Source organism: Nelumbo lutea, chromosome 6, assembly GCF_056320005.1.
Source record: "Nelumbo lutea isolate HS-2025 chromosome 6, American lotus-T2T, whole genome shotgun sequence".
In the NCBI taxonomy this organism is placed as follows: domain Eukaryota; kingdom Viridiplantae; phylum Streptophyta; class Magnoliopsida; order Proteales; family Nelumbonaceae; genus Nelumbo; species Nelumbo lutea.
The window spans coordinates 7,552,692-7,696,485 of record NC_142689.1 but is presented as its reverse complement, the minus strand read 5'-3'; the positions used below and the strand labels follow the sequence as shown (position 1 = coordinate 7,696,485).

The 143,794-nt window shown below is 39.5% G+C and overlaps 6 protein-coding genes, 1 long non-coding RNA gene and 2 pseudogenes across 8 annotated transcripts in view; 5 read left to right on the top strand and 4 right to left on the bottom strand.

Moving 5' to 3' along the window:
* LOC148847130 (uncharacterized) overlaps window positions 1-3,858 on the bottom strand; it is a 6,610-nt gene extending 2,752 nt beyond the window's left edge. Inside the window, exons 1-3 of the long non-coding RNA XR_016101384.1 lie at window positions 3,733-3,858; window positions 3,545-3,622; window positions 3,283-3,378 (exon numbers count right to left, since the gene is read on the bottom strand). This is a non-coding gene — a long non-coding RNA (uncharacterized LOC148847130). The remainder of the gene's footprint in view (window positions 1-3,282; window positions 3,379-3,544; window positions 3,623-3,732) is intronic.
* Window positions 3,859-3,909: 51 nt separating this feature from the next.
* On the top strand, window positions 3,910-15,824 carry CDC25 (Rhodanese/Cell cycle control phosphatase superfamily protein). Its single transcript, XM_088952312.1, has 3 exons — window positions 3,910-4,143; window positions 4,256-4,394; window positions 15,401-15,824. Exons 1-3 carry the CDS (start codon window positions 4,058-4,060, stop codon window positions 15,569-15,571), a joined length of 396 nt encoding a protein of 131 aa, XP_088808438.1. The 5' UTR covers window positions 3,910-4,057; the 3' UTR covers window positions 15,572-15,824.
* Window positions 15,825-24,453: 8,629 nt separating this feature from the next.
* Window positions 24,454-26,661, bottom strand: LOC148847128 (putative xyloglucan endotransglucosylase/hydrolase protein 32). The gene is made up of 4 exons (XM_088951254.1): window positions 26,367-26,661; window positions 26,173-26,273; window positions 25,734-25,951; window positions 24,454-25,211 (listed from the first exon to the last, which is right to left on the bottom strand). The coding sequence occupies exons 1-4, from the start codon at window positions 26,563-26,565 to the stop codon at window positions 24,845-24,847; spliced, it is 885 nt and encodes a 294-aa protein (XP_088807380.1). The 5' UTR covers window positions 26,566-26,661; the 3' UTR covers window positions 24,454-24,844.
* A 29,601-nt stretch (window positions 26,662-56,262) lies between these two features.
* LOC148847127 (vacuolar protein sorting-associated protein 24 homolog 1-like) lies at window positions 56,263-79,282 on the top strand. The gene is made up of 6 exons (XM_088952310.1): window positions 56,263-57,112; window positions 57,313-57,389; window positions 59,740-59,842; window positions 64,467-64,588; window positions 78,493-78,687; window positions 79,049-79,282. Exons 1-6 carry the CDS (start codon window positions 57,001-57,003, stop codon window positions 79,127-79,129), a joined length of 690 nt encoding a protein of 229 aa, XP_088808436.1. The 5' UTR covers window positions 56,263-57,000; the 3' UTR covers window positions 79,130-79,282.
* A 3,209-nt stretch (window positions 79,283-82,491) lies between these two features.
* Window positions 82,492-86,688, top strand: LOC148847126 (serine carboxypeptidase-like). The gene is made up of 9 exons (XM_088952229.1): window positions 82,492-83,150; window positions 83,909-84,077; window positions 84,455-84,574; window positions 84,874-85,017; window positions 85,105-85,255; window positions 85,461-85,549; window positions 85,644-85,902; window positions 86,009-86,142; window positions 86,254-86,688. Exons 1-9 carry the CDS (start codon window positions 82,816-82,818, stop codon window positions 86,371-86,373), a joined length of 1,521 nt encoding a protein of 506 aa, XP_088808355.1. The 5' UTR covers window positions 82,492-82,815; the 3' UTR covers window positions 86,374-86,688.
* Window positions 84,676-88,230, bottom strand: LOC148847125 (replication factor-A carboxy-terminal domain protein). Of its 2 annotated transcripts, XR_016101365.1 has the most exons (4): window positions 88,039-88,230; window positions 87,799-87,919; window positions 87,478-87,715; window positions 84,676-85,023 (listed from the first exon to the last, which is right to left on the bottom strand). XR_016101365.1 is itself a non-coding variant. In XM_088952230.1 (3 exons), exons 1-3 carry the CDS (start codon window positions 88,228-88,230, stop codon window positions 87,534-87,536), a joined length of 495 nt encoding a protein of 164 aa, XP_088808356.1. In that variant the 3' UTR covers window positions 87,306-87,533. The 2 variants fall into 2 exon arrangements, 1 of the variants encoding a protein (XP_088808356.1); XM_088952230.1 differs by lacking the exon at window positions 84,676-85,023 and having other exon boundaries at window positions 87,306-87,715.
* Window positions 88,231-88,484: 254 nt separating this feature from the next.
* LOC148847124 (pentatricopeptide repeat-containing protein At5g66520 pseudogene) lies at window positions 88,485-90,659 on the top strand (annotated as a pseudogene).
* Window positions 90,660-98,003: 7,344 nt separating this feature from the next.
* Window positions 98,004-140,073, top strand: LOC148847123 (phosphoadenosine phosphosulfate (PAPS) reductase family protein). The gene is made up of 17 exons (XM_088950149.1): window positions 98,004-98,257; window positions 98,400-98,513; window positions 109,297-109,342; window positions 109,430-109,599; window positions 109,701-109,818; window positions 109,991-110,073; window positions 110,240-110,299; window positions 110,492-110,749; window positions 127,673-127,769; window positions 132,497-132,547; window positions 132,676-132,756; window positions 133,929-134,000; window positions 135,495-135,557; window positions 137,182-137,334; window positions 139,125-139,182; window positions 139,302-139,354; window positions 139,444-140,073. Exons 2-17 carry the CDS (start codon window positions 98,413-98,415, stop codon window positions 139,525-139,527), a joined length of 1,548 nt encoding a protein of 515 aa, XP_088806275.1. The 5' UTR covers window positions 98,004-98,257; window positions 98,400-98,412; the 3' UTR covers window positions 139,528-140,073.
* A 1,159-nt stretch (window positions 140,074-141,232) lies between these two features.
* On the bottom strand, window positions 141,233-142,562 carry LOC148847122 (protein PELOTA 1 pseudogene; annotated as a pseudogene).
* Between the last annotated feature and the right edge of the window lie 1,232 nt (window positions 142,563-143,794).

The window sequence follows — 143,794 nt, the reverse complement described above, 5'->3', positions numbered from 1 at the left end:
GCCAACAAATTCAGCTGAAGCTCATTCAAAGAGACTCCTATAAACTCCAAAGAATTCAGCACCCAAAGATTGCAAATAAAAGTTATGTGAGAGATCAAATCACCAAGAGAACTAGATTTGTTTTCAGAAATTCGATTGTTTCTTTCCTAGGACAAAAACAAGGGACCGGCAACTATATTTTCTGATTTTTCTTTTCTTTCTTCTTTTTTCTTCTCATGGATATGTTAACTTTCTATATTTTGACATGAAATTTATACTAATTTGATGAAAATATTGGTAATGACTAGTGAAAAATGACTGCCGGTTGCTACAGAACCTAGTGAATAGACCTAGAATTTAGGGTTTTATTTTTAAAAAATTGCCTAGATGACAGGGTGACTCCCTGTCGCCTAGCCTCGCCTTGGCACCTTGAAAGCTGTGCTTTGAGAGAAGATAACTGAATTCATTAAATATTCAAGGGGGGGGGGGGATGTACATGAGAGGATGCACAAGCCTTTTAATCACAACAAAAGCAAAGAGACAGCCCTCTAGGAAGGCAGCGTATTGGAGCTATACAAAAATCTCTTCCCAGCCCAGATTTAGCTAAATTATCAGCCACTTGATTTAATTCTCTAGGAATCCATCTAAAACTGCAGTGTAAATATGAGGCAAGCTCCCTGATTTCTAACAACAGATGGGATAGCTTCCACGGGTCTAGAATCTGTCCTGAAGCCCAGTTAATAACATTTCTCAAATCACCTTCCGCAGCAATGCAGCTGAGCTGCTGTGATTTGGCAATTCTGAGGCCTTCCAAAAGGGCCCTTGCCTCTGCATCAGAAGCATCTTCTGCCTTGTCTGGGCCACTATAGGCCATAGGTCCAAATCAAATCTCCATTTTCTCTTTGAACAGACCTCCAATTCCAGCCTTTGATCTTCCCTCAGTGGCTCTCCTAGAACTGCCATTGAAGTTTAGAATAAACTCACAGTCTTGTCTTGCCCTCACCTTGAAAGCTGTGCTTGAAACCTCATAATTTATCTCTCTTAAGACTCTATTTTATGCTTTCTGTAAGCCCATATAAAATAATTTGAATATCCTTTTCATTAATTGACCAAGTAGAAAAAGTAAACTCAATGATTGATCTCCCTGGTGCAATGGTCAACTGACTTTCTGATATTCTTGTCACTTGTTCCAGTCTTTGCTCAAACACACTAGCCAATCAAGTTTGGATTAAGCAAGCTTAATCCAACAGGTTATTTTAACCACTGAATAACACATGTTATTTATTTATTTATTTTTACTTTGGCAGCAATTTATGTAATATATCATATAATATATAAAACTTTATATATATATATATATATATATATATATATATTTTAAGTTAAATGCCTGGCAACGAGTACCCCTATTTTCAACATCAATGGCCTATTTGTAAATAGAGATACTTGACAGGGCTGCTCCTTTTGTACAGTACCTTAGTGCTGATGTAATTTACCTTTGATATATAATATTAGTAATATAATACCATACTTTATCATTTCAGAAAAAGAAAAGAAATGGAGGTAAACAGTAGAGAGGGAAGAAAATAATGGATGAAATGGCTGTAAGGGAACTTGCATCACGGTCTCGCCTCTAGCTTCAGTCTCTCACCATGAAAGAACATTTCACCATTCAAAACAAGAAAGGTCCATAAAATCTTCAAGAAGTGAGCAGCAGTTTTTGGGGTTGAGAAAGCCAAAGAATTGGGAATTGGTAGTTTGATCATTGAAGGTGATTCAAAGATAGTATGGGATGGCCAAACAAAGGTGAAGAGGGTGATTTGGCAGCTTAGAAATGAGTTAAAGTACTTCAGATGTCTTTCAAAAGATATGAATGTTCAAATAAGATGGGTAAGAAGATCTGTTGACAGTTAGGCAGGCAGTTTAGCTAAGCAAGGGGTTCAAAGACAACATATGTACTGGGCACAATGTAATATAGTTGGGGGGGGGGGGGGGGGGCTAATCCTGTAATGGGTTTGCTATTTTTTCACAACTTGGTGTACTCTGTAGTCTGTTCTTTTTAATTTTTAATGAAATTATGATTTCGTGTTGCTGATAAAAAAATCTTCTCCAAGAAATGGTTAGTTGCATATTCTTCTTACTGAAATCTTCATTGCAATTTTACACAAATAGGTTTTGAGGGAACTCCTATTCATGTATCAACCACATTTGTGGCAATAAATTAATAAAGCTTTTGGCACAGAAGGTTTTTATAAGTAATTTTTTATGTATGAATAAATTTTTCCTAATCCTCTTCTATCTTTTTTGGATCAGTTACTAAGAAACATTATTAATAAGAGAAGCAAATCATAAGTACAATAGTCAAGCCTACTTTAGACCAAAAAAGGAAAGTTAAAGCTTTAAAAAATAGATGGAAACAAGGTACAACAGCCAAAACAACTATGTTTAAGAATTCAAAAGAACAGTGCAGAATAGGAGATATCCAGGAAAAGAATATCACCAAATAAATTATTTAAAAAATATCTATTATGTTTTTTCTTACATTGGTACTAGGTTTTATAAAGTTGCGTTTGGGTTTTGAGAATTAAGAAATGAAACTAATAGGTAAGCTTGTTAAGCTAGTTACAATGAATAAAGTAAACAAGGGATTAGGGAAAGCTATGAAGGATGATATAGGTGAGATGAAATAGTACTGTTTTAAGAATTCTATGGAAATTGAAAAGGAAGGAAATTGGGTTTTCAAAAGGAAACCACCCGAACAGTAAAATGTATCAATTTAGGTTCTCAATAGCATCAATCCAAGGTTGTAAACAGCTAGGCATATCACTCAACAGTTCACAAGAGCATCAGCCGAGTAACTCTTGGATTCCTCTTAATAATTGTATGGCTGTAGAACAGCTGGATCCTATGCTTGAGAGCTCATGAAAACAGCCAAGAACCTAAATTCCCAATCAAATTGATATAGTTAAGTTCTTAAGTCTCTTTTAACAATATTTCACAACATACCTGAACAAAAGAAAGCAACTAGGGAAAACCCACAATTATCTTCACACGCGTAAGTTCATAACACTACTAGAACTAATAGGGGCCTAATAAAAACCAAGGAAATTCTCAAGAAGAATATGCATGACAAGGAAAAGAAGAAATATATAAATAATGAAAAATTTCCCAAAACTTTTCACAACTTGTGGATCGTTCGTACACAGTTTGTGGATCATTCAGACAAGTACGCAAGTTGAAAAAAGATGAAATAAGTATAACTTCTTTTATCTTCAAAAAGAAGAGTCTAGCGATTAGACTTACTTTAGCATCCTTCTTCGTCACCGGCTTATATGGACAAGAAGGTGGAACCCTCTCTGGTTTCCTGTATTCCCAACCAAAAAGCCGATAGATTTTTGCCTGCAAAAAGAGGGAAGATATAGAAATAAGATGAGAAGATCAACACAGATAGAAAAAAAAATAGGAGAAGAAAACAGAGAAGGGAAAAAAAAAGCATACATCAATTCGGAAAAGGAAGAAAAAACCAGATGCAAAATGGGCATAAAACGTGTAAAAGGCGTCTCACCATGATAAAATCAAAGAGCAATGGCAAGATATTGACAATTGGGACGAGGAAGAGCGGCAACAAACAAGCCAAGCAAACCTGAACAAACAAACAAAGATCAAAATCAGGAAACAGAAAAAATGCTTAAACCATCATCGAGACGGAAGAAAGGAATTACAGAAAAACAAAATAAAATATCCAAGACTCACCATCTTCAGAGCGTTTTTGGGCTCTCTTCTTAGTTCGGTAGTTCCTCCTCTCACTCTTATTCTGCAGGCGTAAAATTCTACGAGTACAAAAGAAGGTCGACGGACGACAAGATACAGCCATCTTGGTTTTTACGCCAATGCGCGTAATTTGCTAAGATGTACCGTATGCGTAAAAGAGATTTACTGAATTGCTTTGTGGGTCCCATCATGTCTGTAGGGCGAGACTTGTTACATAAGTTGGTTATCGAGATTTTTAATTGGTTCTTCTCAGTTCAGCACCACTGAAGCACTGTTTCCTTCCGCACATCCAGGAGAGAAGGGAGAAATGGCGGCAAGAAGCGTCTCCTACATCACCAGTTCGGAGCTTCTCTCCATTAAACGTCGTCCAAACGTAGCCATCGTCGATGTCAGGTTAGCTTCTCTCTCTCTCTCTGAATTTGCTTGGTTGTTCGATTTCATGTTTTTTTTTTTTTTAATGTAAATTAATAAGAAATTGATGAGTTTGTTTTGATTGATTTGAAAGGGATGACGAGAGAAGCTACGATGCACATATAGCCGGTTCTCTCCACTGTGCAAGTGATACCTTCTATGAGAAGATCCCTAAGCTCATACAAGACGTGAAAGGGAAAGATACCCTTGTATTCCATTGTGCCCTCAGCCAGGTTTCTTTCTTCTTGATCTAATTTTCTGTTTTTGTAGATTATTTGAATCGGTTTATTTTTTTGGTTTTGCTGCTCGGTTCAAAATGAAATGGGTCATCCAAAATTTTCTCTTTCTTTTCGAATTGTTCTGAATGCATTGACATTGGTTATTGATTCTTTATAATTATTTGGATTGGATTGGGAGTGATTTACTATTGTCTCTGTAGTAGTCCTTAAAGATTTTACTTCGGTATTACTATTGTCTTTCGTTTGTCCGACTTTGTTGCAAGTGTTTTATGAATGATCCCCTAGTACCTTGCTTTCCAATTAAATTCCCATGTATATCTTTGCTATACTCTTTATCTTTGTTTTTACTTTGTGAGTATTAAGGGATGAGCATAATCACATGTGACTTACATGCATTAATTCCGCATTGTTCTAGCATTTCTCTTCAAGATAACATCATCAGTTTTTTAATACGCTAAGGCCTTTCATGTTGCAAATTAGAACAACAATGGAAGTGTTAGTCCTTCTGCCCATCCAACTGTAGTATGGGTACACGGATGTCATATTTTTTTTTGTTCTTTTTAGGTGCTCTACTATATATTCGCTACCTTCTTCATGCCTATGCTTAAAATTTCAGCTAAGCTGAAAATCCCCACCTTGTCACATTCGTACATGTCAAAATGGTCCTCTACTGAATTGTTGAATTGTTGAATTGTTGATTGAAGGAAGAAAATGAATGGTTTTGCTACTCTTCGTTATCAAATTATTGAGGCTTACTTTTTTTTTTTATCAATATTGAGGCTTAATTTTTTTTTTGATCAATATTGAGGCTTAATTTCTTCAATCCCATATCTCACAGTAGTTTATGCAAATTCCTTGCTTTTAGTCATGATGTATTGAACTTCTCTATAAGTAATTCCAGGTGTAATTTGTGATCCTTGAAAGTTGAAATTAATATATTGTCTCAATCATTGTAGAGTGTGCATCATCTATCCTATGATGCCTGGACACCGACACCAAAACAAACATTGATACCAGAAAATCCATTTCCTAAAATCCTAGACACAAATACAGGCATAGATATCCCATATAATATATTTGTATCATGCTTCTGTATCTAAATTTTGAAGGAAAGTTGCCTATATTTTTTCTTTCCAAAGCTAAGTGGTATTTCTCAAGAAATATGTCTTGCCAATTTTAATTAAATTTCTAACATATACGGATCTTTTTGTAGTATGATTTGTTAAGACATACCATTTTACATATTACTATATGAAGTGCCCATATATGATATCCATATAACTGTACAAGGTTGCTGTGTTGTGTTGGATGCTAAAATTTTTAGTGTAAATTTCATATTCAATACCATATCTAGCCATGTCTTTGTCATATCCAGGTAAAAATAGATGTCCATGCAGTATCTGGTGATGCATTGGGTACATATCATGTCTAACACCAATATGCTAGGCAAGCATTATTGTTTTGAAAAATGGCAAGGTAAAATTTTATTCAATCATCAAGGATAAGATGGTAAAACGAGAGGCACGGGCCCAAAGGCTCCAGACCACAACCACAACACACACTACATTACAACTAGAGTCCAATACAAATTGCCGAGGGGACAATGAGTCACACCCCTTAACAGTAGAGACCCAACTTTACCAACCAAGAGATTGATAATCTCCTCGTGAGACCTATATTTGTTGAGAAAGATCTTTCTATTTCTCTAGGCCCAAATAGACCACAAATGACTGCAGGCACCATAGTCCACACAATGCTAGGCAAGTGTTATCAATGTTTTTGGATTTTATAGTCGTTGCAATGATTAGTCGGTGCCTAGGCGCCAACTAGCCACCAACTAGCCAACCAGAAAAAGACGTTTTCTAAATTCCTAGATATCAATTTCATATATAAGTTAAACAGATTGCAAATACACAATGAAAGAATGATTCATAACAATTAGTTTACAATCTCTAATTTGCGAACATAAAAAGGAAAGCTGGATGATAGGAAGTTACGACCTTTTTTCAATGGAAAGTGTGACCTTTGACTATTTGATACGCTTCTTTTTCGTGGCAACTCTGTACCTACACCACTGGTTGAAAAAAACTTAGAAGAACTCCTCCAGTCTTCTTTTATCTTATACCAAATTTCTATTTATGCATCATTAGCCATGAGGCAACTGGCAACCATATGCCATTACAAATACTTCAAGCAACAAAATGCATATAACAAAAAAAAAAAAACTATATTATTTTAAATAATTAGAGATAAACACAATCAAATAAAACCGGAAAATAACTTTGTGGTTGACTGTTGGCTAGTCATTAATCAACTAGTTGACCTAGTCAATGCTTAGTTGTCCTAGGTGACAACATCATGAGTATTTACCCACTAGTTAGCGATGCAGCAATTTGGTTTTCAATTGTCCAGTCAGTCGAATAGTCAACATTTTATTTTATTTTTTGATAGGTAACAGAAAATGTTTCATTATATAAACAAGAATATGCAGAAAGTGATACAATCAGGGAATGAGTACCCCTTAAAACATGTGTAACAATTAAGTCCCATAATCATTCCCTACCCAACCCTTACCTGCAGGTCAACATTTTGATATCACTGTGTAGGTATTTACAGGTATCTGAGAATTAAAATTTGTGTCAAACTGTTGCAGCAGGTCATCGTCAACTCTTGTTCCTACGTTTAATGAAACAGTTTTTTTACCATTAATGTTTATGCTTGATAGAATATTGCCAGATATGATTGATTGATATAAAATTCGTCAACAGTCAACTATGCAAATTGATTCCACTCATGGCTTAAGAGTTTCTCAAATAAGTAGTATTATTTAACAGAGACCATTGAAATCACTCAGTCAATATCCAATGTTTTGCAAAGTATTTGGATGTAAAGACTAAAGAGAGGCTTACTGTAGAGAACACTGATGTGGACCCCACGGCTGTGGTCCCCACTGTGTTCGTATGGCAGCACAGCATGTATTCTTTGTTAGTTATGTCAGTGTTAGTTGGTAGTTATTTTAGTTTGTTGTTACAACTTGTTATTTCAGCTTTATTATTAGTTTATTTGCCATGTAAGCAATAAGGGAAATTCGACCTTTTTTACAATTAGTAAACATATAAATATTAAGAGTGGGTCGGCAGATCATAACTATTTGACCCTCTCTCTCTCCTTTTCTAAAACCCTTCGTGTGCTTCTGCTTTCTCCCTCTTTTCTTCTTCTTTTCTCCTGAAATCTTTTCTTTTCACTTTCGGATTCAAGACTGATTGTAGTCTTGATCGACTACTTGGTATTAGAGCGAGGATTAGGGTTTCTCATGTGAGTCTGATCCAGCCAACCACATGAGAGTTGCCTAGGGGTGGGAGACTAAGAAGGAGGATCGACTGATTCTTGGAGGCTACTGGTAGTGTGCGGCTACTACTAAGAAGATTGTAGAAGGTTGGGAGAGTTCCAATCATCAGGAAGAATTAGAAAAGGCTTTGGATTCCCAAGATTAGGGTTTCGCATCAGACAGAAGGCGGCGACCAGAGATCTTCTTTCACAAAGTAAGTTTTTGCTTGAGAACAACCTTGAAAGAACCATCTTGGTCTATTCCGACAGGTGCGGCTGAAACTTTTTTCTCTTTAGGGTTTTGAGAGAAAACCCTAAAATTCAGAATTGTCGATTGGTTTCAGATCAGATCTGAACTGGGTTCATATAGAATTCTGTTTTCCCCTTGTTTGTGGAAGACCTAGGCTGGCTGCTATTAGTTGCTTAGGTGTTGTTTCCTATTACAGTAGCTTCAAAAGTTTTTGATAGCTAATTCTTAACCAAGAATGGAGTTCAAGAATCAGGGGGAAGGCGCTTTTGGGACTAGCAATTCTGGTAATATGTCTGAAAATGCATTTTAGATTACAACTGTGAGGTTTGATGGATCCAACTACTTAGAATGGGCCCAATTGGCCATGATGGCTATTGGGGGTAGAGGAAAACGTAGCTACCTATTGGGAGATGTGAAAGAACCATCTAAGGAAGGACCAAATGTATACCAAATGGGTTCAGGAGAATTACTTGGTTATGACATGGTTGTGCAACTCTATGCAGCCACATATCAGCCAAAACTATTTATGGGCAAAAACAACCAAGGAAATCTGGGATGTCATGAAAGAGATCTATTCCCAACCCCTTAATGTTGCTAGGGCCTATGAATTGAAGTGTGAGGTTAATAACCTCAAACAAGGAGAGAAACCAGTCTCCGTTTACTTCTCTACTTTGAAATCTGTGGCATGAAATTGACCATCTAGAAACACTTGAGTGGGAAAGTCAGAAGGATGCACAAACTCATAGAAAGCAAGTGGAGACTAATAGGGTTTTTGAATTCCTAGCTGGTCACACAAGGGATAGTGTGACCTCATCTCAAGCCTACTCATTGGTGCATAGTGAAGAGACTAAGAGAAAGGTTATGATGCAGCATCAACCCTTCCCACCAGCCTTGGCAGCAGTTAAACCTAAGTCTGGGGGTGATTTAGAAAGGGATATAAAGAAGGAAGATAAGCGGGATCTAGTGTGTGAACACTGCAAGAAACCTAAGCATACTAAAGAAACATGTTGGAAGCTGCATCCTCATCTGGTCCCAGCAAAACTGAGGAACAAAAGGGGTAATGCCCATATGGTTGTTAATACTGATTCTGCATCCTCATCGGGCACAAAAGGCACGCCTCTAGACACCTTAGCTGTTGTTCAGGCTGCCCTAACACAGTTGGAAAAGGAAGTTGGGAATTCAACTCAATCAGGTACTTGGGCCTCAACTTACCATGCTTCAGCTCCAGGTAACATTGAACATTGTTGGGTAATAGACTCAGGTGCATCTGACCATATGACTAGCTTGCCATCACTGTTCACTACCTATCACTTATCTTCAGGTAGAGATAAAGTGTCCATTGCTGATGGTTCCCTTGTTCCCATTTCTGGCAAGGGAGACATCAAGTTGTCTAATACCATTTCCTTATCATCAGTTTTGCATGTTCCTAAGCTTGATACTAACTTGCTTTCAGTCAGTAGTATTACAAAACATCAGAACTGTTCAGTAACCTTCTTCCCTGACCGATGTGTTTTTCAGGACTTGGAGACAAGGAAGGTGATGGTGCGCGATCCGATCACTCCTAGCTAGCACTCGCGTAGCTCCCGAGAGGTACCTGAGATGAGGAAGGAGAAGAATCCCTGAGGGGTTCGCCCGGCGGGAACGCTCTGACGATTAAGTCAGTATTCTGAGTAAGAAGCAAAGAGAAGATAAAAGCTAAGAGTGAGGTAGCGCAAGAGATTTCAAGATACCCCTGTTCTCTGATAATAGGCCCCTTTAACAGAATTCCGTTGCATCAGGCCCACTGGCCTCTGACAGGGCAAGGACAACCGCCACTGTCAACCTGCCGCAATCGTTACAGACAAGGCTGAGGTGGCACGCGCGGGATCGTCACTGTAGGGTACGTGCCTGTCAGGTACAAGACACCTTCTAGAGGTGGCAGGCACGACACTATCTGGCAAGGGACATGGCGGCTGTCCCAGATTTGTCAAGTACGGTGGTCGGGCAAGAAGCCTTCCTGTGGTATGTTGAACTACCCTTCCACGAATTACCTTGCGTCGGGCTGTCCCTTGAGCGACGAGTTGCCTGTAGTAAGTTATGCCGAGCTGGCTGACCCGAGATGTCTATACCTCGGGGTGTCCAAAGATGGATCGGTACCCCGAACTTGGGGTGTCCATTGGGGGGAGCTCAGGCATCAAGAGAGGTCAGGGTACCCCCAACTCGGGGCACCCCGAAGTGCCTTAACCCCGGGGAGGAGGTGCAGGTAAGGCGGCTCCCGACGAGTAGTTTATCCGCCTAGTTGCCGAGCTGAACTCGGTGGGACCTTCCCTCCAAGTTGTGGGACCCTCCCTTCTGAGGAATAATACTTGGGAGCTAGTTGACCAGCCCAAAGGAAAGAAACCAATTGGATGTAGATGGGTATTTACCGTGAAACATAATGCTGATGGTTCCATTGAAAGGTATAAAGCCCGGTTAGTTGCAAAAGGATTTACTCAGACCTATGGTATAGACTACTTGGAGACTTTTGCTCCAGCGACAAAGATGACCACTATTCGAGTTCTGTTAGCCCTTGCAGCCAGTTATTCTTGGCCCTTGTTCCAGATGGATGTTAAAAATGCCTTCCTAAATAGAGACTTACAGGAAAAAGTTTACATGCAATTACCTCATGGATTTTATGATGCAGAGACAGGTAAGAAGGTTTGTCAGCTGAATAAAGTCTTGTATGGTCTAAAGCAATCCCCCAGAGCTTGGTTTGATAGATTCAGACAAGCCCTTGAAAAATTCGGCTATGTATATGCTCAATCAGACCATGCATTGTTCATTAAAAGAGTGGACTCTTCTTTTACCTTGCTTGCTGTGTATGTGGATGATATTATGGTGACAGGGAATGATAATAATGAGATTGAGTCCCTTAAACAACTCCTTCATCAAGAGTTTGAGGTGAAAGATCTGGGTGAGCTACGATACTTCTTGGGTATTGAGGTTGCTAGATCTAAACACGGGATCTTTATTTCTCAAAGGAAGTATGTTCTAGATCTATTAGCAAAAACCAGAAAGTTGGATGTTAAGCCTACAGATACACCCATTGGACAGAATCACAAGATCAATGCAGAGGGTGGAGAGCCTCTTGAAGACAAAGCCATGTTCCAATGGTTAGTTGGAAAACTCCTCTATCTTTGTCTCACACGACCAGACATCAGTTATACAGTCAGCGTTTTTAGTCAGTACATACATTCTCCTAGAACTACTCACCTCCTTGCAGTTGAGAGAATATTAGCATACTTGAAGAGATGTCCAGGTAGAGGTATATTATTCAAGAATAATGATCACATGAAGATAGAAGTCTATACAGATGCTGATTGGGCTGGGAGTGCTGATGACAGGAGGTCTACCTCTGGATATTATGCCTTCGTAGGAGGTAACCTTGTCTCATGGAGGAGTAAGAAACAAAGTGTTGTTTCTCATTCTAGTGCTGAAGCTGAATATAGATCGATGGATAATGGTGTGGCTGAAATCCTATGGCTGAAGTCATTACTTGAAGAGTTGGGTATTGATTATGAGAAGCCCTTAATGTTGTATTGTGATAATCAGGCTGTTATTAATATAGCTCACAATCCGGTACAACATGACAGAACTAAGCATATCGAAGTCGATTGACATTTTGTCAGAGAAAGGGTTTCATCACAAAAAGTGTGTCTCCTGTATATCACCTCCAACATGCAGCTCGCAGATCTTCTCACCAAGATTGTTCCAAGGAAGAAGTTAGAGGCAGACCTATGCAAGTTGGGAATGACAAATATCTATTCCCAACTTGAGGGGGAGTGTAGAGAACACTGATATGGACCCCACGGCTCTGGTCCCTACTGTGTTCGTATGGCAGCACAGAATGTATTCTTTGTTAGTTATGTCAGTGTTAGTTGATAGTTATTTCAATTTGTCGTTACAATTTGTTGTTTCAGCTTTATTATTAGTTTATTTGCCATGTAAGCAATAAGGGCAATTCAGCATTTTTTACAATTAGTAAACATATAAATATTAAGAGTGGGTCGGCAGATCATAACTATTTGACCCTCTCTCTCTCTTTTTCTAAAACCCTTCGTGTGCTTGTACTTTCTTCCTCTTTTCTTCTTCTTTTCTCCTTCTAAAATATTTTCTTTTTACTTTCGGATTCAAGACTGATTGTATTCTTGATCGACTACTCTTACAAGTTATAAGGGCAATATATCTATTAAGATCAGTATACTTGTTTTTACTGATCAAAAGAAAGAAAGAAAAAAGATCAGTATACTTGTTTTATATGTCAAACTGGAATCCATATTTAAGATGACTCATCTATGTTAATACATGTGAAACACATTTTGGTTGTCCAAAAAAACAACATGTCTTTGGACAAGCAGGGTATCTATTTCAATAAGTTTTTTCTCCTATAAAATATAACCAATTTGAATGCCAGAAAACCGTGGGCAGTGGGAAGTAAGTGACTTTGCTTGCACATCTATTGGCCTTTTAGAACCAACGTAAATTGGACATTTTACAACTAAGTCAGCTGATCTTGTGAGTTGTGAGTTCTTCATGGTTCACAGTCAATCCTCCTTTGTCCATAGAAAAAAACGAAGGAATGTAAATTGGACATCTTATGACTAAGTCAGTTTATCTTATGAGGTCTTTATGGTATAGTTTCAGGTGATGCTTTAGATCTCAAGGTATAGTTTCAGGTTCAATCCTCCTTTGTCTATAGAAAAAGGAAGTAGAGGTGTATCAATACTTCAACCAATATGTGTTTTATTTTTTTTAGTTTTTTATTTTTAAATTTTGGTTTTGAGTATAATTATATATATTCTTTAATATAAAAAGGGTTTTGTAAAAACACCTGTAAACAGGTGTATTAGCCTATTAGGGCTCAAAGATACAATACGATACACCCCATATCGGGCATATCGTGTCGGATACTTTGAAGCTTGGTAGATCTAGCTTTTGTCAGTAGTTCTCAAAATATATATTCAGCAAATTGTGATAGTAGATGCTTTTTTTTAAGAAGAAAGAAGAAGAAGATTAAGTGTTGATCTGAATTATGAAGGCCAAAAGTGTGGTAGACATGTACATGAAAACCCCTGTACAGTGAGGATCCTTACAAAAGGCTGAATTGCACAAAAGTTACATGCTAATATGAACCGAAAAGAAGATAAAAATTGAAGAGGCAAGGGAGACTTCCCTGAAATCCTACTGTACCAGCAACCAAGATCTAAGGGATTTCATAGCTTTCATCAGGACTGTCTTTTTTTTCCCCCAAAACCAAAGAGTTCTTTTTGCACCATAGCATCCATAAGATCATAGATGGAGATGTTGTTACCCCCTTTTATTAAGACATTTTAAATTTCAACCCAGAAAAAGATTATCTAAAGTACCGCTGAGGCCTGGAAACTCCAAAGATGAGCCCAAAGAGCTGCAGTGGAATGGCAATGGAAAAGGATGATAGGACGTGTCCAGCAAGCAAGAATTTAGCAGCCTATTGTTTCAAGTGGTAATTGATTGTATGAGAAAGGTGGTACTTTGCTAATTTACTGTTTCAAGGGGTTTAAAGCACACTTACCTCCATTACTTTGTACATAAAATATTCTTTCAACCACTTAATAAAAGTATTGCAATTATCAATAAAAAAAAGAAAGAATTTAGCACACAGCCCATGTCAGACAGACCTATTCACCTCTTTAAGACATTTACCTGGCATTGCTGAAAAACCATGAAGTCCACCTTGAAGAAGTACATGAGGAAACTGGATTTTGTTACTTGGAATGATCACATCCCAGCCTGCTGGAACTCAGCTTACTGAAAGAAGAATGCACTCGGAAAATTTCAGATGCATCTTACATCCAAATTCTATTATTCCTTTGATTTGGGGCAGTTGCTAATCTTGTAGTACGGCTAGAACCATTGACACCCCCCCCCCCCGGTTATTCAGATTTCTTCTTATTCATGGGTTCCAAACAAAAACCATCTTAGAACTCTCAAAACACCAGCTACTATAGCACCCAACAAATTCTACTAGCAGGACCAAATTTTTTATTGTATTTGTTCTTTTATCATTTTTTATCAGTAAAACAGAAAGAGATTTTATTGACTTTGCTTTTTAAGATTACAACAGAAAAAAACAGAAACAAACCCAGTGACCTTGCTTTTTAAGATTACAACTGTGCCCAAAAAGACTATTCTCTGCTTACCCCTTTTGTCAATTGCATATCTTTTGACAGCCCTCTAAACTTTTGACAGCCTTGGAGTCCAAAGAAACCATAGAAAAGGGTGTTAGCTGACCTTGGAGTCCAAAGAACTATTAATTTCATATCTTTTGACAGCCTTCTAAACTTTTTTTATCTCGTTTCTGAAGCACCATGGACTCTTTTCCTCTTTTCTCAACCAGCTTAGGATTACTTTAGAATCATCCTCAATTATCAGCTTCTGAATGCCCAACTCCACAGCTTTCTGTTAACTGTACATGACTGCCTTCAGCTCAGCTCTTGTGGAATCCCCTTCCCAATTGGTCCCGAGAACATCCCCAGGATTTCTTCCCTATCATTTGTTCTTTTATCATTAAGAACCAAGGTTAGAAAAAAAGGGTAGCCCAGTGCACAAGGCTCCAGCCAATGCAGGGTCTGGGGAGGGAAAGATGTATGCAGCCTTACCCCAGCAGATACACAGCAAGGCCGTTTCCAAGACTTGAACCCTGGTCACCCAAGTCACAATGGAGCATAAGCCACTCATAGCCTCATGTAAACCCCAATAACTTCAACCAGAAAGGCCTGACCCCAATACAAATAAGCTTGGTTTACCCCTGCTCTTGCTAAGGAATCTGCTATACCATTTGCCAATTTTTGCTTCCATCTGCATGAAATATTTATCTTTGGGCTCAAGATCTTGCCTCACTAAGTGGCAGTATGACCAACAACCTTCACATTTATCCTGCTTCCACCCAATCAGCACTTGAGAATTGACCCTTTGGTCCAGATAGGGATGGCCTATTGGTACTTAATAAATCATCAAGACATCTTCAGTATGATTACTGAATGCTCCACCTGCCCCCTATCTTCTGAACACAACCATCTAAGTTGACTTTGATGGCATTCTGCAGAGGAGGAAATAAGGTGGATAGAGCCCCTTTTTTTGTGGAAGAGATACAGCCCCTATTTCAGGGAGGACGAAACCACAATGTGCCATCTCTCAGTGGTGAACATTCTAACCATATTCAAACATAATGTAGTCTGAATGCACTGATCATCTGCCTTGATGTTCATATTAGTTAATTGCAGAATTTCCCATTGACATCGGTTCTTCTTTGATGTTCCCATAGTTGAGCTTTGCCCTTTAATTATCAGAAATGAAATGAAATTTGATAAACTATTAGGCACCTCTGTAAATCATAATAACAATCATATGGTGGGTGTTCTTGCAGGTTCGTGGCCCATCTTGTGCTCGCAAGCTTCTGAATTATCTTGTGGAAACAAAGGAAGACGTGGGCATAAAAAATATTTTTGTTTTAGAACGTGGGTTCAATGGATGGGAAGCTTCTGGTAGACCTGTTTGTCACTGCACTGACAACCCTTGCAAAAATGACAAGGCATAAAGAATTTTTGAATGAAGAAAGGTGAAAGGATATCATGGCCCTCTATAAGCAATACATGCTCCAGACTCAATACACATTTGAGCAATTTATGTACCTGAAATGCTTATAAATTTACACTTGTTACAACACAATATCAACTACTTGTATTGGTCCATGGCTGAACCATGGTCATACTTCAATGTTACAATTCTCTCCCAACTGGAACTCTGGAAGGTTTTCAAGGAAGTTATATTGCATAGTATTTTTCCTTTTCTTTTTTGGGTAAGGATTTTGCATAGTTCTTCAACGGCTAATGATTTACAAAATTTAACTGTTACTGTTTTAGTTTTCTTCCTTCTCAGTCAAGGCCAGAATGAATCAATGAATAGGACATACCAAAAAAAAAAGATCAGAGGACTAGGAGGGTAAGAGCATTCTGCTATTTTACGATGTCCCATCTGCTATTCTGGTGCAGTGTTTTTATTATTCTCTATAAGCTAAGCACCTTTTTTTTAATATTGATATAACATGCCAATTCATTGGAAGTCATAGCATTGACAGATTCCTTGTGGTATGACATTTTAGAGTGTATCATATATGTCTACATGCTTCAATAAAAATCAGTTTGAGTCCATTCCTCCAAAAGAATTCTTGCTTTTCAGGGACTATTTTGCCTATCATGTTGGAAATCAGATTTTGTCTTCTCATAACACTTGCAGGTTGCAGCTGTGCATTGAAAGCATCTCCATACTTGTATGTTTTCATTCACGGGAATATGGCTGAAGTGTCTTGAAGACAAAATCCAGATTCACCATGTTGAGAGTTCCGTATTTCATTAATCATTCCCTTCTTAAATAAATCTGGTACTCTAGTCGTACATTAAATACCATTATCAAGCTATTTAGAGAACTCCAAGTTAATTAACACATAACAACCCCAAAGATTCTTTAAACCAATGACAAGTTACTCCATTTTCTCTTTTCTATGGTTTCTTTAATCGATATTTGCTCCAGAGATGCAGTGCAGACTGATGATGCTTATGAATGAAATACATTCTTCAACATTCCTATGTTGTCGCCTGTAGCTAATTCTCCGGTTTACTGGAGGGGCTTTCCACTTGAACGTAGTCACCTGTAGCGAGGGGTGCAAGCCGGGCGGGCTAAGAATTGGACCTAAAGCCCAAGCCCGAGGTCAAGCCCGAATTATTCAACCGAAGCCCAGACCGCACTAAAATTTTAGGCACTCGGGTTGGGCCCAGGCCCATGCCAAGCTTGAATTGGTTAATCAGCCCGAAGGCCAAAGCCCCAGATTAAAATTTAATCAGCCTAATGAGTTTTTACTCGTTTTGGGTTTTCTTAATTAATGTTGCCAACTTGCATTCGAATTAAAAGAATTTGAAACGTTAAAGTCTCATAGACACACAAAGAGTGAAAGAGGGAAATTGTATTTAGAAAAATAAACTTAAGAAACTAATTAATGACTTTGAGTAATGGCATTGACGATTGACACATGGCACCTAATATTAAATTAGTAATTTACTAATTAAACAACTATCATTAAGCCAATATAATAATTAATAACATATTAACATACGATTAATTGATTTAATTATATACTACATGTACAATACATCGGGCCTGGCTCGGGTTACCCAAAACCAATCCGAAAAAATAAAAACCTGCCTTTTCAAGCCTGGCCCAACCTAAGGCCAAGAAAATCTAACCCAACCCATGAAAAGAATCGGGTTGGGCCGGGCTGGGCTCGGGTTAAGCTCGCCCAAGTTGCACCCCTACCTGTAGCATTCGAGGTTTCTGTTTACAATCTCGTCTCAAACCAGAAGTAGCAAAAATGGCATTGACCCACTTCACTTCATTTTATCTAATTTTGACATGACAAAAATAGTAAAATACTCAAAAGAAAGAAAAGAAAAATTCTTCTAAATATTGAACTAAATGGAGATGACATTGTTTGGTCTATTTTGTTGATCAGTTTATTCAAATTCATGCACTATAATACAATAAAGCAGAGAAGGACGGTGATCTGGAGATACATTGATATGTCAAGTCTAAATGCTGAACTAAATCGTTTGTAGTTTGGAATGACTTAATTTGATCAAGATTGTCGGTTTAATGACCCAAGGCCTAATATTGAATCATACTCAGTACATATTGTAATCTCAAATAGGTCCCTCAATCTGGTGGAATTCCAGCCCAGATTTTCTACTAATTCAATTATACGATCCTCTCCACTAATCCAATAAAATAATGCCACCTGTACCTAAATGTTTTTGAGTCTTTAACTTTGCAAATAACACGGACGGTGTTATTATCCCTCCGTTAGACATGTATTCCTTAAAAAAATATGCATGATTCTACCTCTCTCTTCTCTGCTGGATATTATCTTCGGCCCATGGTATGATTACAAGGATAAAACTGAAGTGAATATGGGTGTTGACCTAATTGTGAGTTCAATGGAATATTGGAATCACAATGGCATTCCAAGATTTGCTCAATGGAAAGGCAAATCACCACCAAAGATTGATTAATGGATGTTGCGATCTAAAAGTTAATTGAACGAGTCTCATAATAGAACTGTTATGGTTTGGATTCTAGGTTTGGAATCAGTTGTCTACTAGCCTCCATATATAGTGGTAGATTTCCATTCAAAGGAGTGAAGTTTGGGATGTCTGGCAATGAACTAGTTTTCCTTGTTTCAATTGCAAAAAACATAGTAGTGTCTATACTTGCTTGAGTTGAGTATGAAAGCAGAAGTAAAAGCAAGAAAAATAAGGGGATGTCTACCTTTTCTAACCTGCTAAAAACAAGTTATTAACAAGATTGATGCATATTCAACATGAATTGGAGATGGGATTTTCATACATCTTGAATAAGAGATTGACTTATATTTTAAGGGTTTTGAGAGGTTCAGAGGGCATCTGAGATGGGATCATCCTAATCAGCATATATATAATGAGATGATTGCAGTGGGAAAATTTATGATGTTAGGTGACAAAAATTTGTTGTCCGGTGAGTATAGTGAATTCTGGCAACACCAGAAAGAAGAAGGTGAGAGGAATTTCAAAGAAATCGTGCACAAGAAAAAAAAAAAAGAACTTTTTAGGAAAAAATATCTAAGGGAAAGGCAATAACAGTTAACTATTTGCACAAGTTAAAAATATAAAACATGTTTAAAGACAGGTGGCGTTGTTTTATTGGATTAGTAGAGATGATTGTAGAATTGAGTCAGTAGGAAAACCGAACTGAATAGATAATATAATGAACAGAATGGTAGTAATTTTGCATTTTCCTATACTCATTTCACACACTATTAATAAAGTCAATGGAGGTTTTAGATAATTTCCCTTCAGCTATATTAGTACTATTAATCTTTGAAAATAACGTTTCTACTTAAAACATTTTGGTTTGATCAATACAAATTGTTATTAAACTTTAATTTGACGTCATCAATGATCATCACTCCCATTCATTTTTATAGTTGAAGGGACTTTCGTATATGATGTGACAACATCGAAAACTCCATTTAATGTTGTCAATAATCATATGTATGTGAGATGTGATAACACATGTTTCTTATTAATTTCTATTGATCAACCCAAAACAAAAACAATTCAAGCAGAAAAATATCTATCATCAATTTGTGTTGATCAACCAAACACATCTATAACAAACACAACCTAAATGTTTTGGACTAATTGCCAAAAGAAGCTCAAAGTCGAAATTTTACTCACCTTTTGTCATCTTCTTCAACTGTTTAACAAAAAGCATGCAATGACCATCTTTTAATACATAATAAACTAATGGAGTTCAATACCATGAACTAATAAGACTGTGTTCGATTAGAAATATTTTGGATTCATCAATACAATATTGATATACAAGGTTGTTTATACTTTGGAGTTGAAAGAGACATACCTCACGAACTTATGTGGTATGCTGTTTTAGAAACATCAAATTGATATTCATGAGAAATCATTGTAAGTGAAATGACTCTTATGCACATGTGACGTGACAACACATATTTCTTGTCAATTTGTATTATCAACCTAAAGGATTTCAGGTGAAAACATCAGTTACCAAAATACAAGCTAAACAAACCAACCGAGGACTGGTTCGTTGGTGTTTTAATTGGTTTGTTTCAGCTTTGATGTGAAATCGAATTGAATCACGCAACCAGCACTTAAGAGAAGTTATTAATGATGCCATGAATACCCAAAACACAAGCTAAACAAAGCACTATATTGAAGAGCGCCCTCATATATTGCGTGTTCCTGAATCATCAACTACATTGATTGAAGGTTGAAGTAAGTGGTATGTGGTTCTCACTCTCCTGTTCACAAGTTTGTCAGGGTTGTAAAGAAAGTTGACAAGGCTGAAATGGTCAGATTTTCGAAGGCAAAGGAAACGATAAGAACTGATAAGGGTTTGATGAAAGTAGCCATATCCCCAAAGGGAGCGCACTACATACCCTCCGGTGAGGGATCAGATTGTCATAGTTACTACAGCGATGGCAAAAAAGGGAAGGAGAGAATATAGTAAATAGAATCCTAGAGAGAGAGAAAAGAATCAGGCTTCCTTACACCTATCTCATATCCCTTATAGGGTAACATTTTCATACATGAATGTCTATGTTTATGGGGAGATGTTTCCAATGCACAGTTGTAAAAAGTGAGATGAGTATGAGGACCAATTTTGTGAGGAGGAAACCTAAATGCCAACTATTTATATTATTCTTAGTAAAAGGTTTTTGAAATCTTCTAATAGTTTTGCCAACTCATGAGTGACCAGCTGTCCCTTGTTCTTATACCAATGTAGTTTTCTCTATATTGCTACTTAGTAAATCGATTTGGTAATAGATCCAGAGAATTGGGATCTGTTCCTCACAAAGAACACCTAATATTGACCTCACAAGCATATCTCACTATGTATTGAAATCATCTCCCATAAATAATGACATAAAAGTATGGAAAATGTACCTACGAGGTCGGTGTGAGAAGCGCTGTATAAAGAACAGATCTGGATTGAACCGGGTTTGTAGTGATTTACAAATCTACGCTCTAACACAGGATGACAGATAAAAATGGTAAATAGACAAAATAGAAATATTTTAAGCTCTTTGCTTAACGAGTCTGCCTTTCAAGAAAATAAACTGGACAAAATAAATTAATTTAAAAAACATCCGACCTGCCCGATTCGAACCAGCAACCTAAGGATTTCTGTTAAACAACTACAGTCCTCCGCTCCACCAACTGAGCTAAGGTCGGTTTGTGCTTTAAAATGCACTTAATTTTATTAATAAATTTGTTAGATACCAGACCACAACGTTGACCTGTTTTTTCCAACCACAACTTCTCTAGTCCTTTCAAAACATGTGGATCGTGTGGAGGCCCATCTCACTCTCAAAGAAATTGACGGGCTCTCCTTCAAATTCAGTCCTGGAACCATAATGGGCTCATATGATTAATCCCAAAGACCACCTTCCCACAATTATTATGTTGCTTTCTCTGTTTCTCATAATTATTCTTTGCTGTAATTTGTCTCTCTCCATTATCATCTCTCCAAAACGGAATAAAACACACACACACACATGGCATCATCCCCCCACCCTTGTTAAACAGTGGCGTATCCTATCTTCCTATCACACATCAACCTTGAAAGCGTCCAAATCGTCGAGACATGGTGAGTCAGGGAGCACCATCAACCTTTCAGGCTTTGGTTGTTAAGAGTTATCCTTTCAACTGTTCCATCCATACATTACATGACCAAACCCCCATAAGATGCCAGAATGAGAATTCGAAAAAGAAAAAAAAAAAAAAAAGGGAGAGAGAAGACGACATGAGTTAAATGTATCTATTTGTTTGTGGGTACATTCCACTTCCACCTAGGCTTCACCTTTTTACAATTGATAAGAGGTTTAGAGGTGCTGAAGCATTTCTCAGCACTTAATTAGCATTGCATTATTGAGTGCTGTGAAGACAACCAAAATTATAGAGGTCAGAGATCTTGTTGATTGGGAGAAAGAAGACAATATCCTCTATTAATGGTCGGTATCCTCTCAAGACTCAAGAGCAAATAAACTCGGAGTGTGTTTTCTAAGTTTCAGCTCAGTATGACCAGGCATAAATCAATCCAATACGAATCTTAATTGGGTTTTCAGTTCAATCATAATTAGATGTTTGGATGGAACTAATAGGGTACAAACCCTTTTTGGTAGGGATGGTAATGGGGCAAATTCGAGGAAGGTTTTGTTAATTCTAGACCCTTATTATATCTCTGAACCTCTCAGCCCGTATCATCTTCAAAATCTACAATGGGTTCGATTTCAAAATCCAAACCCTCCCCAAATTTGAGGATGTGGTAAATTGCACATAAAACCCATATCTAATTTCTTGTTATATACAAATAAAAATAGCATGAATAAACATCAAAATTTTCAATTATTTAATTGAAATATGTAAAAAATACATGAACCATCAATTATCCATCACACAAACGTCATTAATTTCAACACTTAATACATAAGTTTGAACATGTGCCTTACAACAATACAGTCTTAGCATCATGGGTATTTTAATAAATTCAATATATAGGTCAGAGAATGTCAGATTTAGCCTAATACTGTACCCTATTCATAAGGGTGTCGATGGACCGGTTTTGGACTGGACCCCATCCAGTCCAAAATCAATTTGGTTGGATTGGATGGACCAAAAAGACATAGTGGATTGGACCAATCCGGTCCAAAATATTTATTAAGTTGGACTGGACCTAGTCCATTCATAATATATTTATATTGAATTTGGTTGGATTAAGCCAATATCCGATCCATTGATATAAGATAAGAATATAGGTGTAAATGGGCCAAATTTGGGTTAAAACCAAACTAAATTAAAATGAATTTGAACAAATTGGACAGTCCAAACATTGAATTGGACTGGTCCAAAATGGTCCAAATTATTCATTGGATTGGACATGGTCCATTTGTAATGGACTCACATTGGACTAGATCGGATTAGACCAAATCCAGTCCAATCGACCCCCTTACCTATTCATATCTGCATGGGTTATAAAATCCTAAAACCCATCCCATCAAAAATCTATTTTTCAAAAAAAAAAAAAAAAAAAAAAAAAAACTATCCCTTCAAGGCAAGTAGGGGCAAGTACCCACCGGGTTTGGTGGAAATTGCCATCTCCACTTTTCCACATGGTTTCAATCGGCCAGGTTTAGAATTAATATTGCTCATGGGGCGGTGCAGGTTCAGAGCCAGGCATGGAGAAGTTCGGGTCAGCTCAGGTTAAGCCCAGCTTTTGAAATTGGAATATAGACAAATCACCTTGGAAAAGACTGAAACTATAGAAAAAGTATGATAAAACGACATTAATTTCTATTATTGACAATCAGAGCGCATATTTTGGGGTCTCAACCATTAATCGATCGTTTCCGGTGAAAGTTGCATAAATCAAATCCCATATAAATACAATAATCATTTGTTTTATATTAAAGAAATATAGTACACCTCATAATATACCAATTGAATGGTGAGGCTCATAAGATTGTCCTTAATTTACCAATTAAAGGGATATAGTACTAAAAGGACAATCGTTCTCCCAAAACCTTCATGGGGTCAATTACATATGTCTTATTTCATTATTCCTTTATATTTAGCTCTCTTCGCATAAATCCAAATTGGTTTTATGATATACATAAAAAAAAAATGATTAGATAAGACTCAGATTTAATTAATTTGATGTTGTTGATCAAATAATAATTTCTTTTTATTAAATGACTTAAACCACCCTGAGGTAGTCTTGGATGGGCTCACATTTGTTCATCCATTGTTGTCCATGCAATCTATATCTTATAATTAATGACTACATATATAATCATTTATTGCATAATTTATTGCTACATTTCTTGTTTTTCTAAGGGGAATTATTGCTACATTTCTTTATTCGAAGTTGTACATACTAAATATATTTTATGATTAATGGCTGCATATTTAATCATTTATTGCATAATTTATTGCTGCATTTCTTGTTTTTCTAAGGGGAATTATTGCTACATTTCTTTATTCGAAGTTGTACATACTAAATATATTTTATGATTAATGGCTGCATATTTAATCATTTATTGCATAATTTATTGCTGCATGTCTTTATTTATTACTAGTAGTGGTTGACCTCGGAGTTCAGACTTGTGATAATGGGCTTTTAAGTACTTAAAAATTGTAGGCCAAAATGGGCCCAATATATAATTACTGGGCCAAGCCAAACATTTTGAAATAAATCTTGTCAACCATATCAGTTGAAGTTGATCTATTGATCCAATTATACTGAGGAGTAACGGCCCTGATTGTAGTATAGTAATGGTAGAGTTCTTAAAAATTAAAATTCAAACCATTGAGTATGTAGAGAAGTTTGAGGATACTTTTATGGATATTTAGAGGCTTAGATTTGACCATCAAAAATTCAGAGAGAGAGAGAGAGAGAGATTGAACAATTCAATGTCAACTCCATACCCTATCTACCGCGGTTCTTTGTGCATCCCTTTAGAATTGTAATTAGTACTGGCAAGCATGTTGTGTTTCTATTTCTTTTATTTTACCAGAAAATAATAAATAAATATGGTTAGGTTTGATCTTTGATGGAAGAAATAGGTGGGTAGGACAAGGAAATAAATGGTACACACATAACCTTAACGGGGTCATTTGTACAAATAGGGAAGTCTGACCTACAGAAGATTGAAAACCATTGAATTGTTCTTCAAACCAGAGTGTGTGGTGAGAAATTCCTCAGAAACTGATCTTATGTCCATGCTTAATACCTTGCAAAGGTCAAACCATGATCTGCTGAACTGTTCTATATCTTTTATGGCATCAAACACAGATATTAAATAGTAAAACATTTGAGCTTTATTTTTATTTAGAAATCACAAGTGAATACACCCTTCAATTCAATCTCTTTGGTTGCATTGCATCACCCCATCTCCCTTCTCCTTTCTTATTTCTCTCTCTCTCTCACACAAACACACCTTCTCTCTCTCCTCAGTAACACACTGTAATGAATTCTAACTAATGTACAACAACATAAAATCAAGTAAACAATTATATAACAAACTTTCATATCCTGGAGCCTTGGACGCGCAGCTACCCTTATATCCAAAGTTGGCAAGCGGGATCCATCTCAAGATACCCCAAGAGCTTATAATAAGAGAAGTAATAAAAATTAAAGGTGACTTCGATCCGTATATATATGTGTGTGTATATATGAATGAGCTGAATTAAGCAAAGCACTCAGGTGTTTGTGAATGGTCTCTCCTTGGATCCTTGCAGTAGTCGTAAACCAAGTAGTTACTCTGGACCCATCTCATGGCCGAGTATTGTTGGCCGCTCAGGCCTCCTGAGGGATTCGGGGAGGCCGAGACCGGGCGACACCAGGCTGGTGAGGAGCTGGAGCATCCACTTATTTTGAAATTGGTGTACCTACCGATGAAGGGCTGGTAGTGATAATCTGCCTTGTATTTTCCGTCTTCTGTGGCCCACGATGAAGCGTCCCATATGGACCCATACACCCACATTGGCCTTGTGGGGAAGGTAGCCTCGCTCTTCCTGGGGTACCTCCTTATGGGCACATCATCCACAAAGAATCTGAGTTCATCACATCATAAACCACATACCCATTCATTAGTTAGGTCTTCTCTCCACTCTCCACCATTACTTGATTATTATTTTTTATTAATTCTTTAGATATTAGATAAAGTTGTATATTATATAGACAAGCTTTGAAATTAAGAAAAGTGGTTTTGGACCTTTTGGTGAAAAAAACATAAATCTTTTTTTTGTCATTTTCAGAAACAGTTAAAAATGACCATACATTGGGCTTCCATTGAAGAAAATAATGAACTTGGAGAAATTTAGAGTTATACCCAAATGCAGAAATCTAGAGAAAATAAGAGTTCTTGATAGAGAGGTTTATATTTTAGTTAGTATCTTAGTGAAAGCACCATTATCGTGGGGATTAGTAACTATTTTCTTTTTACAGCTTATATATTAATCAAGTGTTTAGTAATCAATATTGCCTTTTCTATATATGCAAATTATTTTTATCAGTAATCAATATAAATTGTTCATGGATGCAGATGCAGATATAAACTGGAAAAGATTACTTACATAATGTCATTGGGGCTCCATAGTATGGCATAATGGTGAAAATCTTGTGTTGGATCAAACCACAGATGGAACCTCATCTCTCTTCCTATAATCGTCCCGTCTCCACTTCCTTTGATATATACGTTAGTCTGCAATATATAAGGCTTCCCGAACGTCGTTCCTAGGAACTCGATGTCGATTTCATCGTGGTATCCAGGATAGTCTTGATTGTTCGATAGCTGCATGCCATTCCCCGATCGAAGAATTCATTCACAGTTAGCTAGAAATTCAAGACTAACTCAGGATAGACTAGCTAATACTAATATGCATACATATTTAGTCGTGTTTTTGGAAAGAAACAGAATTGAAAGAAAGAAATTAAAGTTAATTAATAAACAGTAGAGTAGAATAATGATCACAAACAACAGATGAATGCCCAGTCGACTGGGTTAGTTCTCACATAGAAAGAAGTTATCACTCCTGCAGTATAACCAGGTTGGAGCTTGATGGAAGCACCGAAGTAACCAGAACGAAATGGGCGAAGTGACTTGAATCCACTTCCTGTTTTCAGACATCAAACAGGAAAAGGAAGAAATTTCAGATACCCAGTAACAAAATCAAGATCAGACAACTATGAGACACACTAGAGGCGACCTGAGCTACTGTCAAGCCAAATTGTCAATGCGTTCTGGTCTACTCTCATGTGCTGAGGACCCCAAAGGTTCCGAAAGCCATCATAGAAGCCCATCGAACTGAACTTTGAACTGGGGTAGTAGCCAGGTGAAGGAGGCGACTGGGCATTATTGGTTGGAGAGAACATGAGGATGAGAAGAAGAGAGAGAAGCGGAGCCATGAATAAGAAAGGAAGAGGGGGAGAGAGAAACCGTGGAGAAGTAGAATTGTTTTAAGCTTAAATGAAAGAGTGGGGGGGAATTGCAGGAAATGTGTGCATGAAAAAGCATGGCAGTACAGTCGGTATAAATAAGGAGATCAGAGGACCCACCGTAGATGGAGGTGATAAGGAGGTCGCCGGGGTTTTTGCATGAAGACAAAACCAAATAGTTAGGAAAGAAATGGAGTGAAAAGGAAACCAAGTGATTATTCCATGACAAATTGATTGAAGTAGAAAGTTCTACCTTATTGATACTCTAGGGGGGTAGATTTTGATGAGGTGGCATTCTCACAATTTCTTCAATTTACACGTGTCCATGTAAGGTTGTACAGTTATCAAACTACCCCCACGTGAAAAGACAGAGATGCCCTTGGCATTGGTGATAATGATATTAGCATCCCCCTCCACTCTTTTCCCTTCTATGATTAGAACTTGATAGCCATGGTTGCGGGAGGGAGGGAGTAAAAGATGATGATGATGATGAGACAAGAGAAGTAAATGAGCGTTTCCTTAGTGTGTTGTGTATGAATTTCTGTGGCTCTACAGTAAGTTGGAGTTGCGCTCAGATGGGCCTCATGGGAGCACCATTGAAGCATGGACACAAAGTGGTGGATGTGTCTTTGATGTGTGTATGTCTCTGTGGGTGTACAGGAAATTAGACAGATTTCTACTGTTGAAATAGGCCTTATGAGTGCACCTTGCCTTTCTGTCTGAAGCCATTAATGCCACGGTACTAGGTTATTCATTCATGGTATTGCCATATGCCATCTTCATCTCTGGTTTGGTGTGTCTGATTCCGATGACCATTACCATAGTCAAACTGAATTCATCATCATTGTATGAATGGTGCTTGAAACTTCAGCTATATCAGTAAAATAGCCCTGATTATATGATTTTGCTTTTGGAAACAAGGGTGAGTCAGCCCTTGGTTAATTGATATTGATCTATTATATATCCAAAAGTCAAAATCATTTTCCTTACTTTTAACAGCAGAAAGTCACTTTTCTGACTAGTGGAAATGGGGTCAACTAGGTTTTATTTATATGCATTAAAAATGTGATAACCCCATAATTAGTAAAGCACTTTTAGATATCCTATTATATTATTTCTTGGAAGTTAAGAATACATCTGTCAGTACTTGTTAATATGCATTACAACATAGTATATCAACATTAATTAATTCATGAGGTAAATTATTTAAACCTCCTCTGTGTTTTCTGATAAATGTTTCTTTGACCTCTCCAAATATCTCCCTCAACATTTTAGGAGAAAATATATAAGAACCCTACCAAAAATAATGATGTCATGCTTTTAAATACTTTAAAATTTTTAAGTTGCCCATGGATGCAAATATTGGAGTGCCTATGACCAGAATACCCCACGGTGCTTATATCAGAAAAGAGTTTCAAGGGATATTTCAGTAAATAGACACTAATATCATCATCCATGGGAAAATTAAGGGTTTTCAAGTGTTTAAAGCATTACATCATTATTTTCAGTTGGGTTCTTAATGTCAAACTAGTGTGAGGGTTCTGTTTATATAATTTCTCAGAAATATCAAGGGAGGAATTTGGAGAGGTCAAAGTATGAGGTGGTTAAACTATCTGTCTGAAAGCACAATAGAGGTTTAAGTAATTCATATTTAATTAATGCATTAATATAACTAATAATTTCCAAACCACTTTTCTAGACAATTAACCTAATCCCCACTCCCAGCCCCCCAAAACGCAGTACACATTTAATGCTTGACAAGGATTTCACTTATTAATTTACCTCTTTCTCTTTACATTAAAAAAAATGGTTTTCCCCTTGGTTTTTATAATTCTAACATCTCTATTAATTCATAATTTGCATCAACTATACCCAACAAAAACCAAATAGGGTTAGAGTCATATATGTCTAATGATTTGTTAGATTAACTATGAAAGTGGAAACATGATGTCCAAAATTGTAAAAAAAAAAGGGACCCTTTCGGTGGGGTCAAGTCTAAGACACATAGAATATGGGATAAATGATCAATTATGATAAAATCCCATTTTGGTGTGGTTTTTGGATAGTAGCAGGTCCTAAGAATCAGCAAAACGGGACCCTTGTTCACATTTATAGAAGACCCCCTGTAAGGCTGTTATCTTGATTGCTTAATCAAAACCATCTGATCTGCATCTTGTCTCTTGTTTTCTCTTTTTGTGTCTCTCAGGGGCTCCAAGCATGACCCATATGGTCCAGTTCTTGAGCACTGGGTCTTTCTTAACATGGAGTCAAATGATTTGTCCCTCTACCAAGGGGACAACACAAAGGTACACAAAAAACCCTAACTTTTGTAGCAAGAATATGTAATCAACTTAGGACTTCTTTGAATGAGAAAACTCATTGAAAACCTTACTCTAAAATAAGGCTTTTACCAGGTCTCCTTTTCCCACTAAGATGCAAGAGGTTTCACTCTGTTTTGGTCTTAATAGGTGATCTTACACCGCACAATGTGTCTAACAAAACCACTGAAAAATATTGATTGATGGGCCATGACTTGCAAATCAATTTCACTGGTTCTCTCTCTCTCTCTCTCTCTCTCTCTCTCTCTCTCTCTCTCTCTCTCTCTCTCTCTCTTTTCCAACACCCATTTTCATTAGAGTCCTTGTTGAACAAGGAAGTCCTGATATGCAGCCTATTTTGAAAGTGCTGCAGATCTTTGAAAAGGGAATTCATGTCTAGACATCTCACAAATCGCATTCCAATCGGTTGGTTCAGAAGGGATAGCTGCATATGCTGACACTTTCATGGCAGATAAGAGCCTCTTTTGTAGACCAAATTTGGACAAAAGAATGAACAGTATTGTTCCGTCGGCTATAGGCCACATGGAGCTGATAGTTAATATGAATGGGCCGTCTGGGCCGACAAAGTTTAGAAGCTCAGAGGACATCTACGTAAGTAAAAAAAAAAAATTCAAAAGTCTCCAAAGATGGGGATGGCCCATGTGGGTAACCACCTTATTTATGGCGCGGAATTCCCATAATCTGAACCCTATTCCAACAACACTAGAAATTAAAAATTAATAACTTATCATCTCTAACAATCTTTATAAAATAAAGAATGAAACTTAAACTAATGACCAATCCTTAGCTCATTGAATTTTCTCTTTGTTTTCTAATATTATTTTTTCATGACAAGAAGGGTCTCAGAAAATAGAGACAAGATACGGGATTGACTCAGAGTGATCCTCCAAATCGGAGAAAATCGTCCTTAGGTATTGCCAACAAACTTTATATCTTAATGGGTTTGTTTATTTTGGGGATAACTGATGAGATTTTAATTAGTAATTTGTGTGGGCTGCAAGAAAGCCAAAGCAATTACACTTTGTTAATGGATGAGATGACACAAGGCTTAGGAGAAGGCTTTCAAAGCAAATCTTGCTTCTGAATCTGGCGAAAGGACTGTGATCATCAGCAGTGTGGCATGCGTGAGGACATTGTCTATGAAATATGCATCCACATAATTCCAAAGTTAATAGTAGGAGGAAGCTTATTTGATTAGGAGGAGAGACAGATATGTTGCTTGTGGACCATAAAAGCAACCCCAAAACGGGAATCACAGATACCTGCCAAAAAGCCCACACAATCAGAGAGAAACAAGCATTGATTTAGGGAAATAATTAAGACAAAGAGAGTCTGCAGCAGAAAAGATGAGCATCTGGAGTGGTGTTAAGGTAGTTTGGGGAGAGTTGTTTTTTTGAGTATGTTGGAAGACATGCATTTTCCACACTATTGTATTCAATTATGACCTAACTTGATTATTTAAGATTAAGGCTGCACTTGGCAAGGACTAATTTCATTTTTGCAGTTAAAATGCCCCCTATAAATAATGAATTCTTAACAGCAAAAAAGAGAGAAGTCCTTACATTAAGGAATGCCAAATGCAGCCTGAGACCCAAATTGGAACCAATTGACCGCCCATGCGGGTTTGATGATCATAGTCTTAAAACCAAAAAAAAAAAAAATCCAAGACGTAGATACGTTTGTGATACCCATATTAAAAAGGATCAATCTTTCTAATTTAATTTCTTAATTCAAATTAAAGATTTAACATAAGAGCTTTCAATTCATGAATTGATGCAAGTCTCATTCTTTTAAATAAATCATGTCACCAATTACAAATTAAACCTCATTTAATTTAATCTTCTAAATCAAAATAGGAAATTTAACCCAATTATTTTGATCCCAAACAAAATAATTGGTGTGATTGCTCTCTACTTAGTACGGGGTGATCATTATCTAATAGTGTCCCCTGATACATAAACTGTTTTTACGTAATCATCAAATTTTGAGTCGCCTTCAGCAAACTTTTAGTTCAATAATGCTCTATCCACGCACAAATGAGAAGCAAAAGAAATCGACACTTTGCTTCCACTTCTAATCAAAAGAAACCGTTATTTTTTGTACTAGTTTTAACAGAACTGAGATACCCTTCTATGCCCACAAGTTACGTTTTGGCATGCGTCACTGTACAGAAATTTAAGGCATGTAATGAGAATACTATGTTATAAACAATTTTAGACCTCCATTAACGCTTCTTGTTGCCAAGAGAAAAGCAAGCAGCTCAGCTGTTGGCCGTACACATATACGTAAGCAATCTAGAAGAAAGAATTATTTATTTTGATTTGACCAGTAGAATGAGTGGGACAGCAGCTGCAAGCATCCTTGCAATCAGGTAATGCCAACTAGCTTTTGCTTCTTTTTCTAAATGCAAGAGAGAGCTAAGACCAGCCGTTTGTCTGGGAAAGCCGGTCCACAAGAACGGATCTTCAGCTATAATAGAAGCTGAAAACTGCAGATGGTTTCCTCCCCTTGTGGCTTGACTGGAGAGAGAGAGAGAGAGGTCTGTTTGATGATAAATGAAACCAAATGTCAGTTTGAATATGGCAGCCAAAGAAAAAAGAGTGCTGAAGGAAGCTCAGAAGAGAGAAGTTAACTGATTGAAGGAACCTTGTCGGTTCTTTTATTTTGTTTTGAATAGTCATTGGAGGCTCCATAACGTGGCCTTGATGTGCCAATGCTTTGAATTGATTGAATGAGAGATATTAGACATAAACCCATTCAAAAGCAGGCAAAGAGACCAAGCGTGAGGAGAGAGAGAGCAGCGCCAACTGCCCACCTACAGAAGAAGCAGCTCAGCTCTAATTAGTTAACTACTATTTTATATTATATATAATATCATCAATGGACACCCACACCCGATTTCTTTGTCAAACAACAGAGCTACCCTACCGACACTTACTCTGTCCCCTATAAACATAGACTCGAGCCTCAGAATTTGAAGGACCCAACTCCACTAGATTTCTTAAAACATCACATCTTCTTCCTGTTTATAAGAAAACCCAGAGAAGGAATTAACACCAGGAATTTCACTTGATGTTCAAGCATGAGGACTACTGAACATTCATTAATTTGCAGAAAATGATATAAAATGAGAAAGAAGGACAATTATAGACGGCTAGGTTGAGAAGATTTCTATCCCCCCTCCCCCCCCCCCCCCCCCCCCTGTTTTCTTTTTCTTGACTGCAACTTCTATCACCATGTTATAGACTCAATTAGTTTGTTCATCAATCCACACCATTTTAATTGATAGGCCACCTAAAGGATATGCATAATTAATTAACTAGGAATCGTTTTTATTTTTGGTTTATAATATTAATTCCATGATTGTAGGCTTTTTATTGATCTCAAAATGTTAAAAATCATTATTCGGTAGCCATCAAGATCTTGGCAGTTAGTAATGCAGTAGATGATGAGCAGCCTAATAAGTGGGTATGCTTTTCATCAAACAGTTGATGGGCGGTTTTCCTAACTAAAATATACCCGTCCACTAATCCATCATTAATCCATTTTATAAGTTATAGGTAGATGTAGACTTAAGTATTGAAGAGAAATGCTAAGCCTACGAGTTGATTATACTCTTAGCCAACCAATCCATCGTGACCTGTATGCTTTATCCTTTTGTAGTGATGCTTCCAAAATACCGTTGTGTTAAAAAGAAAGACAATACAAGAATTAGTGGGATTAAAGAAGGCATATGAGGAGGGTTGTAAATGGATGTGATTTTAATCCTATTCTATTAAGTTGGATTCATATATCCATTTAATCATAACTGGATTGAATTGAATCTGAGTATGATCCATTTATTAAGCAGATTAAATTTGGATATTATTTAATGGATTACAAAATATAATTCTTTTAGTATTAAAATTCTTTAAAATCACCATATCAGTAAGTTTTTATTTTTAAAACTCACCTTCTGTTAGTGCATCATTAATGTTTCTTAACACCATGTCAGCAAAAATAATAATTTTTATGACCAAATCACCCTTGAATGGCGTGTTAGAGGAAAAGGGTGAAGGGTCTTTTTCTTTTTTTTTTCTACATTTTAGTGTTTTGTTATAATTCCTAATTTTTTTTATAATTTTTGTTTTTTACATTTTTCTAATTTTTACAATCTATAAAATTTCCTGTATTTTTTTATTTATTTGCAATTTTTGGTGTTTTTTCTACAATTTTTATTTTCTGATTTTGTTTTTCAATTTCTATAGTTTCTATAATTTGAAAATAATTTTTTATTTTGTGTGCAATTTCTATAATTTTTTATATTTTTTGCAATTTCTGTGTTTTTATGTATTTTATATTTGAAATTATTTTTTGAACTTTTTCCTTTTTTCATATCTAAATATATATATATATATGTATATATTTTATATTTTCTATGAAGGTTAAAATGGTAATATATTAATAGTCGTTAGTCTCTTTAACATCAAGTTAGTGACATGGTGAGTTTTAGACATTTTGAAAAGTTGTGGTTAGACCTGTTCATGGGCTGGGTAGCCCGACGGCCTGGCCCGGCCCGGCCCGCACCCTGACAGGGCTTGGTCATATAATAAGCCCCGCGGGCCTGACCTCGGGCTTAACATAGTAAGCTCGACTGTGTTTTAGGTCGGGCTCGGGATTTGTCAAAAAAACCCAGCCCGAGCCTGGCCCGACCCGACTCAGTATTATATATTTAATAAAATATATAAATAATATAATATTTATTAAAATATATATTTATAACTTAATATATATATATATATATATATATATATATATATATATATATTTATTCTTTTCTTTATAATTTCAATCAATCTCTCTCTCTATGTAGCTACTTCAACATTAATAATAATAATAGTATAGGCTAAATTTCGGGCCCGAGCCCAAGCTCGGGCTTCGGGCTTTTTATGAGGGCCGGGCTCGGGCCCAAGTTGTAGGCCCGATGGTCGGGTCGAGCTCGGGCTCGGGCCTTAAAAAAATTTGTTAATACACAGTAAAAGCCCGGCCCGAGCCCATGAACAGGTCTAGTTGTGGTGAGTTTAAGAGAAATGTTGAAAACTCATGGTGAGTTTTTGACAATTTCCCTTAATTTTAGGAATTTATGTAGCCAACCCCGACGTGCCGACCCCATATAGTTGAGATAAGGCTTTGATGATGATTATGTTAAGGATGAGAATGACAATATCCGATCAGATCTGATCCATTTGCATTCCTACTAATAATTAGAGGTGAAAAGTGGGTTGTGCCGTGCTGTGTTGGCTCATGGGCCGTCATGGGTCATGCTGCCCTCCCCAATGAAAAGTTTGGGGGTCGGCCCAGCACGGTCCACAGCCCAAGCCCGTGCGGGCCTGTGCTGTGTCATACCATAGGCCAAGCGTTGGCCCACGTCAGGCCATGGGTTGGGCTAAAGCTATTTTTGCCTATTTATTTTAAAAAAATTGAAAAAAAACCTTAAAATTTTAATTGTATATAAATTTTGATGTATACAATTGCTTATATATATAATAATTAAATAAATTAGTATAATAAAATTGAAAACAATTGTTTATTTTATTAATATATCATATATAATTATAATTTATATAATATATTATATATTATATATAAATATATATATATATATACATAGTATATAGTATATAGTATATGGGTCGAGCCGTGCTTGCACATGGGCCGCAGGTGGCACGGCCCACTTGGTCGTGCCATGCCAACCCGATCTGCAAACCTAAAACCCTAGGCCCAACATGACACAAACCAATGTGTCATGCTTGACATGATCCGTGTGCCATCGTGCCAGGCCGTGTCGGGCTGGTTTGCGGGTCTGGATGTGCCAGGCCGTGAGCGGCACGGTCTGATTTACACCTCTACTGATAATAGGTGATGTGGTAAATACGTGAAACTGCTTTTTGCTGCCACCTGGCAACAATATATTAGACCTGTTCACCATGAACATTTTACACTGCTTGAGCCGGGCCCAATCAAATTTTGATAAAAGCTAAGCCCACACTCGGCCCATGAACAGGACTAATGTAGATTGAGCCCGTCCGGAAGATTGTTGCGCCAATTTAAGCCCGTAGTTTGGGCCTCGACCTAGTTTCCAAGTCCAAGTTTATATGCGCTCAGTTAAAGTGTGTCTAGCCCAATGTCTATGTCCAAGTTTATATGGGCTCAGTTAAAGTGTGTCTAGCCCAATGTATTAAAGTTCAAGTTCAAAAGGCCTATGCTAGCCCACATAAATGGTTGTAGCATTTCCCAATTCAGTTAAACACCATTATCAGTGCAATTGTTCCTTTACTATGAAATTTTTTCTCTTTACACCCTGAATTAGATATATAGAGAGAGATCCCTGATTAACCTCCTTAATACAGAATAAGTTTTCTTTAACAATAAAAAACACAAGTATCGCACACAGAACAAAGGTATCTCTTGTAAAATCAGAAACCCACCAACATATGAAGATTAAGGTGAAAACTCCTAACACAAATTATCCACTTATACAAATATAAACATTACAAATAATATTTTCCCTTCATTGTATGTTAGGATTAGCATTTAGCATATTTGCTTCAATGTTGTATTTTTACTCTTTATTTATTTATTTATTTATTTTGGATAAATTATAAAGATCCCAATACTATGGGTTAGTGACAACTGCCCTCCTTAACTTTCGTTTGGGACAAAGACCCTCTAAACCTTCACTTTTGGGATAAATACCCCCTGGCTGTTAAGATAAAATGATGGAATGCATTAAATTACCAAAATACTCACATGAACTTTTCTTATATTCTTTTCCTTGTCCTTTTCTCTTAAATTGTAATTGATCCAAAAATACTTTTATTTTCTCCAAATAACACCGATTAAAATAACACAAATCATTTTGCTGACATAGAAAAACAAGTTTCTTTAAATTATTGTTTTATTTCATTGGCATGAGTGTCTCTCTTCATCTTAAAATGTAAAAATTATCCACTCCTTTCTCCAATAAATAAATAAATAAAATCCAAGCGAAACCTTAAATTTCTACTTATCAGAAAGAAGCCTCTACCTTTTCATTTGAATATTGAATTTAGCAAAAAATATGCAAGGATCTATTAGAGCAACCTAGAGAACTTTGATATTATATTAGAAAACTAATTGAATCATAAATCATTCAAATAAATAAGAAAATGAAAGTTTTGGATATTTAAAAGTTTTAAACAGATGAATGAGAATCTTTTTCACTGCTAACTAATGGAACTCTAACAGAGGGGGTATTTGTTGCAAAAGTGAAAGTTTAGGGGACCTTTGTCACAGATGAAAATTCAAGGGGGGTAAGGCTGTATCTGGTTTGAAGGAAAAGTAGGGAAAGGTAAGAAAAGGTAGGGAAACCTTTGCAAACCAAACATGGCCTAATTGTCACTAACCCCATAGTAGAGGAGGGGTCTTTGTTGCAAATGAAAATTCAAGGGTAATTTTATCACTGTCCCCCATTGTACAGGGGGTCTTTGTAATTTACCCTTTTTTATGAAGACAGTATTTTTGGTGTTAAGCATCAAGAATATTAACTACCTAAAGTTACAATGGTAAAATGGTAGGGTAAAGAGGGGGTGTGAAGCATTGAATAACTTTTCTTAACCATATACTACTATTGTGTGGATTGGTCCACACTACAGCTGAAACGAATGGGCAAAACCATATGGTATCTATCCATGTGGCCTCTCCTTCCTCCCTTACCCTAATCTAGGCTCCTAGCTGGCCTCTCCCCCTTTCTCACCTTTATTCACTCATTCCCAATCTCGATATAATAGAACTTTGCCAAAACAACTCCCACAACTAATCTATTTACCAAATTGATTGTTATGCTTATCCTACCTCTCTCTTCCCTATTTAATTTTTTTTAGATCGTCTCTTTTAAACTTAAAACTCAACCAATAATTGTGGGTTTAAAACTCAAGGCTGGCCTCTCCCGCTTCCTTTTATCAAAGGTATCGCCAATTTCAATTTTCAAGTACACCCAATCTCTATATTGTGATAGGTCTTTCAATTTTTTTTTTTTCCAGTTTTATGCCCGTTTTTAGCCTGAAAATTGGATTTTGTTTGGATGGCAACTGGATGAAAGAACATAAGATAGAAAGGTCACTATCCTGCTGCATTGATGAGAGCTTCTGGGTGGTAAGCTCTTACCAATTTCTTATCCAATGTCAGCCTTTGGGAAATCTGACGCTTAGAGAAAATTTTGGATGGCCAACGAAAGTGTGTATTTATTTTTTAGGTAAATTATAAAGATCCCCTGTAATTTGTTTTGCGATAAATACCCCCTGTACTATTATCATGAAACAAAAACTCCTTTCCGTTAGTTTTTTTGTTGAAATCTGCTGTTGCAATTCCCATACTTTGACAATCGGGAGCAAAACACTATTCATCTTCCCCAACTCACCATACAGGAACAGCAGATCCACATTTCTCCAAAACCCAAATGCAGCAGATTCTACAGAATCATGTTCTATTGTCCGCTGGACTGATGGAAGAATGGGCGAAGATGACGGAGGCGAACTGGGCTGGGTGGAGAAATGTAAACAGACCAGTGCTCTCGACGGAACTGATTCAACGTGATGACAATGCTTCCCATATTGCGCCCTGCAGTAATGTAAACAGTCCAGTTGCGCCCTGCAGACCCATGTTGCGCCCTGGGTGGAGAACTGGAGACGAACTGGGCTGGGTGGAGAAATGTAAATTTGAACATTCGTTTTCTTTTTCGATGACAATGCTTCCCATGGTTTTGTCCTTGACATTTCTACTACTTCCCACAGACCAGTGCTCTCGTCGTGTTCTGCAGAATGTCAACAATCTCCTTGCTTCGTCCACAGCTACGCAGCTGAGGAGTTGCAGATTGAGAGAAAGAATCCCTATTCTTGGTTCTTCGGCTTAGGTAAAAAAAAATGAAAGCAGAGCCTGCGAAAGAATCCAGAGACCAGTGCTCTCGTTGTGTTCTGCAGAATGTCAGCAATCTTGGAAGCTTGGTTATCAACATGGATACTGATGGTGCGCAATTCGGCCGGTCCTAGCTGTCGACGATCTTGTCTTTGGCTGGAGCAAAAGGTGCCTGAAACAAGGAAAAAGCAAGTATCTCCGGGGAGGGACCCGGTGAGAGTGCTCCGAATTTCAAGTTAGTATCCTCAAAGGCAAGATGATAAACCAGATGGCGCAAAGTTCACATACCTCGTTCTTGGGGGGTAGAGAGCCTTTTATAACCACTTCGCACACTCACTCCTAAGCTTCTGTCAAGTCAGGTATGATTACCTCTGCGCTTCTGCCAGTTCGGGTGTCCTCACCTCTGCTGGGGCAGAACCGCCACTACTCACTTTGTCGGAGTCGTCTCTCTAACTAGAGATGGCGGTGGCAGGTGGCAGTGGCAGGTGGCCGTTGAAGTGCGGTTTGTCAAACGTCAGGTCCCAAGTTAGTTAGGTACGGTGCGGTTGTTCAGTTCGGCGTCCTGGAGGCGAAATGCTAGAGTGGTGTGTGAGGTGAAGTCTTGAGTTCAGATAGAGGTGTGGCCCGAACTGCCATGAGGCGGACTAGTTCGGGTTATTGTCTTTTGTGTTTGTAAGGCTCGAGGTCCAAGGGAGAGCTCGGGCTCCTTGTGGGGAGTTCGGACCGTAGATTCCTCTTTTCGGAGCTCGCGCCTTGGGTGTACTGTTGTGCCGAGCTGCTGCCTTTCCACGTGTTGAGTGGTTACGAGGTCGAGCCAAATCTTCCTTCATCAATTGCCCCCCACTCCTTGCACAAAGGGACTTGCCCTGGCGCGGGGAGTTCGCGAGGTGGCGGGTGGATTTGACCCGTACTTCGGACTGGTTTGCTGATAGCGCGGAATGCGCATTCATTAGGGTTCTTCCAGCTTTCTCGAGCACCAAAAAGTCAGAAAACTCGCCAATCCGTCTATAAATGTTGACAAACGTGACAGCGCGTGTTTATTTCAAAATTTAAAAAATGCATCGTTGGAAGATGTGACAGCGGGCGTTATTTCAAATTTTTTAAAAAAATGTGCCACTGTTGTCTTTAACACAGGGAGACGTGTGCCGACACTCTTTCAATTTCGAATGACGTGCAACCAGTCACGTCTTGGTCTCAGGAGACGTGCGGTCAGCGGCGACTGTGGGCCATTGGATTGGCCTTGATCAAAGCCGTTGATTTTGGGTTATTGTGGGTATAAATAGTGGGGGACCCCAGTCGCTCTTCATTGCCATTCTCCCGAGTTTTGTTTCTTGAGCTCGCGTCCGAGTTTTTTAGCTCGCGTCCAAGTTTTCGTAGTTCGTTTTCCTTTTCCGGGTGAGTCTTCTTTCTTTCTGGTATCCTTTTTTTTCCCGATATCTAGCTCGGACAGCTCAGACAATTCTTCGAGGAGTTCAGATGCAGGTTCTACGAATCGCGTCGCATTCCTCGACAACCTTACTGAACCTGAGGTAGAGCTCAAGGAGGAGCATGAACCCGTAGGCCGAGTCACCTCTGGTAGTTTGGCGTCCTCCTCCCATCGAGGTCGGACGTTAGACAAGTTTGGGCCCTCGACCATGACGCCTGAGGGGTTTCAGTCCCTTATTACCCAGTTCAACTTGCCTAGGGAGTACACCTACTTCATACCCTCGGGTTGTTTCCCTTGGGAACGTGGTCCTGATGAGATTGTTATATTCCGGGAGCAGCTCGTGGCTGGGTTGCGCCTGCCTTTCCACCCCCTCGTTGTCGAGGTTATGAACCACTTCGGCGTTACTGTCGGCCAGCTCCACCCGAATTCTATTCATAACTTGGTGGAGACAATCTCCCTATTTTGCGAGCAGGTCTTGCCTTTAGACTTGGAGATCTTTTCTTCCATTCTAATGATTAAGAAGCAAGTGAGTCCCCTTCCCGGTCGTAGGTGGGCGTATTACCTGTCTCCTCGCCCGGGGTTTAAGCTTTTACATGATCTTCCCAACAAGGTCCCGACATGGAAACTAGACTACTTCGGGGTGCGAAGTGCATTGGGTGGCCGTTCCAAACCGGGTGGGGGATGGCTGCCCCTGATGCCGGTGTTACGCTTGATAGGGAGACGGCGAAGGGCCTTCGAGAATGGGCACAACTTGGGCTAAAATTTCACCATTATTTGACGGAGGCTAAGCTCATCGAGGCCGGTCTGAGTTCGGGTAGGTTCCTTACTCAAAGGCTTACCTTTTGTTTTGCTCTATTCTTTCGTTTTCCTGATGCCGAGCTTTTTTTGCAGGTGTGATGGACTCAGAGAAGACTCATGGTGGGAACCTGTTTCATGCCATGAAGAGGAGGAAGCGAGTTGCCAAACGAACTTGTGTCGAACTACCCCGAGATGCAGAGCCCGAGGTACCAGACTACTCGTCAGTGGATCCGCCCAGGGAGCCCGAAATGGCCCCTCTAGTGAAAGAAGCAGCAGGGGCCCCTTATGCCGAGGCTACTTACATGGGGGCTTCTACTTACTCTAAGTCTGCTTATACGCGAGTTGGGCCTTCAGGCTCGGGAGCCCAAGGCGAGCTCAGGAGCGTGTTGTCGCCGAACCACGCTCTTTAGAAGAGTAGGGAGGCCATTTATCCTAAGGAGGTTGCGGCATGGACCGAGCTCCCTTTGAACTAGGTGGCTTGTTGTGCTGCCACTCATGCCATGGTGGTAAGTCAGCGATTTCTTTTCGAGCTCTTTGCTTTTATCTTTCTTACTATCGTTCTTTTGATCATTTGTTATTTTTCCTTTTGGTAGGTGAATTCTTCTATCCATGCCTTGGCGGCCGAAGTGGAAAGGAGTTCGAGGCAGCCGTGAGCTGCCGAAGAGGCTTCCCGCGCTGCCGAGGCGGCTTCTCAAGCTGCTGAGGCGGTTTCTTGCGCTGCACAGGCCAGGCTGGCGAGGTCCCGGAGAGATACCGAGGCCATGGGAGTTGTGGTGAAGCACATGGCGGACCTGACGCTGGACTTGCAGCATCAGGTTGAATACCTTCAAGAGGATATTAGGGAGAGGATGGAGATCTTTTCTCAGGGCATCAAGGATGCCAAGAAGAAGGTTGTCGATGAATATATCGCCTCGTCGCGCTTTGACGACCTAATGGTGGGCTTGTACAGAAGGGGTTTTAAATTGAGCCAGTGGATGATCCGGAATACGTACCCCGAGCTCAATATTAGCGCCATAATCACTTCGCGCATTACTCAGGAGATGGTCAATGCTGCCGACGATGAGCCAGGTTTTGAGGACGAGGCAGGAACTTTGGGTGTCGTTGAAGTGCCTTCTGATGGTGAAGAAGTACCTCCGGGCCTGTGAGCTCGCTTCTGTTTTTTTTTTTTGGAAATGTACACAGTTTTTTGCAATGGAATGACTTTCTTTTGGTTAAGTGTTGGTCACTCTTTCCTCCGAACTGACCATATGTCGATGCCCCTATTAGTTCGTTGTGGGCGCTTTGCTTGAGCTTTTAGTTGGCATTTTTTGCCTATGCTTGCCCATGTCGAGGTCCTTGTTAACTAGACATCCTAGCCCTTAGGCTCTGGTAGCGACTTAGTCCACTTCGCTTGGTGATCTATAGGTAGTATCGTCTCAAGTTAACGACGTTCCAAGCTCGGGGTACTTGTTTGCCCTCTAAGGTTTCGAGCTCATATGCCCCCCCCCCCCGAGCGCTCTCTTTACTCGGTAGGGCCCTTCCCAATTCGGTCCAAGTTTGCCCATGCCGGGCTTGGGTGCCATGATCTTACGGAAGACCAGGTCGTCGATGCGGAAGTTCCGCTTTTTTACTCTGGCGTTGTAGTACCAAGCTACTCTTTGCTGGTAAGCTGCGGTTCGGATGTACGCGAGGTCTCTTACCTCGTCCAGTAGGTCGAGATTGGTACGCAACTCATCTCTGTTTGTCTGGTCGTCGTATGCTTCTAGTCGCAGTGTAGGTATTTCGATCTCCGTCGGGATTACCGCTCTGGTGCCGTAGGTGAGGTTAAAGGGGGTCTCTCCCATGGCGGTTTTTTCCGTAGTTCAGTGAGCCCATAGAACACTTGGTAGCTCGTCCGCCCACAACCCTTTAGCTCGGTCTAGTCACGCTTTCAGTCCGTGGAGGATAGCTCTGTTCATTCCTGAAACTTAATATCTTCGAACTACTTGCCATTGTCGGAGATCTGTACCTGAGGTAACCCGAAGCAACATACTATGTTCTTCTAGAAGAAGTTCTGTATGTTTCGAGTTGTAACTGTTGCGAGAGGTTCAACTTCTACCCACTTTGTGAAGTAATCTACCGCCACCACTAGGAACTTCCTCCCACCTGTTGCTGGCAGGAATGGCCCTAGGAGGTCGATCCCCCATTGCGCAAAGGGCCATGGACTGGTGAGGTACTTGAGGTCGGCGGCAAGCTGATGGTGGATATTGGCATGCTTCTGACACTTATCGCATTTTCTGACGAGCTCGACGGCCTCTGCCTTCATCATTGGCCGGTAGTACCCTTGTCGATGTGCCTTTTGGGCGAGGGCCCTGCCTCCCAAATGTCCGCCGCACAGATCTTCATGAGTGTTGCGGAGTACGAGCTCGACTTCGACATGTCGCAAGCAACGCAAGTAGGGGAGCGTGTAGGACCGTCGGTATAGCCATTCGTCTATTATGACGTATTTGGCTGTCTAGCGCTGCACCCTCCTGGCTGCATTGCGGTCCGAGGGAGGGTTCCATCTAGCAAGAAGCTCGAGAGTGGGTCGATCCAGCTCGGCTCTGCTTCAAGGATGGGAGCGACCTCTTCTGCCCCACCAAGAATGCTAGGCTAAGGTAAGTCCTCTATGTACACGGTTCTCATGACGTTGTGACTCATGCTGGCTAACTAGGACAGGGCGTCGGCCTCAGTGTTCTCTAACCTCGGGATTTGCTTGATGAAGTGTGACTGGAAGTTGAGCAGAGCCTCATTTACTTTTGCCAGGTAGGCGATCATAGTTAGCTCACGTGCTTCGTATTCGCCCGTAACCTGGTTGACCACAAGCTGGGAATCGCTGTAAATAACTATGTGTTTTGCTCTTACCTTTTGCGCTAGGTTCAGCCCGGCTATCAATGCCTCACACTCTGCCTCGTTGTTGGATGCTGGGAAATCAAAGCGTAGTGCGTATTCCAATTTCGTGCCACCCGGGCCATGTAGCACTATTCCAGTCCCACTGCACTTTTAGTTCGAGGAGCCATCTACGTGAAGGATCCAGGGCTCCTCATCCCAGTTCGCATTTGGCCTAACCAGGAGAGATGCCACCCTGGCTACTACTTCATGGGGTTCAGACTCTATTGGCCTAGGGGCTCCGGGTTCACCCGAATTGGGGATCTCGGGCTCAACCGACCTAGGGAATTCGAGGCTGAACGTGCACTCGGCGATGAAATCTGCCAAGGCTTGAGCCTTAATAGCAGTTCGTGGCTAATACTGAAGGTCGTACTCGCTGAGCTCGATGGCCCACTTTGTCAGCCGACCGGAAACCTCGGGCTTGAGTAAGACTTGCCTCAAAGGTTTGTCAGTCAAGACGATGACAGTGTGAGCATAGAAATATGGGCGGAGTTTCCAAGCTACAATTATCAGTGCGTATGCCAACTTTTCTATCTGCGGGTATCTCGTCTCTGCTCCCTACAAAACTTTACTAACATAATAGATGGGTCATTGGACCCGATCTACTTTTTTTATTAGTATCGAACTAACCACCTCGTTGCTTGCCGAGAGGTACAATTCTAAGACCACGCCCTTTTCGAGCCTAGTTAAGATCGGCACGCTAGCGAGGTAGTTTTTTAGCTCGTCGAACGCGAGCTGGCAGTCTCGGGTCCATTCGAACTCTTTGCCTTTGATTGCTTTAAAGAAAGGCAGACAGCGGTCTGCCGATTTGGACATGATGCGGCTCAGAGCGGCTATGCGGTTGTTTAGCCTCTGAACCCCTTTTACTTTTTGGGGTGGTCTCATATCTAGGATGGCCTTTATCTTGTTCGGGTTGGCCTCAATGCCGCGCCGGTTGACAATGTACCCTAGGAACTTACCCGAGGTGACATCGAAGGCACACTTGTTTGGGTTCAGTTTCATGCTAAATTGACGCAGAATTTGGAAGACAAAATTTAAGTCTTGTATTAATTCCTGTGAAAATTGTGTCTTGACAACCATGTCGTTTACATAACATTCTATTTTCGTGTCAATTAAGGGCCGAAACAGCTTATTCACAAGTCTTTGGAAGGTTGCCCCAGCATTCTTCAATCCGAAGGGCATGACCTTGTAGTAGTACAGGCCGAACTCGGTTATGAAGGTGGTTTTTTATTCATCAGACTGGTCCATCCTGATTTGGTTGTAGCCCAAGTAGGCATCCAAGAAGCTTAGCAACTCATGTCCCGAGGTCGCGTCCACTAGGCGGTCAATTCTGGGGAGGGGGATGCAATCTTTTGGGCAGGCTCGGTTTAGGTCGGTGTAGTCGACGCACATGCGCCACTTGCCGTTTGCCTTTTTAACCAGCACTGGGTTGGCTATCTATCTCGAGTAGTGAACTTCCCTTATGAAGTCTGTTGCGAGGAGCTTTTCGACCTCGTCGACCGCGCTCCAGCGTTCTGGGGCTAAGTTGCGTTTCTTCTATCTAATGGGTCTGACTACAGGGTCGGTATTAAGTTTGTGAGTTATAAAGTTGGGGTCAATGCCGGGCATATCACAAGCTGACCATGCAAAAATATCTAAATTTTGAAGTAAGAAACTCACTAGTTTGGTTCGTAGAGGTTTCTGGACGGAAGCACCGATCTGTAGCGTCCGAGCTAGGTCTGCAGCTGAAGTTGGGATTGCGACTGTTTCTTCTGTGGGCGCAGCTCGTTCCTCGCCTTGCTCTGTAGATCGCTCCAGTTTGAGGTCGTCGACCACCTTGGTTTTTCCCTTCAGGGCGGCAATATAACACTTGCGGGACTCGAGTTGGTCGCCCCGCACTACCCCCACACCGAAGTTTGTAGAAAACTTCATTGCCAAGTAATAGGTGGAGACCATTGCCCGTAGGACATGAGTGATTGGTTGCCCTATTATGGCATTGTATGGGGAGGGGGTCGCAACCACTAGGAAATCGTGATTGAGTCTGACCACACAGGGCCATGTGTCGACTTCCACTGGTACTATTATTTCCCCGAGGGGCTTGACTTCCTCTCTGCTGAAGCCTACCAGAGGAGTGTTTGCGGGTTTCAGGTCGCTTCTCTACAACTGAAGCTGGTCAAATGCTAACTTGAAGAGAATGTCCGCCAAGCTGCCTGAATCAACAAGCACGCGCCTGACTTCGAAGTCGCTGATCCTTAGTTTGATGACAAGGGCATCATCCGTGGGGGTAGTGGACTCCTCGCGCATCGTCTTCCGTGAAGAAAATTTGTTCCTCCATCTTCGGCCTCTTTGGAGGGTTCAGCTCTTCTCGGGCAGTTTCGCGAACTGATGCCCGGGCTGCTGCTGAAGTGCAACCCGTAACTATTGAACCTCCCACTATTACGTGGATGGTTCCCCAAAATGGCCTCCTCCGAAAGCTGTTTTTGCGGCGGTTCGGCCAGCCAACCGCTGGACTCGGGAGCATCCTTACCATGCTCCCCTTGCTGACCTGTCTTATTATTATTATTATTATTATTATTATTATTATTATTATTATTATTATTATTATTATTTGCTATGCTGTATAAAATTTCTCAAGTACCCGCGACGGATGAGTCCCTCTATCTCGTTCCGAAGATTATTACACTGTTCGGTACTATGACCGTGATCTCTATGGAAACGACAGTACAAGTTTTTATTTTTCTTGTTTGGGTTCCCTTTTAGGTGAGGTGGCCATTTCATGTATGGGGCATCTTTGATCGTCATCAAGATCTCGGTCCGCCTCACGTTGAAGGGTGTGTAGTCCGTCCGAGCTGCTAAGGGAGCTCGGAACTGCTGGCTCGGCTTCGTCTCCCGGGCCGATTTTTCTTCTATTAACTAGGTTGAAGGGCTCGCCTTCCCTCTTCCTTTTCTCGATCCCGCTTTCGGTCCTTTGGTTGATCTCTTCGTCTGTTCTCATGAACTTATCCGCGAGCTTGAGGAATTCGGCTACAGTCGCGGGCTGGCTAGCTACCATGTGCCATTTGAACTCTTTGTGTGTTACTCCTCTCTTGGCCGCCGCGAGCTGCACTGCGGGCTCCAGTCACAGTATCTACAAGCACGTGTCATTGAACTGCTTGATGTAGCCCCGGATGGATTCTCCTTCCCTCTGGACTACCCCGAAGATGCTTTCCTTGGTTCTGGGGCACCGCTTGCTGGTAACGAAGTGTGCGGTGAAGACCTGCATGAACTAGGTCTAGCTTCTTATCAACCCGGGGGGAAGGTTCCTGTACCAAGTGCGGGCCACCCCCTGAAGGTGGTGGTGAAGGCCATGCACATGCATGATTCACTGGCCCTTGCTAGGTGCATCTGAGACTGGAAGGCAATGACGTGGTCGTTGGGGTTGAAGGACCCATCATACTTGTCTAAAGGGGGGAGTTTGAAGTCTATGGGCATGGGGACTGCAAGGAGTTTTGATGAGAGGGGGGAAGGAATTGAGAGAATAGGGGCAGCTTTTACCTCATCCGAGCTTGTCTCTTCTTTACCTCTGAGCTCAGGCAAAACACGGGTGGCAGTTCGGCGACTTCGTTGCTAAGTGGGCCTGGTACTGGCGCTGCTGGCCTCTGTGTTGTCGAGCTCGATGGGCCCAGAATGTTGGTAGTCTGCCACTCGGACGCTGAATCGGTTCTCTGTGGGTGGGAGCTCAGGCTTGGAGTGCCAAGGTGCCGACTTGGCGGGTGAGGTTCCCAATCCACCGGCGAGCTGCGAGGCGGGGAAGATCCTTCTTTCCCTTCGGCCCGGGGATGAGGCCTGGCTCTTGGAGGGGTTCTGAAGTTGGGAGGCTTCTCCTCGGTGAAGGCGCCCGCCCTGAGGGGAGGGCTTAATTGGCTTTGGAGCAGGGTGCCAAGGTGGAAGCTGGGGTTGGTTCAGAGGCAGTTGGGGGAACTGTTGCTGATAGTGATACTGAGAGAGGTGGTGCAGTACTTGGTGCTGTTGGAGCTGGTGATGCTGGAACTGCTACATTTGGGCTTGCATTGCCTGCATGCACTGCATCAGGTCGTTAAACTGGCTCTGGCTAGTCGCCAGGGGAACAACAGTTGGTTCGGTAGAGGTTGTCTCGACAGTGAGAGGAAGGGGGACATTCACGGCGGGTAGGTTCATAGGCGCCACTGTTCGTGGCACATTCAGGTTGGGGATCCCATCCACCGGGAGGGGGATGGTGAACTGTCCGATGCACACCACGGGGACTTGAAGTTGTTTCCAGGGGGCGTTCATCTCCGTGCTACGTCCGACATTGCTAGAAGAAGCCATGAGTGTTGGGGTTTCTTGGAAAAAATGAGGTTATAAGAGTTTTGGAGGGAGGCTTTTAGAAGCGTTTTCCCATAGACGGCGCCAATTGATGGTGTGCAATCCAGCTAGTCCTAGTTGTCAACGATCTTGCCTTTGGCTAAAGCAAAAGGTGCCTGAAACGGGGAAGAAAGCAAGTATCTCCGGGGAGGAACCCGATGAGAGTGCTCCAAAGCTCAAGTTAGTATCCTCAAAGGCAAGATGATAAACTAGATGGCGCAAAGTTCACATACCTCGTTCTTGGGGGGTAGAGAGCCTTTTATAACCACTTCGCGCACTCACTCCTAAGCTTCTATCAGATCGGGTATGATTTCCTTTGCGCTTTTGTTAGTTCGGGTGTCCTCACCTATGCTGGGGCAGAATCGCCACTGCTCTCTATCGGAGCCATCTTTGTAATTGGAGATGGCGGTGGCAAGTGGCCGTTGAAGTGCGGTTTGTCAAACGTCAGGTCCCAAGTTAGTCAGGTACGGTGCGGTTGTTCAGTTCAGCATCCCGGAGGCGAAGTGCTGGAGTGGTGTGCGAGGTGAAGTCTTGAGTTCGGATAGAGGTGTGGCCCGAATTGCCATGAGGCGGGCCAGTTCAGGTTATTGTCTTTTGTGTTTGTAAGGCTCAGGGTCCAAGAGAGAGCTTGGGCTCCTTGTGGGGAGTTCGGACCGCGGGTTCCTCTTTTCGGAGCTCGCACCTTGGGCATACTATTGTGCCGAGCTGCTGCCTTTCCACATGTTGAGTGGTTATGAGTTCGGGCCAAATCTTCCTTCATCAGATACAGAAGGGCCGGTTCCAACAAAGGTTGATTCTACGAGTCTTGAAGTTATAAACGGAGCGAGGAATCGCCAGAGAATGTGATGTCCCTCAAACCGGTGGCAAATTGGAAATGTATCATTCATCATCAAGTGCTGAACATCAGACAAGAAGATTCACACCTCGGTGAGGACATCGCTAAAGGTCTCAAGGAAGCTTGCTATTCAAAATCTGACTTCTCAAATAGACAGATTTATGATAGCGAGGCCCACCCTGCCTTGTTCGCCACTTAGCGGCAAGACAGCCGTTCTTCATTAATTCAAGGTTTGAAAGCGATCTGATGTTGAGGACGAAGTTGGGTTCCCACTCTTGGAAACATGTCAAGGACAAAACTGGATCTGATGCAGAGGAAAAACATAGACGCGGTGAACGAGGAAAAACACAGTAGCGGCGGTAATCCCCAATCTCCCTTTCTCTCCCCTTATCTTTGCTGTTGTTCTTATATTGTGTGGTTTGGAAGATGAACAATGTTTTTCTTATTATAAGGATAGTATGGGAATTAAAAAATATTATAACGGTGGATTTCAATAGAAAGCTAATTGAAGGGTGTTTTTATACAGGGGGTCTTTATCACAGACCCTATATTACAAGGGGATCTTTGTAATTTACCCTTATTTTTTTAAGAGCCAACAAAGGTCCATTTGGCACAGCTTTCCATATGGTTTTTCAACTATTTACAAGCCGTGCAGACCAATTTTTGGTCTATTCTCGTTTGGTTCATGGAAGATCTAGCCATCAAAGGCCGGAGCACCGAAAAGATGTGAAAAGCCCATTTTGGGCTGATTTCGGGAAGCTCCAAACAAAGTTTTTTGCATCTTTCATGTTTTATTCTCACGCAAAAAAATATGGAAAGACATGCGAAAAGACGTGTATCTGTCAAACCAACTTCGGGCTACTTAGATCTCCATGCAAAAGCTCAATGCATCTTTTAACTGTTTACAAGCCGTGCAAACCAATTTTCGGTCTATTCTCGATTGGTTCATGGAAGATCTAGCCGTCAAAGGCCGGAGCACCGAAAAGATGTAAAAAGCCCATTTTGGGCTGATTTCGGGAAGCTCCAAACAAAGCTTTTCGCGTCTTTCACATTTTATTCTCACACAAAAAAATATGGAAAGACATGCGAAAAGACGTGTATCTGTCAAACCAACTTCGGGCTGCTTAGATCTTCATGCAAAAGCTCAATGCATCTTTTAACTGTAAGAACTATCAAAAGATCTTTCCAAAAATACTTGTCAAACAGGCCTTATGTCTTTTACGTGGAAAAAATGAGAAAAGTTGAAGGCCCATGTTGCATTATGGGTTTCACAAAACCCTCCTTATATAAATGGTAAAAGATGAGGATCTAGTAAGGTATTAGTTAACCCGATTTCGTAAGACCCCTGTTGCATTTTGTTTCATAATTACATTAGTTTTATTATTACATGAATTCATTATTTAACATTTTTACTAATTAAATATTTTAAAATAATTAATTAGTTAATTGTAATCAATTAATAATATATTAGGGTTTATTTAGGTGGTGTTTTGCACATCTTTTTTTGTGCATTTTTTAGTTTGCGAAAAGTTCAAAAGACCAAAAAATGGTTTTTTTTTTTCTATTTGTTATCATGTAGATTGAAAGACTCAAAGATGAGCGCATTGAAAAACTGGAAAAGCCAAAAATTGAGAAATTTCAAATGACCATAATGTGAACCAAACAGTCTTTAGTGTTTAAAGACAAATCACCACTCCCAAAAAGCTTACTGCGTCTTCTTTTTTGATCTCAATAAAAGCAAAAATATTCAAATTAAAAGCCCAATAAAAATTTATAAGATATAATTAAATAATTAAATTTTGCCTCAATAATAGAAATCCATTCTAGATATCATTATAAAAAAATTGAGGACATTTTCTTTTTCCTTCCTTGATGTTAGAGGTTGGCTTTGTAAGTAAGAACAAAGTTGCCATTGGATGGTAGAGATGGCAATTTGACCCGTCCATGGGGCCCCACCTTGCCCTACCTCGATTAGGGTGGGTTTTTTTACCATTATTCAGGGTTTGGGGTCGGTTTGGAAAGCCCCGAAATTCTGGGGTCGGGGACGGGGCAGGGATAGTAATTGTCTACCCCGCCCGGACTATATTATATAACATAATACATATAAGTATACAAGTAAGAATGGTTGGGGCGGGGTAGGGCAAAGTCGGAGATCCCCGTTCCCCGTGGGGATGAGGATGGGGTTAAGATTTTTAGCCCCATGCAAAGAATTTAAATTCAGGGTTGGGTACAGGGCAAACAAAACCCCGCCCCACCCCGTTGCCATTACTATTGGATGGTCAATTTGGTTTGGGTGAATTTCTTAAAGTACCCCTAAGTTATAGGAAATTGACTAACCCTACCACTATTGTTTAGAAGTTACCTTAAGGCTCAATTTGGAAGGAATACAAATACAAATATGTAGAGTGTAAAACCGTGTGTTTTATATATATTTGCACTCTACATATTTGTATTTATACCCTTTCCAAACTAAACCTAAAGTATTCCTAAGTTTTTTGACAATTAACCCCTATTGTTAGTGTCCTATCACAATCGGTTCACACTCAACATCCACCTTCTAGACAAGAAAACAACCTTCAACCTTTACTTAGTTGAAGATCAAGAACATATAACACAATTTCTCCATCATTTCATGTGATATTGAAGAAGATGGATATGGAACTTGTAAGAGCTAAGATGGGATCCTCAAAATCTAGCTTTTGGGTGGGAGATGATTCCTCCTATTCACTTGTATCAAAGGTATTTGCAACAACAGAAAAGTAAGATGATCCCATTTAGTTTTTGCTTGTAGATGGGTTCGGTGGACATCTCTATCCATTGAAAAACATTGCCAACGAAGAAAGTTTGTTATGAGGAGAAGACCAACAAGGTGTTATTGTCAAATCAACACCAATAAGGTGTTATTGCAGGTTTATTCAAATGTCCAGTTTTAAAAATTTTAAAAGGATGGTGGGTAAAATGATATTTTTCATCTTTCCGTTAATGGATGCTAATAGTAGGAGGATTTAGTCAGTTGTCAAAAAAGTTAGGGAATAGTTTAAGGTAATTTTCAAACAATAGGGATGAATAAATCAATTTTCTAAAACTTGGAGGATACTTTAAGAGATTTTCCATTTGATTTTAGGAGGGATCTATATGACTAATGATCACGGCAAAAATACATCAAAGCAGTATGTGTCTACCAAGAGACCACTAGCCATTTTATGATCAGCTGGGTCAATGCTTTATTGGCGGGAAGCTTTCAGATTGCATTGAATTCGTTTGTACATTTGGGCAAAAAAGATGAAGTGGGTACTTTTTTTACTCATTTTACATTTTACGATCCATCTAATATAGAGCATTGTATTTAGTATAATACTAGATTGATAACCTATAATTAGGCTAAGTTTAGGGTGCTTATTTTTAAGTGCTTATTCAAATAAATATTTATTTGGGCCAAGATCATACTAATGAGCACTTAAGTAATAAAAATAATATCAATAATAAAAATTAAAATCCACTTAAATTAATTAAAATTTAACAAAAACATTAGAAAGTTTTAATTTTTATTAATAATGTTTGGTTGCACTTCAACCAACTTGACCCAATTAGAAGTATTATAAGGCTTTCCATACTTCAATTTTGTGTAACAAAAACTGTGCAATGCACGAGTTTTGACTAGTTTTTTTTTTCTTTTTTTTTTCCATAGGGCTGAGTAGGGGTGCTCATGAGTTTTTTTTTAACTGAACCGAGTTGGTTGTTTCTTAATAATTTGAACTGAAACCGAACCAATGCAACTGGTTAATTGGTGTACTGGTTAATTGCGGTTCCTTGTTTTTGTTTTTTTTGTGTGTAGTAACTAATGAAGGAAGATTTGGCCCGACCTCACAGTTACGCAACACGTGGCAAAGGCAACAGCTCGGCACGAAAGCATGCCTAAGGTGCGAGCACCAAGGGGATGACCGAACTCCCCTACCAGCGGTCCGAACTCCCTACTATGAGCCCGAACTCACCCTTCGGCCCCAAACCAGACAGTAATCCGAACTGGCCTGCATGTAACAGTTCGGGACATACCTCGCCGAACTGGCCTGCCTTATAACAGTTTAGGACATACCTCGCCGAACTGGCCTCTTATAACAGTTCGGGACACACCTCGCCGAATTGGCCTGCCCTATAGCAATACAGGACATACCTCCAAACTCAAGACTTCACCTCGCTCACCACTCCACCACATCGCCCTCAGGACACCAAAACCAAACAAACTGTATCATGCCTGACACCGAGGAAGTCCGTACCCAAGGGCGGCGCACCTGACTGACTTGGGATCTGACGCTTGACGGCCGCACTCCAAACGGCCACCTGCCACCGCCTCCTGACACCGCCATCTCTAGTTACAGAGACGGTTCTGACAAAAAGTAGTGACGGTTTTGTCCCGGCAGAAAGGACGACACCCAAACTGACAGATGCAAGGGTAATCATACCCGACCTGACAAGGGCTTCGGGGCGAGTGCGCGAAGTGGTTATAAAAGGCCCCCTACCCCCAAACAACAAGGTATGTGAACTTTGTGCCATCTGATCTATACTTTGCCTTTGAGAGAATACTAACTTGAGCTTCGGAGTTATCTCATCGGGTTCCCCCCGGAGTTCCCTCATCTTTCCCGTTTCAAGCTCCCCGTCGCTCCAGTTAGAACCGAAATCGTTGACAGCTAAGATCGGCCGGATTGCGCTCCATCAATTGGCGCCGTCTGTGGGAACACGCTACAAAAAGCTAAGTTCTCATCTTACCAAAGCTAAGTCCTCACTTTTTAGAAATTGAAGCTATCGCTTTATAGTTTACATTTTTTATGAACTCAAAGACTATGCAGGGAGCTAACGGACTAAGTAGCTCTACCAACTTTACTTTCAATTCAGATAATGCCACATCAGTCCTCTCTGCAAGGTCTCCCCTACAAAGATGAGTTCTTTGTGGCTTCCGTGGGAGTTGGCGACCAACTTACTACATAGGCGCCCTTACCGGTCGAGGCTTCCAAGGCTCTCGTGTGAGCTGGCAACCTAAAGTTAGTAATGCTGCCCCCGAAGGTCAAGCTCCTAGTAGCTTCTTGTAGGAGTAGGTGACCGGCATTACGAAGCTGATGCAGCACCATCATAGCTCGACACCTCACAGGCCAAGCCTACGGGCCACATTACTACTTAAGACCCGGTCGCCTCTCCGGCGTGGGCAAAGTCAGAAAAGAGTAGACCACTAGTCACTCCCAAAGCCTACAGGCCACATTACTACTTAAGACCCGGTCGCCTCTCCAGCACGGGCAAAGTCAGAAAAGAGTAGACCACTAGTCACTCCCAAAGCCTACGGGCCACATTACTACTTAAGACCCGGTCGCCTCTTCAGCACGGGCAAAGTCAGAAAAGAGTAGACCACTAGACACTCCCAAAGCCTACAGGCCACATTATTACTTAAGACTCGGTTGCCTCTCCGGCATAGGCAAAGTTAGAAAAGAGTAGACCACTGGTCACTCCCAAAGCCTACGGGCCGCATTACCACTTAAGACCCGGTCGCCTCTCCGGCACGGGCAAAAGTCAAAGAAGAGTAGACTACGAGTCGCTCCCAAAGCCTACGGGCCACACTAGTAATTGAATCAGCACTTACTAGCTCATCGACTTACGGGCCAAAAGAAATCTACTCCCTTCGCCGAGTTACTATCAACTTGGGAGTGGGGGGCTATTGATGAGGGCAGATTTGGCCCTCCAATGGAATTGTGACACGTAGCACCTCGTGACAACTAGGCAAACACCCAGCCAACAAACTTACGAAGTTGGTGACCCACCTGGGCACCAGTCTGGCCAGCCTGGCACGACCTGCGTGCGGCCTGCGCGACTTGCACGCGGCCTGCGCGAACTGCGCGCGGCCTGGCACGCGACCTACACAACCTGGTGCGGCCTGGCACGCGGCCTGCACGACCTGGACCAGCCTAGCACATGATCCGACCAAGCCGCCCATAAGACGCCCACCAATAAACTCGGCGGCATACATACCCCACGAGCTCGGTAGCTCACCAGGGAGCTTGCCAAAGAGCCAGGCAGCTCGGCAGAGCTCGCCACAAACAGTTTGGTAGAGCTCGCCACAGGCAGCTCGCCATAGGGAGTTCGCCCCCAGGCAGTTCACCCCCAGACAGCTCGCTATAGGCAGCTCGCCACCTGTAGAGAAGTTCAGTACAGGAGTAGTTTGGTATCACAGGAAGATCTCCTACCTGACGACCTGGCCTAGACACCGACCCGTCGACTGACGCCGACCTAGCCGCCTGACACAAGCGCCAGCCTGACGACCTCGAGGAGTTCACCACCGTACCCCGGTTCTGACAGGATGTGATGAGTCTTACCGTTTGGAGGCTTTTCACCCACCTAACCCGCGAGGACTCCGGTATATAAAGACCTCACCCCCAAAGGGGAGGAGGATGAAGAAAGGGAAGTAACCCCTACTCTCTAGCTCTCTCGTTTCTCCAATATTATCTTCAAAGCTCTCTACAATCAGAGTGCTAACTTAAGCGTCGGAGAGCCCCCGCCGGGAAAATACCCCCGGGACCTCTGATTCAGTTCTCGCAGGTCCCTCAGCTCCCGCCGCCTACAAAGAGGAGGAAAAGATGGAGTTCTCGCAAGTCCCTCAGCTCCCGCCGCCTACAAAGAGGAGGAAAAGATGGAGTTCTCGCAAGTCCCTCAGCTCCCGCCACCTACAAAGAGGAGGAAAAGATGGAGTTCTCGCAGGTCCCTCAGCTCCCACTGCCTACAGAGGAAAGAAGACCACCTCATGCTGAGGGCAGTCGGATTGCGCCGCACCAGGGAGCTCCACCATTCTCTAAGTCACCAGCCGCCTAGTAGGGAGTTCGCCACCAGGTAGCTCTCCGCCAGGCAGTTCGCCACCGAGCAGCTCGCCACTGGGCAGTTTGCCACCAGGCAATTCGCCACCAGGGAGCTCGCCACCAAGCAGTTCACCACCAGACAGTTCACCACCAAACAGTTTGCCACCGGGCAGTTCGCCACTAGGCAGTTCGCCCCTAGGCAGTTCTCCACCAAGCAGTTCGCCAGTAGGCAGTTCACCACCAAGTAGCTCATCACTAAGGCACGCCACCACCGGGTCAAATAACGAGGTACTTAGCCAAACAATTTTAAATCACAAAACATTGGTACGTGGGCCAAGATGCAGAGCGAAGAGGACTCCCAAAAACAATTTACATATTAAAATAAATTGATTTAAATTTATACACTTTTATTTTATTGAATGTTCCAATAGGTTATAGACTTATAATTTATGTAATTTGTTGAATTCTTCTAATATAAAAAGTGAAGATTATAAGTTGTATGTACAAAGGACATTCATCCATGATTCTTATTCTTGTACAACTCTCACTAGATGTTTGTCATAAAATTGAATGATCTCATTTTGCAATCATCTCATAAAACATGAATAAAATAAAAAATACCTAAAACAAGGCTGAAATGAAAATACGACAAACTAAACTATTAATCAACATTCATTCACTCATTTAGTAACAATTCAAAAAAAAAACACTATAAATGAACAAGCAGAAGCTTGAAAGGCATGCATATTTATGCAAAAAAATAAAATAGCTACACTATAAATAATATTTATGCAAAAAAAAATAAAAGGAATACCTTAAACATGTTGAAGGCCTGAAGTCGAATTGGACAATGAACACTGAAGTGGTGGCCAATTTGCCGGTGTCGGACTGATTGCTATCGCTTGAACTTGAAGTGAGAGGTGGCGGAGATGATAAGTGTTACTAGAGAGGGAGCAGCTGGTGCCTGGCTTTGGTGGCTTGGTGCTTGTCAACAACTGGCATTGTTACTTGGTAGTTAGTGAGGAGTGGTATGTCCAATGATAGAAGATGACAATTGGCGCTAGAGGAAAATAAGGGGAACTAGGGAGGAAGACAAACAAGAGGAAAGCAAGGGTTTTTAGTTTTGGTATTAGCCTTTTAAGTCGGGGAAGGGGAAAACTCAAAAAGTCAAATGGCGGTGGATTTATTTTGATATAAAAAAAATAAAAATAAAAATATAATTACCAGTTAATTGCCAGTATATATATATATATATATATATCCCAATCGATAATTGCCAGTTTTTTTAAAAGGTTAATCGAAACTGAACCAAAACTTACAGGTTTCTTGCTCACCCCTACCGGCTGAGTGATAACCTACCCCCTAAATCCATGACCCCCAGTTCAGATGCAAGTGGGATTCGATCTATAACCCAAAAGGGATCCAAATTCCAAGCCGTATGGAGCAGATTCAGATATAAGGAAAGTAGAAACAGCCAAAATAAATGGCATACACTTTCTTTTGTTTTTTTTCTTCCATGGGGCAAGACCAGTCGGGGGTAACCCAGATCAACCAGTCAGTTGTCACCTTGGTCAGTATATGATATTTTTAAACTTTGTATTTACACTGTACGTATTTGTGTTTATTATCTTCCCGAATTGAACCTTAATCTGAAGTCTAAAGACTCTAAATAAGAACATTTTAATAAAGAAATGAACAGATCGGGTTGGTTGGGTTAAGGTTGGAAATTGGGATTGGGGGCTTGACAACCCTGGTTGGGTTGGGAACTTGGGAAATACCTCCACCCGACCCGACTTACATCCCCAATTTGCCTTGGCAATTTTGCGTAGGAAACAAAAAGAAAAATCTCAAAAAGTTAGTTGGGAAAGGCAAACCGAAAGATCAAAGAAAGAAAAGGAAAAGCTCTCGCTGTGGAAGAACAAAAACATTAAAGAAGCTTTGATCCTAAGCGATCTCATCCGTTTACTTCTCCTTCGACTTCTTCTCCATCATCAACCTTTTCTGGTTGGAAGAGAGATGGATAAGGTGAAGAGTCTGTTGAAACCCAAGCCAAACCCACAGCAGCAATTGAGGGATTGGCAGAGACGACTCAGGCAAGAGTGCCGCAACATCGAACGCCAAATTCGAGGCTAGTTCTCTATTAAAACCAACAACCTAAATCGTTCCCATGCCTACTTTTTATTTGTTTATATGTTTATTTATTACAGAATGGATGTAATTGGAGTCTTTCCTTTCATGAGTTGAAATTCGATTAATGGGATCTTAAAACGATGTTTATTGTAGTAATTTTCACAAAAATTTGTCGTGGGTTGTTTTTAATTATTGCAGATGTGCAGAGAGAGGAGAAATGTGTACAGAAAGCGATTAGAGAAGCTGCAAAAAGAAATGACATGGTCTCAGCGAAGGTATAGGAGCCTATTTGTGAATTCTCCTTGCTGAAATTGATGTAAATTTTACTGAAATAAAATTGTGCTTATATTTATTAAATATATGATTTTCAGTTTAAGTGCTTACTGGTTGATTGAAGCGAAAAGATTATTTTAAATATTACCGGTGAGAGAGAAATTATCGTATTGGAATTTTGGAGACGCAAATGATCTTAATTTGTTATCTAGCCCCTAATTTCATGAAATTTCGAGGTTTCTCCTTCCTTGAAGTGAAATCTAAGTTCAAATGTTATGTGCCAGGAAAGTAAGTAAGAAAAGGGCCATTGTTGGTCCCATCCATCGAGGTATTGGGAGGGGTGGACGGAATTGAGACCCAGCATTTGGCATTTTTTTTTTTGGACAAAGTGGTCAACCCAAATTCTCACGCATGCCAGCCTGAGATTTTACTATAAGATATTTAGATCAAGCACTGATGTAGTGATAAGATAGTAAACTGCTAAATAATGTTTCCTAATATCCCCTTAGTGCCAATCTGATATACCGTCTGAAGTCTATTTTATTGGTATGACTACAAATGCCTGTATCAGTTATCGTATCTTTTTTCAAAATGGGCATACTTGTACTCATGATTAATTACACTTCCATTCACCATTCCAGCACTGAATGTTCACCAACCTTTAATTTTGATTAAGATCTCTAAACATATTGTAAGAACAACCAGAACCATTTTGCCCAAAGAGATCATTGTTGGTCTGGTTACTGATAGGCTGTATTTGGATTGGACCAGAAATGGAAAAGAGCACAGTGGAATGGTATTTTGAATCCATTACTTTCCATTTTCACTGCTCAGCTACCTAGATGGTGCTGAGGTAAAACTGTGGGGGGGGGGGGTGGGGGGAGTAATCATTCTGGAGCAATGATTTAGATAGTAGAGGCATAAGGCTATGTGCTAGGATCTTTCAATGTGTAAGTCATAAACTCAGTGCTTACTTAATTGCTTGGGCCTTCTTTATGTCTTTTAAGGCCTTTCGTACATTCCTTATATACATCCTTCCCTTTTTTGAATACAAGTTACCTTTTCTCAGAAAACATGTTCTTGACATAAGTGGTCTTAATAATATGTAATCATTTCATTTACACCTTTAAGTGTGAACCTCAAGGTTGATCTTTGGGGCATTTTCCTTAATGCCTGCCTTAAGGCATAAGTTTCACATGCCTTTAGATAACTTGGGCAGGCTCAGGTTGAGCATTTGCTAAAATTAAATTGGCCCAGCTGAGGGCCTGGGCCCGATGCTGTGTAAAATTTTCAAGTAGGGTATCTGATTTGCACCACTACCTTAAAAACACTATTCTGGAGCCCATCACTTCATTTCCATCATGGTTTTCCACTTCTGCCTCCAAACTCAAAGTTCCAAACCCAGCCTCAAAGTCGATCATTAGATACTAATTTTAGAGTTATCATTATGGATTTAATGATTTTAGGGTGGTAGGCTGACGCAGGAGACTGTTTGGGTGGGTTTTTTAGGGTGAAGGAAGACAGTTTGGGCGGTTAAATGATGAAGAATATAGATAGAGAAGCAAGTGGAAAGTTCGCTGCCCACCAAAGAATGAGCAGGAAAATAGATTTAGTAAGGAAGCACAACAGATACAAGAAGACTGAGAACTCTTACTGTTAGAGGAGACAACAAAGAGATAGGTCACTTAGAAGAATAAATAAGTTAGAGTGAAATAGAGAGTGGTGCTTGGTACAATTTTTGCATATCCTATCTTTTTGCTGTCTCTTTGAGGTGGAGGGGAATTCCTAGGTTGTGATTTGATTGATGTTTGAGACTCTGGCTGTGAAATTCTAGGCATTTGACTAGAGATGCTAGAACCTCAGTTTCCAAAGTGAACATCCCATACAATAGATTCCAACTTTCCAACATCTGCCAACTCAAAAGTATATAGCCTACTTGGAGAGGGGAGTGATTTCTATTGGGGTCTTCTATCTTGGGATGGATTTTGTATATTATGGCACTTGTTTTTGTGAAATTGGCCTCAAGGAGGTTCTTCTGCTCCTTCCACTTGACTTGGGGAAGTGAAGCTTGGATGACATCCTTTCTCTTTGATATTAATAAAAATTAAGAATATGATACATGAGATCTATAGCTGGATTATTTTTAAATGGTTACCACCTCTTCACAAGTATATTTAGATTTGACATGAGGATGAGGAACCTTAGCGTTTTGTTTAGGGGCACCTTTTTATGGCTTTTCCTTTTTTAATTTTCCTCTTAACCTTTCTGGTCAAAATTTCTCTTTTTCACATGTTTCTGACATTATAAAGGTCTTTATCTTATTTTATCTTCTGATACATTATATGCTTTTAGGCACTTGCTAAGGAAATTGTGAGATCAAGAAAAGCTGTGAACCGTCTTCATGAGAATAAGGCACAACTGAATTCAATTGCGATGCATCTGGGAGAAAGTGTTGGTATGGTGCTTTACAGATAGGAACTTTTAGATTTTTCTTTACATATGCCATCTCTTTCAGTAAATAAATATTATATGTGAATCAATTATTATGTGAAATTGTTATTCTATAGTTATGATATGCATCATTTTGGTTTCTACCTTTCAAGAAAAAAGAATAGAATTTTATGGAGAAAATTAAAGAGTCCAATACTTTTTGTTTTCTGGGATAAGTAAAAACTAAAAAGTAATTTTTTATATTAAATTTACTTAAAAGCTCAGAGCACTTCACATGGGCACACATATTGCTAAGAAGGAATTGTTCTTGTCCCTAGACATTGAAGGTAATTCAAATAATGCAATTAGATGGTGTTAAAGTGTGGGAAGAGGTCCATTGGCACTTGGCACATCTCCAGAATGAGACTAAGGAGATTTTTTTGGCATGTTGGATTGATGGTACATAGGATAGTGAAATGAAGTCCTAGGGAGCTCAACTGAAAAGCTGATTAACTTGCTAGATCTGCAACTGGGAGGGATTTTTGTGTGGTGACAGCTCCCTTCTTCCCTTAGTTTTAGGAGAGGTAGGAGAGCAGTTGACTATCATATTTTATGCATCATTGTATGCCCTCTCATGCACTCTCTGATTTTTGCCATACAATTCAAAATGCTATAGACTGTTAATGCCAATGCCAGCATAGCATTTTCTGAACAGTAGAATATATGAGTTGATGGTCCTAACTCCTAAAATACAGTTCCCAACAGAAAGATCTAAGTCAACCTTTTCTCTATTTTTTTATATGGAGAAATGGGGAACTAAATGGTGAAGGCGTTAAGCTATTATTGTTGATTGGTGCATATTGAGATCAAAAGGTAAATGTTTTAATATAACACTAACAATGATATGTGCGAAGTGTTAAGCGATGAAAACATTAAACATTATAAATGAGTGTATCAGAGGTAAGGATGTTGAGATTGATGGATTCATGGGGTATCTAGGACTAGCCCCAATGTACGATAAAATCATCAAAACTTGATACAGCTGGCTTGGACATGTTAAAAACCACCTATTGCATCTGTAAGAAGTGATTTGATTCAATTTGATGGTTCTAAATGAGCTAGCTAGGAGAAGGCTGAAAAGGACAGCAACTGATGAATGAGGAAAAGATAGGATGACTCCTTATTTAATGGATGATATGTCCTTGTAGCCAGGAATTGTGAAACAGGATTCATGTAGCTGAGAGGTGGATCCCATATAATTGGGATAATATTTTGTTGAGTTGAGTTTAATGATTTATATTATTAGATGGTACGTGATAAAACCATATTGATTGCTTGTGCTCGATGTTTAAAGGCATATGAGGCTTATTCCTTGAAGCTTGAATAGAGACATGGCTCAAGGAAAACACCTCAAGGCCACCTTGAGGCTCATGAGTTCAAGCCATTTGAGGTATTGTTTAACATATAAGGCTTCTTAGTATTTGTTATGTGATTTCTAAGGATATGAATTTATCTAAACTTTCTAACGTTTCCAATTATTGTTTATGTGATTATTTATTAATTTATACTAGTTGGGACTCATGCAATCCACAAGCCTTGTCAAACAAAATTGAAGTAGAAGGAACCCTTTAACATTCTTGACTAAGTCGAGTTAGTCCAAGTCCAACTCAAGCATTACTTTCAAATTATATTGTTAGTCTTAATATAACTTTTATTGCAGTAAATCTTAAATCTTTAATATTATATTATTATATCATTTTTACTTGTTTATTCATTTTAAATAAATATTAAATGGAACTTCAATTTTTACTAAAAATTTTAAAATTTTTATAAGTGGAGTTCAAATGGATTTTAAGTTACAATCAAGTGGGATTTTAAATTATAATATTGTGATATCACTTTGTTTTAGAAATGCAACTTGGGTGGGCTAGCAGAAGTAAGCATGCTTTTTGACTCATCTACCTATGCTTGGCGCCACCGAGGAGGAGGATAATGTGGAGGTGTGCATGAGCAGCATTTCTATGGACAATGTGGGAAGAAAGGAATGTCGAGATATTCTAAGAGAAGGAGAAAAGCCAACAAGAACTGAAGGAGTGTATCTTGTAGAGGGCTATCTCGTGGCTAGAATCTTTGGACTTATTTCATTAGTTTTCTTTTAATGATCTTTGGAGGCATTGAGCAGCCATGCAAGCAGCTCCTTTCTGAAGAACAAGGTGTACATAAGTTGGACACTCCCTCCTGAAGGCTTTACAAAACTAAATTTTGGTGGCAGCAGTCAGGGTAACCCAGGTCCCTCTGAGATGGGAGGGGTTCTAAGGAATGAAAGTGGTAATGTGGCTCTCTTGTACTCAGGTCCTTTAGGTGTGGGGGACTTCACTAGGGCGGAATTACTAGCTGCCCTTTAAGGGGTACAGTTTGCAGTACAGTTAAGAGTGGAACGGGCGAACGGCTAGTAATAGAAGGTGATTCCAATTTAGTTGTGGAGTGGCTACAAAACCCAGAGACTGTGGTTTGGTGTTTTAAGAATGAACTTAAAAATTGAAGTGGCTAACAAGAAATCTGTGTCTCAAAATACAATGGGTGGGGAGATTAGCTAATGCTATGGCTGATAGTTTAGCCAAGCAAGGGGCAAATAGGGAACAATTGTATTGGGCACAGTTGTAATCTATTTTAGTATCTAATCACCTGGAGAGGTTGCAGCTTGTGCTTCTCCATGGGTATCTTGTATCTGTCATTCTCCATTCTCTAATAAAATTTTTCTCATTTATAAAAAAAAATCAACTTGGGCGGGCTCAACTCAAATCCAGGTGACCTAGCACATGATTTTACAGGGGTTGGTCTTGGATTTTCAGTCCTCAACCTAGGCCCAAGCCCAACCTTAGCCTAATTTGAGCCTAGCCCGACTACATACAAAATATATAAATTTCCTATTTGAAGGTTTAAATTATTCATTCTAAATAAGTTCATGCAACTTTTTAATACATTGGAACTAATAAGCCCACCTAAGCCCAAATGACTAACCCGAGCTTAACCCAAACCCAAACCCCACCCAAGTATGTCAATTTTCAGTTTCAGGTTAGACTCAGGTTGGACAAGTTGGGCTTGACTTCGAGCTCTAGCCTTAAGCACAATGCTTAGGGTTGGGCCTTGGTTGACCTTAAATTGAACTGACCTACTTGACTTGCTTCCCTGTTTTATTGTGGTAAGTCGGCCCTATTTTTATATTATTATATAATTTTTAGCTATTTATTTATTTTAATGGAATTTAAATGAATTTTAAATCTTAATTAGAATGGAATTTGAGTATTGTGGCTTCATGCTTACTAAATGTTTGCTAACAATTGAAATGGTTGATGGCTATTATTTTTAACTTTTAATGATTGAGTTATTAAGGAAGTTGTGAACTTCTTAATGATTGAAGCTAAAATTGAGTGGATTACTATAAATCTTGAATATTGTATTATTTAATTATCGTATCCATAAAATACAAATCAATCATCCATTAATTCAAAAACTTCATTTTTTATCAAACTGTCCCTAATTATGAATAACATAATTTCAGAAACTCAAATAAGTTGAACACAATTATCACAAATTTGAAGGTGTTCTATGTAATTTACTCTATTTACTTTGAGGGTGCTCTATACTCTCTCTCTCTCTCTCTAGTTTCTTATAAGTGTTCTTGAAAGTAATGCTTTTCTGTATTTATTAGCCAAAAGTAAAAAAAAATGTAATGACTACATATTTATTCTCTATTTTATTTGACAAAAATACCCATGCTTTTATGAATTAAAGTAATGGTATTTTGATCTCAGAAGACAAACACAAAGTAGAGGTGATTGTCCCAAAGACTTTTACTTTTTGGAAAACAAAACTCTCTATCTCTCTTTTTCATTTCTTTGTCCTCTCTCTTCACAAAAGTGTTTCCATTGGTTGTTTCAGAAAATGACATGGAATAAAAAATCAAAAAGGAGAAAAAGGAGAAAAAAAACACACCTAGTTTTGTTTTAGTGTGTATGTGTGTGTGAGTTTTCTGCATAATATACCCCTCTTATGCATGCTTCTATACTTTTCTTCATTTTATTTTAATGTATTTCTTAAAAAAAATGTTAATCATGAGGCTTAAGAATCACTTTTTGAGGCTTACACTTCATGCATACAGAAGTCCTAGCGCCTCACGGCCCTCACCTCACTTCATGCTTCTTACGTAATATTGCTTAGACTTTCTTTTAAGGGATTTTTATGGTTTGATACCCTCATAATTTTTTATTGGTTTTCTGAATATATTGTCCCAAACCCCCACCTATGCTACAGTACCCCCTTGAATCGTGATAGGTTCCCTGCCTGTCACTGTTCCAACCGTACAAACCAATAAAAATTTATGAGGTGGAGAAATCTATATCTTTTAATTGAAATTAACTATTTACACTTTTCATTTTGACTTAAATAGTTTTATCCCCATGTTTCAAGAATAATCCATTGGCCATCTGAAATGATTTAGGCAAATAAGCTTGGAGTTCTTTTTCTGTCAATATCTTGTATCATTTTCCCCACAATGTTGTTCATGGTTCAATTCCACAAACAGATTGGTAGTTCATATTAGGTAAAAATCTCAATGCAGTGACTCATTTTCCTGGTTGGTTTTGCAGCTATTGCTCGAACAGTGGGTCATTTATCAAAGAGTGCAGAGGTCATGAAACTTGTCAATAACCTAATGAAGGCTCCTGAAGTTGCTTCTACAATGCAAGAATTTAGTAAAGAAATGACCAAGGTATTTAAGTTTTTTTTTTTTTTTTGAAGAGTAAAGATAAAACATTCCATTAATTGAAATAAAAAAAAGGAACCTTAGCTATAGAGCCTTAGTATTTTCTACTAGTGCTACTCTTTTATTTGTTGAAGTCTGTCATCCTTCTATCCAAATTTAGAAAGATTGTGTTGACCATGGTTGATGTACACCAGAAGTGATACTATATCAACAATCCTGCCTTTTTGTCAAAGTACTTGTTATCTGCCCATTGGCAGACTTATTCTTATTTATTTACTCTTTTTAGAAAGTAGAGTATTTATGAGGCCATCAGACTTACCATTAGAACAAATTTATAATGCATGTTTATGTGATGTCAACAAATATTGTCGGGGACAAATTAGGAAGCTGTTTGGTGACTTTTTTTGCTCGCCGCAGTATTTTCCAATGTTTTAAAACCTGGCCTGGAGGCTGCACTACTTTTCTCTCCAAGTGGATAGGTGATCAGTTCCACTATCCAGGTTAATGGGTCAAACCCTTAACATCATACCAATAAAATATTTCCAAACTGAAATAATATAAAACCTGGCGACCTGGTTAACAGATAAAAAAGGTTAATGGTTCAACCACCCTGGTCAATGGGTCACTGACCAAATCAATTTTTTGTAAAGTGAAGGGTTACATGTTGATTGAAACTGGAATCATGACCAATCATGGTCCAGTTGGATGGGTCAAGAATGAGTTAAAAACATTGATATTTTCATTTCAAGATTCCTTGCATTTACACCTACTGCATTTTGAGATATGTTGGATGACTGAAGATCAACTCAGGCCCAATTCTATGACTTGGCTGTAAGGCCCAAGCTTGGATTGAGCCCAAGGTCAAGTCCAATCTATCCAAACCCAGGCCTAGCCTGAACTAAATGTTGGTTCGGCTGTCTTAATTTGTATGTTTATCTTTGTTGGGTCTTAAGTCATTAGTTATTGGGCCTTAGTTACTGGGCCTAATCTTATTTAGTGTTTATTTTGACTAGGTGTCCCATCACTAATCATGGGCATTATTGTCTATTTATCTAACATTATGTAATGTCCTTATATATAATAGATTAGGGCTGGTTGAACATTCTTCCGCCGCCCGTTTCATTTCTTTTCTTCTTCTTCTTCCTCTTCTTCTCTCATTCGACAGCCCTATTTCAGCAAACATGGTATCAGAGCATTGATCTTTCGACTGGTTACAGCAGCCGCATCTTCTTCTACTCGCAGGTAACTCTCCCATCTTTCTTGTTGGTTGCTGCAAAGAAACCCTAAGGTTGGTCGTAGAACACAACTAGACCTACATCTAGGGTTTCCCTTGGTTGTAGGGCCCAAGGGGAGTTAGACCCAGAGGCTGATGCCCTAATAGATGTAGTATAGCAGACTGTAGCCATTCGGCTAAGATAGATCTGTGTAGAACAGATCTAGACGGAAGGACTGATCTCAGCAGTCCTAGAACTGTTCGTGGGTGAGGTTATAACCTGCGATAGCAGTGCTTAGCACACAGTAGAAGCCATCACAGCAAGTTGCAGGTTGCGGCAGCAGTATTTAGAACACAGCAGTAATTAGGGCACAGTGTGCAGTGTAGTACTCTGTGTTTCAGCTCTGTGTCTGGTTCTCGGGACTGAGTTTACAGTGCAGCAAGTTCCGTAAGTGTGAAACAGTTCTCTATATATTGCGGTTACAGTCTTGACATTTACAAGTAAGTGAAGATGTCTTCCATATCCGGGGAAGTGTCCTCTAGAGATGTTAGGGCTTGTGGGAGGTCTCCTAATCTAGAGAATCCAAATCTGCACAGCCTACAGATCACAAGTGTGTTGTTGGATGAGTACAACTTCAGGGAATGGTCTGTCTCAGCCATGCTTTTCATCACATCCCGTGAACTCACTGGTTTCTTGGACGGGCAGAAGAAGAAACCAGAAGTGGGGAGTGCTGAATACGCAGCTTGGCGCAAAGAGAATGCTACAGTTATGTCCTGGCTACTTGCCTCAATGACTCCAAGAGTAGCTAGGACTGTTCAACATTTCTCCACGGTTGCCAAGATATGGGAAAAGGTTTCTAAAACCTATGGGCAGAAAAAGAATAATGCCAGAGTTTATAGACTGAATCAAGACATTACTGCCTTGAGGCAAGGAGATATGAGTGTTGCAACATATTTTGCTACACTAGAAAGACTATGGGAAGAGTTAGATCACCACCTTATTATTGATTGGGAGAGTGTCGGAGACAAAGAAAAGCATGACAAACAAATTGAAGAGGGTAGAGCATTTAAGTTTCTGGCTGGCCTAGATCCTATATATGAGAGCATAAGATCCCAAATTCTAGGAAGGGATGAAATGCCAGACTTACATCATGTTTACTACCTTGTGAGGAATGAAGAGGTGAGAAGGAAAGAGATGCAGGTTGATACTCAAACAAAACTAGCTGAACAGTCTGTGGAGCATTCAGCCCTAATCTGTACAAATCAAAGGGGAAACAGGTACTCTGACAAGAGGCATCTGAAGTGCACCCACTGTGGAGGGGAAAGGCATGTGAAAGAGACCTGTTGGGTTCTCCATCCGCATTTGAAGCCAGCTGCATTGAGGAAAGATAAGAAGCATCTGAAGGGTCAATTTGCAAGTGTGAATTTGGCTACGGGTCAGAGTGATGATGGTTCAAAACACTCATCTACAGTTACTTCCTCTTCCATGGGACAAACTTCTAATTCCCCTCGAACCGGGTCCTTGGTGTTAGAATGTTAGAGTGATGTTCGGTTGATAAGAGTTCTTATTAGCCCATTCTTATGTTTAACTTATCTTGTAACTGGGCTTGTGTTAATGGGCCTAATCCTGTTTAATGATTTAAGTCATCTGGGTGTCCCATCACTAATCAGAGGCATCCCAGTAATTTCTTGTACCTTGTACTATATTCATCTATAAATAAAGGATTGGTCGACTGGATAGTACAGTTCGACATTCTTTTCAGTTTTGTGGTTCTCTTCTCTTCCTTGCTACTTCGAGTATAGCTCTCCAGATTACATGGTATCGAAGCATTAGCTCCTTCCTGGTTTCAGCAGGCGCACTCTTTTCTCTTGCTATCTTTTCATCTTCTCTCTTCCTTTTCTGGGTTGCTGCAGTGAAGACCTAGGAGTGTAAGAGAGTAAAGCAAGTTCGAACCTAGGGTTTCTCTTGGTTGTAGGACTCAAGGGAAGTAAGACCCAGAAGTAGATGTCCTACTAGATTATCTCCAGCAAATAGTAGCTATTGGGCTACTAAGAGAGGTCTGTATAGGACAGACCTAGTTGAGGACTGATTTCAGCAGTCCTAGCACTAGCCGAAAGGGGGAGAGCTTCCTCTATAGTTGCAGCTTCGTGCTCCAGCAAGACTTGCGCAGAACAAGTGGTAAAGACTTAGCCTTCTCTACAGTTGCAGTTTCGTGCCCCAGCAAGACTTGGGCAGAACTGTGGTAACTTCAGTTACAGATTCTCTTCAGGTCGGTTATCAGTCCTACTTTGTGAACTTCAGTTACTAGCACTGTGAACTGGTTCAGTTACTTCGACCAGTCCTAAACAGCACTGCACAGTACCCGAACTGTGAACACTTCTACCAACACTATGAACACTGTGACCACTTCGGCCAGTCCTAAACAGAACCACCTACAGCACTGTGAACAACTCTTGGACTGAAGTCAGGATGTCCTCACTATCCGGTGAAGTTTCCTCTAGAGATAACAGACCTGTTACAAGGTCCTCAAACCTGGAAAACCCTAATCTGCACAGCTTGCAGATTACAAGTGTGCTGCTAGATGAGTATAACTTCAGAGAGTGGTCTGTCTCAGCAATGCTGTTCATTACCTCTCGTGAGCTCACAGGCTATTTGGATGGAGACAAGAAACAACCAGAAATTGGCAGTCCTGAATACACCGTGTGGCGCAAGGAAAATGCCACAGTCATGTCTTGGTTGCTGGCCTCTATGACTCCTAGGGTGGCCAGAACTGTTCATCACTTCCCCACAACTACTAAAATTTGGGAGAAAGTATCCAAGACATATGGCCAGAAAAAGAACAATGCTAGAATCTACAGGCTGAACCAAGACATTGCAGCCCTAAGGCAAGGAGACATGTCCGTGGCAACCTACTTTGCAACACTGGAAGGCCTCTGGGAAGAGCTTGACCACCATTTGATTTTGGATTGGGAAAATGCTAATGATAAGGGGAGGCATGATAAGCAGATTGAGGAGGGTAGAGCCTTCAAGTTTCTGGCGAGTCTTGACCCTATATATGAAGGTATAAGGTCACAAATTCTAGGGAGAGATGAATTACTTGAGCTTCACCATGTCTACTACCTGGTGAGGAATGAAGAAGTAAGGAGAAAGGAGATGCAAGTTGACTCCCAGACACAGTCAACAGAACTACCTGGAGAACATTCAGCCTTAGTCTCCACTAAGGGGAATAGATTTTCAGACAAGAAGTCCCTCAAGTGTACACATTGTGGTGGTGAGAAACATGCAAAGGAGAAATGTTGGGTCCTGTACCCTCATCTGAAGCCAGCTGCTCTGAGAAAGGACAAAAGGCAACATAAGGGCCACACAGCAAGTGGGAATCTTGCCACCAACAACAGTAGTGACAACTCACAGAGTATTCAGACAATGTCATCTTCCACCGCAAGGCAGGCTGCCGACTCCTCTGGACCAAGTACTTTGGGCTTCACAGCTAGTGAGGTAGAGGTTCTCAGTCGGGCATTAGCCCGTCTGAAGAACAATTCTTTAGCTTCCACCTCTCTTGCCAAATCAGGTACAACCTCTGCATTTAGTGCATCTAGTTCCATTAATTCTACCTCTTGGGTGATTGATTCCGGAGCCACTGACCATATGACACATATGTCCTTATTCTCCACATATCATTTGTTGTCTGGCCAGTATAAGATGAGAGTAGCTGATGGGTCCCTCTCCACCATCTCTGGAAAGGGGGTGGTTGACCTAAGCAAGGATCTCTCTCTTAAATCAGTCCTACATGTTCCTAGTCTTACCTCAAATCTGTTGTCTGTTTCAAAGCTTACAAAAAACTTGAACTGCAGTATAACTTTCTTTCCTTCTCATTGTGTCTTCCAGGACAGATTGACGAGAACGACTGGGAGTGGTCATGAGTATGGGGGCCTCTACTATTTTGATGAAGATGTCAGCTCAGCCTTGCAAGATTCTACTACTAGTCCAGAAAGTGTGGAGTCAATAGCTAGGCTGCACTTGTGGCATGCTAGGCTAGGTCATTTGTCCTTTTCTTCCTTAGCAATGTTGTTTCCCGAATTATGTAGGGGCATTTCGAGTCAGAGTTTAATTTGTGATGTGTGTCAAATGTCAAAACAATGTAGATCAATGTATCCAATTTCTAGTAATGAAATTCAAGCCCCTTTTGATTTGGTTCATTCTGATGTTTGGGGTCCTTCACCCATTGTTTCCATTGATGACTTCTGTTACTTTATCAGTTTTATTGACCATTATTCTTGGTGCACTTGGATTTATCTGTTGAAAGGACATGAAGAAGTTCCCCGGGTAACTATGATGTTTTGCAAGATGGTTGAAACACAATTTGATAAAAAGATCAAGCAATTCCGTTCAGACAATGCAGCTGAATACTTTGAAAGATCCCTGAACTCATTCATGGAAGATGCATGCATGTTACATCAATCATCATGCGCTTACACCCCTCAGCAAAATGGGGTTGCTGAGCGCAAGAACAGGCATCTATTGGAGACAGCTCGAGCCCTTCTTTTCCAGCACAATGTGCCCAAGCAATATTGGTCTCAAGCTGTTCTCACTACATTATACCTGATAAATCGGATGCCATCTAAGGTATTGGGTATGAAGACCCCTTTCTCTGTTTTGTGTCCCACTCTTCCAGAATTTCCTCTTCCCCCGCGGGTTTTTGGTTGTACATGCTTCATACATGTGAAAGATCCAAAGAAGACCAAGCTGGATCCTAAGGCTACAAAGGGAATATTTTTTGGGTACTCTCCTACGCAGAAGGGGTATAAGTGTTATGATCCTGTCTCCAAGAAAAAATATGTCACTAGGGATGTAGTCTTTTTTGAGTCTCAACCCTATTTCCAGTCTTCTCAGAATCCTCTTTAGGGGGAGAGTAGTGGGTTGGAAGAGGATTCTCATTCTCCCTTCTTTTTTGTTCCCATTTCATCACCTTCCACTACTACTAGCTGTAACATTCCGGGTCAACCTAGTGAGATTTCCACGTGCCAGTTGCTTCTCCAGATTCGGCTGATGCTTCTGAAGGTTCCAGTAAACAAGAGAAAGAGATACTTACATACAGTAGAAGGAAGAAGGCCCCTCAACCTCATGATTGCAACCAGTTGAACTCAGATCAATCTGTCTCTGCAATCCAAGGTAATTCTGATTCACTCAATTCAGATTTGGATCTTCCTATTGCTCTCCGTAAGCCTGTTCGTTCTTGTACCACTCGGCATCCCATAGCCGATTATGTTTCGTACTCACACTTATCCCCTGCCTATCATTCCTTTGTGTCTGTTCTTTCCTCTGTATGTGTTCCTTCCAGGTATTCAGAGGCGGCATCTGATCCAAGGTGGAAAGAAGCCATGAATGAGGAGATGAAAGCCCTAATGAAAGCAAGGACATGGGAATTGGTGGACCTACCAGAAGGGAAAGGCACTGTTGGGTGCAAGTGGGTATTCACAGTAAAGCACAGGGAAGATGGGTCAATTGAGAGGTACAAGGCCAGACTTGTGGCAAAGGGATTTACACAAAAGGAAGGAATTGACTACAAGGAAACCTTTGCCCCAGTAGCAAAGCTCAACACAATCAGGGTTTTACTGTCACTAGCAGCAAAATTCTCTTGGGAACTTCATCAGTTGGATGTGAAGAATGCCTTCCTAAATGGTGATCTTCATGAAGAGGTATTCATGGAACCCCCACCTGGATATGATGTTGGAAAGAAGGTATGTAAACTAAGGAATATGGTTTGAAGCAGTCTCCCCGGGCATGGTTTGAGAGACTTTGTTTGGCCATGAAGAAAGTAGGGTACACTCAGAGCAGTGTAGATCATACATTGTTTACAAGGAGACAGGATGACAAACTTATAGCACTCATTGTGTATGTGGATGATATGGTGATTACTGGAAATGATGTGAAAGAGATGAAGAGGCTGAAGGAGTTCTTAGCTTCAGAATTTGAGATCAAAGACCTGGGAAATCTGAGATACTTTCTTGGAATTGAAATTGCTAGATCAAGAGAAGGAATCTACATATGTCAAAGAAAGTATGTGCTAGATCTCCTAGAGGAAACAGGCATGATGGGGTGCAGGCCAGTAGACACTCCAATAGAACCAAGCCAGGGATTACAGGAATCAATGGGTGAGGAATACTGTGATAAGGAAAGGTACCAAAAGTTGGTAGGAAAACTGATATACTTATCCCTTACTCGGCCAGACATTGCCTATGCAGTGCATGTTGTCAGTCAATTCATGCACTCACCAAAGACCCCTCATATGAGAGCAGTGGAAAGAATCCTCAGATACTTGAAGACTTGCTCAGGGAAAGGAATTCTATTCAGAAAAAACAGCAGACTTGAAATTGAAGCCTACACTGGTGCTGATTGGGCTGGGTCCGTTGGAGACAGAAAATCAACCTCAGGTTACTGTACATTCTTGGGAGGAAACCTAGTCACATGGCGTAGTAAGAAGCAGAATGTTGTGGCTAGATCAAGTGCAGAAGCAGAATACCGGGCTATGGCACACGGGGTTGCTGAACTCTTATGGCTCAGGACTCTCCTTAATGAGCTTGGTATCAAGACTGAGGGTCCTCTCAAGCTGTATTGTGATAATAAAGCTGCTATCAACATTGCCAACAATCCTGTGCAGCATGACAGGACAAAACATATTGAAATTGATCGTCACTTTGTCAGAGAGAGAATTATTTCAGGAGAACTTTGTGTGCCTTATACTCCATCAGAGATGCAGATTGCAGATGTATTAACTAAAGGGCTGGCATCAACGAAGTTCAGGGACATACTTGGCAAGCTAAACATGATTGATATTCATGCTTAGCTTGAGGGGGAGTGTTAGAATGTTAGAGTGATGTTCGGTTGATAAGAGTTCTTATTAGCCCATTCTTATGTTTAACTTATCTTGTAACTGGGCTTGTGTTAATGGGCCTAATCCTGTTTAATGATTTAAGTCATCTGGGTGTCCCATCACTAATCAGGGGCATCCCAGTAATTTCTTGTACCTTGTACTATATTCATCTATAAATAAAGGACTGGTCGACTGGATAGTACAGTTCGACATTCTCTTCAGTTTTGTGGTTCTCTTCTCTTCCTTGCTACTTCGAGTATAGCTCTCCAGATTACACTTGGGTTTTACTGCCGATGAGGTAGAGGTACTCAGCCGGGCCCTAGCCCGTCTAAGGACCAATTCTCTTCCATCCTCCTCCCTTGCCAGATCAGGTATTGTCTCAGCCTTTAGTGCAACTAGTTCTATTGATCCTGCCTCTTGGATTATTGATTCTGGTGCAACTGACCACATGACACACATGTCTTCTCTATTTTCTTCCTATCATTTAATGCCTGGCCAAGATAAAATGAGGGCTGCTGATGGTTCTCTCTCTACCATCTCTGGGAAGGGAGTGGTTGACCTAAGCAAGGACCTCTCACTAAAATTTGTCTTGCATGTTCCCAATCTTTCTTCAAATCTCTTATCTGTTTCAAAGCTTACCAAAAATTTGAATTGTAGCATAACCTTTTTTCTACTCATTGTGTCTTTCAGGACAGATTGACAAAGAGAACGATTGGGAGCGGTCATGAGTGTGGAGGTCTCTACTACCTTGATGCAGACATCAGTTCGGCCTTGCAAACATCTGCTACTTGTAGTCAGTCCAATGTGGAGTCAATAGCTAGGTTACATCTATGGCATGCTAAGCTAGGTCATTTACCTTTTTCATCATTGGAAGTGTTGTTTCCAGAATTATTCAAAGGTGTTTCAAGTCAAGAGTTAGTTTGTGAAGTCTGTCAACTATCAAAGCAATGTAGAACTGTTTATTCAACTTCAAGTAATGGAATTCGAACTTCTTTTGACTTAGTCCACTCTGATGTTTGGGGTCCCTCTCCTATTATTTCTGTTGATGGCTTTCGATACTTTATCAGTTTTATTGATCACTATTCTCGATGCATATGGATCTACTTATTAAAAGCACGAGAAGAAGTGTCACGGGTAACCATGACATTTTGCAAAATGGTTGAAACACAATTTGGTACGAAGGTCAAACAATTCAGGTCAGATAATGCTGCAGAATACTTTGAAAGGTCCTTGAATCTGTTTATGGAGGATGCTGGAATGATTCATCAGTCATCTTGTGCTAGTACCCCTCAACAGAATGGGGTTGCTGAGCGCAAGAATAGGCACCTATTGGAGACTGCTCGAGCCTTACTATTTCAGCACAAAGTTCCAAAAAGCTATTGGTCTCAAGCAATCTTTACTGCATCATATCTAATAAATCGAATGCCATCCAAGGTATTGGGGATGAAAACTCCTTTCTCTATTCTTTGTCCTCATCTTCCTGACTTTTCTCTTCCACCGAGAGTCTTTGGTTGTGTATGCTTTATACATGTCAAGGATCCGAAGAAGAGCAAATTGGATCCTAGGGCTACAAAGGGAATCTTTTTGGGGTACTCCCCTACTCAAAAGGGATACAAGTGTTATGATCCAGTCACCAAGAAAAAATATGTCACAAAGGATGTTGTATTCTTTGAGTCTCAATCCTATTTTCACTCTTCCCAGAATCCTCTTCAGAGGGAGACTAGTGGGATGGAAGAGGATTCTTTTGTTCCCTCATTCTTTGTACCTCTCTCGACCTCAGGCCTTCCATCTTCTCCTCCTGATCCACCTAGTTGTGGTATCCCGGGTGAATCTAGTGAGGCTCCCATTGTACCAGCTACTACTAGTGATGTTGCAAATATTACTGAAGACTCCAGCAGGCTACAAAGAAATATCAGAATCACCTACAACAGAAGGAAGAAGGGTCTTCTAACTCATGACAGCGACCAATTGGACTCGGATCAACCTGTCTCAGAAACTCAAGGTAATCCTATCAGTTCCTCTGACTTAGATCTTCCTATTGCCCTTCGTAAGTCTACTCGTTCTTGTACCATCAGATACCCCATTGCTGATTTTGTGTCTCACTCAGTTGTCTCCTCGTTATTGTTCACTGTGAAGAATAGGGAGGACAGGTCCATTGAGAGGTACAAGGCTAGACTGGTAGCAAAAGGGTTTACTCAAAAACAATGGATTGACTACAAAGAAACCTTTGCTCCGGTGGCAAAACTCAACACAATCCGAGTTCTATTATCATTAGCTGCAAATTTCTCATGGGAGCTACATCAGTTGGATGTGAAGAATGCTTTCTTGAATGGCGACCTGCATGAAGAGGTGTTCATGGATCCTCCACCAGGTTATGTTTTTGGCAAAAAGGTATGTAGACTGAGAAAGGCACTATACGGCCTTAAGCAATCCCCTCGAGCTTGGTTTGAGAAGCTATGTGGAGTCATGAAGAAAGGGGGTTACACTCAAAGTGGAGCAGATCATACCCTATTCATAAGGAAGAGAAATGGCAAACTTACGACACTTATTGTCTATGTGGATGATATGGTAATTACAGGGGATGATCAAGAAGAGATTAAAAGACTAAAGAAGTTTTTGGTTCCTAAATTTGAGATCAAAGATCTGGGCCAACTGAGATACTTTCTTGGGATTGAAGTTGCAAGATCCAAAGAGGGCATCTATATATGTCAGCGGAAATACATCATTGATCTTCTTCAAGAGACAGGCATGGCGGGATGTAGGCCAGCCGATACTCCAATAGAACAGAATCATGGTCTATAGGTGTCAATAGGAGAGGACTACCTTAATAAGGAAAGATACCAAAAGTTGGTAGAGAAGTTGATTTACCTGTCCCTTACTCGCCCTGACATTGCTTATGTTGTACATGTTGTCAGTCAGTTCATGCACACTCCTAAAATCCCTCACATGAAAGCCGTGGAAAGGATCCTCAGATATTTGAAGTCTTGCCCGGGGAAAGCGATTCTGTTCAGGAAAAACAGTAAAATTGAAGTTGAAGGATATACTGATGCAGATTGGGCTGGCTCTGTTGGGGACAGGAAGTCTACTTCTGGGTACTGTACCTTTGTTGGAGGAAATTTAGTTACTTGGAGGAGAAAAAAACAGAATGTGGTTGCTAGATCTAGTGCAGAGGCAGAGTACCGAGCTATGGCACATGGTGTTGCTGAACTTTTATGGTTGAAGATCCTGCTTGGTGAACTTGGAATAAAGATTGAGTGCCCTCTCAGGTTGTACTGTGACAACAAGGCAGCCATCAACATTGCAAATAACCCAGTGCAACATGATAGAACAAAACATATTGAGATAGACCGTCACTTTGTTAGAGAAATGATTGTCTCAGGAGAACTCTGCATTCCTTATACTCCCTCCGAGGTGCAGATTGCAGATGTTCTGACTAAAGGGCTAGCTACAGTGAAATTCGTGGACTTACTTGGCTAGCTAAACATGATTCACATCCATGCTTAGCTTGAGGGGGAGTGTTGGTTCAGCTGTCTTAATTTGTATGTTTATCTTTGTTGGGTCTTAAGTCATTAGTTATTGGGCCTTAGTTACTGGGCCTAATCTTATTTAGTGTTTATTTTGACTAGGTGTCCCATCACTAATCAGGGGCATTCTTGTCTATTTATGTAACATTATGTAATGTCCTTATATATAATAGGTTAGGGCTGGCTGAGCATTCTTCCGCCGCCCATTTCATTTCTTTTCTTCTTCTTCTTCCTCTTCTTCTCTCATTCGACAGCCCTATTTCAGCAAACACTAAAAATTTGACACACTTAGGTTGAGCTTGAGTCTAGACCAAGCTCAGGTTGGTGGTCGGGCTCAAAAAAGCCTATTGAATCGATTATATTAAAAAAAAATGGCCCCAAACCTATCTAATATAAACAATTTTAACTATTAGATAGGAATATTAAAAAATGGCCCAATGGATGGATGGATAGGGATAGGATCAGGGTAAGCTTGGGCTACCCAAGGATGGATGGGGTAGAATCACAGTAGAAATAAACTTTCATTAGTAATTATCAATAATATTTTTTTGATAAATGGTAATTATCAATAATCTTCCTAAGAAAGTATAAACTTTATACTAAAACATAGAAAATCAACATGTTCATGAGAAAGAAAAAGTTGTCCTAGGAAAAGAAAAAAAAAAAGAATGTATTGATTGGACAAAATTCTAAGTTCTTCCTTGCCCATTGTTTCAGGTTTTGAAGTCTCCAAGGGTTCAAGACAGCATGCACCAATATGTGTGCTGATTGAACCCTATCAAATAAGAAAATATTAAAAAGGAACTAGTATATAAATCCACAAAATGAATATTTCATTGTAATAATGTCTATTTTATTATTATTATCTAAAAAAATAAAGAATATAAAAATATTTTATAGTGCCATGTAAGAAATAACTAGGCCCTTAAGCAAGGAAACCTTCCATAGGCCCCTTGTTGCCTAGGTATCACCTAGGTGCCCACCTGGATATTGCCTTGACAACTATTTTTCTAACTTGTCTTTCTTAAAGGTTCTATCAGAAGCGGTGGATCAAATTAAAATCCTCCAAAGAGACAATTGCGGGCTCCACCTTTTGGGTAGTTGGTCAAGTTAAATTTTGATGGCTTCTTTTTCTCAAAAAAAAATGATGGTTTCTCACTTTGGAGAATGGGGAGGTTATTGGAAATTTGACTCAGCAAAAAAAAAAACATGTTTTATTTGTTTCTTACATTATACAATATACACGTATAGAAAAGGTTTGAAAGCTCATTTTTTTGTAGCTTGATAACATTTTGTAGTAAAATGGTATTCATTGTGTACATTTTCTGATCATTTATGTCAAATAACTAAGGAGAGAGGGAAGATGTTAAGTAGAAGTATCCCTCAAGAAACCATGAGTGTTGGAATATGATGTGTCCAACACAGACACTTCATCCATTTAGGAGAGCCCAAGCAACACCGCTCTAAGATAGCAATAGAAAAGATGGAGGGTGGTGATTATACCATGGTTTCATTGAGGATGCTATCTTATCAGAGAGATGATTCTTAGGCATCCACAATGAATCTCTCCATTGGGCTTGTAGATCTTTTCTTTTCTTTTTCTTTTTTTCTTCTTTTTTTTGGTCAATAACTGCAGAATTTTATCACTTCAAATGAAAGAATGTGGTATGTACAGTATGTCAAGCATCTCCATCCTATTGTCTCTATTGTACTCTAATATTACACTTGAACCCAAAATGATTTTGCCCTGATTACCCCTTGTTTGGATAAAGTGCCAGCCAAACCATTTGCCTACCAATGGATCCATTGAAAGCTTGAAACCACTCACTATCCAATTGCTAATTTACCTCATGGTGTGTCAGTACTTCCAGATCCTTCATTGGTGTTCTTCAGTCACCCCACTGTTATATTCTCCAGGTTGAGTATCTTTGCCACCCTCATCCCTTGTGGAAATGTTCTCAATCTGGCTCTTAGCAAGTCACCTTGATGTGTAATCTTCTAATCTGACTGTTGATAATCTTGCTAGAAGGTGTGTCATAGAGTGACTTTTATTTGATGTCCTTCGTTGAACTAGGGACTATTCATTGTGTACTTGAGCTCATTCTTTGAATTTGGAATTGGACTTTTTTCTTTTCTATCATGAGTAACTTTTTTCTTTTCTATCATGAGTAACTTTTTTCCCCCGAATCCTGGGAAGTTGTATTTAAAACTCTTGTACATCAACTACTTTTTTCTTTTGTTACTGATGATGAAGAAATTTGCTTTTCCTAAAATCGTTCACTGTTTGCCTGTGTTTTGTAGGCAGGGGTGATTGAAGAGATTGTGAATGATGCTGTTGACACTGCATTGGATTCAGAAGATATAGAAGAGGAGACAGAAGAAGAAGTTGACAAGGTTTTGACTGAACTTGCTGGTGAGACTGCTGCACAGCTCCCAGAAGCTGTCAGGAGAGAGAGGGTAAAGCAACCTGCACAGGCAGCAAGAGCTGCGCAGGAGGTATGTGCATCATAACTGCACTCTAGGTTCCTAAATCTATTTGCACTTTATGGTCTGACAAGACATTAAGGCTGTGTTTGGTTGCAATGCAAATATATTTGCACTGATGCAAAACCATGGCAGTGCAAATGATTTGAGTTTAAATTCTGACCTATTTTTGTTTCAAATTTTAGCTTATTTTGTTTGATTGCAGTATAAATGAAGTAAATTAAGACATGAAGCAGAATAAAGTAAAACCCAAGACAAAGTTAAATGAGAATTTGCATTTTTTTCATTTGCACTGCCATACATTTGCACTAGTGCAATAAAATTGCACTTCAACCAAACGCAGCCTAAGGAACAAATGATTTCTGTATTGCAGGAAGAACCTATAGCTGAGGGGGTTGATGATGAAGAAGAACTTGAAGAGATAAGGGAAAGGCTCGCCAGAGTGAGGTCATAACTGGCTATATCCACATTGAGTTTGTATTTTATTAACTTAGGTCAAGCTGTTGGAACAAGTAGGCAATCCCAGCTTACCAAACTACTAGAGAAAATATTAAATGTAAAATCTGTATGATAACTTTGTCTATGTTTATGCTATAATTTAGCTAAATCTTTTTCCCTTTTTATTTTTACTCACTCTCCCTCCACCGATGACCTAGGATGTTCTTTAGTAAGGCATAAGTTCCATCTCCAAAACCCATAAACCTGCAGTGGGATAACACTAATCATTCATTACTCAAACTGATCATGGTCATGGATATCCTAGGTAAAACTAGACCCAGCTTGATGATATTAGTTCCCTAACTTGTTTCATTTCGTTCATTGAAACCTTCTGGTCAAACATGAAAAAAGGGTTCAGGTTACAGGAAAAGTCCTATTGCAAAATGAGCTTTCAAATACACCATTTCTCTACCTTGCTACTTTGGAAACTCTAGGTTCAATTTCTTCATAAACATGTAATCGCAGCCTTTCTTCTACCTGATTTTCTACTTAGTAAATCCATGTGTTGCTACCAATTGGATAATCCTGATCTCTATACAGGTTCGGTGGCTCAAGAGAGCTTACTCATATTTCTTATTATCTTTAATGTTTTTATTAGTAGCCTTCGTTTTATTTTAATGTTACTCCTGATTGGATTGGATATTCGGATTCAAATCTGGTTTGTTTATATTCGGTTTCAAATCAGATATAATCCATTGGATTTTTATATGGATTCTTACAAATTTGGATTGCAATCAGATATTGAACAGCATTAATAAATTAAAGAAAATTTTAAAACCTTTTTTTCCTTTTCTTGTGGTTCTTTTTAAGTTTGAATATGGAACTACACTTGCTTGCAAGAGTCCAGCTTTCTTCATAACAAAATTCTAAGTGAATACTGATATTGGTTTATAGAACCCATTACTTAGATCAATAATTAAGGAGAAATTTAATTTAATTAGTATGGTAATCAATACTGGAAAAGAAGAGAATTGAATATACTATCGATTTGAATAGAAAAAAAGAATGAGTTTAGCTTAGAGAAAAGAAGATTAAGGCCCATTTGGGAAGGCTGAGCTGAAGATTCAGCTAAGCTGGCTCACCGCTCACCTGCCTTGAAGCGCTTTGCATAAGCTCTCTGTTCAAAGGGGTTAGAGGATGGCACTTCAAATAACAAACTGACAGCCCACTTTCACTTGTGCTATCAGGATTTTTCACCAAACGTAGGGCCCACCTCAGAAAGAAAGAAGCTGCTGCACTTCAGCCTTCCAAAACGGGAGGGCTTTGGGGACACGGCTTTTGGCGTTCTGAGCTGGGCCTCAAACAGGAATACCAGAAGCTGTGTTTGGTAAAAATTTGAAAGGCAAATATGGACTTTCTGGATGCCCAAACCAGCTACTGTGAGTAGCTTCTCCAGAACACGGGTGCTCAACCACCGCAGTTCAATTAACACAATACACCCTAAACACAGAAGCCCTCCCAAATAAGCTCTGAATAAAAAGAGCTACCGATACTTAATCTCTCCAAACCCACAGATGAACCATTGATTGGGGGTGGCAAGTGGGGCCTAGAAGAGGTAGGGCTGGCATGTTTTTATGCCATGGCTTTGATGATCCACTGGCCCCTATATTCCTTTTTCCTTACCTATTCTTGGCCACCGTATTTCCTCTCGTTAAGCTCAGTTTGGAAGGAGTACAAATACAAATATGTACAGTGCAAATACATACAGAATATAAGGTTTTGCACTGTACATATTTGTATTTGTATTCTTTCAAAGAATACATATTCAAATATGTATAGTGCAAGTACATACAAAATACAAGATTTTGAACTCTGTATATTAGTATTTGTATTCCTTTCAAACTAAGCCTTAAAATTGTTTTTGGCCTGTCATTAACATGTAAAAGGACGCACCACATTTAACAATTTCTGATTTCCCTTGTTTTTGGCTTGTCATGTTATTTACCAAGGCTGTGTTTAGTTTGAAGGAAAAAAAAAATAGGGAAATGAAAGGAAAGATAGGAAAATCTTTACAAACCTTGTATAGGTACCTTTTCCTTCAAACCAAACATAACCTAAGAGGTAGGGATGTAGTGGAGTCGATTCGAGTATGAGAATTGGACTATTCGTATTCGCTTTGAATTGAAAGTTTAGAGCTCAAAACTTGACTTGAACTCGACTAATTGGAGTTGACAATTATAAATAAATTAATATTACATACTCAATTAGGCTCATCTTATAAGCCTTTTAGACCTAGATATTACGAAGTTCAAATTCAACTTCCAGTGTTTATCAAGTCAAGCTCAAGTAACTCAGATTAATACCCATTAAAGTGTGGCACATCAGCATTTAGTTTCGAGAAGTGCAAGAACGTTGGGGGAAACAAGAATTTGACATTTCTCCAAATGCCCTATGCACAAAAATCAAAGTGTTTTAGCTTTCTACCATTTATTAAATAAATGGTGAAACCAAACAGTTGTTTCATTTTACTTCATATGCAATAAACACCAATGCCTATGTGTCATTGATGTGGCGGCTTTTTTTCAATAAACGCCCACAAAACCAAACAGGCATTTTATGGTTTCATCCAAGCCCAATTCATTCCCGCTTCATCATCATCAAAGGCTTTTATAATAGGGTAAAATATAAAAACCTCCCCTGAGGTTTCTAACAATGATGAAAACCTCCCCTGAAGTTTCATTTTAACAAAAATCTCCCCTATAATTTTGAAAAATCCTGTAGTTACCTCCTTTCTATCATTGTCCCATTCATTATCAAGAAAAAAAAATATATTATTGTTTCTAAAATAAAGACTTTGAAGTTACAATATTGCCTTTATTAGTTAAGAAATCTTTCAATATAATCAAAATGTCAGATTTGCCCTTTTAGACTTCACTCAATCATAATGAGTTTACAAAATTAAATTACTTTACTCTTTAGGGTATTTTTTGAGTTAAAAATTAAAAAATATTTTTTGGAATATTTTAATAAATTTCCATCTTAATTGATAGATATAATAATAAAATGGGAGACAACTTCAAGAATTTTCAAAACTATAGGGGAGGTTTTTGTTAAAATGAAACTTTCAGAAACTTGAGGGAAGGGTTTTATATTTTATCCTATTATAATATACTACCACACTTTGAATGCATTCGGTACATAAATGCATTTTTTTTACCAAACACCAGTAAAAACCGGCATTTGCACACTCCTCCCAAACGGAGCAGAACCATTAGTTACTAAAATCTAAAATAGTTATAATTTACCACGTGTCATACAAGTGCATCCCACTGGAGTTTCGCAAGTAAGATCTTCTGTTCACTGCTCCGCTTGTTGTCCGAGTCCTACTTTCCGAGTTCCGGGTTCCGCCTAGAAGTAAGAACTGAGAAGTAGAAGCGAACAACGTTAGTTGCTGACTGCAAGAAGAGTCTCCCTGTCTCGCTCTCTCGCTTGCACGTTTCGTTTCTCCCAGCAACTGTTCTATTCTTTCTTTTATTTGAATCACATTTCCCGGTCCACAATCCGTTCGTCCCGCTTTATCAGCTATGTCAGGTGCTTGGTTCCCTTCGTAGTTTTTTAAGTCCCCCATTCCCACTGAATACTGATCCAGTGATCTTTCCCTCTCGTTCTCACTCTACCCAATAACCGAGAAGAAATTAATTAATGGAGAAGAATCTCTGTTTTATGTTTCTTTCTCTTTTTCTTCTTCTTCTTCCATCTTGTCTCTCTTCTGCAACAATTCCTAATAATGACATTCGCCTTCCTTCTTCAAGGGAAAATTTTCCAAAAGCACAAGCAGAAAAGCTAATCCGGGAGCTCAATCTGCTCCCTAAAGACGCCGTTGAAGTGATTGATGACTCTTCGGTTGCAGTTGCTCCGAAGCTCATCGAGAAAAGGTTTAAATTCCCAAATCTTGCCGACCCTGAACCTGAAGTTACCGCTGAAGATCTCGGTCACTATGCTGGATACTATCGCCTTCAGCACTCCCACGCCGCCAGGTAGTTAGTCGTTCATCCCTCATCCATTATCCATTCCATCCAACTGGTTCATACTTTCTTCATTCATCCAACCACCATCAACAGAAACAGAAGTAATTTCTTTCAGTTCTGCTTCATAAATAAATTTTAGGCCTGATGGGGGCCAGACCCAGGCCCAGGCCCAGTCCTGGTGTGAGGACTGGACCAGGTTGAAAATGATCAGCCCAACTTCTTAAGTCTCAAACTCTCAATTGGGATTTAAGCAAAAGCAATTGGTGGTTTATTTTCATGACATGAATTACTTGGAAAGTTTCAGGCTTGCCGCTTGGTATTATTTTAGGGGTGCTTAACCAAACCGAACCGTGGGCACATATTTGAAGCCGAATTGGTTCCTTCGATTTTCAAGAAGTGTTAAATCGAAATTAAACCGAACCAGTCGGTTAATTCGGTTCAATTTTTCGGTTTTTATATTTATAAAATATATATCATATAGTATAAATAGATAATTATATATATGGTTAAAATAAATAACTTATTGCCTGGACAAAATAATTAAATAATAAAATATTTGAGAATATAATCAACCCAACTTCAGTCTTCAGCTTCATCCCAAGGTGCTCACAAACTCCTTGGTAACTTTATTTACTAAAACACTAACAAAGCAAGGTAATTCAAATCAACTAATTCAACATCTACTTGTAAGGTCTGAATTGAAAACCCAGGACAATCATGATTTGATTACATAGTTGTTCTTAATACTGTGATGATCCCCTTTCTAGGATGTTCTACTTTTTCTTCCAATCGAGGAACAGCAAGAGGGATCCTGTTGTCATATGGTTGACTGGAGGACCAGGATGTAGCAGTGAAATAGCTCTTTTCTATGAAAATGGGCCTTTCACCATTGCAAATAATCTATCCCTTGTCTGGAACGAATATGGATGGGACATGGTATGTACAGTTATTTCCACTCACTTCCTTCTTTGATCAATCTGAGTTAGAGTTAGATATATCTTCGGTGTAATAAGATATTTGCCATAATACCATACTCTTTATCTTCATTGATGTCGTTTAGTTTTTTCCTTTAGGCTATGTTTGGTTTGAAGGAAAAAGTAGGGAAAGGGAACCTTTTAATATTGGAAACAAGCATCATTTGCTTTCTCTCTCTTACTTCATAGCAAGGGGATGCAATTGATAAAACTGAACAGTGCTAAGAGATGTGAACTTTGTTGGTTCCTGCATATATGTTTGTCTGTGTCAAAGCTTTGTAAATACAAACTTACTGGTTATGTTGGAGCTTTAGGTTAATTTCCATTTTCTTTCTGCAGGCATCGAATCTTCTGTATGTTGACCAGCCTACTGGAACTGGGTTTAGTTACAGTTCTGATAAGCGTGATCTCCGTCACAATGAAGAGGGTGTTAGCAATGATCTATATGATTTCTTGCAGGTCTATTTTATTACTCCTGATGTTTTACTGTTCTAAACATTATAGAAGTGGGTGTACTTTAAGGTCATTTCCTTCGAAGTTCCAACCACTGGTGCCTCATCTGAAAAGAAGAACAGAAAGTTCCTTTGGTCTAACTATTGAGTGTTCAGCTTGGAGCTCCCCCCTCCCCTGAGAAAAAGAGAACAAGGAAAAGAAAAACACTGACAAAAGGGAAAAATTTTACTCATGGATGCTTACAGTTTGTTTGGTTGACAAATAATAACCTGAACTTGACATTGGATTTTTGTTCTTGATGCTAGGCGTTTTTTTCTAAGCATCCTCGGTTTGTGAATAATGACTTCTACATAACTGGGGAGTCATATGCTGGGCACTACGTCCCTGCTTTTGCCGCTCGTGTTCACCAAGGAAACAAAGCTAAAGAAGGGATCCATATCAACCTGAAGGTACAACTGCAATTATAAAAGATTGAGTCATATTTCATTGGTTCAGCTTTCTTTCTTGACTTGTATAAACTGGAAATGTTCGAACAGGGATTTGCCATTGGCAATGGGCTTACCCATCCAGCAATCCAGTACCGAGCATACACAGATTATGCATTGAACATGGGAATAATTAAAGAATCTGACTACGAAAGTATTAACAAGTTGCTACCAGCTTGTGAAATGTCAATAAAGCTTTGTGGTAATTCTTCTCTACTGAGACTTCATCTGCTCATTTTTCTCACATTGGTAGTTACAGTCCTTAAAGTTATTTTGACATACAAGTCCATATTGGCCCTTCATTTAAAGCAATAACTAATAAACATCAGAAGCAGCCAAGTACTTTTGGTAGGATAATGCTGCCAAGAGGCATTTTATTTGATCTAATGATGGAAGCGTTATTTCAGGCACTGATGGTAAAATATCATGTGCGGCATCATATCTTATTTGCAACAACATATTCAACAGGATCATGAGCCTTATTGGTGATACGAATGTAAGGAAGCACATATATATCTATCTTATCTCTTTTACGTTTGCAACACCATATTCATGTCTTTGGCTAACATTGTCTTGTCTTCAATCTGCAGTACTATGATATCAGAAAGAAATGTGAGGAGAGGCTATGTTATGATTTCTCAAATATGGAAGAATTCCTGAACCAGAAGTCTGTAAGGGAAGCTCTTGGAGTTGGGGACATTGAATTTGTATCATGTAGCCCTACTGTCTATCAGGCCATGATGATGGACTGGATGAGGAATCTGGAAGTTGGTATCCCTGCTCTTCTAGAAGATGGAATCAAGTTACTAGTGTATGCTGGAGAATATGATCTCATATGCAACTGGATTGGTAAGTTCCTTGGTTTGAGATAACAAGTCATCCTTTTCATTACTTGATAGCACGCTTATTGTTCATTAAGAATGTCAGTTAAAAGCGGTTTATGTATATTGTGCAGGGAACTCTAGGTGGGTCCATGCCATGGAATGGTCTGGTCAGCAAGAATTTATAGCATCTCGTATTACTCCATTTATAGTCGATGGTGAAGAAGCAGGACTGTTGAAAAGCTATGGGCCTCTTAGTTTCCTCAAGGTTCAGCCACAACTCTTCCACCCAGATAACTGTTAGAAATATCTATTTGTAAGTGGAGAATGTGTCTCAACTGTATAAATTGATTTATATTATGGTTGTGTGGTGGAACAGGTTCATGATGCCGGTCACATGGTCCCTATGGATCAGCCTAGGGCTGCACTGGAGATGCTGAGGAGGTGGACCCAGGGTGACCTTACCCAGGCACCAGAAAATGAGGTTGCTGATATGTGATGACCCCAACCATGCAAGCCACAGTTGCCTCCTTTATTGATGGCACCTCTTGTTTGCCGCCTTAAAGATGACGGGTTTTGATGCAACCATGATATGGTTTTTCTCCCCCCACTGAGCTGAGCTCTCTCAAGTCTCAAGACTTGTGAATATTTGCCCAAATTCATTGTAGTTTTCAGTCTTGAGCGGAGGAATTTGACTATTAAAGGACTACTTCATGCTTAGGAAGAGTGTGATGGACTAATAAAGTAATTCTTGAATTCGACCTTTGAAAATTATATCCTACTCAAATGAATAAAAGAAGCAAAAATTACTACATTTATGGTTCTGGAACTAGTTAATATCAAGTAATAGTTTCCTTTATATTTTAAAGTTGCTTTCTTCTGTGCTAAAGTTTTAATAACTACAAAAAAGTAATTGAGGTCGATTGCCTTTTCGGAGAATTACAACAAAATTCTGAGTTAATGAGGAAAAGTGCTATATGATAACTTCAATGGTGAAACTTACCCCTACACCTGCACCGCTTAGGAGTTCTATCTTTTTTAATGTTTGACTTCGATAATTTGGTGTCATACTTGATTTTTTGTTCTCTAGAAATAATCTGATTTATACTTGTTTTTCTTTTCTGACATCTATTCATCTTAGACATAAGTGATTCCAAAAATTGAGTGCAAGCCATAATGAAATGATCTTCACAATTGAAGCTGTGATCAACACTAAAAGAGGAGAAACAGATGGTGGTTGGGGAATGGGTGAGAGAGAGAGTCCATTGTTTCTTGTACAGCATACTAAAAATCTTGTTTTTACAAGTTACATTCTCCTTTTTCTTTCCATCGTTTGGCTTGCCAAGAGCACCTAATTTCAACTGTTTTTTTTTTTTTTGTGTGTGTTTAATCCCAAGAAAACCATTAGGAAAATCCAGGAAGAGCAAAAAATAAATCAATAGTTCTTTAGAATTGGAGTTTTAAAGAAAATTTGATCCTAGAAACATTTAAGGGCATATCCACAGTCTCTAGTGGGAAAAATAGACCAGGATTCAGTCAGTTCACCACATCCATAGTATGCAATACCAAAGTAAAAAGTTCACCACAACCACTGATAACTTACAGAAGAATCGGCATTGAGAGATGTGTACCAGATCTCGGAAATAATAACAGAGCACATTAGAATGAACTAATACCAGCTCCAACTCCATATAAACTCTTCAAGGTCTCAATAGCTGGACGGAAGTTTGAGCGTAAAGGAACAACAGAAGTGACACGCAGGTGCCGTGCGTTGCCGTTCCTTGGTTTGGACAGCGTCATTCGGAACATCTCTCCCTCCAGCACTTTACCAGCAGTCACACCTGCAAATGGTCGCAATCAATTTTGTCTTTTTTTTTTCTTTTATTTATTTATTTCCAAGTTTTCAAGCCAAGGGAATGAGTACCTGCAAATGGGTTAAGCTTGGCGAAGTCGAAAAATTCATCTGCAGAGCAACCAAAGAGAACCCTAGCAGCCCTATCGAAGCATATCACTACGAAAACTTTCTCATCCGTCGCAACGGAACACTGCAAAACAGGCAAAGGCCCAATTGTTTACTGCCACCCATCCAGGAAGCAATGCCTCAAGAGTCTGGACTAAAACAACGGAATATATGGAAAGCAGCAGCAGAAATAGAATACTTAACGAGAACACGGTAGAGACGTTTCGAACTAGAGGAGCCTGGATTGAAGACATTGAAATCACAGGATTTGCAGAGAGCAGGGGTACTTTTCTCCGGAAGTGTCCTCTCGCAGACAGAGCATACTCTGTAGCAGAAGCTCGTGTGATCCATGGCTACCACTGTGCAGATGACTGTTGAAGGCTTTTCATCTTCCATATCTTTTCCGGGGTTTTGGTGTACGCCTGCTTTAACCGGAAGTCCCAAAACGTCACCGTCCTGTTGCTCAAGTTCGGGGCTTGTTAGGGTTTTTCTTCTATTTCTGTAGTTCTTCCAATTCCCATCTTCAACTTTTTCCCGCCAACCCAACCAAATCTACGTGGCGGGGCCAGGCCATCACATTTTGATGGCCAGATAAAAACCCTTTTCGTTCGTCGATGTAAATAGTAAAGTTCAATTTTTGGGGCTAGCTGATGCTTACCGGGAAAAAATTCAATCTTGAAAACCCATCACTTGTTTATCTCCTAGAATCATGCAAATCCATCAAACAAGCACTGCAAATCCACGCTCAACTCATCCTCAAAGGCCTCAACCACAACATTTTCTCTTTGAGCAGACTGATCTCCTTCTTTGCTCTCTCCAGTTCACGGGATGCTCTTGATCATGCTCGACTTCTTCTCTCGCAAATTGATCGACCCAACCTGTTCATCTGGAACACCGTGATCAGAGGTTACTCTCGCAGCGAATCCCCTCGTGAGGCCATCGCTCTGTACAAGTCTATGGTTGCTGAAGGCGTCGTCTCTCCGAACAACTTCACATACCCCTTTTTATTGAATTCTTGTGCAAGGTTGTCCAGTGTTGAGTCAGGGCGAGGGATTCATTGTCACATAATAAAGAACGGGTTCGAGTCAGATGTCTTTGTTAATAACTCTCTCATCCATTTGTATTCAAGTTTCGGGTACCTGGATTGTGCTCGTCTTCTATTCAGCAAAAGTTGTCAGAGAGATCGTGTTTCTTACAATACATTGATCGGTGGCTATGCTCGAGGGGGTCAGCCTGCTGATGCATTGGATCTCTTTGGACAAATGCGGATTTCGGGTATTGATCCCGATGAATTCACTATCGTTGCTTTATTGTCTGTTTGTTCCACGTTGAACGATCCGAAGACTGGGAAAAATATCCATCTCTTGGTTGTCAAGAGTCTGGATATATACGAGAACAACGTTTTATTAACAAATGCTCTTATTGATATGTATGCGAAGTGTGGAATGATGGATATGGCAAATACAGTGTTCAATACAATGGGGAGTAGGAAAAGCACTCCGGCGTGGAGTTCAATGGTGTCTGGTTATGCTAGGTGTGGAGAAATTCTCACTGCTCGCCAACTTTTCGACCAGATGGGTGACAGGGACTTGATTTCTTGGACAGCCATTATTAGTGGTTATTCTCAATTAGGGTGGTACAATGAGGCATTGGAACTTTTCGCAGAAATGGAGGGTGTAGGCTTGAAACCAGATGAAGTCACTTTGGTTGCTGTTCTTTCAGCCTGTGCCCAATTAGGTGCTCTTGAGATTGGCAGAAGGCTTCATTATCAATACATAGAAGATAGGATGATTGAAAAAAATGCAATTCTTAGTACAGCCATTGTAGACATGTATGCAAAATGTGGAAGCATAGAGCTTGCCCTTGAGATTTTTCAAGGAACTCCTGCAAAATCAAGGACCATCTCTCTGTTCAACTCCATGGTCAGTGGTCTTGCTCAGCATGGACTTGGTAGGACTGCTATGACAATCTTTGGAGAAATCGAGTCAGCTCATTTAAGACCAGATGTAGTTACCTTTGTCGGAGTTTTATGTGCTTGCAGTCACGGGGGTCTAATTGAAGAGGGTAAGAAAATATTTGAATCCATGTTAAAGGATTATGGAATTAAGCCACAAATTGAGCATTATGGTTGCATGGTTGATCTTCTGGGGCGAGGTGGACATTTGAAGGAGGCCCATGACTTTATCCAGGAAATGCCATTTGAAGCAAACTCAGTAATATGGAGAGCTCTCTTGGGTGCTTGCAGAATTCATCAAAATGTTGAAATGAGTGAAATTGCAGGTAAGAAACTCCTTGAGTTGGATCCTGATCATGGGGCTCGTTATGTTTTGTTGTCTAACATGTTTGCTGATGTAAACCAATGGGAAGAAGCTAGAAGAGTGAGGAAACAGATGGAAGATAAGGGCATCCAAAAACCATCAGGTTGGAGCTATATAGAGTTTAATGGCAGTATACACCAGTTTTTGGCAAGTGACAGATCACACCCTCAAGCCAAAGAGATCAAGTTAATGCTTGAGGATATGACCAGACGACTGAAGGCTGCTGGATATGTCCCTGATACAACCCACGTGCCATTTGATATAGATGAGGAAGAGAAGGAAACTATTGTTTCTTATCACAGTGAGAAGTTAGCCTTAGCATTTGGCTTGATCAACTTTAGTCCTAATATGACTATACGTATAGTTAAGAACCTTCGAATCTGTGGAGATTGCCACTCAGCCTTTAAACTCCTTTCTGAAATTTTCATTAGAGAAATAGTCGTGAGGGATACAATCAGGTTCCACCATTTTAAGAATGGATCTTGTTCTTGTATGGATTATTGGTGATTGGTCATGAACAATGATGGTACAAAATGGATCTAAATAGAACATACTTCAGTCATGTAACCTACCTTTTTAGTTTTAGCCAGACCTATTGTTCTGGGTCATTCATTAGCTTGGTTAGCAATCTTTATAATTTGCATACAAGACATCTTCCAAGCTTGATGAATATTTACTATTTCCCAGAAAACGGGATAAATGTAAATAGCATTTATGCTCTATGATGTAAACACTGTTGAATCATGCACATCATCTAATGGAATGATCTTCTTGATGATCTGAATGTGCATTTTAAAACCATGGAATTGAAATTATCCGGATTTATGGTTCTTGGTATTTGAATAACGAACAGAGAGGTGAATGAGGCTCTGAGCTACTTGGGTAAGTTGCAACAGGAGAATGTTAAACCAGATTCTTTCACTATGGAGAGGGTCTGCTAGATTGGCGTGGGGGAGTGGAATTGAGTTTTGTTTTCTCTTATGTGGTTCATAGACAATGCCTTGCCTTAGGTTGAGGTAAGTGAAGTATCAACTATCAATGAGTGGAATTGAGATTTATTTTAATCCTGAATTTAGTAAGCTACATAACCTTGCATTGGTTAAATTATTCCAACTTGAATGACCATTAAAAGCTAGGAATTCTAATAAAATGCGGTGATCAAATGATAAAGATCATCTGGTTCTACTTTTGGATGGCGATCAATAAGGAATGTTGAGATGGCTAAGTGAAAGGAGTAGAAGACATATAATTTATAATTGAGTCCACTAGAGGAGCTGACCTTGAGTCATTCCAATGTTTGATAGAAAAGGACGGTAAAATAGTTCATGGTGAAACAAGTAGAGAAAGAAAAGCAGAAATACTTCACCAAAAAGAAAGCTGGAAATAGTATCTAGTATCTATATCTATATCTATACTACTATAAAAAGTGAGAACAACTCCCATGGCTTCTGTACTTTTTCTTGACCAGAATTCCTCTCTTTTTGAAATTGATTCATTTCTATTGGGAGGGAAAAACTTGTAACTTGAATACTATTATTCAGTTCATTCTATTGCTTCTTTAAGTCTCATATTTAAGGCATTAATTCCCATTCTCTCTCTTTAAATCCCATATTTTAGGTACCTATGTTTCTCAATATTAAACTTCACTAATTAAATTCATGAACAATAATTCAAAAGTACAAAAAAAAAATCAATTAACCTAAAAACAAAACCAGTGTTTTCAGGTGGCGGGTAAGCAGTTCAGTCTTTTAGATCAAATAGGTGACCAAAAATTCCATCATTAAACACTAAAATTTTAAAGTAGATAAAACATAGGAAAAAAAAAGATAATTTATATAAAATTTTGGACACATCTCTAATACTATATATTCTTCATATTAAACAAAAATAAGTGTGAAAAATAAGTATATTTTTACTAATGATAGAAGTGGATTCAAAATTTGAAATTGACCCAAAAGCAAAATGATTTTCAATTCATGTGGTGGGTCAATAGTTCAACCATCTAAGTCAAATGGGTTAACCTATGATGTCATAATTAAATAATAAAAATTTTAAAATAGATAAAAATATTATAAGTTGTAAGAAATCATGGAAATTTTTTAGGAAAAATATGGCACATCTCTAATATTATATGTTCATCATGCTAAAAAATAAATATGATAAATAAAAATTATTTTTATTATTGATAGAATCAAAAGAAAAATATAAATAATGTATAATCCATGACCTCACTACTGGGTCAAGTAGTTCATTGGTTTAATTAGCTTGGTCATTAGGGTTGTTCACGAGTCGGGTTGGGTTGGTTTACTGAGGTTTTTCCAACCAACCCGACCCGGTCGGGTTACCTGAGATGGAAACCGAAATCGACCCAGTGTTAAGCAAAACCGACCTGATCGGTTTGAGTCAGGTTGGGTCGGTTTGGGTCAATTTCGGTTAAGGGGGGCGGACCAAGTTAGAATTATAATAGAAGACAGAAGTTATCAAGAAAATAGAAAGTCAAACTGTATTAGAGAAAGAATACTGAATTTTGTATATTTCAAGAAACTTTCTAAGTTCTAATGTAAGTAAAAAATGACACCTAATTCTAATTGTAATTACCTAATTGGTTGCCTATTTGGTGTAAAAGACTATAGAAACTAGAATCCTTTGATTCTTTTCTTTAAACTTTTCCAAAAAAAATCCTTGTTTAGTTGTCTTACAATACTTGCCATTAATGTTATTCCTAACTAGAAGACTAGGTTAGGTTGTAATTAGGAATTAGGATAGAGACAACTTAGTTAAGTAGGAACTAATTCGATTCGGGCCGGGTTGGGTCGGATTCGGTTTTCACACAAAGAAAACCGAAAAACTGACCCGAACCATCGGTTTATAAATTTGTACAACCCAAAACCGATCGGTGCTGATGAAAACCCGACCGACTCGGGTTGGGTCGGTCCGGGTTGATCGGTTTGGTCGGGTTGGGGCTTCTTATGAAAAGCCCTATTGGTCATAGTGTTATTGATCAAGTCAATGGATTTTTTTTACGCAAGCAACTTATAGTAAATGGACTTCAAATCCTAGTCGAGTGATAGGTCAACCAATCTGACCAATTGATTTGACTTTAGGATAAAAAGCATTGATAAAAACCAATATTTTAAAAAGTGATTGGGATCACATTTCCCTCTAGTTAGATAATTCAATTTATGATATCGTGGATTAAATAATAAAATAAAATATAGAAAATATTATAAAATTTAGCATGTCTTTAATATTATATTTTCATCATATTAAACAAAAAATGTGCACAAAATGAGAATTATTATTATTATTATTATTATTATTATTATTATTATTATTATTATTATTGTTTTGTTGTTGTTGTTGTTGTTGTTGTTGTTGTTGATGATGATGTAAATGGCTAAAATACCAAAAAAAAGGAAAAAAAAAACTAATGTCCTATACATAACATGTTAACCTCATCAAATAGGTCAGTGGTTTAACCAATAAGATCATTTGGTTGTTGACCAAGACAACGAAATTATTTTAGTTGAAACATTTTGTCTAGGTAACATGTCAGTACCAATTTGAGTGTCCAATTCAATTACAAGGTAAAAACATTGATATATTGATATAAACTACAAGTCATAAGATTTGAAACCAGGTCGTTAGGTTGAAAGAGAAATAAATGATTTAATTTAGCATCATTTACTAAAACATCCCCTATAGTTTTATAATTTTACTAAAACATCCCCTATAATTTGCAATCAATTTACTTGATCAACCTTTAAATGAAAGTGAAAAGTGATAGTTTTTGCATTAGCATTCATTCAAATAAATTTAATCAAAGAAACTAAAAACAAAAATGCCATTTTCATTCCTACTAAAACATAGATAACCACTCTATTTTTATCCATTTGGTCAATTTTATTTTCTACACACAAAAAAAAAAAGTGTTAGGGTACTTTTGGAGTAAACAACCATGGATCCATACCCTTAAACATTTTGCACTCAATTTAGGGGTACTTTTGGAATAAACAACTATAGGTTCATGCCTTTAAACATTTTCCACTTAGTTTAGGTGATCACCTTACTATTTTCATATGGCAAAACAAATAGTTCATGATGAAAGGTCGATTAAGTAACTAGGTTGCAAAATATAAGCGGTATTTTAGTAAAATGAAAACTATATGATGGGTTTAAGTAAATCTATGAAACTATAGAGGGTGTTTTAGTAAATGATGGATTTTTTAACAACACTTAAAAGGTGTTTTAATAAAATGAAAATTATAGGATATGTTTAAGTAAATTTGTAAAGCTGTAGGGGTGTTTTAATAAATGATGGAATTTTTAACAACACTTAAATTATTATCATAATCATTTGAAATTGACACATGCATACTTTTATCAGTATTTTCAAAATAAATCACATTAAATACCACGTCAACATAATTTTACCATTAGAACGTTACAGTACAATGAACACTTGTGATCAAGGTTTTTAAGTAAATCTCAGGTCGAATGGCCCATTCTAACAAAAAAAATAGTCAAAACCGTTAGACGTTTTGAACGCCCAAGTCAGCAGTTTATTGATCAAATCAATGATTTTTTGTGAAATAACAATTTCTAGGGTAAAACGGAATCAGTTATCATTTTCTGGTCCGGTTGGTTTTGAAAACCATGCTTGTGATTTTGTATCACTTATTAGTTAACATCCTAACCAAACACCACTTAAGTGACTAGAGAAAATGCATGGTGAAATAAGAGAATAATATAAAAATAATGTTAACATCCTAACCAAACACCACTTAAATGACCAGAGAAAATGTATGGTGAAATAGTAGAGAAAGGAAATCTGGGAATAGTATTGATTAAAAATGACAAGAAAACTCGTGATTGCTAATAAGAAAGGGGGATTGAGACTTTTGGAAATAGACTTTATGTGATCGGGATAAGACCGTGTCGAGGTGAAGTTTATTATTCTACCCCATCTAAAGGAGAAAAACTTTGGCTGGCGGGGGCAACAGCTTCTTTTTTTTTTCGTCATGGGGCTACACAACAGGGGTAGCCCATCCCTTTTCCCTTAACCACCCCAACCCCTGGTGACAGTGGGATTTTATCTCAAGTCTCTATTCTGACGAGTCAAAGAACCTACCAACTGAGCCACCAGGCCAATAACTTTTCTTGTTGAAATAGTTTTTGGGTTGGGCATATTACCATGAGAGTGGGCAAATTAGTAATTGCCTTCTGATTTATTTTGAGTAAAAACAAAAGTATGCCCGTGAATTGATGAACTGCTGTGAACATACCCAACCCAAAAACTCTCTCAACAGGAAAAACTATTGGCCCCCAACAGCCATAGTAAACCCTCTAAAAGCTCTCCTGCCACGAGGGATGTTAGTAATAATTACTAATTAGTAATTCTGCCTTGACCCCACCCAATCAGCTTGGGCTTTGATCCTAAAACAGATTTTGGTTAAAAATGATCCATGCAGAATCGTTAACATTAAGTCTGCATTTGGTTTCAGTGCAATTTTATTTGAATTAGTATAAATGCAAGGGAGTACAAATGAAAAGAATGCAAATTCTAATTTAATTTTGCATTGGGTTTTATTCTATTTTGCTTAAGGTCTTATTTTATTTTCTTTTTACTATAATCAAATAAAACAAGGTAAATTTTGAAATAAAAATAAATCAGAATTTGCACTACCATGGGTTTACATTAATGCAAATAAATTTGCATTTCAACCAAACACATCCTAAGGATTCGTTTGATTCATAGGAATAGGGGTTTAAAACTAGAATTGGAATGTTCCATGTGAATTCCAACTATTTGTTTGGGCAAAATCAGAATCAGAATCTTTTTTTTTTCTCTTGTGGAATGACCATTCCCTTTGCCTCCCTTGAGAATGATAATCTCATTCTAGTTAATTATGATTTCAATTCTAGTTCTCACCTGAACCAAACAGATGGGAATAAACCATTTCAATTCCAATTCCAAGGGATTTCAATTTCAATTTCAACTATGAACCAAACAAATAAAAATCATTCTAAATTTAATAACATAGATATTGTTAATGGTACGAGTTTAAGTCAGGTTCAATGATCCCATTTCACTTAGATTGAGTTGAGACAAACCACACCAAATATGATCCATTCTTACAAGCTGCTCATTCGTATGATTTAATTTAAATGTGTATGATTATACATAAATACATATATACATATATGTATCTATATAAATTTATATAAAATTGTTCTTAATGTTTTTTTTTCTAAAATATATAGGAAGGACATTGTGAGTTGTGAGCGCATCGCCAAAAAGAAAAAGAATCTCTGAGAATTGTATGTATGTATGCATGTATATCCATATAAATATATTAAGTTGAAATGTGTAAATAAGAAGGTCTAAGGATGAGGTAAATGGAATCTAACAGTATTTTTTACCATTTTTTCATTGAAATTACAAGAATGCCACTCTCTATCATCTCTCTCTTTTTTTCTTTTTCTTTTTTTTTTCAAAATACAAGAATGTCACTCTCTCTCTCTCCTTATAAATTATAAGAATGACACTCTCTCTCCAACTAAGGGAGACCTCTAGCTTGGCATCTTGGCTGCTAGGGGACCTATAATCAAGGTAGTCAAGTTCAAGCCGAACTGAGCTTGAACTTCTGAGTTGAATCTCAAGTCTAATTTGAATCAAGCTTGAGTTAGACGACACCTCGACCATTGAGTGAGACCTTGGCTTGACACCTTAGTCACTGAGGGAGATCTCGGCTCAACACCTCAACAACTAAGGGAAACCTCAACTCGACACCTTGTCAACTAAGGGAGACATTAGCTCGACACCTCGTCTACTAGAGAAACCTCAGCTCAATACTTCAACAACTGAGGAAGACCTTGATTTGGCACCTCAGCAATTGAGGGAGACCTCGGATCAGCACCTCGACTGCTTGAGAGACCTACAATTAAAGGTAACTGAGCTCAAATTTCCAAGCTTTTGACTCGAGCCGAGCTCGAACTCGAGCTCAAGTCTCTAATTCGAATCAAGCTCGAGCTTGATAGTTTATGAGTGAGCCCTTACAACACAGGGCCCCCTTCGCTAGTATATATTTAATTGAAAAATCAAAAGCAAGACTGTTTCAAGAATATCTAGATCAGCCCCTGAACCAAATGAGATGAAAGGCTGGTGGAGACAAAGACGGTCTTGGTTCATGGAAATCCTAACTCCTAATGCTCAGTTTGGAAGGAATACAATTAGAAATATGTACAATATAAATACATATAAAATAATATAAAAATACAAGGTTTTACACTCTACGTATGTGTATTTGTGCACCTTCTAAACTGAGCTTAGCGAATTTGTTTCTATTCATAATTTGCATTTTTTTTGTTAATGGTGTGATTTTATTATTGGTTAATGGTGTGGAGCCAAGTGTATGCCTTTGAAAGTTCAGGGTTATTGATTGTTGCACTTGACGGCCTCCAAAGTTATAGTTTTCCCAATTTTTATATTTGGAGAAGTATGGATTTGTACAATGCAAATTTCTAATTTACACTGCAGAGCTAAAATATTCAAAAGGACCCTGGGCTGATCGGTCATTCTCCCTTTCATATTCGCTTGCAATCTGGATTTCGAACCGAATACAAATCCGATAGGATCGAATTCGAATCCGAATATATAAACGAATCAAATTTGGATCCATCTTATATCCGATTCGATTCGACCCGTTAGAAATTTTAAGTAAAATTCTGTTTGAGGAAAGGGTTTTCTGGTAAATTTGTCAGTCGTTAATCAAATTTGGACCCATCTTATATCCAATTCGATTCGATCCGTTAGCAATTTAAGTAAATTCTGTTTGAGGAAAGGGTTTTCTGGTAAATTTGTCAGTCGTTTTGATTTGGAGTATTTGCTGGGAAAGCCTGTTCTAGTCGCACTCTCAGAGATAAACAATCTGTGGCGTCTAAAGAAAAATCTCTCTCACGTACAATAAGAATCTTGAATTCTTTTATTCTGACTTGAAAAGAAGCACGAAGAACGAAGGAAAAGACGGAGAAAGGAAAATTCCCACATTTCCAACCTTCGGAGGCTTCTGTTCGAAGCACAGAAAGAGCAGAGCCATCAAAAGGTGCAAAATTTCAAATGTTGAAAATTGAAACATCTAATGTTGAATCTCCTATAATTCTTCTTGTAACCCATATGATTTGATCCAATTTGATGTTCATTTTAATCTGTTTGGCGTTCTTTACTCATTCGATTTTCTTTTGCAGGGAGGAAATACATATGGAGATCGACAAGGCAATTGGAGAAAGTAACGATACAAGGTTGAAGACAAAGTACAACAACGCAGTCTACGTTATACAGAGAGCTTTCGCTTTATACTCGTAAGCTCTTATCCCCTCCTTCCAATGTTGTCACGTGTTTTCTGAGTTCGATTTTTTGAATTCAGATTTTTCAGCAAGACAACAACCTTTTTTTTTTAATTCAAGAATAGACTTGGTTATTCTTGTCCGTTTTCTTCTTTTTCGTTATAAAGTTGGGTGTGTTGATTGAATCTTACGAGTTTCTGTAACGGGTTTTCTTTTTTACTCTTCATTATGTCTGGTTTATGAGTTTATAACTAGATCAATGCGTAGATGAATGAAGAGATTTGTATGGTTAAATAGTTGGGATATGTCTTTTTTGATTATGATATTGATTGTTTGTGACAAGTATCATTTTACTTTAGTTGTTTTATTTATGGAAAAAGTGGTTGGCAACTATAAGGAAATTCTAAAAAGACATTTTACTCTGATGAACTAAGGCTGTTGTGAGAGAATATAGTGATTAAAATTCCAGAATGACTAACCCAGAGGAAACTTTGAAGAATTTGCTTTGATGATACAATTGAAAATTTGAAATTAACATTTTATCAAATTGTTCTAAGAACATGCTACACCCTAACAAGATGTACTGATAAGTGGGAAACACCAACCAAACAACAAGACATAAAAGGCTTCTGTTGCATGGAGAGAGTTAAAGGAAACTGTGGTTTTCCAGAAAATGTTGGACCAGTACCTCCTCATTTTGCTTTTGTCTCACCTGACACAATTGAGAATTTCTACCTTGGTATGGAGCTGCAATATGGTCTTTTTTCATATTCTTTAGAACTATGATAATTAGCATTGAGAGGAAAGAAGAGAAAAGTAGGGGTTTACATAGACAAAGTCAAGGGCAAGAAGTGTAACTGCATCCACAAAAGGGTAAAACATCCCAAACTTATACCAGAGAAATCTAAGTTGTCTTGAAGGGTTTGCTGGCAATATAACAACACAATTATGCATCCTCACATTTGGACCATGTAAAGAGCAGGGGTTTTTACATGGCTAATCAATGTTTTGTGTGTGGTTGTCAAGGAGAAAATGTGTTGCATCTCTTAAGTAGTTGCTTTGCTGCAAATTTTGTTCGGAGATTGTTTTCAGGCTTATTTGGAAGGTCTAAACATGAACCAGCAGCCCCAAGAGAGTTTTTTTTTTTTTTTTTTTTTTCTTTTCAAAGTGATCATCTTTCATGGTTGTTAATGTTCAGCTGAACTGAGAAGAGAGAGAAAGGAGAAAAGTGTCGAACTGAGAAGACAAAGAGTCTAACCCAGTTGACCATATATTTAGACTTGGTAAATAAGTGTACAAGGACAGAAATACCCCTATCTAGACAGAAGGCATATAACTCATACATTACTGATATGGAAAAGACTGAAACCCTATTTAGTCAACTCTAACACTCCCCCTCAAGCTGGAGAATATATATCATATAATCCTAGCTTGTTACATATGTAGCTCACTCTTCTTGAACTCAACCCTTTTGTGAACAGATTTGCCCATTGATCACTTGTTCTCACATGCTCTGTCCTTATCACACCATTGATGACCTTTTCCCTTACAAAGTGGCAATCTACCTCTTGAAAGCTGAAATGTTGCAGTCGAAGTAGTAGAAGAGAGAAGGAGACCAAGAGGTGCTGAGAATGTCGAACTGAATAACCTAGTCGATAGTACTATTATTTATATTAGATTATAGTACAATGTTACAGGAAATGTCTGGAATGCCCCCGATTAGTGATGGGACACCTAGACTACTTAAAACAACAAATAAACTTAGGCCCATTAACATAGGCCCAGTACATAACAACTTAAACACAAATACAGACTAATAAGAACACTTATCAGCCGAACCATCAATACATAAAACCCCTCAACCTAACACTCCCCCTCAAGCTAAGCATGGATGTCAATCATGTTTAGCTTGCCAAGAAGGTCCATGAATTTTGCTGCAGCCAACCCTTTAGTTAGTACATCTGCAATTTGCATCTCAGATGGAGTATAAGGAATGCAGAGTTCTCCCAAGACTATTCTCTCTCTAACAAAATGTCGATCAATCTCAATATGTTTTGTCTTGTCATGTTGCATAGGGTTATTTGCAATGTTGATGGCCGCCTTGTTGTCACAATACAGTCTGAGAGGACCCTCAACTTTAATGCCAAGCTCATTTAGAAGAGTCCTGAGCCATAGGAGTTTAGCAACCCCGTGAACCATAGCTCGATATTCAACTTCTGCACTTGATCTAGCAACAACATTGTGCTTCTTACTGCGCCATGTAACCAAGTTCCCTCCCACAAATGTACAATAACCTGAAGTTGATTTTCTGTCCCCAATAGAACGGCCCAATCTGCATCAGTATAAGCTTCAATTTCAATTTTATTGTTTTTTCTGAATAGAATTCCCTTTCCTGGGAAAGTCTTCAAGTACTTGAGAATCCTTTCAATTGCTTTCATATGAGGGATCTTTGGAGAGTGCATGAATTGACTGACAACATGCACCGCATAAGCAATATCTAGTCGAGTGAGAGATAAATATATCTTCCCTACCAATTTTTGGTATCTCTCTCTATCACAGTAGTCCTCCCCTACTGATTCCTGTAGGCCATGATTCTGTTCTATTGGAGTATCTGCTGGTTTACACCCTATCATGCCTGTCTCCTCTAGGAGGTCAAGAACATACTTCCGCCAACATATGTAGATCCCCTCTCTTGACCTAGCAACTTCAATCCCGAGAAAATATCTCAAATTGGCCCAAGTCTTTGATCTCAAATTCAGAGGCTAAAAACTCCTTCAGTCTTTTGATCTCTTCCAAGTCATTCCCAGTAATCACCATATCATCCACATAAACGATGAGTGCTGTAAGTTTGCTATCCTGTTTCCTTATGAATAAGGTATGGTCTGCACCACTCTGAGTGTACCCAACTTTCTTCATGGCCCCATAAAGCCTCTCAAACCATGCACGAGGAGACTGCTTTAAACCATATAATGCTTTCCTCAGTTTACACACCTTTCTATCAAAGTCATAGCCTGGTGGAGGTTCCATAAATACCTCTTCATGAAGGTCACCATTTAGGAAGGCATTCTTCACATCCAGCTGATGAAATTCCCATGAAAAATTTGTTGCTAATGACAATAGAACCCGAATTGTGTTGAGCTTTGCTACTGGGGCAAAGGTTTCTTTGTAGTCAATCCCTTCTTTCTGAGTAAACCCTTTGCCACAAACCTGGCCTTGTACCTTTCAATGGACCCGTCTTCCCTATGCTTTACAGTAAACACCCACTTGCACCCAACAGTGCTCTTCCCCTCTGACAGATCCACTAATTCCCAAGTTCTTTCTTTCATTAGGGCTTTCATTTCTTCATTCATAGCTTCTTTCCACCTTGGATTAGACATGACCTCTGAGTACCTAGAAGGAACATGAATAGAGGAAAGAGCAGATACAAAGGAGTGATGGGCTAGAGATAAATGTGAGTAAGAAACAAAATCAGCAATGGGATGCAGAGTGGTACAAGAACGGATAGGCTTACGGAGAGCAATAGGAAGATCCAAATCAGAAGTATGAGTGTTGGAATTACCTTGGATTGCAGAGACAGATTGATCCGAGTCCAACTGGTTGTTGTCATGAGTTTGAGGGCCCTTTTTCCTTCTGTTGTAGGTGATTTGTATCTCTTTTTGTTGCCTACTGGAGCCTTCAGGGATATCTGCAGTATTGGGAGAGGTAACCGGCACAGTGGGAGCCTCACTAGGTTGACCCAGGATGCCACAACTAGGAGTAGAAGAAGAGGATGGAAGGCCCGAGGCAGATAGGGGAACAAAAAAGAGGGAGAATGAGAATCCTCTTCTATCCCACTAGTCTCCCCCTAAAGAGGATTCTGAGAAGACTGAAAATAGGGTTGAGACTCAAAAAAGACCACATCTCTGGTGACATACTTTCTCTTGGAGACAAGATCATAACAGTTGTAACCCTTTTGCGTAGGAGAATACCCTAAAAATATTCCTTTCGTAGCCCGAGGATCCAACTTGGTCTTCTTTGGATCCTTCACATGTATGAAACATATACAACCAAAGACCCGTGGAGGAAGAAGAAAGTCTGGAAGAGTAGGACACATAACAGAGAAAGGGGTTTTCATACCCAACACCTTAGATGGCATCCGATTTATCAGATATGATGCAGTAAGTACAGTTTGAGACCAGTATTGCTTGGGAACCTTGTGCTGGAATAGTAAGGCTCGAGCTGTCTCCAATAGATGCTATTCTTGTGCTCAACAACCCCATTCTGCTGAGGGGTATAAGCACAGGATGATTGATGTAACATGCCAGCATCTTCCATGAGTAAGTTCAAGGATTTTTCAAAATATTCAACAACATTATCTGATCGGAATTGCTTAATCTTCTTATCAAATTGTGTTTCAATCATTTTGCAAAATGCCATAGCTATCCGTGGCACTTCATCTCGTCCTTTTAACAGGTAGATTCATGTGCATCGAGAGTAGTGGTCAATAAAACTGATCAAGTAACGAAAGCCATCAATAGAAACAATAGGTGAAGGGCCCCAAACATCAGAATGAACCAAATCAAAAGGAGCTCGAATTTCATTACTGGAAATTGGATAAATAGTTCTACATTGTTTTGACATTTGACATACTTCACAGACTAAAATCTGACTTGAAATGCCCTTAAACAATTCGGGAAACAACATTTCTAATGAAGAGAAAGGTAAATGACCTAGCCTAGCATGCCACAGATGCAACCTAGTTATTGACTCCACACTCTCCGGACTACTAGCGGCAAATGCTTGTAAGGCTGAACGGATGTCTGCATCAAAATAGTAGAGGCCTCCATACTCATGACCGCTCCCAATCGTTCTCCTTGTCAATCTGTCCTGAAAGACACAATGAGTAGGAAAAAACGGTTATACTACAGTTCAAATTTTTGGTAAGTTTTGAAATAGACAAAAGATTTGAGGTGAGACTGGGAGCATGTAGGACTGATTTAAGAGAAAGGTCCTTGCTTAGGTCAACCACCCCTTTTCCAGAGATGGTGGAGAAAGACCCGCCAACAACTCTCATCTTATCCTAACCAGACAACAATTGATATGAAGAGAATAAGGAGGACATATGTGCCATGTGGTCAGTTGCACTGGAATCAATAACCCAAGAAGTAGAGTCAATAGAACTAGTTGCACTAAAGGCAGAGACTATACCTGATCTGGCAAGAGAGGAGGAAGCAAAAGAATTACTCCTTAGATGGGCTAAAGCCTGGCTAAGGACCTCTACCTCACTAGCAGTGAAGCCCAAGGCACCGACTCCAGAGGAATTAGCAACCTGCCCCGTGGGAGAAGAAGTCACTGTTGGTAGACTCTGTGAGTTGCCACCATTGTTACTAGTGACAAGGTTCCCACTTGCCGCATGACCCTTCTGTTGCTTCTTGTCCTTTCTCAATGCAACTGGCTTCAGGTGTGGATACAGGACCCAACACTTTTCTTTCACATGTCTCTTACCCCCACAATGAGTGCACTTAAGATGCTTCTTTTCTGGATGCCTGTTTCCCTTAGTAGAAATCAGGACTGAATGATCTCCAAGTTGTTCAACTTGTTGAATCTGAGAGTCAACTTGCATCTCCTTTCTCCTCACTTCTTCATTCCTTACCAGATAATAAACATGGTGTAACTCAGGCAGTTCATCTCTTCCTAGAATTTGTGACCTTATGCCCTCATACACTGGGTCCAGGCCAGCCAAGAACTTAAAGGCTCAGCTCTTTTCAACCTGCTTATCATGTCTCTCCTTGTCCCTGGCATTTTCCCAGTCCAAAATCAAGTGATGGTCAAGTTCTTCCCAAAGTGCTTCCAGAGTTGCAAAGTATGTTGCAACTGTCATATCCCCTTGCCTTAAGGTAGCAATGTCTTGATTCGATCTATAGATTCTAGCATTATTTTTCCTCTGTCCATAGGTTTTAGACACTTTTTCCCAAATCTTGGTTGCTGTGGGAAAGTGTTGAACAGTCCTGGCAACTCGTGGAGTCATAGAGGCAAGCAACCAGGACATAACTGTGGCATTCTCCTTGCGCCACACTGCATACTCCGTACTGCCAACTTCAGGTTCCTTCTTATTCCCATCTAAGTAGCCCGTGAGATCACGGGAAGTAATAAACAACATTGCAGAAACTGACCACTCCCTGAAGTTGTATTCATCCAGCAACACACTTGTAATCTGCAAGCTGTGCAGATTCGGGTATTCCAGGTTTGAAGACCTCCCACCAGGTCTGTTATCTCTAGAAGAGACCTCTCTTGATACTGAAGACATCTTGGCTGTAGACACTGTGTAGACAACACTGTTGAGACTAGCCGAAGTGATAACAGTGCTGAAAAGAGACTAGTTGCAGTATTGAAGAAGGTTCTGATAGCCCAAGACACTGTTTCAGACTTGCCGAGACTGACACAGCTCTGAAGTAGTTCAGTAATAGCAGCAAATTGGGTGTACCGTGAGCTGGAAACCGACCTGAAACTGAGAGCTCACACCACTGCACTATGCAGACTTCTCTTGGGCTTCGATTACTGCAACTGTAGAGAGTGTTCCTCCCCCTACGGCCAATACTAGGACTGCAGAAATCAGTCCTCAAACTAGGTCTGTCCTATACAGACCTCTCTTAGCAGCCAAATAGCTACTAACTACTAGAAACAGTCTAGTAGGACATCAACTTCTAGGTCTTCTTCCCTTGCACCCTACAACCAAGGGAAACCCTAGGTTCGAACCTTGTAGTGTTCTCCTGCAACCCTAGGGTTTCATTGCAGCAACCAAGATAAAACAAAGAAAGAAAGGCAGCAAGAGAGAAGAGATAGTGTTGGCTGCAACCAGGAAAGTGCTCAATGCTCTGATACCATGAAAGCTGAAATGTTGCAGTTGAAGTAGTAGAAGAGAGAAGGAGACCAAGAGGTGCTGAGAATGTCGAACTGAATAACCCAGTCGACAGTACTATTATTTATATTAGATTATAGTACAATGTTACAGGAAATATCTGGAATGCCCCCGATTAGTGATGGGACACCCAAACTACTTAAAATAGCAAATAAACTTAGGCTCATTAACATAGGCCCAGTACATAACAGCTTAAACACAAATACTGACTAATAAGAACACTTATCAGTCGAACCATCAATACATAAAACCCCTCAACTTAACATCTATGTGTTTAGTTCTCTCATGGAAAACTGGGTTGGATGAGATGTGAATTGCAGCCTGATTGTCACAGTATAGCTTCATGGGTTTGCTTATTGAGAACCCGATTTCCTGCAATAGATTCTTCAACCACACTAATTCACATGCAGTGTGTGCCACGTCCCTGTATTCTGCTTCTACACTGCTCCTTGCTACTACAATCTGCTTGCTCTTCCAAGTCACAAGATTTCCTCCAAGAAAGGTGCAATAACCTGTAGTTGATCTTCTGTTTGATACAAATCCAGCTCAGTCTGTGTTGGTGTATCCAACTATTTCAAGATCACCTCCTGGCTTGTACAGTAACCCACGACCTGGAGCCCCCTTCAAATATCGCACAATCCTAAGAACTGCATCCCAGTGAGGTACCTGAGGACTCTGCATAAACTGGCTTACCACACTGATAGCAAATGAGATATTAGGCCTAGTGATAGTTGGATAATTCAGTTTTCCCACTAGCCTTCTATACCTTCCAGGGTTATCAAACAATTCGCTTGTGTCACTTCCCAACTTCACATTCAGTTCAATGGGAGTTTTTGCTGGTTTAGCACCTAGCAACCCTGTTTCTTCCAATAGGTTGAGTACATATTTCCGCTGACAGAGGTTTATGCCTTGCTTTGATATAGCAACTTCTATACCCAGGAAATACTTCAACTTCCCAAGATCTTTTGTCTGAAAGTGATCTTGTAGGAAAGTCTTCAATCTATCAATCCCAACTCTATCACTGCCAATTATTACTATGTCATCCATATAAACTACCAACAAGATCTTCCCGACCATAGAGTCATAGCTAAATACTGAATGATCAACTTGACATTGTCTCATTCCAAACTCCTCACCACCTCACTAAATTTGCCAAACCAAGCACGGGGAGACTGTTTGAGCCCATAAATCACCTTCTTGAGTTTACACACCTTACCATCCTCCCCCTGAGCAACAAACCCTGGTGGTTGCTCCATGTACACCTCCTCTAGAAGATCCCCATGGAGAAAGGCATTTTTAATATCAAGCTGAGATAGAGGCCAATCATGCATGACAGCTAAGGAAATCAACACACATATGGAGCCAATCTTTACAATTGGAGAAAAGGTTTCGACATAGACACGTATGGAGCCAATCTAGACATGAACCAGCAGCCCCAAGAGAGTTTTTTTTTTTTTTTTTTTTTTTTTTCTTTTTCAAAGTGATCTTCTTTGATGGTAATAGGGAATCAAAATTTTTCTGGAGCACAATTTCTTTTGTGATTTGTTGGGGAATCTGGAGAAAAAGAAATAGAAGATGTTTTGAATACAAAGGCAGAGATACACGAAGGCATGTTGCTGAAATTGTTTGTTGATTATGGAGTAGCTATTTGGTGAATCCTGAATTAAAGGGATGTTTGGGGCCTAATTTAGTTCAGACTTATGGTCATTACTTGAAGTAAATTTGACTAGTTCTATATAACATTGTGAGATAAGTTGTTATTTATGTAATGTAATGTAATGATATCATATATAATGGTGCTCAGATAGGTCTTAGCTGAAATTGATATAATTACTTTTTATATCAATAAAAATTTCCTTGTGTCTTTGTAATAAAAGACAACTATGTCAAAATGGGAAAACGTTTAGCAAATAAGCAGGTCTATCTTGCCAAGAAGGTTTGGTCTTACAGGTTATTTTGCTCAAAGAGCTTGGTTGGGATGCTGGTTTGCCAAGACTTTGGTATGCTTAGCGGTTTGCGGCTGATGGTTGGGATGCTGGTGTGCTGGATAGGGTTACAAGAGCTTCTCCTTGGAAGTCTATCCATGCTATCTTGCCTTTGTTCCTCAACCATATCGGGTATAACCCTTTCTCCAGTAATTCTATCAAATTCTGGGAGCATGTTTGGTTGGGTAACACCTCCCTTAAAAGGTTATTCCCTTCCGTTTATGCAATCTCTAATCGAAGGGATGAACCTGTTGCTTCCTTTATATTTCCTTCCAGTTCCACCTTCGGTTTTGTGTGGGACCTTGGCCTTGGAAGAGGTCTCTGTGATTGTGAGGTTGACAGGGCATTGGAGTTGATTCAAAACCTTGATGGTGTTTATTTAGATCCCTCTCACAATGATTGTTGAGTTGGACTCTTTTCCCATTGGGCACCTTCACTTGCTCTTCTTTCTTTCTATTGTTATTGAGTTCAATTGATAATGGGGACCAGCCTTTTTCAGTGAAAGAGGTCTGGGGTGAGCTTGCTCCACATAAGATTGGGGGTTTCTACTAGGAATTTTTTTGGGATAGAATTAGTACATGTGATCTTCTACAAGGAAAAGACCTAATCGCTGCTTGTCCCCTCACTGGTGTATCCTTTGTAAGGCTAATGGAGAGTCTAATCATTACTTATTAATATCCTGTTACCTTACACTTTCAATTTGGGAATGGTCTTCTTCCTGTTTGAGTGGAGGTGTGTCTCCCTACCAAATGTTCAAAGGCTGTTTGACCCTACCTTTGTTAGTTGGCAAAAGAAGAGGGGAAAAACTTTATGGAGATGTTTAAGGGCTGCAGTTTGGGAAGAGAGAAATCAAAGGCTATTTGAAGGCAAAGAAAGAAGTATGGATGTCCTAATTGAAGTCATTACAGTTAGGGTGATCCATTGGGTGAAAACTTTAAAACTTTTTGATGGAATTCCTGCAATAGATTTGAGGAGGAAGTGGCTGATTCTGAGCAATTGAAAGAGTTAGTTGTGCCTACTTGGTCTCCCCCTACTAATGGGTTCATCAAGCTGAATTTTGATGGTAGCAGTGAAGGAAATCCCAAACCTTCAGGTATTGGAGGTGTTTTTAGGGATGAGGATGGCAAAATTGTGGCTCTTTTCTTTTCTCCCGTTGGCATTGGGGATTCATTAAGAGAGGAAATCTTTGTTGTGGTGGAAGGAGCTAAGAGAGCCAGAGAGCTTAACCTTACTAAGGTGTTAATTGAAGGAGATTCTAAGATGGTTATTGGCTGGCTTCAAAAAGAAGAGAGGGGATGGTGGGCTTACATGAACGAAAAAAGGAAATTTAGACACTTGGCACAAGGAATGGATGTCAGATTCCTCTTCAACCTTGGCCCCAAAACCATTCCATCTGTTCAAAATAGTCTGTCTTTTATGGACAATTTCATATTAACAGTACGAAGTGTGGATTGCTATTATTAATTGGACAAAAATCCAAGACAAAGTTGGGTATGAGACTGGTATGAACTTCTGGAATGAATATGTGATTAATTCACAGGGTTATCTATATGATGGATGGTCCAGATCATCCACAGGATCCTTCTACGTGGTGGAAAACCTAATAAGGAAATCCTTTTCATGTGCATTTACATGTTCTTCATTAATGCATAAGAAGCTAATGATGAGCAACCTATTTGTTTTTGCTTTTGACTCGAGGCCCTTTTTTATACAAGTAGAATTGCATTGCTCAAAGGAGGGGGAGATTCCCCCAAAAGAGAGTTACAAGAAGGTATGGATAAGCTAAGGTGATAAAAGATGAAGTCGTGATGTTTTTATGGACATAAAAATGATAATAAATCAGTGTCATTTAGCCTCATGCATTAAAGACTATTTTGTCTTTTGCTTGCAAGAACTGAAATATTTTTATTGACAGGTTTGAGGAGGTTGCTTTCAGCTTCAATGGAGGGAAAGACTCAACTGTAATAATTTATACATGTTTTCTAACTTCACATTTTCAGTAGAAAGAAAGTCTGCTGCATAAATATTTGTGTACACTGCCTCTGCAGGTTTTGCTCCATCTGCTTAGGGCTGGCTATTTCTTGCACAGACAGAAGCTCAGTTCTTCTCATGGGAGCCCAACAGACTGTGAAATGAAGTGTCCTATACGAACTATCTATTTTGAGAGCCCTTCTGCTTTCCCTGAAATCAACTCTTTCACTTATGAAACAGCCACTATGCAAGTGCAGCTTTTAATTTGGTTTACAACATATTTCTTGAATCTGTAAACTGTTCCTTTGTCAATAGAGATTAATTTTTGTTTTTTTACCTTTGGAGCAGATATGAGTTGCAAATGGAAATTATTAGACTTGATTTCAAGTCTGGTTTGGAGGCTCTGCTGAGAGAAAAGCCAATCAGAGCAATTTTTCTTGGTACCAGAATTGGTGATCCTAATGCGGTATGCTAGTACATTTGTAATGCTTGTCACAGGGTACCACTTCCCTTGTGTCAGATAAAATGCTTTTTTTTGCTTCTCTATTATCCTGTGGAAGTCTTCTTAAATCATAACTACCATTAGAAGTGTAATGGTACAGATTGTCACAATTTATATTTGTTTACTTTCTATGCAGGTTGGCCAAGAACAATTCTCTCCTAGCTCTCCTGGATGGCCTCCTTTCATGAGAGTGAACCCTATACTGGATTGGTCATACAGGTCTATAACAAATTATAACTTATAAGTTGTATACACGCATACACATCAACAAACACTGATACACAGTAATATGCATGTACATTTATGGTAGTTGAGTATAGTAAGTGGATGTGTTTCTACTTTCTGTATGCAACTGAAAGTTCTGACTTAATTATGTCTGGCACAGGGATGTATGGGCCTTTCTTCTAACCTGCAAGGTCCAGTACTGCAGTCTGTATGATCAAGGGTAAAATTTCCCCTTTCTGATTGACTGAAGAGTATCTTAGGTTCTCTGAACTTTCAAGGGCAAGGAAGTGCAAAATACATCATATTAAGTTTCCTCTTTGATGCAGTTTAAAATTCCCTTCTTGAACCATTGGTTTGCTGATAACATTTTCAATATTTTCTCTTTTGAATCTAATGTTCTGGTTTTTTACAGTTATACTTCCATTGGGAGCATACATGACACACGTCCGAATGCATTGTTGTCAATTAGTGATTCCTCTGGTGGCAATGAGAACTTCAGACCGGCATACCTACTTTCAGATGGAAGATTAGAAAGAGCTGGTCGGGCAAAAAAAAGTACTCCTATGGTTTATGGAAATTTACCTGTCATAAGCAATGGTGTGAAGAGTGAAGACTCACACCTAAGCAGCACCCTCACAGCCTCGGTCATTGCTGTAGGTGATGAAATTTTGTAAGTACCTCATTTTTATTACATAGGTTTTGTTGGGATGGTTTAATGTTTATTGTTCTCTGTTTTTCTTGTAATTGCTTAATCTTTTTGTCTTCACTACTTTGCAGTATACCAATAACAAATGTATAACCAACCAGGACTTACATTTATGCTTATATATAGGAACTAGTGATGTATGTTTCTGTAGGTTTTGATTGGTGCTTGATGTATGTTTCTGTAGTTTTGTTTGGTTGTTTTCTTGAGGTTTCTTAGGGGGTTGGGGCTGATGTTGGTAATGAAGCTTCTGTCTTTTTCTCTCAGGTGATTTCTGGTCACCTTCCTTTATATTCTCTTTTTCTTTTATTATATAAAAAAGGCATTTGTGCGAGCTTAATTTAAGTTACCTACCAACTGAAAAGGATGCTTATTGTGGATTGGAAGAAGTCATTGACTATAGGGGAGAATGATGGAGAAAGGATTTGTGGAGAAAACAAAATGAAACACAGCTTAGCCTGAAGGTAAGGGAACAGAAGATGGCTACGGTGCTTGTGGAAGGAACTAAGATGATTGACTGGCTGAAAGAGTTCCTCTCTGATGCAGAAACTAAAGGGAAGCAGAGTAGATGGAAAGTCTCAGAGATGGGTAATAGGTATGTAATGGAAAGCAAGAGGAATGTAAAGGGATCCTTCATATCTCTTTCTGAATTTTTTGCTAAAGGAAGGAAGCAAATGGTCTGTTTTCCTGAAGGAAAAAACAGTCAAGGGTGGAAAGGAGTGGCTAATATTTTATCAAACTTCCTAGACAGAAAGATAATGGAAAAAACATAGATGATGGAAAAGGGGAGTGGCCAGAGTTTGTATACTAGAATTCGTAACCTGCCTGTGGAAGAGGAACCAAAAAAGGAGTTCCTTGCATTGGCACATATCAGTAGTAATCCCTCCCTGGTAGCAGATAGCACAGGGCATTGGGACAACATGCTAGTCTTAAAAGCTGAGAAGAGGGTACTAGACTGGAGGAAAGTTGCAGAACTCCTGAAGGTTAAGCTGTGCTTAGAGAAGACCTTTATTTTAACTCCGTTTGATCATGAGAAGGCAATGCTGGACCCTCTTGAAAATCAGGTAAATGTTGAAGCTTTATGTATTTAGGACATTCTGGGAACCTTTTCAATCTTTAAATGGTCTCCATTCTCCAACTCCAAGTTCTTTTCAATTGAAGATAATGTGATTTTTTGGTTAGTTGGGTTGCCATTCCATCTGTGGAATCAGGAGATTGCAAACTCAATTGCTCTGCTGTGTGGTGCTCGCCTAGATGGTGTTTCCTGGGGAGATCTACGTAGCACCGCTCTTCTTCTGAGCGGAGTAAAACCAAAAGAAATACTGAGGAAGGTGATCATTGGAGTGGGAGGATTATTACTACCGGTGTGGTTAGCAACCTCCATTGAAGTTGCCTTGTGGAGGGAGGAGACAGGAGGAAGACAGAAGGGTTGAAGGTATGGTGCTACGTGTCTGTCTGGGGATGGACAAACAAAAGCAGATGGAAACTTTCACCAAAATGGAAAGACAACTTTTAAGCAACCCGAAGGTTCTAGGTCAGGAGAGAGACCGGATCTGCTCCTCACACCTGGCACCTCACAGGCGCCTCACACGCACATCCTATCATGCATTGGGAACATCTCTTGTACTTATTAGTTATTGTTCACGGGAGATGTTCCCAATGCACGGTGGATGTGCCTGTGAGGAGAAGATCCTGTTTCGTTAGGAGAATGGTATAAGACATGAGCAACAAGGCAAGGGTGTGACATCCAATAGAACATTCATTCAGTCATTAGCTTCTGGCACCAAACTGAACAATTTGAACGGATTAAATAAGTCAAACATTGTAAGGAAAGGTCTGGTTTTAAATGCATTTGAACCACAAATAGGGGGAGGTAAACCATTGAGTTAGACCGGGGACTCTGTAGCTGCTGAAGATCACATGCAAGCTGTATCCAAGAATGATGGGCCTTTAAAGTTGAAGTTGGCCTTGGGGCTTGACAGGCCCAACACTGCTTTAAGTGGGCCAGAACCAATTGTTCCAAGTCTTAAGTTGGCACATGGTGACTTAAAAAGGCACGTGATTGAGGGAGCCTCTCAGGTAGACGGGAAACAAGGTTTACCATCTTCTACCTCGAGCTCCTCTAGTCGGTCGAATGACCCTGTTCAAGTGAACAGTTTGTTACAGTGGCTTCCTTCAAAGAAACTGGTTCGGCTATCACTGTTAGACAGTTTTTGTATGCCCTTAGCTTCAATCAGAATGATGTACATCATGAGTTTATTGTAAATGAATAAAAGTACATATTTGATTCATGTTCCTGTGGTATGTTTCTGTGTAATACCCTTAAACTGGACACTTAATGAGACTCATGTTAGTTTAGAATGTTCACAGCTAGTGGGTCGGTCTGGGGAGACCTATCCTGATAAGGCTGACACTGATGTGCCACCAAGTCGGTTGGGGTGGCCTGTCTTAGCTGCCAGGGTGAGACCCAAGGCACATGTAGTGTAGGATTAATTGAATCTTTGAATCGGACCAGATTTTCAGTATTGCCCTGGACCTTGGAGATTAATGGGCAAAACTGGAAAGTTACACCCGACCCCTAGACTCGATTTTGATACAGCACAAGGTGTCGGATTGGGCTGTCTTTGATGTACCAATCAGTGAGATCCTTAGCGGGGGTCAAAACCTGGGTATGTTGGGACAGTCTGATAATTCATCTGAGTGAGTGATCATAGTGACAGGATCAGCCCCTTTGTTGGACAAAAGTAATGATCGGGGATGCACTCTCTCTGATGGAAATCAAGACTGCTGGCAGCCGATTTCAATCGTTGAGATTTGTTTTGCAAAATATATTTTATATGAGATATAAAAGTATATATATATATATATATATTATGGTTTCCAAATTGTTTGCAAAAGGTTTTAATTCCCAGGATCCATATAAGCAGAGAGTGCCACACTGTTCCTTGCAGCCGAGGGAGAGGTCCTCTCTTGTTGGGCAGTGTTGGATCATTATGGGCTAAGAGGTTAAGTGTAAAACCATTGAGGGTAATACCTGATGGACTAATCTTGCATCTGCCCACAGTCCCTGGGTGTTACAAGGTGGTTTGGCCCAGGGACCACTTAGGGTAAGTGTTGGGCCCATAGAGCCCATGTGATGGGTTTCAGGGGGTGCACTGTCCATAACAGTGTATTCGGCCAGGCCTTGTAACAAAGGCTGGGCTGAACCCATGTGGCTGATGTGTAGATCAATGTTTGGGTCCCACGCCATACAAGGAAGCCCAACTGGGCAGCAGCTAGGAAGGCTAAGTGAGCACATAACCTTAATGGGCCTAAAGCCCATTTCGAACTGGGCTAATTTAAGCAATTAAATTAAAGGGGCAAATTCTGAGATTGGATTAGCAGATAGGATTGGGTCTTAACCCTATCCACTCAGAGAGTCTAGATCTGAGTGTGATTCAGATCTAGAAACTTCCTAATGAGATCAGGAGAAGGATGATCCAATCTGCAGATAAGATAAGGGTTTACTCTTATCACTTAAAGAGAAGTCTAATCCAAATATGATTTGGATCAGCATCTCCTAATGGGATTAGGAGATGATCCCTTTAAGATTATAAAAGGAGGAGGGGGCGGCAGCCTTTAGACACCACAGCAACATCACTGCAAGTCTTCAAAGTTGAAATCACAGAAGGGAGAATTCAGCATACCTGCGAAAATTCTCTCTTACCGCCTCCTTCCTGCCGCCGCCTCACCTGCCAGTTCGACCTCCATTTCAGTGGGAGAAATCAAGATTCGATCTTGATATCAGTTCCTTGTGAAGGGACTGATAGGAAGCTGTGCTCACGTGTCATCCTGCTATTTCTTGCGAAGGACTAGGTTCTTGGAGAGAACACTATTGATTATGCTCCATCCTACACTGCGCCATCTTCAGTGGGAGCAGTCTTTGGATCCTTCCTTGGGCGTGAACACCTTCGTTGGGAGATATTATTTCTCCGTATCAGGTGTAATCCTCTCCTACTGCTTTTGTTCAGATCTGGTTCAGTTTATGGTTCAAGATTGATCATTGAAAATATGATTTTCTAAATAGGGAATGCGATTCCCAGTTGAAGGAAGAGATTTTTTTTTTGAAATTCGCCCACCTTATTCCGCAATATTTGAGCGTCCATGCGATGGATCTCTCATCCCTTCAATCACTAGATCATTGTAATCCGAGATGTCTTAAGTGCAGCGAGATAGATAACCTGGAACTGGAAATACTAACTGATGATGAAGAGTGCTCTGATTCAGACGTTGAAGAAACTCTCAGTCTGGGAAGTATAGATCTACAAAACCTGAAAGATATCTTTGAGGAGGAAAGTTTGAACACTGAGTTGTTGTTTCCAGAAGAGGTGCTGGATCAATGCGGCCTCGGCATCAAGGAACAGGTGTTTAAGGTAAATCCCAACAGTGGTGAAGAAAATTTCTCCCCTTTAGAACTTGTGTTGCATAAAGTTAAGATGAATTTTGAAGCTCTTGCTAAGGTCCAAGTCATCTAATAAAAGAGCCCACTCCACTAAACCGACCTATGCAGGTTATCAGGCCAGAGGAATGTGAATAAACTTTGACACCTAACACAGGGATAACTTCTGCTGCAGGTGGTGAAAAAGTTTTGGTTGAAAATAGTCCACTTCCATAGTGGAATTAGGAACAAGGAAAGGTCTTAGACTCGACACTTGCAGATGGCATCCCACTTCGAACCCCACTTCACTCACTTTCATTAGGTTCAGGTAAGCCTGTCGGTCCTGTCCATTTGTTTTCAGTTACTAATCTGGGTTCTCTGCCTGTAACAGATGTCCCGACATCACAACCAGAACAAGCGGGTGGTAGAAGGAGAGTGTTGGGGTAGAAGTTGGGGAGGGGGTTTCTTTAGAAAAAAAGAGACAGGAGGAGGAATTGGAAAGGATTTGGGATCAGATTTGTACTTTGTTGGAGGAATACAAACAGAAAGAGGAACTGAAGGAGGTAACCTCAAAAAATTTCAAACCGGATGCAAGTATCAATAAAATGGAGCAGAAGACAGGAAATAAAGATCTTTCTAGGAAGTCTGTGGACAATAAGGGTAGGAAAAGAAGAAAAGATCTCAAGTAAAGAGACTAATTTTAGTCATCGAAGGGAATATTGAGTTCAGTGGTAGAGGGGAGAGGAAGAAAGCCCCTAATTGATGGGAATTTAGCGTCCTTAAGGGCTTAAAGGGTAGGAAAAAGAAGAAAAGATTTGAAGTAGAGAGACTAATTTCAGTCATCGAAGGGAATATTGAGTTCAGCATTAGAGGGGAGAGCACGAAAGCCCCTAATTGATGGGAAGTTAGTGTCCTTAAGGGCTTAAAGTGATATGGTTCTATGAAGCTCATCAGCTGGAATGTAAGAGGGTTTGTAAGTGCTAGAAAAAGGAGATTAATTAAGGAGTTGCTTAGAAGAGAAAGACCTGATATTGTGATGCTACAGGAGACCAAACTAGCAGAACTAGATAGAAGGTGGATTAGAGGGTTTTGGAGAGCAAGAGGAGTGAATTGGTGTTCATCTCCTTCATGGGGAGCATCAGGGGGAATATTAACTCTATGGAGGGAGGATGTTGTAGAGCCAATAGAGGAGCTGATAGGTAATTTTTCCATATCCCTAAAATTCAGGATGGTGGAAGATGGTTTCACATGGGTGCTAACAAATGTGTACAGACCAAATAATCATAGAGAGAGGAATGAGTTATGGGAGGAGCTTTATGGCATCCAAGGCTTATGGGAAGGCCCCTGATGTCTAGGGGGGACTTTAATGTAATAAGATTTACAATAGAATCAAATAATCCTAGACAGGCCATTACCAATGTTTTAAAACGCGGAGGCGTGATGCGAGGCGTTCCACTACCTAGAGGCGTGAGGCATAATTCAAAACGCAAGAGGCGTAAGCCTTCTTAAGAGGAGGGGGGTTAGGGGAAGGATGAAGAGGAAGGGGGGATCTCATTTTTTCTTTATTTTTAATAAAAATCTTTTATATTAAGAAGAATAAAGTTGCATAATAGTAGTTCAAAGGGGGGTCTTGTCGAAGCGAAGGCAAGCAAGCGAAGGGCAGGGGGCAAACCATTTTCTTTCCCCTTATCTTTTCTTCCCTTCCCTCTCCTTTTCTCTTTTTTTCTTCTCTTTCCTTTCCTCTTCTTTTCCTTTCTTTTCTTTTCCTTTCCTTTTCTTTTCCTTTCTTTCCTTTCCTTTCCTTTTCTTTCCCTTTCTTTTCCTTTCCTTTCCTTTCCTTTCCTTTGCTTTTTTTCTTTTTTCTTTTTTTTTTCAACTATTTTCATATTAGGTGTGCAAGAGGCGCAAGAGGCATACGCCTCTAGCACGCCTCATGAAAAAAGCGCAAGAGGCGTACGCCTCAGAGGTATCAGCGCCTCTGGCATACGCCTCAGGGCGTTTTGGGAGCGCCTCGCTTGGAGGTGCGTCCCACGCCTTTTAAAACACTGGCCATTACAACTAGTATGAGGAAGTTTAATGATTTCATCAATTTCTGTGCATTATCGGAACTTCCCTTACTACAAGCAATCTTCACTTGGTCAACTTTCAGGAAAACCCAACTTGTTCAAAGCTAGATAGATTTTTTTTCAATGAAGGTTGGGAGAATCATTGGAGAGGTTTGGTGGCCAGGGCTTTACCTAGGGTTACTTCCGACCATTGTCCTATAGAAGTAGGACAAGAACCATTTGAAACCGGACCATGATCCTTTAGATTTGAGAATATGTGGTTAACACATTCGGATTTTGTGAATAAGGTGAAGGATTGGTGGAGTGAAGAGATGGGGGGGGGGGTGAAATGGAAAGGGGTCAGATTTCATAAAAAGTTAAAAAGATTGAGATTCAAAATAAAAGAGTGGAATAGGGACCAAAGATTGATGAGTGGGCAGGATCGAGAAGCGAGATGGAAACTGAAAAAGGAATTAGAAGAGGTCCTGTTGAGGGAGGATATATTATGGAGACAAAAGTCTAGGCATAAGTGGATCTTGAGGTCGATGGAGTTGATATAACTTCACAAGAGGAGATTGCTAGTTGCTTTATGGTTCACTTCAAATCAATTTTTCAAAGACTTTTGGAGAATCGGGTGAGAGTGGAGGATGAGGATTAACCAATCTTGAATGAGATGGACAGGGGATGACTAGTAAGAACTATTGAGGAAGAGGAGATTAGACAACCTGTCTTCTCTATGGATAGAGGTAAGGCTCCAAGACTAGATGGATTTACAATGGCACTCTATCAAGATTGTTGGGGTATACTAAAAGAAAATTTGATAGGGGTCATAAGAAAATTTGAGGAAAAACATGTGGTGAGTCCTGGAGTAAATGCTACATTCCTAGCTCTTGTTCCCAAAAAGGCTAGTGCTAAACATTCCAAAGATTTAGGCCGATTAGCCTGATGACTAGTATCTATAAGATATTGGCAAAAGTGCTCTCAAGGAGGATCAAGGCAGTTCTACCTACTCTCATTGGTCAAGCACAAGGAGCTTTTGTACAGGATAGACAAATAATAGATCAGATCCTCATAGCAAATGAAAGTGTGGAGGAAATGAGGAAATTAGGTGGTTAAGGTTTTGTGTGCAAATTAGACTTAGAAAAGGCTTATGCTTTAGCGGATTGGAGTTTTTTATTGGAGGTGTTAAGAAGGTGAGGCTTTGGGGACAAATGGTGTAATTGGATAAGTGGTTGCCTAACTTCCTGTCATTACTCAGTCCTAGTGAATGGAGTAGTTAAGGACTTCTTCCCAACTAGTAGAGGCATAAGTCAAGGTGACCCGCTCTCACTCTTCATTTTCAAACTTGTTGCTGATGTGTTTAGTAGATTGATCTCAAAAGCAGATGGGCAAGAGCTAATAAAGGGTTGGAGACTAGGTAGAAGAAGCATTCCGGTGACCCACCTTTAGTTTGTTGATGATATTATCATTTTTTTTGTGTGGGGAGTGACTTACCCTTCATTTTCACACTTGTTGCTGATGTGTTTAGTAGATTGATCTCGAAAGCAGATGGGCAAGAACTAATAAAGGGTTGGAGACTAGGTAGAAGAAGCATTCCGGTGACCCACCTTCAGTTTGTTGATGATATTATCATTTTTTGTGAGGGGAGTCACTTATGGAAGGTGGATAATCTTAAGAATCTAATAAGGGATTTTGAGAATGCATCCAATTTGAGATAAACCTTGATAAAAGTTGTGTAGTAGGAATAAATTTGGAGGATGGGGAGGTAGAGTCTGTTGCAGTGTGCTTAGGTTGTGCCCCCACTTCTTGGCCTTTGACCTACCTAGGGCTTCCCTTGGGTGCAAACCCGAAAGAGAGTAGTTTCTGGTCCCCTATTGTGGAGAAATTTGGGAAATGTTTGGCGGATTGGTAAAAGAATTACATCTCTATAGGGGGTAGGGTAACCTTGATTAGGGATTTCCTGTGGGAACTAGGAGAGGCGAAGAAGGATTATCTAATCAGATGGGAGATAATCAATAGAAGCAAAGAAGAAGGGGGCTTGGGGATAGGGAACATAGTTCAGAAGAATGAAGCTCTTTTAGGGAAGTGGCTATGGAGAGAGAGAGAGGGATTATGGCATGAGGTGGTGTCAAGCAAACATGGCTGCTCAGAGAATGCTTGGGATGTCGGGATATCTCATCAAATGACTCTGAAAACACCTTGGATTCTCCCTCGCTTACTCAGGTTTATCAGGTAAGAAGCTTGCTCTGGCATTTCTATTTGTTTCTGTGAGGATGTTTGGGTGGGTAACCATCCTCTCAAGGATCTTTTACCCTCGCTCTTCTCTCTCTCTCTCCCCCTTTACAAAAATGAGCCAATTTCCAAGTTTCTCCCTAGTCCAATACTCCATTTGTCTTTAAGTTGGGACTTTGGCTTTCGTAGGGGATTAAGGGATGATGAGACGGTTTGTGTTTCTGAGTTGCTTCTTTTACTCGAATTGGTTTTGTTTGGACCCCACTAAATCTGATCAAAGTGTTCCCCCCCCCCCCCCCCCCTCCAAAAGGAACTATCCCTCATGGCCAATCCTAACCCTTGGGTGTTCCCTATTAAAGAAGGGAAGTTTTCTATGGGAAAATCAGTACTTTGGAAAACCTGCAAAAGAAGAGACCTTATCTATGCCTTTCCCTTAATTGGTGCTTCCTGTGCAAGGCCCAAAATGAGAACTGTTTCCATCTACTGATTTCTTGCTCCTTTGCTACAGCCTTATGGAGTTGGAGCTTTAGTTTATTTGGGTGTAGGTGGAACCCGCCGTCTGATGTAAGTATGTTGTTTAATCCATCTACTTTTAGGTGGCACATGAGAAGAGGTAAAATCATGTGGAAGTGTATCAGGGCAGCTATACTATGGACTGTTTGGGAGGAAAGGAATGCTAGAACCTTCCTAGAGAAGGAGAGAAGCTTGTCTGAAGTGAAGGACTGTATCTTAACTAGAGTAATCCATTGGTTGAAGACCTTGTACCTGTTTTCCGAATTCTCTTTCGGTGATCTTTGGAGAAATTGGCTAGAAGTGGCTAACACTTCCACTAGAAAGAATAGAAGCGTGGTAGAATGGGAACCTCCCCCAGAAGGTGTCATTAAATTGAACTTTGATGGGAGCAGCCAAGGTAATCTTGGGCCTTCGGGTGTAAGGGGGTGGGTGTGCTAAAGAATAAGGACAGAAACATTATCACATTATTCTCAAGACAGGTGGGAGTGGGAGAGACTCTACAAGAGCTGAGTTACTAGCTTCTGTTCAAGGGATTCAGGTTGCTGACCAGCTTGGGGTGGAACATCTTCTAATTGAAGGAGATTCTCAAGTAGTAGTAGAGTGGCTGTTAAATCCAAACACTGCCATATGGGGATATAGAGAACTGACTAGAATTATGAGAGTGGATATTAAATGGGTAAGTAGGGAAAGCTGTATCTGAATATTCTGGAGAGGTCGCATCTCATGCCTCTCCTTGGGATGCTTGTACTTCTTATCTTTGGTATCTAATAAAGTTTATTCAATTATCAAAAAAAAAAACCCCCGAAAAGGATGCTTAGGAAAATGAAAAATAGGCCTGCTCAGGAAGAGAGTCTAATTTTCTGGTTCTTAATGATTGAAACCTTTTAATTGGAACTGTGGAAAGATCTTTCCCAAAACCCACCTTCTCTGCATATTTCTTTTAAAGAGATGAGGGTGTATCATAATATAGCGTGTCATGATCTACCACGGTTTCTTTTAAAGATAGATATAAAAAATCTGACACAATTTTCAAATCTGGAATAAATCCAAGGCTGATCAAAACAACATTTAAACAAAGTTGAAAATTCCCCAGTTCATTAAACATCAAATAGTATGTTCATTGAAGTTTTAAATCAAAATAACCTTTAGACCTTAAACCAACTGACCCACAATCTGTATTTTCTTGATACACCCTGATCTGTTTTACAATTTCATCCCGTCTCTTTAATTATGCCTCACTATAACTGGGTGAATCAATCACCATGGTCCCCAACAAGGAACCCCAGTACTCCATGGAGGATGTAGACAAGGGAGTAGGACCAATCTCAATTCCCTTAACTACACATAGACCTTCTTAAACTCTATGCACAACCTGTTAGAGTCTTTTGTGGGACAAGCTTCTTCCTTGTACTCTTGGGACAATTTTATTCTCTCTACATAAGTTGGGAATGTTGAAATTGACTAGTAACAAGTTCATAAGGATAAAAGCAGAAAGGAGGTATTGAAGGATGTAGAGAACATTGATGTGGGCCCCACAGCTGTGGTCCCACCCTGTCCGTAGGGTAGAATGTATCTAGTCACAGCTGTGGGCAATTTGCTGTTCTGTTATTCCTAGTTTCAGTTTTATATTGTTTGTTATTTGTTAGCAGTTATGATGTAAACACCAAGGGCAGATATGTCCTTTCATGTAACTAGCATAACATATATATATTAAGTTAAAGTGGCGGAGACAGAATTTTGACATTCTGTTCTTCTCCTCAATATCTGTGTTCTACTGCTCTTTCACCACTCTTTCTTCTACTTCTTCTTCACTTTTTCTTCTCATCGAACCTAAAATTTCTTAGTGGTCAAGACTGATAGCAGTCTTGAACATCTACATGGTATCAGAGCCAGGTTAGGGTTTTTCATGTGAGTCTAATACCAGCCGACCACATGAGAATCTCTTAGGACTGAAAGCTGAAAAGGAGGAGTTTGCAGACTGATTCTTGGAGATCGCCAGAGGTGCTAGCAGCTGTTGGAAACTTGCTAGGGTTGCAGAGTGTTGGTGGTCAGGAAGGACCAAAGAAGACTAGGGTTCAAGTAACCCTAGAAGGCAGCGAACAATTTTTCCTTGTAAGTTGTTTACTTTCTAAGAGAAGTTCTATCAGAGAAGATAGGTTGGACCTATCTGGAGGGGAAGGACGAACCATTCTAGTTCTTTCTCACTTCGATTCACTAGGGTTTTACAGCAAACCCTGGACCGAACTGTGTTTCTCTCTACTCTAGGGTTTGAAAGTGATCTGCGGCAAGCCCTAGTGTTTGACTGAACCCTGTGATCTACCTAGAGCTACTCTTAAGTTTATTGGTAGGTCCGATCAGATTCTAGGGTTTCTTATTAACCCTACTGCAAGCCTATCTATACAGTTTGGATTGTGCAACTGAATTGCTTACTTTCAGGATTGATTAAAACCCTAACTTTCCCAAGCATATCAGTTTTTTTAAGCTGTTCTCAGAGTTCTAAGGGGTTAGAGATCTACGGACAACTACTGTTGTGTTGGCTAGTTGGTTTTAGATCAGAATTATTTCAGTTTTGTGCACATACACTGAGAATATAGATCGGGCCTATACTGTTTTGATTGTGATTGGTGGTTCAAGTGCTGTTTTGAGACTTGACAGAAATGGAGTCTAAAATCAGGCATAAGGCAGCCTTGGGAACATCAGTTATGGTAGTATTTCTGAGATGGGTGGTCAGATTACGACCGTAAAGTTTGATGGATCAAACTATTTGGAATGGGCCCAATCAGCCATGATGGCTATTGGTGGAAGAGGTAAATTAGGGTACCTCCTGGGAGATATGAAAGAACTTTCCAAGGGAGACCCGACATATACCAAGTGGATGCAAGAAAACTACTTGGTTATGACATGGCTGTGTAATTCTATGCAACCTCATATTAGCCGGAATTATTTGTGGGCAAAGACAGCTAAGGAGATATGGGATGTTATGAAAGAAACTTACTCCCAACCCCTTAATGTTGCCAGAGCATATGAATTGAAATGTGAAGTGAACATCCTTAAACAAGGAGAGAAACCGGTGTCAGTCTACTTCTCTACCTTGAAGTCCATGTGGCATGAGATTGATCACTTAGAAACTCTTGAGTGGGAGAGCCCCAAAGATGCTCAGACCATAGAAAGCACATTGAGACAAATAGAGTGTTTGAGTTTCTGGCAGGACTGAACTCAGAATATGATATTGTGAGGCAACAAATTTTGACTAGAGATAGTGTGACTCTCTCTCAGGCTTACTCATTTGTACACAGTGAAGAGACCAGAAAGAAGGTTATGATGCAACCTCACACACCCACATCAGCCTTTGTAGCGGTTACACCCAAATCAGGGGGTGATTCAGAGAAGGACAGGAGGAAGGAAGACAAGAAGGATGTAGTATGTGAACATTGTAAGAAGTCCAAACATACAAAAGAGGCATGTTGGAAACTGCATCCCCACTTGGTTCCTGCGAAGTTGAGAAACAAGAAGGGCACTGCTCATGTAGCCATGAACACTGATTCAGCATCCTCATCTGGCACAAAAGGAACATCTTTGGAGACCTTAGCTGCAGTTCGAGCTGCCCTAATACAGCTAGAAAAGGAGGTCGGAAATTCAACTCAGCCACTGCAGCCTGCATCAGCCCCTGTCACATCTGCCTTCACCCATTTAGGTACTCGAGCTTCAGTCTATCATGCCTTAGCTCCAGGTACTGTTGAACCTTGTTGGGTAATAGACTCAGGTGCATCTGATCACATGACTAGCTTGCCTTCATTGTTTACTACTTACCATTTGTCTTCTGGTAGGGATAAGGTATCTATTGCTGATGGCTCCCTGGTTCCTATTTCTGGGAAGGGTGACATCAAGCTTTCAGATACTATCTCCCTATCATTTGTCTTGCATGTTTCTAAGCTTGATACTAACTTTCTTTCAGTCAGTAGTATTACCAAGCATATGAACTGCTTAGTAACCTTCTTCCTTGACCGATGTGTTTTTCAGGATTTGGAGATGCAGAAGGTGATTGGGACTGGCTGTGAGATGAATGGGATCTATCTGCTCGGGGAGCGGTTCCGTCAGGGAGAGTCAGTAGAGAAGTTGTCTTTTGTTTCTCAGAGTGTGAGTCATGTTATGCTTTGGCATAACCGATTAGGTCATTTGTCTTTTCGATCTTTACAGAGTCTGTTTCCTACTTTATTTGAGTCTATTGAGTTGTCTTAGCTACAGTGTGAAAGTTGTGAGTTTTCTAAGCATTGTAGAAAGCCTTATTTATTGAGTAATAAAAGGAGTGATAATTCTTTTGATATTGTGCATACTGACGTTTGGGGGCCTTATCATATCCTTTCCATGGGTGGGTACAGATATTTTTTGTTATTTGTTGATGACCATACCCGTTTTTCTTGGGTTTATCTCATGTGTTCACGAGATGAGGTACCTTCCCTGACCCAAAATTTTCACCAAATGATCATAATCCGGTTTGATGCCAAGATCAAAGTTCTCAGATCTGATAACGCAAATGAATACTTTGCTAAATCATTGACATCTTATCTTCTTCATCATGGGGTTATCCACCAGAGCTCTTGCCCTCATACACCTCAGCAGAATGGAGTTGTCGAGAGGAAGAATAGGCACATTTGGAAGTGGCTAGAAGCCTTATGTTTACTTCCAATGTCCCTATTCGCTTCTGGGGTGATGCTATCCTCACGGCGGTATACCTTGTTAATCGGGTCCCTTCTAGGGTCCTTGATATGCGATCTCCTTTTTCCCTTCTACACCCACGTGAGGACTTGTTTTCTATTCCCCTTAAGACATTCGGTTGTACTTGCTTTGTTCAGCTTCTCGGATCCCATCACACCAAGTTCGAACCTAAAGCCTCCAAATGCATCTTCCTTGGTTATGCACAAACTCAAAAGGGTTATTGTTGCTATGATCCTGTCTCCGGGAGGAAGTTTGTCTCCATGGATGTCACTTTCTTTGAGGGGACACCCTATTATCCTCGGGTTGCCCCTCAGGGGGAGAGCAATGAGAGTGGGGGTTTGAGTTCTTGTCTTCAGGGGGAGAGCAGTGAGAGTGGGGCAGTTCCTTTACCTATTTCATTGGGTGATGAGAGCTGCAATGGTGAGGGTAGTCAGAGGGACTAGGAGTTGAGGGAGAGCTGCAATGGTGAGGGTGGTCAGAGGGATCAGGAGTTGAGGGAGAGCTGCAATGGTGAGGGTGGTCAGAGGGATCAAGAGTTGAGGGTTTATCACAGGCGGTGCAGGCAGGTTGATCCTGATCATCAGCAGTCCAGACCAGTTCCAATCTCATCTGCAGCTCCAGGACCAGATACTACAGTCTCAGAGCCCTCAGAGACTTCCCCTACAGCTGATCTTGACCTTCCAATTGCAGTCCGTAAAGGGAAACGACATTGTACCACATCCACAGCCCACTGTACTTCCCATTTTTTATCTTATAATCGCCTATCTCCTACCTACAGGTCGTACCTTAGTTCTATTTCTAATGTCCCTATTCCAAGAACAGTGCAAGAAGCCCTATCCGTCCCTGAATGGAAAGATGCAATGCAAGTTGAGATGGATGCCCTATTGAAAAACAACACTTGGGAGGTAGTTGATTTGCCAAAAGGAAAGAAACCAGTTGGATGCAGATGGGTATTTACGGTGAAGCATAATGCAGATGGATCTATTGAGAGGTATAAAGCTCGGTTAGCTGCAAGAGGGTTTACACAGACTTATGGCATAGATTATTTGGAGACATTTGCACCGGTAGCCAAGATGACTACTATTTGAGTCCTATTGTCCCTTGCAGCAAGCCACACTTGGCATTTATACCAAATGGACGTGAAAAATGCCTTTCTAAATGGAGATCTGCAGGAAGAAGTTTACATGTGTTTGCCTCCTGGATTCTATGATGCAGAAATAGGTAAGAAGGTCTGCCGGCTCAACAAGGCTTTGTATGGTTTGAAACAGTCACCTAGGGCTTGGTTCGATAGATTCAGACTAGCACTTGTGAAGTTTGGATATGTACAAGCCCAGTCAGATCATACCCTATTCATCAAGAGGGTGGAGTCCTCTTTGACACTACTGGCAGTATATGTTGATGATATTGTGGTCACAGGGAATGATAACCATGAGATTGAGTCTCTTAAACAACTTCTTCACCAAGAATTTGAGGTGAAGGACCTTGGTGTACTCCGGTATTTTTGGGTATTGAGGTTGCTAGATCCAAACAGGGGATTTTTATATCTTAGAGGAAATATGTCCTAGACCTGTTGGCAGAAACTGGAAAATTAGGTGTCAAGCCTGCAGATACACCAATTGAGCAGAATCACAGGATTAGTGCCGAGAGTGGGGAGCTTCTTGAAGACAAAGCTATGTTCCAGCAACTGGTAGGAAAGCTCCTATTTCTCTGCCTCACTCGACCAGATATTACTTATGATGTTAATGTTGTCAGCCAGTACATGCATTCTCCTAGAACCACACTTCTTCTTGCGGCAGAAAGAATCTTAGCCTACTTGAAGAGATGCCCAGGTAGGGGTATACTATTCAAGAACAACAATCACATGAAGGTGGAGGTCTATACTGATGCTGATTGGGCTGGGAGTGTTGATGACAGAAGGTCTACCTCAGGATATTATGCCCTTGTGGGAGGAAACCTTGTCTCCTGGAGAAGTAAGAAACAAAATGTTGTCTCCCGATCAAGTGCTGAAGTAGAATACAGGTCCATGGCCAATGGAGTGGCTGAAATCCTATGGCTAAGATCTCTACTTGAGGAGTTGGGTATTGAGTATGAGAAACCCCTGATGCTGTACTGTGATAATCAAGGCGCCATTAATATAACACATAATCCAGTACAGCATGACAGAACCAAACACATTGAAGTTGACCGTCATTTTGTGCGAGAGAGGGTCTCATCTCAAGAAGTATGCCTCCCTTACATCACATCCAGCATGCAACTAGCAGACATCCTCACTAAAGCCGTATCAAGAAAGAAGCTAGAGGCGGATCCATCCAAGTTGGGAATGATGAACATATACTCCCAACTTGAGGGGGAGTGTAGAGAACATTGATGTGGGCCCCACAGCTGTGGTCCCACCCTGTCCGTAGGGTAGAATGTATCTAGTCACAGCTGTGGTCAATTTGCTATTCTGTTATTCCTAGTTTCAGTTTTATATTGTTTGTTATTTGTTAGCAGTTATGATGTAAACACCAAGGGCAGATATGTCCTTTCATGTAACTAGCATAACATATATATATATATATATATATATATACATTAAATTAAAGTGGCGGCTGCAGAATTTTGACATTCTGTTCTTCTCCTCAAAATCTGTGTTCTACTGCTCTTTCACCACTCTTTCTTCTACTTCTTCTTCACTTTCTCTTCTCATCGAACCTAAAATTTCTTAGTGGTCAAGACTGATAGCAGTCTTGAACATCTACAAAGGAAACTTAGGGGGTAACCTCATGGACAATTAAATAGTGAACCAGTTGGGATTTCTTGGAAAATAGAGTCATGATGGCATGGTGAGAATTATCTTGGTACAAACAGTTGGGATTTCAAGTGGTTGCATTTATGTTAATTTCTGTGTCAACATTTATAAATTTTCTTGTTACTTGTTAAATTATGTTTCTGATATATGCTTTTCTATCTGTTTCCATAGCTCAGGTTTGGCATTGCTGAGGACCAACTGGGACCATCATTATGTAGAAAGCTTCATTCTATAGGTTGGGCAGTATCAAATGCTGCTGTGGTTCGGAATGATGTAATTTTCTTTTAACGTTAATTACAAAAATGAATTTTTGTTTTTTTTGATAGACAACTTGAAAAATTATTAATTTATGGAAAAAGAATAGTAGATATTGTATATATTTTTTGAATTGCTGATTGTATATGTTCTATGCATATTGTTACAGACACTTTTTTTGTATCAGGGTGAGGGCTTCTCGCTCTTCTCCTTCTTTCCTTTCATTATAGTAATACACACTCTATTAATTCTTAAAAAAAAAAGTAGATATTATATTACAAGATAGACTGTGCCAAGTACTCCAAAGTTACACAAGGGAGCTAAATTCACTTCCAAGCATTACCCTTTTTTTTTTTTTTTTTTTTAATTAGAGTACAAAGTTCTCTTGTTCCCTTTCAGAGGCAATCCATTTAACATTTATAGAAACTATTTCAATTGGTTCATGTCTTAACAAAAACAGTTTGGAAGTTCAATATCTACAGTTCTTGGTAAGCTGGGCATGCTGGATATCTATGCTCCAACTTGAGAGGGAGTGCTATTAGAAATACTGTTATGTAGGTATTGTCCCCATTAAAGGGCACTATTGTATTTTCCTTTTCATTAGTAATAGAAATGAAGAGGGATTAGAGGGAGGGAATGCAACTCTCACTTCACTCTCCCTAATGTCTTCTATCTCTTGGTTTTCTCTTGGTTTTCTCTGTTCTCCTATAACCTTAACTGGTCGCTAACATTATTTGTTCATCCTGGATGCTCTTCTGCTCTGTGCAGTTGGGAATTTTGTTAACTATGGTCAGATTTTGAAACATTTCCTGGTCATGTTGGATTGGAGTTCATGAATGCAGCAGAAATTTATTTTCTATTGCTATGTCTTAAAGAAATTCGAAATTTCCCTTTTTAAGAATTATGGAAATATTATAAACCCACAAAATGAATAATCCAGTCTAATAATTCTTGGAATTTGGGATTGAAGAGAGGGTTAAGGGAGTCGGAAATGGAGATGGTGGATGAACTTGTTGCTCTCTTAGGGCCGGTTTATTTGGATCAGTCTTGTTTGGATAGCAGAATTTGGAAACCCTCCCCCTCTGGTGTCTTCACTTGTGCTTCTTTTTATAATGTCCTTCTCCAGTCCTCTAACCTTGTAGGGAATTTTCCAATAAAGGAGGTTTCGTGTAGTCCTGTCCCTCCAAAAATTCGGGCTTTTTGTTGGGAGGTTGCACTCCAAAAAATCAATACTTTGGAGTTGTTGCAAAGAAAAAGGCCAAACCTTTGCCTTTCACCCCATGTTTGTAGCCTCTGCTTGGGTTCTGGTGAGACAATCACACACTTCTTAATATCTTGTCCTTTTGTGTCTTTTATTTGGTCTTGTTTCTCTTCTCTCTTTGGTTGTAGGTGGACCCCTCCCCCGGATGTGGTAAGCCTTTTTGACCCAAACTTTTACAAGCAACCGAAGAAGCGGGGTAGAATAATGTGGAGAGCTACAAGAGCAGCTGTTCTTTGGTCAAATTGGGAAGAAAGAAATAATAGGATCTTTAAGATTACTAAAAGATCCAAGGAGGAAATTATAGAAGGATTAACCATTAAGGTTAATAACTGGTTGAAAACAAGTGAGCTGTTTAAGGACTTTTCAGCTGATGACATTTACAGAAGATGGGGTGAGGTGGCAAGTACTACATCCCTAAAGCCTGTGGTGCAGGAAATGTGGGCCTCGCCAACTTTCCAAAACACAAAGTTGAACTTTGATGGAAGCTCTATAGGTAATCCAGGCCCGTCAGGTATAGGGGGAGTATTTAGAGATGGGGAAGGCAGAATTATTGCCATGTATTTGGGGCCAATAGGAGAAGGAGATTCGTTAAGAGCAGAGGTGATGGCTTTACTTCAAGGCATAAGATATGCCAAACATTTGGGACTACATCAAATGGAGATTGAAGGGGACTCTAAGCTGTTAATGGGGTGGGTGCAGTCAGGTTGTTTGGGAGCATGGAAATATAGACAAATTATAAGGGAAATAATGAATATAATGAGGAAGATTAGTGTGTGCTTTAAGTGGACAAGAAGGTCAGATAATGGGCTAGCGGATACCTTAGCAAAACAAGGGAGTGTAAGGGAGAACATGTTTTGGGCAGTGCTGTAATGAATATGTAACTTGGGTCAACTTCTTAGGAGTTGACAGATGTACCTTATCATAGTTCTAATTTTAATGGTCATCGTTTCCAATAAAAAAATGTCTATTGTAATATTCCTAATATCATAAAACAGAAAATACAAAAACATTATATGGCACCTTGTACAAAAGTAACTAGGTGCTTGGGCAAGGTGACCCTATTGGCGTCTTGTTGGCTGTTGCCTAGGCATCACCTTGACAACTATTTAATCATTCATATTAGGAAGCGGAGGATTGGTCACTGGCAGGAGAAATTTTGATATATTTGAATTGAATCAGTGAAGATAGACAACTTCCATATGAGAACTCTCTAATACGACTAGTAGTCTGTGTTTCTCTTTCAATCTAACTTCCTTACCATACAAAAAAAGGCTGCAGAAAGAATGACAATATTGGTTTTTATATTGATATTTTTTTGCACAAAATAGAAAAAAAGGCTTTTCATTTTTAGTAGGAGGGTATATTGGATATTTCTTTCTGTTTGTTCAGAATATTATCTCCTGTAGGAGAAGGGTGTTTGAGTAATGGATTGTATCATCTAGTCTTCATATTGGCAATATGAACATTTGGTAGCTTTTTCATTCTTTACTCATGAGTAGAGCCACTTTGAGGTTATGGATTTCATTATTTATCTATAGCAGGATCCCCACCTACCCACTCCCCAAAAGAAAGAAAGAAAAAAAAAAGACCATGTAAATATTGGAAAGAAAAATCCATTATTTATCTATAGCAGGTTCCCCACCTTCTGTTTCAATCAATTGTAATCTTATCAGGCACATTGAAAAATGACAGAATAATTTACATACAAGCTACCCAGAAGCCCCATATAAGGCTGGTATATGCCACCTATCCCAATATTTCCAGATTGTATTTCATTTTGCATCATCCGAAGAATTAACTAATCTATGAATCAAAGTGTATTCAATTTTCATGTCTCTTATTAAAACTTTTATCCCCTTGAAAGAATTCCTGTACCATTCCTTCAACCAACACACTATTACCCTTGAGTCTCCTTCCACCAACAAGGATCTGATGTTGAGAGATCTTGTCAGCCATAGCCCTTGAACCACCGCCATCAGCTATGCCCTTGCGGAGCTTCCGATGAGTCTGGGTTGCCCATGCTACAGATGCCAAAGTTTAGTTTAGTTTGATTTAGACTAGGCAGAATCCATTGCCAAACAGCCAGCAATTTATCCGAAAAAGAAGAGGCCATTGATTGCTATTTTTTTTTTTTTGAGGATGTCATTTAGATAGAAAGGCTCAAAATCCTCATCATTTTGATCTAATGCACCACCTATATATATTTATATATTTATTTATTTATTTATGAAGATTCTTACATTCCTTTCTTCCCATATAGCCAAAGGATCACTGTCCTTGTACATCACAATATTTTCCCCCTTCTTCTAGGCAAGCGGAGAAAGAAGCTTTAAAATGATCCATCACATCAGGAGGGGCCTACTTTGCAACCAAAGAGAGTAGAGAACCACCCCCAAATACTAGCAACAAATGAACAGGAGATTAATAGGTAAACAATTGATTCTCCACTTGCCTTACAAAGAACACCTGTGTAGAGATAAACACCATGAAGGTCTTCTCCTTTGTAAAGAGTACCAAACCTCCCAAATAAGGGCCCTGATTTTAGGTGATCTCAGATCTCCTACCCACACCTACCCACAGGACACTACAGCTGTACATTGGGAACATCTTCCGTATTTACATGTTACCATTCATGGGGAGATGTTCCCAATGTACAGCTGTAGTGTGCTGTGGGTAGGAGATCCAGATTGATTTTAGGTGGAAACAGGTATGATCCAAATCTCTTTCATCAAGAAAGATTGTTGTGCAATAAACAAGGGGGAAAGAATTAAAAGGATTTATCAAGAAAAATTAAAAATAAAAGGAGCAGAAGAAAAGATCCAAAGGTAGAAATGTGTCAAATTCTACAGGGTTAGAAGGATCTAGGATCACACTTTCTAGGGATTCAACCAAAAGGAGAGCCTCGAGGAATTGAGATTTATAAGAAGGAAAACAGAATAGCGAAGGCATCTTTAAAAGGTCAGAGCAAAGTGGGAGATTGGTTTAGATTTATAAGAGGATAACGAAAACAGAATAGGGAAGGCATCTTTAAAAGGTTAGAGCAAAGTGGGAGATAGGTTTAGATTTATTAGAGGATAAGGAAAACAGAATAGGGAAGGCATCTTTAAAAGGTCTACCTCCCCACCAAAAGTCTTCCTAGAACAAGATTGTTATCTTTTCATTTCCACAAGTCAATTTGTTCCCCTAAACATTCATTTCCTATTCAGTCGCATGATTCTCATTTTCATACATAGAAATTCGTCATTTTCTTATTAAACATTTAAACCAGCTGAAGCCAATGTTTTCAACTTATTTTCTCAAAATTTGATAATCTCCCTTTCTTTTGGAGTAATGGATATGGGCTACTTCAGAACTTAAAGATATGCATTCATTTACTTTCCATTTTCCAAGTCTGTTTCATGTCAAATAATAAATGGTTTAAGGTTTTAACTATATGCAACAGGCACCTAATATAGTTATTTTAATGGTTTCTCTCCAAATTTAGATTGATTCAGTGGCTGAGGAAGTTGAACGGAGGAACTCAACTGACGATATGGTATGCTTGTACAAGTTGCTCAAGTTTTTCTCTTTGTCCAATCCCCCACCCCTGAAAAGAAGGTGATGGAGATGATCATCCCAAGCTTTGTTTCTTTACATGGACCTAAATTGTGCTCATCTTTACAGGTATTTATATATGGAGGTGTAGGCCCTTTGCATTCAGATGTTTCTGTAGCGGGTGTTGCAAAAGCTTTTGGAGTTCGTTTGGTGCGCTGCATTACTTCACAAAAGCATTTGATATGCCAAATCATTTTTTTATTTTTTGCAAAATTGTTACAGAACTACAATGCAGAACCTGCAGTGCTAACCAACACAACCTTCATTGCAGAATTACAACTCCCCCTCCCCCCCTCTTGGGGGACTAATCCCCAAAACAGTTGGTTCCTCATTGCCCCTTACCTTGCAAGTGAATCTTCCAAAGCATTTGTAGACCTAGGAACCCAACCTACTCTAGCTTGGAGTGCACCCAACATATCCTTTACTCCCTATTGGGTGGCATTGCTTTGATTTGGAATTTTCTTTCTGTTTTCTTTTCTTAAAAAATTATCCTTTTTTCAAAAAAAATGTTACGTTTATTATAGACCTTACATGAGAACAAGTCTTTGTTACAGACACTATTATGTGAAACCATAACAAGTATGAAGAAGAGGGCTCTCAATTGAATTCAGTAAAACATACTCTAGCATATTCACTATCAAGAGATGAAAGCTTGCATTTAGAAAATGGTTCTAGTTAGCCTTGTTGTTTAGGGACACCTAAGAAACCAAATTTCAACCAAGCCAGAAGATGACATTGTTTGCAAGTGGAGATCAGTTTCACCCAAGATGTGAAAGAGAATAAAATTATGAATGTTTGTTTGGAAACAGAACCCTCCAACCTAAGGTCCTTCTAGAATCATCCAGGACTGTATTAAACCTAATGAACTGCTGAAACCTAGGGAATGTGTGGCTACAATAGCTTTTCCAGGACAGGAAGGGTTATAAGTGACAACCATTAACATGAAAATCTTACATATTGGGAAACAAATCATTACTTATAATAACCAAATGCCAGACCTTGAGGTTACCTAGAAAAATTTGGTAACCAATTTCTGGGAATGCAATGTCTCTTCCTCACTCTTCTTGAATGCAACCTGTCTCCACCTTAGTTTTGCACCCTCGTATCCTAATTAATGAGATGATCTTACTTTGGTTCCCCTGTTATTGGAAGGAAGTTTCTCTGGATGGGATCAACTCTCTTCATCACTTAACTAATGCTTTAATGGAAAGAAGAATTCTTCTTTCCCTTAAGTCTTTCAATATCCATGTTCTCCATTTGGTGTTCAAGAAAAGGTGCAAAACTATATCTTATTCCATAGGTTTGCTTTTCTCAAATTGCAGGCTCCTGATGAAGAGTTTGAAGAGTATCTTAGACATCTGATAAGTAATCAATGTAATGGTGATAGAAATGAGGTAATTTAATCTCAAGATACTAGAATGTTCATTATTTTTTATTAATAGTTTTGAATTTATGTGGCACACTTTAAAACATGTGTTTTGTGTCCAATTTCAGTCACTTCAGTTGTTAAGGTAAATTCCATGTCCGGTACCGTGGCCTGTCTATGTTTTGTAGGTTTTGATTCTATATGCATTTTATATTTTGAATGTGTATGTGTTCTATCAGTACTAAACAAGGAAAAAAATTAGGGGCTTTCTATTTTAAGAAAATTTCAGGTATTAACATGTGCTTATGTGCAACAGTAGTATTCAGTGCTTCTCTAGCATTATCTTCCTTTCAGCATTAGGAGGTAATACTATAATTTTTAATGGTAGATAGATGCCTCTTAGCTACATAGAAACGCCAATATCGAAATGTTCATTATTGGTCAATACAGGCTGAATCTCTAGCCCTACTTCAAGGTCTAAAGATGGCTGAGCAGATAGGAACAACAGACTTAGAAATAGAAGGAGACTCACTATTGGTCATCTCTTGGGCCAAAAACATCACACCAGTACCTTGGAAGCTCAAATTTATCTTCAGAGAAATTGACACACTTGCAAGGAAGTTCAACTCTCAGTTTGGTTGGGTCAAACGGGATGGTGGATACCCTAGCAAAACAAGGGGCAAATAGATCTTCATTGTACTGGGCAGAATTGTAACTAATTGCTGGATATTGCAGTTTGTCCCTCTGCAATCTTTATCTATTGTAACTTAATTTCTCTGTTATTAATGAAAGCTTTTTGCTGATAAAAAAAATATCAAAATGTTCATTATGCACTTAATGGGCACAAAAATATCTTCCTTACTTTAGTGAAGCCTGAATTGATGTCTTTACTGTAAGGACTGAGACTGGCAGCCTGAATTGGCACAACAGTTGGGTTGCTCAATTATGACATGGGTTACCAGGGTTCAAATCTTGGGAACAGCCTCTCTGTGTATCTGCAGGGGTAAGGCTGTGTACATCTATTCCTCTCCAGACCCTGCATTGAGGGAGCCTTGCCTACTGGGATGCCCTTTTTACTGAGACTGGCAGCTTCATTAAGCTTCACAAAATTTAAAATTGTAGGGACTTTTAAGTGGTTATCAGATAGATGAGGGAGGAGATATGCTGTCCTTGGATGTATATCCATTCCAGTGGGGAGGCAAAGTCTGTTCCTTCTAGATTATATCTCTATATTTGTGTGGACCCTGGCTGAGTTCTCCTAATTCACCTGTGGATTCATTATCCAGGGAAGGGATCAACAAAAATTCATTGTATTGGGGTTTTACCCAGAGGGGGTAGGATTTATTTGAGTTTCATTCTCAAGTTGGGGCCAATTTGCTTGCTGGAAGCTGCTGGCTTTCTCAGCCAGCTTATTCTTTGTTCTGATTTTTCTGATATTACCAACATCAGCTTTGATCTGTTTCTGCTAAAAAATAATATGACATGGTTATTTATTTATGAATTTATTTATTTGTCTTTTCAGTTGGCTCTATTGCCTGAGGGTATAACTGAGTTACTGCACCACGAAATGCTACCAGTGCCTTTGGTATGTTGTAGTAGACACCATTTTTAATTATGTAATATGATGTATAATTTTTTTAGAACTTATTGTAAAGAGACTGGGCCGAATGGGCCCTAACAGCTGTTTGTGTGATATCTTTTATTTTTATCTTTTATTTTATGTTGATGGGCCTCACTTAATGGGCCTGTTATTTGTTCTTGTTTTATTTTCTTTATGTAATTGCCAAGCTGGCGGCCCACTTAAGGGCATACTTGTCATCATTAATTTTTTGGAGATTAATAAAATAGGGTTAGAGGAGAAGGGTAATTTATTCAACTTCTTCTTCTCTTACCTCTTCTCTTCGACATACACAGCTCTTGCACTATTATTCAGATCTGATTTGCACTGTTAATTACTGATTTTAAACCTGATATTAGAAGACTGATTCACATCTCTTATATTTCTATATGTTCCACCAAAATTTTTGAATCATTTTTCATATCACAAATTTCGCGGGCTTTTCATGTGGCAACCATGTATGTGCACTTAAATGCATTAAATAACCATATTCTGTTTCCTGTCTTGGGAAAGAACTTCTATATTATTTTTTATATTATTTAATTAAAAGGCAAAATGAAACATAAGAAACATAAAGTTACACACATATGCATGTATTATGTATGTATTTATGTATTACATTTTAGTCACCCTATTTTATTACACTTTTAAACTGGAAATTCAAAGTTCTTGTTATTTTTTTTTCAGATACTTGCATTATGAATAACCCTAAATTTGACCCTTGAAGTTGATTAATTTTCAGATGTAATTGTTGTTTCTTGTTTCCTTTAATGTCTTATTAATCTAAAGTTATTTTTATAAAAGAAAACCTTATTTCAGTCACTTCTTTTTCATGTATAACATGATTAGCATAAATGGAGACTCCTAATACCAAAAACCTTGTAGAATTACTGATGGATCAGGAATGCTTCTGCTTCTCAGTTGCACCTGTACATTCAATTCTGAATACTTGAATATGCTGTTCCAAGAAGTAGATAACTTCTAGAACTGCCGAAACCTTGGTAGCAACTATTAGAGCCAAAATAGTACACTGTATACTCTTATTTCTCTTGATAATACATAGTGTCTCTTATCTGATCATAGTTGTAGAGGCACCAAGGCAAAACTGGGCAAAAGGGGAGTGCCTAGCCACCTAGGCAACTAGGTGATATTTTTTTTGAACCTGAGTTCTAGGTTGATTCCCTTGTTTTCATAGTAACCAGATATCATCTTTTACTAAGAATTGGTGGTAATCTTCATCAAGTATAAACTTCATATCAAAACATAGAAAATCAACATGTTCATGAGAAGTACAAAGTAGAAGAGTAACAAATATATACATCTCAGTCCTATCAGTAGCTCTTGTGTGTTGATTAATAAAAGCCTTCAAGTTCTTTGCATATGGCTTAAGGTTTTCAAGTCTTCAATCCCCATGGGCACTCAGTCACCTAATCATTGTCTATGTGGGTGGCATCACCTTGACAACTGTGCATCTAATCTTGATATAACATGAAAAGTCTTGTAAAGTATCGTTTTAGTTTCTTATTCTTCAGAAATTTGATTTATAAGCCCATATATGTTTCACTAACCAAGCAATGGGTGCTTCTTGTAGATAAAATGTCGTAATGTGATCATTCTTACTGCAACAAATATTACTGAGCTGGACAAGCAGTGGGACTGTCTGATTGAACTAACCAGTTCTAGTGGCCCTCTGATTTTGATGGAACCATTTGTATCTAAGCAGTTGTCTACAACTCTTACTGATGTATGTGTTAACCTTCTTAATTCATTCCACAGTTAATGTATTTGCTTATTTCTTCATTTTTTAGTTACATATTACTGGGAAGGCTTTATTTCATAAACTATTCTCTGGATATACGGATTTATAACTTAGGAAAGTTCATTATCATATCTAGGACCGGTAAAACATCATATCCTTTTGAGTGGTTATATGGCTAGAGATAAGAGATATGAAGATGTCATACACAAAAATATATGTGCCTTTACATGGATGGACATTGATTTTCATGTAGGTTGCAACTTGGATAGGTATGATTGGATTTAGGACCATTGAACACTTTGTTTGTTACTACAAGGGCAATAACCATGTTGTCTTAAAGACAACTTGATTCTTATAAGCTTGTCTTTTACTGTTTGTAAGCTAAGATTAATAGGTCTTTCCAGGCCCCAATTCAGGCACGACTGTATGTTAAAAAGAATCATTACAGCACAGTCAAAATTTAGGTTTTGTCAGGGCAGATTGAGTTTGGTCCAACCAAAACTGAACCACTAAGTACATAGTACAGGTCGTAGAGATGCTATGTAATGTACTTGGAAAAAGTTGACCTATATGAAATACAACCTACATCAACTTAAAGTAGCAAGTATATATGGTGCACAACTGTAAATAATTGGTACTTCCCCAGTATACAAATGGGAAAAGCGTGTGCTGGAATAAGCTAATTTTTTATGAGACATACATGGGACTTGAACAAGTGCTCAAAACCTGGGTGGTACAGTCAGAAAAAAGATGTCTAAATAAAAAGGTGGACAAGCAGTGGGACTGTCTGATTGAACTAACCAGTTCTAGTGGCCCTCTGATTTTGATGGAACCATTTGTATCTAAGCAGTTGTCTACAACTCTTACTGATGTATGTGTTAACCTTCTTAATTCATTCCACAGTTAATGTATTTGCTTATTTCTTCATTTTTTAGTTACATATTACTGGGAAGGCTTTATTTCATAAACTATTCTCTGGATATACGGATTTATAACTTAGGAAAGTTCATTATCATATCTAGGACCGGTAAAACATCATATCCTTTTGAGTGGTTATATGGCTAGAGATAAGAGATATGAAGATGTCATACACAAAAATATATGTGCCTTTACATGGATGGACATTGATTTTCATGTAGGTTGCAACTTGGATAGGTATGATTGGATTTAGGACCATTGAACACTTTGTTTGTTACTACAAGGGCAATAACCATGTTGTCTTAAAGACAACTTGATTCTTATAAGCTTGTCTTTTACTGTTTGTAAGCTAAGATTAATAGGTCTTTCCAGGCCCCAATTCAGGCACGACTGTATGTTAAAAAGAATCATTACAGCACAGTCAAAATTTAGGTTTTGTCAGGGCAGATTGAGTTTGGTCCAACCAAAACTGAACCACTAAGTACATAGTACAGGTCGTAGAGATGCTATGTAATGTACTTGGAAAAAGTTGACCTATATGAAATACAACCTACATCAACTTAAAGTAGCAAGTATATATGGTGCACAACTGTAAATAATTGGTACTTCCCCAGTATACAAATGGGAAAAGCGTGTGCTGGAATAAGCTAATTTTTTATGAGACATACATGGGACTTGAACAAGTGCTCAAAACCTGGGTGGTACAGTCAGAAAAAAGATGTCTAAATAAAAAGGTGGATAAGGGAGAAATGAAGCTACTCCTGGATGTATCACTGTGGTTTGCACAATTACAAATGCGTAATGCCTTACAGTTTGTGTTGATATCTAATCAATTTTCATGCCCCATGTTATGCCAGGTAGAAACTGCTCAGACTCTATCTAAACTATGTCTTGAATTCCCAGATCTTTACATCGGTAAGAATATTTTGAATCTCAGGTCTGCATTTTCCAAGATGAGTCCTCAACCCATCATCCAAATTTTCTCATAAATATATGTTGTATTTTTTTAATGATTATTTGTTTGCATTATTCAGGTGCTTTTCGCAAATCCAGAGTTGGGCCCCTTATCATTAGTTTCGTGGGGAAGGTATATAAATTCATAAGGCTATCAAGCAATTTAAGTCATTTTACATCTTAGAGCAATGTGCTCAGTTCAGGGTCAATTATTTGTTGTAGGACCAAGCTAGAACAGAGATGGCTGTGCAAGCATTATGCCAGAAATTTCATCCAGGAGCATTTTCTGAAGTCAACTGCTGGTGATTTTCCTCTTGTTTTATGGCATTGCCTGTCAACTTCTGGACATCTATTGGGGAAGCCTATTTTGACAGAAAAAATGCTCACTTTACCTCCAACCTTTTATGGAGGTAGGACATGATATGGTTCTACATTGAATTGAGTGAGAGAAAGAAGATTTGCCAGGCTTGTGATTGGATGAAGGAAAACAGAAGGCTGAATGAAAACTATTCTCCCACATCCTAGGCAATGCCCTTATACTATCAGGAGGAACAGGCCAACAAAAGGGTCCTAGAAGTAGTTCTTGGAGAAAGGAATTTAGTTCACCACTGGATTTATTAATTCTGGTTTGAACTTTGAAGTATACCCATTATGACTAATTTCCGAGGAACTGTCATTTTTTTTCACTTGCAGTTTCATTTCACTAACTTGTGCAAGCTGTTTTCAGTTCTGTTTAGTTTTAACTAGACCAATTAATGTGAATCCAACATCTGTATCAAAAAAAAAAAAAAAGCGAATCCAACTGAGATGATCTAAAGCCCTAAATAATGTGAAAAGAACTGTTTTCAGTTCTGCTTGGTTTTGACTTGGATGATTATGACATGAATGATAATGATTTCAACTTGGTGGACTGATGCCAGTTTGCCATGAAATTCTAGCAGTCTGGGGCAATGGGTGTAGCGGCAGACTTCAATCCTCTTCTGACTTGTGAGGTCCTTTAGCTGACACTAGAGAATAAAAGCCAAGCGGGGGGGGGGGGTAGTTGGGTGAAGTTCCCTGATGAGCCTCCACCATTTCTGCTAGTGTTCATCTTTAAATAATTATACTATTATTCTTCATGGATCTTGAAAACATATTAGTATCCATACACTTCTTATTCTGCCTTTGTTTCTGATATTATTGATTGTTTTTCTTTTCCCTTTTCTTACCTTTTTTATTTGGCATCAATAAGGTCAGTGTCCATATCAGATTGCAAATCTTCACCAGCCTTTACACCTTTTATCCTTGAATTGCTAAGCTTCTGGTGCAGTTCAAAATTACTTCCCAATATCCCAACAATGTTAGCAGGGCCTTTTTTTTCACATTTTTTTGGTGGGTAATTCTTTTCATTTTTTGGAGTTAAAAAAAGTTCCTAAAAAGAAAGTGATAGTAATAAATAACACAAGCAGAAAATTAAAAGAAAGAATACCTCTCTAGCAAAGCTGTGTGGTCGCTTCTACAGAGAACTCCTAAAAGCATTTGCTCTGGTAGCCATAGAATGCGCTGGTGCTGCTGCTGCCCTTAAGCTACCATTAATAATAAGGTTATATTCCATAAACAGCAGGTGTTGTTACCCCAAATGGCTAAAAATAGCGGCTTCAGATTTTACAAACACCATAAGCGATTATATTCAGTTCCTAGGAATTTATCCCAAAAATTGAGTTGAGGAAGCAACCCAAGAAAAGTCTTGCAGCGAAAAAAAAACACGCCAATAAAAGTCTCATCTAAAGCAAATAGGTCAGTTCAACAACTCCCCCTCTGAAAGTCTTTTCTCCGCATGATAATGGCGAATTCTCCTGTCTGTGGTCTGTGCTGCATTGTCACGGTCTGACACAGTTAGCCTTGCCTTACGCTTGGCGGGCTAGAACTACCCCCGTGACTGCATGGCAATCCTAAATTACATTGTAAATTCATTTAATTTAATTTTGATTTTCCTTTTTCTGAAAATAAAAGAAAAGCACCTCGACTAATATAAATTTAATGGAAACATAATCAGATAATATAATTAAAAAAAAGAACTACAAGTCCGGGTATTACATTCCTATTTCATCTATATCTGGCAATGGGAAGCGCAAAATTGCACCGATTCCTGCAAACTGAGCGAGTTGTTCTGTGGATGACGAAAATATGTGAACCTTCGCTCCCGATTTCTCAACTGAGTTTACCAAGTTCTCATATTTCTTCCTCGTCTCCACGTTACGACTTCTGAAAAGCTCATCTGTGATTAGTAAGGTCTGGATGGCCATCAGCTCATGTACAATCTCAACGTGTTTGGTCCCGTAACAAATCTTACCTGAATCATCGTTTGAAAGCAATTCCATGAAATTCTTGAGGGCCAAAACGTCCTTGGCTGCCTTGGCATCTCTTACCAGAGACATGATGGTTGAATCACTTAACACTTCCTTCAAACTGTGTTTGTCTCCTGACGTGGTGTTAACAACAAATATAGGCGATTTGATATCGATGATTTGTCTAAGCCGCATCCTCTCTGCTTCAGAGAGGAGGTATCGTCGAAATTAATCCTTGATAGAACCTGGGCTTCCGATCGCCACGCAACGAACACTGCTGAAATCAACATGCTTCAGAAAACTTGCTCGAAGAAGTCCTTCGAAACCATCTTACCTCCATTGGCACCACTCCTTCCTCCACCCCTGCGTGAATCCATTGGATTCGGATTTTGACCCCCAGCTTCAATCCGAGCACAAAGCGTATTTGAAGCCTTTCCTACCAAGAAAACATGAGCAATCCCTTCTTGCATCAGAACCACTGCTAATTCAGCACCAACACCACGACTGCATTTCTCTGCCAATGCATCTAAAGCTTCCTTATCCCAAGCTTTCTTCGTTATCTCTAGAGGCTTATTTAGCTCAATTTGCAACGTGTGAAACACGCCAGTCAAGACGAACTCATTCTTGGTCGTGGTCTTACCACGCACTCGCAACACTGAGCCCTGTTGATCGTATTCGAGCCTTCGAGGCTAACTACTTTGACGTCGAACCTCATCTTCACCCTTGTTGCCGAACCCATCTGAACCTTCCGAGTGTCCTCAGATGAAATCGTATCACCTATCCAAATTGTATATGAACGAGAGGTCGTCTGGTTCCTCGGGGATTATCGCCACTGTACCAGACCCATTTCCATCCAGAGATTTTTTAACGAGCTTCATTGCAGTAGAGAAGCATAGCCTTGAGAAGTATGATTCTTCTTCAACAGAAAAGAAAGACGACTGTGAGATGTGAGCGAGAGAATATTTCTTAGGATGGTATGTTGTTGGAGGACTCCGAGTTAAATTCTAATTTGAGCTTTTTTATGTTAAGTTGAAGCCGTTGAATTCTAATGGAATGGTCCCACTTAAGTTGTATTTCTGGGCTGGGCATACTCAGAGGACAAGAAGGAAACACGCTATTGTATTAGACTATTAGTATTGCCGTTCTTGAGAGATGGTTATTGGTTTAGTATAGAAAGTTGAGGAAATCCGGTCTCTGGTCAGTCTCCACCACTCTTACAGGAAAGAGTCCCGATTTGATTTTTTTTTTTGTTTTTTTTTGGTAATAGAGATTTTGTCCCGATTTGATGAGTAAATACTAATTTCATCGATTCAACAAGTACTACCCCTATAGTTCAAAGTTAAAAATTCGTAGTCCTTCGGAAGTACTTATTTTTAATCACTTATTTTAGACCATAACTACAATAATAAGCACTTGTATGTATTTCAATAATATGTTGATTTTCTATACTTTAACATGAAATTTATATTGATTTTCTATACTTTAACATGAAATTTATATTTTTCTTATAAAAATTATGAACAAATATGAGGAAGATATGATTGCTAATTGCTATAGAAGCTAAGGAATTGCCTTATAATATATGATGTTTTACTTAAAAATCCATCACCTAGGTGACACTTAGATGCCTGCTTAGGCAACTATAACACAAAATGCCCCTTGTTACCTAGCCTCACCTTGGTGCTTGAAAATTATGACTACATAAATCATGTTTCATCATTCCATTCTATTTGGTGCCTAAGGTGTAATGTGTCACTTCCGAAATATGCATAAAAAGTAAAAAGACAACTTAGGATCCATGTTCATCAGTTTAGCAAAAATTTGACTATGATGGCTAGTTTTCTCAACCCTCATTTATCTGGGTTTTGTGAAATAACACTTCCTATTTTTATGGTGAAATTACACTTTACATAGTCATAAATTATTAAAATACATGTTTCTTTTCTTATATACTGAGTTATTAAAACTATTGAGTATATATAATTCATACATTTTTAATATATTTGAATTTTGATGATATATCTGTGTATGTATCTTAATTTTTCCATTGTATCCATGCATATCTAAAATGCATTCAAAATCTAGATACATTTCTTTAAATCACCTCTTCAATATAAATGTGTGTATACATTCGATACTTCGAGCCTTGCACTCAATTTTACATAACTAAAATGTGATGCCCCCTCTTACGCCAGTGCTAGAAATGCATATAATAGTATACAAGGATAAGGGTTTGAATCACTTTT

Bases quoted from the DNA above. Each gene is read 5' to 3' on its own strand.
- CDC25 (XM_088952312.1), top strand. From the start codon at position 4,058: ATGGCGGCAAGAAGCGTCTCCTACATCACCAGTTCGGAGCTTCTCTCC. The intron at 4,144-4,255 runs GTTAGCTTCTCT...TTGATTTGAAAG, and splicing joins GTAGCCATCGTCGATGTCAG to GGATGACGAGAGAAGCTACG. The intron at 4,395-15,400 runs GTTTCTTTCTTC...GTGTTCTTGCAG, and splicing joins TCCATTGTGCCCTCAGCCAG to GTTCGTGGCCCATCTTGTGC.
- LOC148847127 (XM_088952310.1), top strand. From the start codon at position 57,001: ATGGATAAGGTGAAGAGTCTGTTGAAACCCAAGCCAAACCCACAGCAG. The intron at 57,113-57,312 runs GCTAGTTCTCTA...TAATTATTGCAG, and splicing joins CATCGAACGCCAAATTCGAG to ATGTGCAGAGAGAGGAGAAA. The intron at 57,390-59,739 runs GTATAGGAGCCT...ATATGCTTTTAG, and splicing joins ATGACATGGTCTCAGCGAAG to GCACTTGCTAAGGAAATTGT.
- LOC148847123 (XM_088950149.1), top strand. From the start codon at position 98,413: ATGGAGATCGACAAGGCAATTGGAGAAAGTAACGATACAAGGTTGAAG. The intron at 109,819-109,990 runs GTATGCTAGTAC...CTTTCTATGCAG, and splicing joins GAATTGGTGATCCTAATGCG to GTTGGCCAAGAACAATTCTC. The intron at 110,300-110,491 runs GTAAAATTTCCC...GGTTTTTTACAG, and splicing joins TGCAGTCTGTATGATCAAGG to TTATACTTCCATTGGGAGCA.
- LOC148847126 (XM_088952229.1), top strand. From the start codon at position 82,816: ATGGAGAAGAATCTCTGTTTTATGTTTCTTTCTCTTTTTCTTCTTCTT. The intron at 84,575-84,873 runs GTCTATTTTATT...TCTTGATGCTAG, and splicing joins ATCTATATGATTTCTTGCAG to GCGTTTTTTTCTAAGCATCC. The intron at 85,018-85,104 runs GTACAACTGCAA...ATGTTCGAACAG, and splicing joins GGATCCATATCAACCTGAAG to GGATTTGCCATTGGCAATGG.
- LOC148847128 (XM_088951254.1), bottom strand. From the start codon at position 26,565: ATGGCTCCGCTTCTCTCTCTTCTTCTCATCCTCATGTTCTCTCCAACC. The intron at 25,952-26,172 runs GTGAGAACTAAC...AATGGCATGCAG, and splicing joins GAGTGATAACTTCTTTCTAT to CTATCGAACAATCAAGACTA. The intron at 25,212-25,733 runs GTAAGTAATCTT...TGATGAACTCAG, and splicing joins TGGAGCCCCAATGACATTAT to ATTCTTTGTGGATGATGTGC.
- LOC148847125 (XM_088952230.1), bottom strand. From the start codon at position 88,230: ATGGAAGATGAAAAGCCTTCAACAGTCATCTGCACAGTGGTAGCCATG. The intron at 87,920-88,038 runs GTTAAGTATTCT...CCTGTTTTGCAG, and splicing joins AACGTCTCTACCGTGTTCTC to TGTTCCGTTGCGACGGATGA. The intron at 87,716-87,798 runs GTACTCATTCCC...GACCATTTGCAG, and splicing joins CAAGCTTAACCCATTTGCAG to GTGTGACTGCTGGTAAAGTG.